Source organism: Lissotriton vulgaris, chromosome 1_1 (assembly GCF_964263255.1).
Source record: "Lissotriton vulgaris chromosome 1_1, aLisVul1.2, whole genome shotgun sequence".
Classification (NCBI taxonomy): domain Eukaryota; kingdom Metazoa; phylum Chordata; class Amphibia; order Caudata; family Salamandridae; genus Lissotriton; species Lissotriton vulgaris.
In genome coordinates, this window is record NC_141685.1 from 2,114,199,693 (window position 1) to 2,114,343,871 (window position 144,179).

Here is a 144,179-nt window from a genome sequence, read left to right on the forward strand (position 1 = left end):
CTGGTCTCACCCTGGAGATACCCATTAAGGGACCATCTCTCAGGGAAGCCAGGAAGGGTTTCGCAGCGGTCGAAGCGCCTTGGGACCCTACGGGTAAGTAGTGCGCTATATAAATGCCAATACATTTACATTTACATTTACATTTTGGGGGTTAGCTATGCATGAGCCTCCTAAAGAACAAAGTAAAATGACAAAAGTGAAAAGATAGAATAAATCATTATATACAAGAAATCTTAACTTAATGTAGAGGACCCAGAGGGCGGGGAAGAAAAGGGTAGGGAGGCTGAATCGAATGAGACAGTCTGCAGGCGGTGAGTCACTTCCTTTCCTCCTGTGTAAAGAGAAAACAGGAAAAGTGATGTTAAAATTGGATCTGAATTACTATTGTACACATAGTAACACGGACATATTAAAAGATTAATATTAGCATGTATCAGAATCAGCAACTAAGGTCGGAAAAGGAATAAACACATGTATACATATACAAGTTACGCAGGTGTCATTCATCTCGTAAGTGTGTATTTAATTCCTCGTCCAGATTATGACCCTTAGAATACTTAGTTTCGAGTTCTACTATCCATTTGGATTCTCGTTTGCGCAGTTGCAGAACTCTATTTCCGCCTCTAGGGCCTATATGTACTTGTTCAAAAATGAAGTAACTTAAAAGGGAACTATTAGAAAGGTGGAATTCATCAAAATGTCTGGCAATGGGGTAGTGGATGTCTTTTTTATTTATTGCTACAATAAAACAAGGGAACCCAAAGGTAATGCTCTAGGGACCTTGGGCAGTAACTTATTATAGAGAACAGTGGTCCCTAGTATTCAGAGAATCACAGGAATAATAGATATACACTAAGCATGGGCGAATTTTGCGGATCTCGCGTTCGCGAATTTTGCGGATTTGCGGATTCGCAATCCGCAAAATCCGCGAATTCCCGCGAATTTGCGGATTTTTTTTTTTTTTTGTGTTCGCCCGTGTTTCTGCCAGTTCGCGAGGGTTTTACAATTTCGCAATTTGCGAACTTACCTGTCGGGTCGCAAGTTTTGCGAACTTGTTGTTTCTACATGTCCAGCCTGTTTGGGACACTCTTCTTCATCACTGCCACTCTCTGTCACCACTGCCACTCTCTGACTACTCATGCCACCCTCTGGCCCACCCATGCCACCCTCTGTTTCATCACCACACCCTCTGGTTGTCCAGTGTACATTATTTTCGGCAAAGCAAAGCACACCTTCCCTGCCTCAAGTGACCTGAATTAATTTGGGGCTGATTAATGTGTCACAGAATATTTTTTTAGCTGGCACCTGCTTCCTTAGTGCGCCCTGATTAGTGATCTTTTGCACTTGCTAAGTGCTTTCATTGTTGCAAAATTAGTTACAACACCTGCCCTGCCCCAACTGACAATAATGAATTAGGGGCTAATTAATGTGTCACTGAAAGAATTTAAAGTTCCAGCCTGGCACCTGCTTGTCTGCTCCTTTAGCTGTAAATCAGGACCTTTGTGGCATACAGTTAAGGTCAGAGCAGGGTCACACAATAGTTGCAAGCAGGCAACCGAATTCTGGAGGGCCCCCTCAGGAAGCAATACAAAGAATCGTTACAAATCATGAGGTTGACCTTTTGCACCTGCTCATTGCTTTTGCTTTTGCTGAAATCGTTTTGCGGTTTTTTTCGCGCTATTCGCGGGGCGCGGCGTCGTGCGAAACCGACCGCGGAAGCCGCCAATTCGTGCGAATGAGCATTTTATTTTTTTGCGGCTTGTTGTTTCGCGAGTTTTTTTGCAGTATTCGCGAGCCGCTTGCAGCGCAACACGCGAATTTACCCCAAGGTCGAGTACGGGCGCGGCCATTTTGTTTGCGTGACGTATTTCCGTTTCCGCCCGCTATGTATAATCTCGCGCAGTAAGCGCATTGCGAGTAGAGGTTCGCACGAGATCGCGCGGGAAATCTAGAGGTTCGCACGAGATCGCGAGGAAAATCTCGCGCGAACTGACTTTCGCGCTCGGAAACGGGCGCCGGCCATCTTGTTTTTCATTCATTTCCTGTGTCTGGGCATGGTGTTTAATCCTCTTGATATCTTTCCCATCCTTTGCTTGTTTTCAGTTTTTTTTTTACGATTTTGCTTCTTATCTATCCCTCTCTTTTCCTAGCTGTATATTTTTGTCTTTTCTGCTATTTTTCTTTACTTTTAAACTACTTTTGTAAACTCTTTTCTTTTCTTCTTCCCTATCCTATTCTTTCTTAATTTTCTACTTCTTCCTACCTTACCTGCCCAGACCATGGTCAAGCCAGGCGCCGTGAAGCTGCCCAGGCACTTGAGGGCCGCAGCGGCGGCGGGGAGTAGTGCTGGACCCAGTGGCAGGACAGCAGGCGTGAGATCGAGGGGGGAGCAGGTGACGCGCCGGGAGATATTCAGCCCGGAGGAAGTGGGCGCGCTGGTCTACTTCGTCCAGCGCCGCCTGCCCAGGACCATCGCGGGAGGCGGCAGGATCGCGGCCGGCGGCTATAACATGCGGGAGCGCCGGAAGCGGTGGGAGAAGGTGTGCTGGGCCATATCCCACCTCTACGGGGTCCAGCGCACCTACAGCCAGGTCACCCATCGCTGGACGGACCTCCTGGACCGCGAGCGCGACCTGCTGGACCAGCTCGGCTTGGAGATCCCCGGGCTTGGTGAGTAGTAGTAGCCATTGGCATTTAATCACTCACTACTATGATGTTTTCTCCTGCTCTGTGTTGTTGTATTGCAAATATTTGTTTTTTACATGGAGCAAGCCAATAATGCCGCTGATGACGATTACATTGTAGTTAAATTATATTTCAAAATCTTCTGTGCATTTCAGGTGCACTGCTCTCCTTCTCAGTGGGGTTGCTACTATGCTTATTTGTTTTCTATTTCGTGGTCTCATTGGCCTGAGTAACTATTATGTATGAGTGTACTTAACAGAACTGCGTAATGCTAGACACTAGGGGGCAGATTACATTTACAAGCCCCTTGCGCCACGTTTACGTTGCCTTGCGTGACGCAACAGCGGCGTAAACGTGCCGCATCCCTGCAAGTCATTTACAGCATGACGCATCTAGGGAGATGCGTCACGTTATAAAGCCATGGGCCTGCACCACAATGGGTGCGTTCCTAGTACGCAGGGTGGGCGGTCCAGCGGCTGTGCGCCTCGCAAAATTGCCTGCGTGAAATCTACAAGATTTAACGCAGGCACTTCTGCGACGCTGCTACGTCAATTCAATTCCTTATGTCTGCTCGAAGCAGGCGAAAGGACTGACACAGCATGTAAAGTATTGGGTGGCCCTGAGCATTACTGGAGTTGCATTGCGTTGGCGACGTGACTCCAGCGATGCGCCGCTCTTACGTGACGAGATGCGTCACGCAAGTGCCTACCCTTGCGCCAGGGCGCGCCGCATTGTAAATGAGGCACATCTGCCGTGTCGCAAGGGTAGTTTTGCGTGACGCATTTGATCTGGCGCATCTCTGGAGATGCGCCAGAACGCGTAAGTAAGTATGCCCCTAAGGGGCAGAATTGCAATTACCGTCGCATCCCTGCAAAGTAGCAGGGATGCGCCATTAATTGTGCGGCCCGCTACCACCACCAAACATGGTGCGCCGTATTTGCAATGCGGCTCCCCATGGGCCCAAAACGTCACCGAAGCTTTACTGCTGGAGTTGCGTCGCAACGATGGCGCAGCTCCATCAATGCTCTGGGGTACCCTATCTCCCCAATGCTGGGTCAAGCCGTACGTCTGCTTCAAGCAGGTGCAGGGTTTGTGTGACGCATCATTGTCCTAAAGGTGACTGATTGATATTTTGTAGATTTCCCTCAGCCACTATTAGGATGTGTTCCAGCGCAGGAATGCCCTCCCTTGCGCCGGAACGCCCCCTGATGGCGCAGGGCTTTATAACGGGATGCATCTCCCAAATGCGTCACGTTGTTATAATATTATACGCCGCACCATGGCGCCCTTTTTTGTTTAGCTGCTGCGTCACAAAAGTCACGCAAGAACGGCGCAAAAGAGCCGCAAGGGCTTAAATCTGCCCCTTCCTTTGTAACCCTGACAATAAGAAAAATAGTGGCGGTGGATTGATAGTTTGACTATTTAAATGACTGGTAATGTAGCAGGCAACTGTTAGTGTTGTCACTGATCTGACTGAAATCACAATGGAGTTTGTCTGTCACTTTGCGTCTTGCCTGCGGACTGCTGCCTGCCAGTCCTAGGTGAACGTTTCAGTACTTTGTTTAGTGAGTTACGTGACTTTCGAAGTCACAGGTCCGCAAATAAATAAAAAGTAACCATAATCAATATAATTTCGCGGAAATATTTTGTTATTGTTCTTTTGAAATGTTTGATTTGGTTGACATTGACAAGCAACAATCATCCATGTTTTCTGTTCTTTCTTTCATGTTGTACGTCAGCTCCCCCCAGGGGCGAGAGGAGGACACAGGAGCAGCAGGCGGCGGATGCTGTTCATCAACAGGGCCAGGATCGGGCAGGCGAGGGCTCCTCTGCTGGCCCCAGTAAGTTTTCATTTTAGACTAGTACCTATTTTTCCTAGCGTTCCTCATTTGAATTTTTTCAAAATTGTCTTTGCTCTTCTTGTAGACTGTATCTAAATTCTTATCCTGCCTCTACTATGACTCCCTGTGGTATTACTAGATTATTCTTATTAGTCTGTCTGTGTAGCTAACTAAGATTGCACGGTTGGCGAAACTCCCATGATTCTAGTCAGCAATAGCTCTATCAACTTAGTGCAGTCCTCTGGGATTGTCCATAATGTCTTTTGAAGTGTTCTATCTGGACTCATGCTTGCAAAAATTGCAAAACCTTTCGTTCAGTCACTCTAGTCTGGAGGACCAAAAAACACAGATTGTATTTAAATTTAAAAGCTTTATTAAAAGTAAACACATTTATTAAAATGAAGTCATAATAAAACTAAACGTTTAACTGATAATGGAAAAGTGGTTAGTGCTGACGATTAATTGAAGACATTTCTTGTGGTCGAGCCGAGCTCTCACCTGGTTTCAACTTGATCTTGTTGTTAGAAGTCCATCTTCTGTCTGTGTGGAGAAAAATGGTGCGTGTTAAAAAATCAGCCTTCATCAGTTGTGCCAAAAAGTGCAGCAAGACAACCTTCCCTGGAAAAAGGGACATTTTTTTTAACTTTAACGTAGACAGTCACAAATTACATTGTTTTCACATGTCTTCATTCCTAGACCAAATACTAGTGACTAGTGAGTGCTTTATTCTAAGATTCTTAAATGTACTTTGTAGGTGGAACATCTGGTGGCGGGGCCAGTGTGGTGGTGGTGCTCGACACGGAGGCGGAGGGCAATTCATCATCAGGGGAGGAGGCGGCGGCGCCGGCTGTGAGAGTTGAGACGGTGGTGGCGGCCAGAGGTAAGCTCTTATATATTCCTTACTTATTGAGATTGAAGACTAGCTGGGAAGGCAAGAATATGAGATGCATGGCTGGGTGAATGATGAAGCAATGATGGGTGGAAGGACAACAGCCTGGGTGGGTGACACAGAAACTGTATGTGTCCATATACCTGGATCATGCTACTATCTGACTCTTAGATAGCATATGTGTATCTAGAGCAGGGGTACTCATAGTACGGCCCGCGGGCCGGTGGTGGCCCGGCAAGCCTTCCTTGGCGGTGCGCAGACCTCGCAGACAATCACTGCTCCCCCGGCCCCCACAGAGCAGAGGCTTTTTTGTATTTCACCTGTTAGCGCCCCTGCATCTCCACTCTGACAATCACTGCTCCCCCGGCCCCCACAGAGCAGAGTGGAGATGCAAGGCCACAAAGAGGTGAAATAGAACAAAGCCTCTGCTCTGTGGGGCCGGGCAAGCAGTGATTGTCAGGGTGGAGAAGCAGGGGCGCTAAAACAAACAAAGCCTCAATAATATGTTAATGGTCTTTTAAAGACCTGTTAAGTACTTTGGTGTTGTTGTCTGTGTGTGCGCGTTGAGGAAGCGGTCTCAACCCGGGCTGAAGGCTGACACAGATAGACACACACACAGTGAGATGACAGAGGGAGAGGGAGGGCAGGAGGGAGAGAGAGATGGAGGGAGGGCAGGAGGGACAGCAGGAGGGAGAGAGATGTATGTAAATGCTGGGTCTGGTGGCTCAGTGGATGAGGGCATCTGCTGCAGGGACCTGTGTGCAACCTCATGGTCACAAGTTATCGTTTTGCTTTAGCCCCGCCCCCTCTGACTCCGCCCCCACCAGTGCGGCCCTCGGCCACAAACTACACTGTAAATGTAGCCCCTGAGAGAAAGTTTGTGAGTACCCATGATCTAGAGAGAGTAGATGGTCAGTGGATGAACTAAGTGTAACTTTGAAGAGCATGTAACACTGCACCCGCACGTCCGTTCCAGTGTAGGAAAGGCAAGGAAAAGAACTTTTAATTTTGTCCAAATACTACCATAAGTAGTAGCAGTAGTTTGTATTGCAAGCACTGCATAGATCCGGTTATTATGGTGGCCACTCCCTACCTCTCTTAATAAGTTTAGTAGTACTCAGTCATTCATGTGTGGATGTATCACTGCCTGTCACTCAATAAAAAGCAAAGCACCTAAAGTCATCCCATATATAAGCAAAAACATCCCATGTGAAGTGATAGATAATCAGATTATTTATCTTCTTCAATTTTCCATTTCTAGTACTCATTTCCACTGTAGGGTGAAAGTTAAATTAATTAAGCAGTAGCCCTTGAGTTGTAACAGAGTATTCTCAGTGCCACCCGTAATAGAAAAGTAAGAGATTCACCACCTGCATGTACTGGACGGGTACAGTAACGCAACGGCAACGCAAGTCTAGGTCACTCCTCATGGCGTGCGTCTCTTTTTCTCGGGTGCAAGTTTACCGCGCTGGCATTATGCCGGCTTGCAGAAAATAACGTACCAATTTTCCAAAACAAGAGACAAGAAGAAGAATAAGACTGGTGTACTTTCATAGTCGACTCCAATGGAAGTCCACAGTGCTCATAGAATTTGTTCCTTAAACTCCCACTAATGTTAGAGCAAGGATGAAGAAGTGTGAGGTTAGATAGATACTGGCCTCAATAGTTATGTAATGCGCTTGCAAGTTGCTAGTTGTACTGCAGCACACATTTCTGCTGAATGATTGAGTTAATCTTAAAGAGCATTGGTTACAGACTATGTCTTTCTTTCTTCATATAGGTTCTCCTTCCAAACGAACAAGGAGGAAGGAGCTGGCTAGAGCGGCCCGGCAACGGAGAATCGAGGCCACTGTTGCGGAATATCGGCGGCTGGTGGCCCTGGAGGACGTGGAAAGTGTGCGGTCGACAACAACGACAACGTCGTCCTCCGTGGCCTCACCGGCTGCCACCGTGACCCAGCACAGTGGTCCACCGAGACTGAGCCGGGCTGCCAAAGGCAAACGCCACCGCCGAGCAGCAAGGCCAACAGCTGCTTCTCACAGGCCTTGCACCTGCAAGGCAGTGAAGGCACGCCTGCGCCGCACTACCCTGATGGTGTCCCGCCTTCAGCAGGAGCTCGCCTTGCTCCGCGAGGAGCATGATGCCCTGGCCCAAAAAGTTAACAGCATCCACCCATAGTGTCCCTTGCCCCTTTTTTAGAGACTTTTGGGGGGTGGGAATTGGGAGTTGGGTTTTTGGGGACTTTTGAAGGACAATCGTTGGGGTTAGGGAGGGTCTTGCGGGAGATTATTTTGTTAGGGATATAAATATACTTTTTCAAACTTTATCTGAGCATACCTGTTTTTTACTGCTTGCCTGGTGGGTGGGGGTTTAACGTTGACTGTTTTCCTGAAAGTTTAGTTCCATTTTCTTCCTTTAAGTGTAAATGCCCAAATGTTTTCAACACTAAGTGCCTCTCACAGACTAAGTGAAGTGAATCCAAGAGTCCTAGGACTTTAGTAGTACTACCTTCAGGCTCTCGTCTCTCGTACTAATACTCCATTATACCCCCAAACCACCAAACGCTTATCTTACCTGTAATTTGTGTTTGAAAGTAGGGCTAGGCCCAGGGCTGGCTCCACGGGAAACACCGAATAACGTTGGCAATCTTGGTCGGATAAAATTTCCTCATAGCGGTGGTAGTAGTGGTGTGACACAGTGGCAGTTGCATGCCTATGAAAAAAAAGAAAATGAAATCTGGTTTGTCCTCCTGAGCAATTCAACGGTACAACTGAGAATATAGCAGGTGACAGAAGTACAGTAGAGCAGTGCCACATTGTAGCCTAACAAATGGTAAAGTATAACTACTAATTCGGTTGAAGTTCTTTCACATTAGCAATGGTTCTTTGTCAAGCAGAGTAAGAATATATCATCGACAACTGTGGAAAGAAAGAATGCGACAGTACAGGGCCTGTGTGGAATTATTGATAACTATATTCAACATAAGGTCTCTGTAGCCAGATACCCGAGAGCCTTGCTGGTCACTATAAATCCATTCACAACAACACTCAATGGGGTTGGTCTGGAAGGTGTCACGTTTACTCCCCGTGATCCAGTCGATGCAAATATGGTTCCACCTCCAAATGTCACCAACACCCAGAAGTGTAAACACAGGGTGTTCGAGGCATTAGGCGAGGGAGAAAAATAACAAACTAAAATAAAAAATGTGGGATGGGTAAAGGTAGGGTCAGCAGGGAAAGGATACCTGTAAGAGAAGACAAGACAGGCATCAGTGAAGTGATGTCCTAACATACAAGGGTACTCTCATATAGTCTCACTAAATAGTCTGCAAGTCTCCCGCCTACTCATGGGAAATGTAGTTTCATAGTACGGTAGGCGCTTAGGGGCTGCGTAACCTGACAGAAGGTATAGTAGATAGAAAAGGAGAAATTGCTTTTTTTCTAGGTGTCCCCTCACTCACCAGGGTTGCCCCTTGGTGACATGCTTCATCATTGGGGCCATCCCAGTCCTCTACGGCCTGGGGCGTGCTGCGACTTGCGAATTACGTAGGAGCACTTACAAATGACTATGTGTGGTGCAGATAGTGGAGTGGACTAAGTGATGTGTTAAGGGATCAATGTAGAAGCCGAGAGAGAGCAAAGAAATGCAGTCACAGTCAGAGAAAAAGGCAAGGGATACTGTATCTATGTGGTTGTAGTGGTCCTGTTGGAAGTGGTAAGTAAGTTGCCCGCAGAAAAAAAATCCTCCTATTAGCGGCACTCCTCCATTGCAGCCGACGCTTCGTCCACCGATGTTGGTCACCAGAAGACACCCTGTCCACTGCCTGCCTGATGCTGAATTGTGGCTCGCTACTGTGAAGCCTGACTCCATCCTTTTTTCCCCATTGCAGAGACTGAAACCCGGCCTGTAATTATTCAACGAAAAACAGGAAGTGATATAATATTACAACACCACTGATAAATAAATATAAGGTATGTAGGCTGTGGAGTGCAAAAAGTCACAATTTGTTTTTCCTAGTAGACAGACAGTACAATGTTTTTGAAAGTGCGTACTCTGAGTCACCTTTTGAAGGATAAGTAAGTATGGGCAAATTAATGTAGCGGATCTTGCCCCTCAAGCTAGGTGTACTGTAAACTGTGTTTTAGAACAAAAATAGATCTTCCTAGCAGTGCTCCCACCCAAAAAACGAGGCCTAGCAGAAAACTGGAGACAAAACTTACTTTGAAAGTAAAAGTAGGCCGAAGTACCCTAATTACCCATTACCCCCCGTGGATTGTATTCAAACCACTTGCAAGCAACCAAGCAAAAGTAGCCATAGCCAGCATCGCTCCAAGACTCGAAATCCCCCCCACTCAAACACATGCAATAGAAATACTGCTAACCCTAACGAACCCTAAGTTAAGAATAGTGGCAAAGGCTTTCTTTAACTGTGCCAAATCCCCCCTTTCCCACCATGGATTTTCTTCAAATGACTTGCAACCAAAATTACACATTCTCACGAGTGCTCTAAGACCCCAGAACTCAGTTTGAAAAATCTAGAACACCCCGATACACATGCAATCCTGCTGCTAGGGCTAACCCTAACGAACCCTAAGTTACAAAAAGTGCCAAAACTAAAGGCTTTTCCGCGCGGATTTTGTCCCAACCACTTCTACCCGGTATTAGACCTTCCCAGGAATGCCCCAAGACCCGGCAACCCACCCGCCAAGAAGCATAACACCCCCAAACAGGCCAAAAGCAAAATCTCATACTTGCAATATTTCTGGGCCTTCTGTCCAAACGCGCTGCGTAGCTAGGCCATAAGTCGGGGTTGGCACGACGGATTTCCTGAAAAGCAAATGCAATCAAGATTAGAGTGTCCCAGCAGTGCTCCCAGACCACGAAACTCACCCACAAACACCAGGAAGCCCCCCAAACAGGCCCCCGAAAACGCTACATAGAGCAAAATGTCAGAAATAGCCCAAAAAAAAAAATCGGCCTGGATTTTGTCCCAACCACTTCTACCCGGTATTAGACCTTCCCAGGAATGCCCCAAGACCCGGCAACCCACCCGCCAAGAAGCATAACACCCCCAAACAGGCCAAAAGCAAAATCTCATACTTGCAATATTTCTGGGCCTTCGGTCCAAACGCGCTGCGTAGCTAGGCCATAAGTCGGGGTTGGCACGACGGATTTCCTGAAAAGCAAATGCAATCAAGATTAGAGTGTCCCAGCAGTGCTCCCAGACCACGAAACTCACCCGCAAACAGACGGAACCCCCCCTAAGAGCACCTCAAAGGCAAGCAAGTCATCAAAAACACAAAAAAAATTCCGCCTGGGATTTGGTCCAAAACACTTTTATCCGGTATTAGAGCTTCCCAGCAATGGCCCCAGAGCCGTCAACCCAGGAGAAAACGAGTAGAAGACCCCCAAACAGCCAAAGAGCAAAAGTACAAAAATGGGGACTTAGTCACTTTTTCACAAATTTCCCAAATCACTCCGCGCGCGCTCTGCAGCTAGGCCCTAAGTCCCCTCAGCCACCATGGATTTGCTTCAAACCTCTTGCAAAGTAAAGTATATATAGCCAGCAGTGCTCCCACACCACGAAACTCACCCGCAAACACCAGGAAGCCCCCCAAACAGGCCCCCGAAAACGCTACATAGAGCAAAATGTCAGAAATAGCCCAAAAAAAAATCGGCCTGGATTTTGTCCCAACCACTTCTACCCGGTATTAGACCTTCCCAGGAATGCCCCAAGACCCGGCAACCCACCCGCCAAGAAGCATAACACCCCCAAACAGGCCAAAAGCAAAATCTCATACTTGCAATATTTCTGGGCCTTCGGTCCAAACGCGCTGCGTAGCTAGGCCATAAGTCGGGGTTGGCACGACGGATTTCCTGAAAAGCAAATGCAATCAAGATTAGAGTGTCCCAGCAGTGCTCCCAGACCACGAAACTCACCCACAAACACCAGGAAGCCCCCCAAACAGGCCCCCGAAAACGCTACATAGAGCAAAATGTCAGAAATAGCCCAAAAAAAAAAATCTGCCTGGATTTTGTCCCAACCACTTCTACCCGGTATTAGACCTTCCCAGGAATGCCCCAAGACCCGGCAACCCACCCGCCAAGAAGCATAACACCCCCAAACAGGCCAAAAGCAAAATCTCATACTTGCAATATTTCTGGGCCTTCGGTCCAAACGCGCTGCGTAGCTAGGCCATAAGTCGGGGTTGGCACGACGGATTTCCTGAAAAGCAAATGCAATCAAGATTAGAGTGTCCCAGCAGTGCTCCCAGACCACGAAACTCACCCGCAAACAGACGGAACCCCCCCTAAGAGCACCTCAAAGGCAAGCAAGTCATCAAAAACACAAAAAAAATTCCGCCTGGGATTTGGTCCAAAACACTTTTATCCGGTATTAGAGCTTCCCAGCAATGGCCCCAGAGCCGTCAACCCAGGAGAAAACGAGTAGAAGACCCCCAAACAGCCAAAGAGCAAAAGTACAAAAATGGGGACTTAGTCACTTTTTCACAAATTTCCCAAATCACTCCGCGCGCGCTCTGCAGCTAGGCCCTAAGTCCCCTCAGCCACCATGGATTTGCTTCAAACCTCTTGCAAAGTAAAGTATATATAGCCAGCAGTGCTCCCACACCACGAAACTCACCCGCAAACACCAGGAAGCCCCCCAAACAGGCCCCCGAAAACGCTACATAGAGCAAAATGTCAGAAATAGCCCAAAAAAAAATCGGCCTGGATTTTGTCCCAACCACTTCTACCCGGTATTAGACCTTCCCAGGAATGCCCCAAGACCCGGCAACCCACCCGCCAAGAAGCATAACACCCCCAAACAGGCCAAAAGCAAAATCTCATACTTGCAATATTTCTGGGCCTTCGGTCCAAACGCGCTGCGTAGCTAGGCCATAAGTCGGGGTTGGCACGACGGATTTCCTGAAAAGCAAATGCAATCAAGATTAGAGTGTCCCAGCAGTGCTCCCAGACCACGAAACTCACCCGCAAACAGACGGAACCCCCCCTAAGAGCACCTCAAAGGCAAGCAAGTCATCAAAAACACAAAAAAAATTCCGCCTGGGATTTGGTCCAAAACACTTTTATCCGGTATTAGAGCTTCCCAGCAATGGCCCCAGAGCCGTCAACCCAGGAGAAAACGAGTAGAAGACCCCCAAACAGCCAAAGAGCAAAAGTACAAAAATGGGGACTTAGTCACTTTTTCACAAATTTCCCAAATCACTCCGCGCGCGCTCTGCAGCTAGGCCCTAAGTCCCCTCAGCCACCATGGATTTGCTTCAAACCTCTTGCAAAGTAAAGTATATATAGCCAGCAGTGCTCCCACACCACGAAACTCACCCGCAAACACCAGGAAGCCCCCCAAACAGGCCCCCGAAAACGCTACATAGAGCAAAATGTCAGAAATAGCCCCAAAAAAAATCGGCCTGGATTTTGTCCCAACCACTTCTACCCGGTATTAGACCTTCCCAGGAATGCCCCAAGACCCGGCAACCCACCCGCCAAGAAGCATAACACCCCCAAACAGGCCAAAAGCAAAATCTCATACTTGCAATATTTCTGGGCCTTCTGTCCAAACGCGCTGCGTAGCTAGGCCATAAGTCGGGGTTGGCACGACGGATTTCCTGAAAAGCAAATGCAATCAAGATTAGAGTGTCCCAGCAGTGCTCCCAGACCACGAAACTCACCCACAAACACCAGGAAGCCCCCCAAACAGGCCCCCGAAAACGCTACATAGAGCAAAATGTCAGAAATAGCCCAAAAAAAAAAATCGGCCTGGATTTTGTCCCAACCACTTCTACCCGGTATTAGACCTTCCCAGGAATGCCCCAAGACCCGGCAACCCACCCGCCAAGAAGCATAACACCCCCAAACAGGCCAAAAGCAAAATCTCATACTTGCAATATTTCTGGGCCTTCGGTCCAAACGCGCTGCGTAGCTAGGCCATAAGTCGGGGTTGGCACGACGGATTTCCTGAAAAGCAAATGCAATCAAGATTAGAGTGTCCCAGCAGTGCTCCCAGACCACGAAACTCACCCGCAAACAGACGGAACCCCCCCTAAGAGCACCTCAAAGGCAAGCAAGTCATCAAAAACACAAAAAAAATTCCGCCTGGGATTTGGTCCAAAACACTTTTATCCGGTATTAGAGCTTCCCAGCAATGGCCCCAGAGCCGTCAACCCAGGAGAAAACGAGTAGAAGACCCCCAAACAGCCAAAGAGCAAAAGTACAAAAATGGGGACTTAGTCACTTTTTCACAAATTTCCCAAATCACTCCGCGCGCGCTCTGCAGCTAGGCCCTAAGTCCCCTCAGCCACCATGGATTTGCTTCAAACCTCTTGCAAAGTAAAGTATATATAGCCAGCAGTGCTCCCACACCACGAAACTCACCCGCAAACACCAGGAAGCCCCCCAAACAGGCCCCCGAAAACGCTACATAGAGCAAAATGTCAGAAATAGCCCAAAAAAAAATCGGCCTGGATTTTGTCCCAACCACTTCTACCCGGTATTAGACCTTCCCAGGAATGCCCCAAGACCCGGCAACCCACCCGCCAAGAAGCATAACACCCCCAAACAGGCCAAAAGCAAAATCTCATACTTGCAATATTTCTGGGCCTTCGGTCCAAACGCGCTGCGTAGCTAGGCCATAAGTCGGGGTTGGCACGACGGATTTCCTGAAAAGCAAATGCAATCAAGATTAGAGTGTCCCAGCAGTGCTCCCAGACCACGAAACTCACCCACAAACACCAGGAAGCCCCCCAAACAGGCCCCCGAAAACGCTACATAGAGCAAAATGTCAGAAATAGCCCAAAAAAAAAAATCGGCCTGGATTTTGTCCCAACCACTTCTACCCGGTATTAGACCTTCCCAGGAATGCCCCAAGACCCGGCAACCCACCCGCCAAGAAGCATAACACCCCCAAACAGGCCAAAAGCAAAATCTCATACTTGCAATATTTCTGGGCCTTCGGTCCAAACGCGCTGCGTAGCTAGGCCATAAGTCGGGGTTGGCACGACGGATTTCCTGAAAAGCAAATGCAATCAAGATTAGAGTGTCCCAGCAGTGCTCCCAGACCACGAAACTCACCCGCAAACAGACGGAACCCCCCCTAAGAGCACCTCAAAGGCAAGCAAGTCATCAAAAACACAAAAAAAATTCCGCCTGGGATTTGGTCCAAAACACTTTTATCCGGTATTAGAGCTTCCCAGCAATGGCCCCAGAGCCGTCAACCCAGGAGAAAACGAGTAGAAGACCCCCAAACAGCCAAAGAGCAAAAGTACAAAAATGGGGACTTAGTCACTTTTTCACAAATTTCCCAAATCACTCCGCGCGCGCTCTGCAGCTAGGCCCTAAGTCCCCTCAGCCACCATGGATTTGCTTCAAACCTCTTGCAAAGTAAAGTATATATAGCCAGCAGTGCTCCCACACCACGAAACTCACCCGCAAACACCAGGAAGCCCCCCAAACAGGCCCCCGAAAACGCTACATAGAGCAAAATGTCAGAAATAGCCCAAAAAAAAATCGGCCTGGATTTTGTCCCAACCACTTCTACCCGGTATTAGACCTTCCCAGGAATGCCCCAAGACCCGGCAACCCACCCGCCAAGAAGCATAACACCCCCAAACAGGCCAAAAGCAAAATCTCATACTTGCAATATTTCTGGGCCTTCGGTCCAAACGCGCTGCGTAGCTAGGCCATAAGTCGGGGTTGGCACGACGGATTTCCTGAAAAGCAAATGCAATCAAGATTAGAGTGTCCCAGCAGTGCTCCCAGACCACGAAACTCACCCGCAAACAGACGGAACCCCCCCTAAGAGCACCTCAAAGGCAAGCAAGTCATCAAAAACACAAAAAAAATTCCGCCTGGGATTTGGTCCAAAACACTTTTATCCGGTATTAGAGCTTCCCAGCAATGGCCCCAGAGCCGTCAACCCAGGAGAAAACGAGTAGAAGACCCCCAAACAGCCAAAGAGCAAAAGTACAAAAATGGGGACTTAGTCACTTTTTCACAAATTTCCCAAATCACTCCGCGCGCGCTCTGCAGCTAGGCCCTAAGTCCCCTCAGCCACCATGGATTTGCTTCAAACCTCTTGCAAAGTAAAGTATATATAGCCAGCAGTGCTCCCACACCACGAAACTCACCCGCAAACACCAGGAAGCCCCCCAAACAGGCCCCCGAAAACGCTACATAGAGCAAAATGTCAGAAATAGCCCAAAAAAAAATCGGCCTGGATTTTGTCCCAACCACTTCTACCCGGTATTAGACCTTCCCAGGAATGCCCCAAGACCCGGCAACCCACCCGCCAAGAAGCATAACACCCCCAAACAGGCCAAAAGCAAAATCTCATACTTGCAATATTTCTGGGCCTTCGGTCCAAACGCGCTGCGTAGCTAGGCCATAAGTCGGGGTTGGCACGACGGATTTCCTGAAAAGCAAATGCAATCAAGATTAGAGTGTCCCAGCAGTGCTCCCAGACCACGAAACTCACCCACAAACACCAGGAAGCCCCCCAAACAGGCCCCCGAAAACGCTACATAGAGCAAAATGTCAGAAATAGCCCCAAAAAAAAAATCGGCCTGGATTTTGTCCCAACCACTTCTACCCGGTATTAGACCTTCCCAGGAATGCCCCAAGACCCGGCAACCCACCCGCCAAGAAGCATAACACCCCCAAACAGGCCAAAAGCAAAATCTCATACTTGCAATATTTCTGGGCCTTCGGTCCAAACGCGCTGCGTAGCTAGGCCATAAGTCGGGGTTGGCACGACGGATTTCCTGAAAAGCAAATGCAATCAAGATTAGAGTGTCCCAGCAGTGCTCCCAGACCACGAAACTCACCCGCAAACAGACGGAACCCCCCCTAAGAGCACCTCAAAGGCAAGCAAGTCATCAAAAACACAAAAAAAATTCCGCCTGGGATTTGGTCCAAAACACTTTTATCCGGTATTAGAGCTTCCCAGCAATGGCCCCAGAGCCGTCAACCCAGGAGAAAACGAGTAGAAGACCCCCAAACAGCCAAAGAGCAAAAGTACAAAAATGGGGACTTAGTCACTTTTTCACAAATTTCCCAAATCACTCCGCGCGCGCTCTGCAGCTAGGCCCTAAGTCCCCTCAGCCACCATGGATTTGCTTCAAACCTCTTGCAAAGTAAAGTATATATAGCCAGCAGTGCTCCCACACCACGAAACTCACCCGCAAACACCAGGAAGCCCCCCAAACAGGCCCCCGAAAACGCTACATAGAGCAAAATGTCAGAAATAGCCCAAAAAAAAATCGGCCTGGATTTTGTCCCAACCACTTCTACCCGGTATTAGACCTTCCCAGGAATGCCCCAAGACCCGGCAACCCACCCGCCAAGAAGCATAACACCCCCAAACAGGCCAAAAGCAAAATCTCATACTTGCAATATTTCTGGGCCTTCGGTCCAAACGCGCTGCGTAGCTAGGCCATAAGTCGGGGTTGGCACGACGGATTTCCTGAAAAGCAAATGCAATCAAGATTAGAGTGTCCCAGCAGTGCTCCCAGACCACGAAACTCACCCGCAAACACCAGGAAGCCCCCCAAACAGGCCCCCGAAAACGCTACATAGAGCAAAATGTCTGAAATAGCCCAAAAAAAATCGGCCTGGATTTTGTCCCAACCACTTCTACCCGGTATTAGACCTTCCCAGGAATGCCCCAAGACCCGGCAACCCACCCGCCAAGAAGCATAACACCCCCAAACAGGCCAAAAGCAAAATCTCATACTTGCAATATTTCTGGGCCTTCGGTCCAAACGCGCTGCGTAGCTAGGCCATAAGTCGGGGTTGGCACGACGGATTTCCTGAAAAGCAAATGCAATCAAGATTAGAGTGTCCCAGCAATGCTCTCAGACCATGAAACTCACCCACAAACAGACGGAACCCCCCCTAAGAGCACCTCAAAGGCAAGCAAGTCATCAAAAACACAAAAAAATTTCCGCCTCGGATTTGGCACAAACCACTTTTAGTGCTTCCCAGCAATGGCCCCAGACCCGTCAACTCACCTGCAAAGAGGTAGAACAACACCCCCACAAGTGCTGAGTCTTTCTTCATTGGGCGTAAACCAGCCCTCTGCTTTGATGGAAATAGGAGTCTGGAGGAGGAGGATAGAGGAGCATGTTCTTCTGAACTTGTGAACCTGAGGAATGCAGACTGCGGCACCTTCAAATAAATTAGCAAACAAGTGAAGACAGTTCTGCTGATGGGCTTGTCTTTGTGATAATCTGATTAAAGTTTGAATTATATTAACTGTGCACAACAAAGAAAGACAGACACACAGGAATAAAAGTGAATAAGGATGAAAAAGAAAGTTATTGATTCGTTGTCTCATTTTCAGGGCTCGAAGTCGGAATCACGGTCCAGGAATAAGAATAAGGCTTCGTCATCATACTCTGCGAATTCAGCCCGGGTGAGGTCAGTGCCACCTGACAGAGTAGAAATTCCCTCATCTATGGTGCTGGCCACCTCCTCTTCATCCGGCACGCTCTCTCGTACTCTTATATCTGGTGGTATGAGGTGCTGATTCATCTTGATCATTGTTAACCTCTCCACATTTTTGGGCGAGAGGCGGCTCCGTTTGGGAGTTACAATCCCACCAGCCGCACTGAAAACCCGTTCAGAAGACACACTTGCGAGTGGGCAAGACAAGTAGTTTAAAGCCAGGTTGGTGAGCTGTGGCCACAATTCTTTTTTCCCATGCCAATACGCCAATGGGTCAGAATTAACATAGACCTCTGTGGAGTCATTCAGATAGTCCTTCACCATCGACTCAAGGTCCTCCTCCAAGGTTCCTCCACTTTGCGTAGCTCTTGCTGTGCCTCTGGCCTTTTGAGAACCAAACCCACGCAGAGCTAGCCAATCCTCTTCAGCCTCCAATGTTTCTGCTGTCTTTCGTGCAGATGATGCGGTTGCCGGTGTCTTTAACGGCTGAGAGGTCACTTGTGCCACAGCCACAGGTGCAGAAGTGGATTGTTTTGACTGGGGATGGCCTGCTGATGTACTGCCATTTCCTTCAATTTCCAGCCGTTCTGTTTCAAACTTCTTGGCTGACAAGGCTAGCCAACGTTTGTACTTTGTAACATCTTCATCAGCAAAAGAAAAGAATGCTCTGCCTGCCAGCGCCTTTTTGTAGCGTGGATCCAGAATAGTAGCACAAATGTAATGCTGTTCTGAGTGGATCTTTTGAAGACGTTCATCACCTTGTAGGAGCTCTAATAATTGCTCAGCCAGAAGCAAAGAAGAGTCTTTCTTTTTGTCATCTTTTCGAAACACAGAACACACCTCCTTCAGTTGGTCCTCCAGCATGTACAACAATGGGATAGCTTTTCCCAAATTAGAGTCCTCCTTGCTGACTGCACGCGTGAAGACCTCAAAAGGACGAAGCATGCGTGTTAGGCTTTCAACTATGTTCCATTGCGGCCCACCCATCCTCAGCTCCTCTATACCCTCTTTCAAGAAATATTGATCGAGTTGCGTATACTGCTCATACAGACGCTCAAGCATGTAGAAGGTTGAGTTCCAACGTGTTACCACCTCCTGGATGAGTGCTTTCACTGGCATTTGACATTGATATAGCATGCTCCTCAGCTGCTTGCGGGCCTTAAAAGAATGCCTGAAATGCTTGCAAATTTTTCGGCAGTTCTCCAATACACTGGACGCTGCACTGAGTTTATTACCCAAGAATTTTTGGACAACCAGGTTTATACAGTGCGCCAAACACGGCACTCTGAAATAGTAACCGTCCCTCATGGCCTTAACTATATTGGAGCCATTGTCCGTGGAAACATAACCAACCTTGCGTTTTAGTGGGGACAGACAGTTAAGGACCTTTGTGTTAAAGACATCCAAAATGTTTTCTGCTGTGTGACGTTTCTCCAAACCAAACATGGCTAGTGTTGCATGTTTCCGAGCACCTTTAAAAACAATGTTAGTGTCAACACCTGAGTTTAGCTTTGCTTTAGCCCCTGAAAAAGAGACCCAGTGTGCAGTGATGCACATGTAATCAGCGCCTGCGCCACTGGTCCACATGTCTGTTGTCAGATGTATAGTGTGAACAGCACTCTTCTGCAAAGCTGCCCCAATCGCCTTCAGAACATCTTCATGTAGTGCTGGAACCGCAACTCGGGCAAAATAGAACCGGCTAGGAACCTTCCATTTAGGGCAGAGCGCTGTCACTAATTCTAGAAAACCAACCCCTTCGACAAAAGAAAAAGGGAGAAGGTCCAGAGCTAGCATTTTAGCCAGCTTAGTGTTATACAGACGGGTCATTGGGTGGTTGCGTTCATATTGCGCTTCTGTAAACAACATCTTTTTAATGTTGCCCTGGACCAATGATTTACGGGATGATGATCTCTTCGACCCAGTTACGCTCGCTGATGAACTTTTCCGCATTGATGTCTCACTCTCTCCCACACTCTTAGTGTGGCTCCCATGGGGTGTGCTGCTGACATGGGAACTGGGTGTAAGTGAAGTGTTTGGATCGTCTTCTTCTACCTCCTCGTCATCAGCAGATGACAAATCAACGTTTTCATTACGTGCAATTCCGGCTTTCTTGACCGCCTCTAGGTGCGGAAACCATTGGACAGGGTGCCTTCTCTCAAGATGACCTCTCTGGCCTCCGGTACCATAGTTAGAACCAAGCTTACCACGACTATATCGAAGCTTACAAAGGCTACAAATGGCTACGTTTTCCTTTTTTGGGCAAACACTAAAGAAGTCCCAAACTGGAGACTTGAAATGTCTTCGGGGGCCGCCGCCGGAGGAGGCGTCGATACTGGTGGTGGTGGTCCTGCTGCTAATGACAGATGAAGTGGAGGATGTGGATTGCCGAACTTCAGTACGTTTTGCACTTTCACCACCACGAATTGAGGTCGAGGACGAGGTGGGTACCTTCTTGCGAGGAAGAAATATGGAAGCGGTAGGTTTTGGTGTACTACTTAACTCCAAATCTAATGATTCCATTTCCATTGCCTCCTCGCCGACATCATCATCACGCTCAGCAGCTTCTCGGGATAGGGTCAAAATGTCTCTTTGCTGCATGCCCGGTGGGGCTGCAGTGACCTTTGTGATGACTGGCTCGTCGTCATCGTGAGAGGCTTCATCACCAGCAGTATCTGTCACTTCTTGTTGAGCCTCATCACACTCCATAGGTTTGAGTTTTTGGACGACCTTCCTTTTACGCTTAGGTACCGGTGGCAGATCATGGTGTGCCTCTGCCTCACTGTCAGACCGCAGTTGTCGTGGTTCCCAAGACAGATCACTTGCACCAGAACGAGGTGGGCTTGAAGAAGATGTAGACACCCCCCTTGATCTTTTCCTTGCTAGGGATGTGGAAGACAATGAATGATCATCAGGAGGAGTGGCTTCCAATGATACCTCAGCTTCATTGTCGATTTCCAAATGTGCCCCTACTTCGGGAGGAACAACTATTGTGGGCACTTGTGAACGTCCATGCACCTTTGCTTGCGCATCTCCTTTTGCTGCCTCTCCTTCCACATGTACTTGGGCGTGTACTTGCACATGGTGTTGTTGTTGCGGCTGTGGTTGTTCAACACTTGTCAGATGAGTTACAACAACCTGTGTTGATTCAGGGACATTGCTGCTACTTTCTTGCGATGAGCCAACATCACTGGTCGATGGTGATTGGAGAAGTACACTGACTGCCTCTGAAGCACTCAAGGGCTTTGACTTAAGTTGGCGTGGTGGTGGAGGCACTGAACCCAATGGAGCAGGGGTGCTGCTCTCAGGTTGGTCCCCAGCAGATCCTGCTGCTGCAGGCGTACTTTTTCTTTTGCTCCCAAAAAAAGTGGCGGGTGACACACCAGCCTCCTTGGTAACTTGCTTCTTCTGCTCCTTACTAGCAACTTTCTTGCTAGAGGAGCTACGGAGAACTTTCTTTGGGGCCATCTTCTTCAGAGCAGGTCAGACAGCAGGCCGCAGTTGCACGAATTGTAGAGTTGTCTGAGGCCAGACGTGACGTCGCGCGACGTTATGCTGCACACACACACCGCTGCAGGACTTCTTCCTGGCACTGGTGGTTCTCTTGAGTCTTGTGCACCTAAAAAAAATGGAAGACAGAGGAACATCAGTTCAGTTATAGAGCACAAAAAAATCGAAAAACACTGCAAAATCAGCACAATCCCAATCCATCCATGCCCTCCATAATGTTTAAATTCAAGACAACCCACAGAAAGACTAGGCCCATGCAAGACTCACTACCCCTGGGCATAAATAAAGGTTGAAAAGTAGGCAAAATGGTTGGAGGCCTAACAACAAAGCCTGCATTCAAAATGGCCACTTGCCTGCCAAGCACATGGCCAGTGCCTGTAGCTGCACTCAAAATGGCCACCAGCCACATGGCATGTCCCTCCCCATGAACACCCCCAAAAATCGAAAAACACTGCAAAATCAGCACAATCCCATTCCATCCATGATGTTTAAATTCAAGACAGCCCACAGAAAGACTAGGCCCCATGCACCACTCACTACCCCTGGTCAAGGCCCCAACAACAGGTCAAAAATCGAAAAACACAAAATTTTACAAAAAAAAAAATCGAAAAACACAGAAAAATCAGCACAATCCCAATTCATCTATGGCCTCCATGATGTTTAAATTCAAGACAACCCACAGAAATACTAGGCCCATGCAAGACTCACTACCCCTGGCATAAATAAAGGTTGAAAAGTAGGCAAAATGGTTGGAGGCCTAACAACAAAGCCTGCATTCAAAATGGCCACTTGCCTGCCAGCACATGGCCAGTGCCTGTAGCTAAACTCAAAATGGCCACCAGCCACATGGCATGTCCCTCCCCATGAACACCCCCAAAAATCGAAAAACACTGCAAAATCAGCACAATCCCATTCCATCCATGATGTTTAAATTCAAGACAGCCCACAGAAAGACTAGGCCCCATGCACCACTCACTACCCCTGGTCAAGGCCCCAACAACAGGTCAAAAATCGAAAAACACAAAATTGTACAAAAAAAAAAAATCGAAAAACACAGAAAAATCAGCACAATCCCAATTCATCTATGGCCTCCATGATGTTTAAATTCAAGACAACCCACAGAAATACTAGGCCCATGCAAGACTCACTACCCCTGGCATAAATAAAGGTTGAAAAGTAGGCAAAATGGTTGGAGGCCTAACAACAAAGCCTGCATTCAAAATGGCCACTTGCCTGCCAGCACATGGCCAGTGCCTGTAGCTGCACTCAAAATGGCCACCAGCCACATGGCATGTCCCTCCCCATGAACACCCCCAAAAATCGAAAAACACTGCAAAATCAGCACAATCCCATTCCATCCATGATGTTTAAATTCAAGACAGCCCACAGAAAGACTAGGCCCCATGCACCACTCACTACCCCTGGTCAAGGCCCCAACAACAGGTCAAAAATCGAAAAACACAAAATTTTACAAAAAAAAAAATCGAAAAACACAGAAAAATCAGCACAATCCCAATTCATCTATGGCCTCCATGATGTTTAAATTCAAGACAACCCACAGAAATACTAGGCCCATGCAAGACTCACTACCCCTGGCATAAATAAAGGTTGAAAAGTAGGCAAAATGGTTGGAGGCCTAACAACAAAGCCTGCATTCAAAATGGCCACTTGCCTGCCAGCACATGGCCAGTGCCTGTAGCTGCACTCAAAATGGCCACCAGCCACATGGCATGTCCCTCCCCATGAACACCCCCAAAAATCGAAAAACACTGCAAAATCAGCACAATCCCATTCCATCCATGATGTTTAAATTCAAGACAGCCCACAGAAAGACTAGGCCCCATGCACCACTCACTACCCCTGGTCAAGGCCCCAACAACAGGTCAAAAATCGAAAAACACAAAATTTTACAAAAAAAAAAAATCGAAAAACACAGAAAAATCAGCACAATCCCAATTCATCTATGGCCTCCATGATGTTTAAATTCAAGACAACCCACAGAAATACTAGGCCCATGCAAGACTCACTACCCCTGGCATAAATAAAGGTTGAAAAGTAGGCAAAATGGTTGGAGGCCTAACAACAAAGCCTGCATTCAAAATGGCCACTTGCCTGCCAGCACATGGCAAGTGCCTGTAGCTGCACTCAAAATGGCCACCAGCCACATGGCATGTCCCTCCCCATGAACACCCCCAAAAATCGAAAAACACTGCAAAATCAGCACAATCCCATTCCATCCATGGCCTCCATGATGTTTAAATTCAAGACAGCCCACAGAAAGACTAGGCCCATGCTAGACTCAAATACCCCTGGTCAAGGCCCCAACAACAGGTCAAAAATCGAAAAACACAAAATTTTACAAAAAAAAAAAATCGAAAAACACAGAAAAATCAGCACAATCCCAATTCATCTATGGCCTCCATGATGTTTAAGTTCAAGACAACCCACAGAAAGAATCAGTCCACCCACCACTGAGTACCCCTGGGAAAAGGCCCCAAAACAGCCCAAAAATCGAAAATCCCAAAATTTTAGTTGCAGCAACTGTAATGCCCCAAACAAACTTACTTGTAAAATTTCTAATCCAACAGTGATCCAAAGAAAGTCAAAAAGGCCTCAAATCCAAAGATCCAGCAGCATCCACAAAAGGTAATCCTTCCAGGTCCACATCCGAATGAAAAGTGACCAGGAGATGGACAAAGCACTGGGAGGAGCCTGCTGAACAGGAACAGGAAGTTGAAGACTATGGGGCACTTCCTTCCTCCCACCCCCCTGCCCCCCTCCCCAAAATGGACTCCTCGCTAAAAAAGTGCAGGCAAATGTCAAACTAAGGAGTTATTCACATAAAAATCATCATTTCTAGAAGGTTTATGCTGCTTGCTGGTGGATTTCTTGTGCAGAATTGCAAATTTATATTTTCGCGCGCCGCATCTCAAATCTCGCAATTGCGAAGTACCGCGAGACGTGATCTCGCCGTACTCGCGTTGACAAACTCTCGCTGGCAAGCCGCGATGACGTAATCGCGCTCGCCAATTCCCGCGGGATCACACAGCAAGATCCAAAATGGCGCAGCACTCGCAAACTATCGAAAAAAACAACTCGGCAAACGATGATAAACGCCGCGCGCCGCAAAAATTGTATCACCAACGCCGCGCGCCGCCAAAAAAATCCGCTGCGTGCGAATTTGCGGATTTTGCGGGAAATCCGCAAATCTCGCGGATTGCGGATTTCCCGAAAATCCGCAAAATCCGCGAGCGGAACGGATTTTCCGCCCATGCTTAATATACACTCAATAGTAAGTATGTCCTCTGTCAGCCGGACAGGAGTTTATTTTGTAAGTGCAGGTAATAACACAAGGATTTAAACAAAATACCAAGTGGGCACAGCCCGTGACCCACAGTGAGCAAGACAAAACAACGCAAAATTCAAACAAGGCGAACAGAGCGGTCTGTATACTTGTACCCAGTGAACAGGCTTGATTTAGTTACTTAATCACCATTGCACAAAACATTACTGGGCATTTCTACTGCATGTGGTGCTAATTTCTCGACGATGTTTCGATGCCGTTGACTCAGATGTGAGTCCCTTGCTCACTTTGCCACTGGATTCAAGCAAGTCGGGCTGAAGACGTTTGGAATGCCAGAAACCGGTCCTCGGAAGCTTGTTTCCGGTCCAGGGAAGACATGGGTTGGCAGTTCGTCTGGACTGTTCCCATGAGGCACAGGGTCAGACTGATTTGCATATAGCCATGTCTGAACTGGGGTGGCAGAGTGGGCTAAAGAACGGTGATGGATTAAACCCAGATCTTTTGACTGGGTGTGAGTGTTTGATTGATTCAGATTCTCCGTCCATCACCACCCCCTTTTGTACCGTTGACTAAGTACAGGGCATCATCTTCAGGACATGAGAATGTATCATGTTTGTCTTGAAAACATAACAACAATTTTCCTACTTTAAAAAAATGTGTACATTTTTAACACGGGGGAGAAGAGAATAAACAAGGGATAAAAGAAAAGAGAAACAGTATTTAGATTTCAGAGAAGGCTAGGCACGTATTTCTAATAGAGCGTGACTTAAACATGAAATGTGACTTTCACTATCTTTCAGAGAACACATAAATTTAGAGTAGAGGTGGTGACATTTCTAGGCCATTATAGTAGTGCTAAGTTACAAGCGACTTGAGTTTAAAACAGCCAATTGGCACGATTATGAATAAAGGTGAAAAGGTTACAAGATTAGATACCATTTAGGATAAAAAACTGCACTTTTGTTGTTCAGTGATTGGAAAATAAAACATTTTTACGGCGCAGTGGTTTGGAGCCATAGTGGAGGGTGGGGGGAGGAAAATGTACGTGGTCTTGGGAGAAATGAAGAATTACTTATCAGGCAAGGGTCGCATTCAGGACAGGATTTTCAAAGGTCAGGATTTAATGCGTCTATATTCAGGACTTGTATTCAGAATCAGATAAGCTTTATTCGATTTTAATTTAAAAATCATAAAAGCATCAACAATACATAAATAAACACCTTAACATTTAATTACAAAGTTAATAAAACAAGATTAAATAGGTATAACGAATCAGCTAATCAATATGGAGAGATTTCATTATCAATAAAACAGCTCTAAAACAAAAAGTAATACGTACATACTGAGGAGCCGGGGAAGAACACTAAGCAAACCTCTATAAGTAATATACTTATCAGTTACATACTACCATGTCAGTTTAACTCAAACTCATGAGTGGCTTCTTAGTGGTGGGGTCTTAAAAATACAATTTTTGGACAAAAGTTCAAAACTGTTGGAGGCTAGAAGGTTAGTTGCGCTATAGGGACGGGGTCCCCTTCCCCAGGAGTAGTATTTCTTTGCAGTTGGTCTATGTAACGGGATATGTGGGGAGCTCGGGTAAAAATCGTGCAAGTCCCAAATGCGAATAGTGCCATGTGTTTCTTTGGGGTGGCAAAATCGTAAATAGGGGACGATATTCCTGTTTTTAAATTTAATTAGCACCAGGTCCCCAGCGATGTCTTTGGGCAGCGTGCCCAACCACCCCACCCTCCTGACACTCAGGATACCACCATCTAGCTCAGGTGGCAAAGGTCTATTGTTTTGTAGCCAGAAAATGACCTTATTTAGCAGGTCCTGCTGTGATTCGTGTGTTCCCTGACTGAGTGCAGGGACCCCAGAGATGACAGACACATATGGGGTGGCTTCAGGAGGTAAGTTGATACGTGGCATTCTTACCGGAGCGGATCTAGCCACTGTGTGAGTTTTTGGTGCAGGTTTTAGAATTACTTTGGGGCCTGTTGGGGTAGGTATACTGGGAGGCTGTATTTGAGTTTCACCGTTCTTACATATACCAGACTTATGCTTTTCGGGGCGATGGGAGGGTTAGGACAGACGGATGTAGCCATTATATTAGTTGGAGGAGAATACTTTTTGATTAATTCCTCGATGCTAGTCAGCCTGTCCCCCAAGTCGTTATTTTTATGACCAAGGGTGAAATGACAGCTAACAACAGTTGCTCAATTTGGGCCAATAAAGTCAATTGGGGGGACAAGACAGGGTCGTCTAATTTGTCCGCGGCCGTGTCCTCCATTGAGGTTGTTAGATTAGAGGGAGATGATATTGGGCTGGTGCACAGATTTTGTGTACTTGCATAGTTCTCATTGTCAATTTCACTGTCGTGCTTCCCTCTAATGTTGAGATCCAGGGGCGAAGCGTTTACTTGATTTTGGTCTTTATTTAAAGGAGAAGCTAGGTCCCGTGGGAAGCCATTAGAAATAACACAGTTAGTGCCCACAGTAGGGGGGGTTAATGCATCAGGGACGTACTTTGTGCCACACAGGGCGTTGAGCTCCTCCCAAATGGACATAATGTCTATAATAGTAATGGAAACGCCAAAATAGTCAATAAAATTGAAGCATCACAATACCTCCTCCTGTGATAGAGTCAAATGGGGTGGCCCGTCCCGTCCTCCTCAGGTCCTCTGAGGGCCACAGAGGGCCCGCCCTTTGCCCGGGCTTCGTCTGGCGTCCCGCGGAGCGAAACAGAGCGCTGCTTTAAAGCGCCTCCTGGCGCTCTCGTGATGTCAGAATGCAGTGCCGCCGCTGAGGCTGCCGGGAGATGTAGTCCCGGGGCGGCGGTGCTGTGAGCAGCAAAGATTGACTCCTGGTAGTGGCGGCTGCAGTGGGGGCCTCCTCGCCTCCCCCCTCCAAATTTGTAAGACTCCCCGAGCTCCGCCGAGCAGAGCGCTGCTTTAAAGCGCCTCCTGGCGCTCTCGTGATGTCAGAATGCAGCGCCGCCGCTGAGGTTGCCGGGAGATGTAGTCCCAGGGCGGCGGTGCTGTGGGCAGCAAAGATTGACTCCTGGTAGTGGCGGCTGCAGTGGGGGCCTCCTCGCCTCCCCCCTCCAAATTTGTAAGTCTCCCCGTGTATTCAAATTATATGAGTCCGGGGGTGCGAGCTGAATTACGTTGTCTCTCGGGTTTCTAGGAGCAGAGTGCTCACATTGGTGTCTGGCAATAACAGGGGGAAAAAAGGGGAGGGGTTTAGGATGCGTGGAAACAGATATAGATATAGACGCAGTGAGTGGATCGAACTGCCATATTTCCCAATGATCAAGCGGTGTCGCAATTCTTAAAGAGACATGGTCCGATCGCGTCTCGCCTCACCACTAGTCTGCATCGCAAGCCCACGGAGCGCAACACCCTACTTAACTACAAGAGTCACCATCCCCGTGCTCTGAAAGACTCCCTCCCTTTCTCACAGTTTCTTCGCATTCGGAGGAATTGCTATTTCAAAGAAGACTATTTCACTTAGGCCAAGACCCTCAGCGAGAAGCTTAGGAACAGGGGGTACCCACGAAAACTTGTGCGGCGTTCCTTAAAACGAGCATGGTATTGCCCAAGAGAAACCGTATTGGAACCAAAACCCAAGAAGAGTCAGGATATACTTATATGCATTACTACATTCTCCCCAGCATCAAACGCAATAAAGAAAAGCATACTAAAGCATTGGCCAGTACTGAATGCTGGAACTTTGAATCTAGAACGCCCCATGTTCGCTTTTAAAAGAGCGAAAAATATAAAAGATCACTTGGTACGGGCCTCTCTCCCACAGCCCCCTTTAAAAACCACACTCAATAATGCATGGGGCCTGCCTACCTTTACAGGTCATGTAAAATGTGGAAGCTGCGTTTGTTGTGAATCGACCATTGAGGGAAAAACTTTTAATTTTGGCACATTTAAGGTTGACAGAAAGTATTTTTCAAATTGCAACTCGTCGAATGTAGTATATGCAATTTTCTGCCCCTGCATGTTGATCTATGTAGGTCAAACCAGCCAGAAGATCAAGCTTCGGATTGGACAGCACCGCATTAGGATCCGCTGTAAAACAGCCAACGCCCCCCTTGTGGAACATTTCACAGAGAAAGGACATACTGAAAAAGACTTGACATGGACAATAATAACACTAATCAAACCCCCACCTAGGAGTGCAGATATGTCACAGCTACTGAATAAAGAGGAATTGCACTGGATATTGCGCACCAACAGCTTCCGTAGTGGTCTGAACCGTCTTGAAGATTGGACCTCATTACTCTAATGGTGTTCTCATATGTAATAATTTCTACATAAATGTAATCTTGATTTCGAGATAAAATGCACCTCCTTCCATAATATATTCATGATGTCAAGATGATGAGCACTTCCTTTCACTATGTAATCTCACTTACGCACTATTTCACTTTCCACTCTAAGCATTCACCACTCTAAGATGGCCGCCGATATCATTCACCCCAGCCTCCTCCATCATGGCCGTCCCAACCAGCATTGTGGTCCTTCCTTCCTTTTTACAACACGCATTATCATGGCGGTTGTATTTAACTCGACACCTCACCACCAGCCCAGTAGCGATCCCCGCCCGCCTGATGCCATGGATGCCATTGTGCTACCGCCATACAAGTAAGTTAGCTCTGAGGAGTCTGCCACCCCATTGTGACTTTTTCAACCCATTTATTGAGGCCCCAGTCAGATCTTCCTTTTTCCTCCCCCAGAGCGAGACGCGATCGGACCATGTCTCTTTAGGAATTGCGACCCCGCTTGATCATTGGTAAATATGGCACCTCGATCCACTCACTGCGTCTATATCTATATCTGTTTCCACGTATCCTAACCCCCCCCTTTTTTCCCCCTGTTATTGCCAGACACCAATGTGAGCACTCTGCTCCTAGAAACCTGAGAGACAACGTAATTCAGCTTGCACCCCCGGACTCATATATTTGGAATACAAGTCCTGAATATAGGCGCATTAAATCCTGACCTTTGAAAATCCTGTCCTGAATGCGACCCTTGCCTGATAGGTAATTCTTCATTTCTCCCAAGACCACGTACCTTTTCCTCCCCCCAACCTCCACTATGGCTCCAAACCACTGCGCCGTAAAAATGTTTTATTTTTGAATCATTCAACCACAATTGCGCCGTTCTTTATCCTAAATGGCATCTGATCACATAAGCGTCGTGCATCCTCCACTATGGCTCCAAACCACTGCGCCGTAAAAATGTTTTATTTTCCAATCCCTCAACAACAATTGCGCCGTTTTTTGATCCTAAATGGTATCTGATCTTGTAACCTTTTTACGTTTATTCATAATCGTGCCAATTGGCTATTTTAAACTCAAGTCGCTTGTAACTTAGCACTACTAAAATGGCCTAGAAATGTCACCACCTCTACTCTAAATTCACGTGTTCAATGAAAGATAGTGGAAGACACATTTCATGTTTAAGTCACGCTCTATTAGAAATACATGCCTAGCCTTCTCTGAAATCTAAATACTGTTTCTATTTTCTTTTATCCCTTGTTTATTCTCTTCTCCCCAGTGTTAAAAAATGTACACATTTTTTTAAAGTAGGCAAATTGTTGTTATGTTTTCAAGAAAAACATGATACATTCTCATGTCCTGAAGATGATGCCCTGTATTTAGTCGACGGCATCGAAATGTCGTCGAAAAATTAGCACCATATGCAGTAGAAATGCCCAGTAATGTTTTGTGCAATGGTGATTAAGTAACTAAATCAAGTCTGTTCACTGAGTACAAGTATACAGACCGCTCTGTTCGCCTTGTTTGAATTTTTCATTGTTTTGTCTTGTTCACTGTGGGTCACGGGCTGTGCCTACTTGTTATTTTGTTTAAATCCTTGTGTTATTACCTGCACTTACAAAATAAACTCCTGTCCGGCTGGACAATGGACATACTTACTATTGAGTGTATGTCTATTATTCCTGTGATTCTCTGAATACTAGGGACCACTGTTCTCTATAATAAGTCTTTTTTATTTATGGCACGCATGTGCTCGAGCACCCTCTGTTTGGCCATGAATGTGGTGCTAACAACATATCATAATGTGCATGAACATTCCAATACATATACACTGTAGGTGGTACTGCATGTTAGAAATGTTGATGTTCTTAGGTTTAATTTGACCTGGGATGTATATGGACTTAGTCAGTTAGCTGTTAGGGCAGGCTTTACAATGCCCACAGGGATAAACACCTCTAAGACTGTGTTCTCTTAAGGATGTTACTTGGGTGATGTTGTGTACAAGAATGTCTCTGAGTCTATGACCCTTCCTATATATGATTCTAGGTCTGTGGTGTAGGGTATGACAAACAATGGATTCGCTAGTAAGTATATCCCAATTACCCTCTAGGATTTTCTGTATTTGCTTAGAGTTGCCATTGTAAGTCATAATGACTCTACTCTCTTCCTGTTTAATGCTTTGTTTTCTTAACTGTCATCTGTAGGGACCATTAGTGTTTAGGCACGGTTGATTTCATTGACCCTGTTTGATACCCGTTTGAGGACCCACATGTGGTAGCCTCTGTCAAGGAATCTTTTGACCATGGTGTCTTGTTCTTTCCTGAAGGCAGATGCCGTACTACAATTTCTGCTCGATCTCAGCAGTTCACCATAGGCGATACTCCACATGAGAGTATCCGGGTGACCACTGAGAGCGTGAAGAAGAGTATTACCAGCAGTGGTTTTTCAAAATAAGCTGGTATGTAAAGTGTTATGTTGTGCTGTTATCAATAGGTCAAGGAACTCAATTTTGTTTTGGCTCATGTTGCTGGTAAGATTTATGTTGTAGTTGTTAATGTTCAGTCTGTTTATAAATCCTGTTGCTTCTACTTCAGTGCCTGTCCAAATTAAGAAAAGGTCGTCAATGTAGCAAAGCCAAATCTTGAGTTTGCTAAAGTCAATGTTCAAAGTTTCGTCAGCCCGTATGTCTTCCTCCCATTTGCCCAGGAATAGGTTGGCAAAACTCGGGGCAAAACACGTGCCCATGACTGTGCCAAGTATCTGTTTAAAGATGGTGCCATTAAACATAAAGATGTTGTTGGTCAGGCATAGGTGCATCATCTCTAAGATCATTTCTGTGAGTTCTAAATAGCATATAGGTCTGTTTTTAAGATAAAAGTGGCACACTGCGATGCCCTGTATGTGTTCAATTATGGTATATAGGGACTTGACATCAAGTGTTATCATAAGGTCATTAGTACCACATATGATGCCTTAAAGTTTGGAAAGAAAATCCTTAGTATCTTTAACATACAACGAGAGAGAGATAAAATACTCCAGAAGAAAATGGTCAACATACTTAGACATGTTCTCTATTGCATTACCAATAGACAATACTATAGGTCGACCGGGCGGTAAGCTAGAGTCCTCGTGTATCTTGGGTAAAAGGTACAGGAGGGACAATTTGGGATTATGCCGTTTGAGGAAACAGTATTTTTCACAGATGATGACCTTTCTGTTCCCAATCCTTAAGTTTATTCCAGGTTTCAAAAATACTGGTTTTGTATGCGTCCATATTGACCCTCTTGTAGAACCTGTGGTTGTCCAGTTGTCTTGTTGCTTCGTTGATATACATACCCTTGTCCCAAAGTATAATGTTACCTCCCTTATCCGCAGGGCGGATAATGATATTGGTGTCATCTGCCAGTGATTTAAGTAATTCCCTTTGTTTGGCAGATGAATTGAACATGACATTCTTACATCTTTGGTGTTTCAATTTAAGAAGTGATTTTGTGTCAACATCGTGAAAAGTGTCAATGTTATAGTGGGGTAGGTTGGGGTAAAAAATGTATCGTGGTTTAAATTTGGTAGAGGCAGTGAGATCAGTGGGGACCTCTGGATCCCACGCTTCGCCTGCAATGGCCAAGGATAAATCGCATCCCATCACAAGATCATGCATGAAGAGTTTCAGCATCTTCGATTGTCACGTTAGAAAAAGGGCGGCTGGTGGGGGTGGTGCAAGATGTTTTGTCAATGCCTGGTTTGTACAGCAAATGCCATTTTTTATTTATTTATTTATTTATTCATTTTTTTTATTAACAAGCATCAACAAACATCATATCTTACAATGACACAATAAATCTCATCAATAGTTTTCATATGATAACCATTTTGCACATTTTACATTTTTGGAACAGTTCAGGGAGATAGCAAGTCGCCAGCAGCTATTGAATGCGGTCGGTGCAAATATTCCCTCTATAGGAATTCTATGGCCGCCATATACGGGACCATTGTTTAGGGCATCCACGAGCCAGGTAGACTGATTTCTCACGGAACATGAACCAGTCCATGCTCGTTTTCTAATCTTTCAGAGTGGGAGGGGCGACGGCTCCCCAAGCCTGAACAATGTTCCTTTTGGCCACCATGAATCCAAGTGTAGTCCACTGTGTTTTGGGTGTGTTTAAATCAGTTGTCTCCAATATGTTGAGCAAACACCTACGTGACTACGGGGAAATATGGATTCCCAGGACCTCCCCCACCACCCCGTGAATTTCCCTCTAGTAGGACTGAATGAAAGAGCACTCCCAGTTGATGTATAAGAATGTACCCAGCTGGCCACACCGTCTACGACACTCCCCAGTGGACACACTACTTATCAACACCAACCTGGGCCCCGTCATATATATTCTATGCAGTATTTTTAGTTGGACCAATCGCAGTCTTGCCGGGATGGCCACCACTCTTTTACCGTCGGAGCCGCGTGACCGGTTACCAGAGAACCCCAGACTTCCACAAGCCCATAAAGAATACAGATAGAGAAGCAAACTATCACCGAGCATATGGACTAAGAAAGTAGAAATAGTCCCTCTCTACTCATGGCCGAATCATCACTTCGAACTGGTTTGAACAAAATCTCCAAGTTATAGCGTGCAACACGCTGAGATCAACGCCCTACTCAAAAAACCTTTGGCAGACCCAAGAGACCTCAAGACCTTCCGGCCCATCTCTCTGCTCCCCTTCCTGGCCAAGGTCAACGAGAAAACCGTCAACAGACAGCTAATCCGATACCTCGAAGAAAACAGAATCCTGGACCCTTCCCAGTCAGGGTTCCGCAGCAACCACAGCACTGAGACTGCCCTCATCACTGCCACTGACGACATCAGGACCCTGCTGGACAACGGCAAGACCGCAGCACTCATCCTCCTAGACCTCTCTTCCGCCTTCGACACAGTCTGCCACCGCACACTACGCGCACGCCTCCACACCTCAGAGATCCGAGACAAGGCTCTGGATTGGACCACCTACTTCCTCTCTGGCAGAACCCAGAACGTCCGCCTTCCCCCATTCAGTTCCAAAGCCTCCGAGATCATCTGCGGCATCCTCCATCAGCCCGACGCTGTTCAACATTTACATGGCCCCGCTCGCACACGTAGCCCGACAGCACAACCTCAAAATAATCTCCTACGCCGCCGACACTCAGCTGATCCTCTCCCTCACCAAGGACCCCATCACCGCCAAAGCCAACCTCCACGAAGGAATGAAAGCCGTCGCCGACTGCATGAAGACCAGCTGTCTGAAGCTGAACTCGGACAAGGCGAAGTCCTCATCCTCGGCTCCAACCCTTCAGCCTGGGATGACTCCTGGTACCGGACGGCACTGGGGGAAGCCCCAACACCCACCGACCACTCACGCAACCTGGGAATCATCCTCCACTCAACTCTCTCAATGACCAAGCAAGTCAATGCCGTCTCCTCCTCCTGCTTCAACACCCTCCGCATACTCCGCAAGATCTACAGATGGATCCCGACAGATACAAGAAAGACAGTCACCCAGGCGCTCGTCAGCAGCTGACTCGACCACGGAAACGCCCTCTAAGCTGGAGCCCCGACCAAGCTCATCAAACGACTACAACGCATCCAAAATGCACCGGCATGACTGATCCTCGACGTACCATGCCACGGCCACATCACCCCCCACCTGAGAAACCTGCACTGGCTCCCCATCAACAAGAGGATATCCTTCAAGCTCCTCACCCACGCACACAAGGCACTCCACAAGACGGGCCCAGCCTACCTCAACAGACGGCTCTCCTTCTACATCCCCAACTGCCAGCTCCGCTCCGCTGACCTCTCACTCGCCACCGCCCGGCGCATCTGATGAACAACCACCGGTGGGGGAACCTTCTCCCACCTCGCCGCCAAGACATGGAACACCCTCCCACTGAGCGTATGACAGACCCAAGACCTGTTGACCTTCAGGAGGATACTCAAGACCTGGCTGTTCGATCCAGCGCTTTTAGACCCTCGCTGGTATATAGTGCACTTTACAAATGATTGATTGATTGATCTGTGGGCAAAGGACTGTCCATTAGCTGCTTATGTACTAAAGTGAGAGTGGGCATGGCAACATCCGTGAGGAACTCAGTGGAGTCCTCTTCAGCGTAAGACGTTTCTGTCCAATATGCTGCACCAAAATGCTCTGCAAATTGATTAGCTATCACCTGAGGGTCCACGATTTTGGCTTTTGTGGCGTCATGGAGGACCTGGACCAGTCTACTTGCCAATACCCGGATATCTAGCCAGGCAATCAGTTTTCCCGCTTTGTCGCCCACGTCATAAATTCTCCCAAGTTTTTCACGCTCCAGAGATCGATCCGGGTCTGTGACCATAGCTTTATATTCATCCCGTTTAACTTTTAGCAAGTGGAAGATATCAGGAGAGTCACGCCCCTCCAGCTCCCCCTCAAGTTTTTGAATGTCATCTTCTATGTCATATATTGCCCTCTGCGCTCCCGGTTGTGACCGGCTATTAAAGACAGGGCTTCTCCCCTGATCAGGGTTTTAAAAGCCTCCCAGAGCGTTTGGCCGTAGGCCACGGTGCCTGCATTCTCCGTGAAGTCGTTTTTCGTGGTGAGTAAAAGGCCCTTGCAGATTTTGGGGTTACGTAGATGCCATGGGTTAATAGGTGTGATCCTATCCACCGAATGCGATCCAGAAGTATATGTACCCACAGCGGTGAGTGATCAGATGTGCCTGTCGCTAAATGGTGGGTCTCATGAATGTGCAAGATTTGAGCGCTGGGGACCAAGATATAGTCTAGGCGGGAGAAGCTGCGATGGGCACCAGGTATCCATCTTTATTTATTTATTTATTTATTTATTTATTTATTTATTTATTTAATTTCTTGTATATCGCAAGAATCGACCCCGTACGGGGTATCTCCGCGCTTTGCTCGCAAGATGTAGAAGGAGGAGATATTGCAGATGAGCTGTAGAGTAGTAGGCTGATAGTTCAGTTATTCTTCTAGGAACAGGTTGGTTTTTAATTTTTTCCTGAAGGCGGAGTGGTTGGAAATTTGCCTGATGCTGAAGGGTAAGTTGTTCCATAGGGTCGGCCCCACCAAAGAGAAGGCTCGGCCACCCTGTCTGGTTTTTTTTACAAGAGGGGTTTTTATCAGCAGTTGGTTGCTTGATCGTAGGGATCTGTCTGGTTTGTAGAGGTGTAGGTTTTGAGTCAGATAGTTGGGGGCATTCCCGAATAGGCATTTGTGGACAGTGCAACAGATTTTAAATTTGACGCGTTGTCGTATCGGTAGCCAGTGAAGTTCTCTCAGCAGAGGCTTGGAGGGGGTTCTTGGAGGGGCATTCAGAATCAGTCTTGCCGCTGTGTTCTGGACTACCTGTAGGCGGTTTATGGCTTCCTCATTGGCTTGTATCAGGAGCCAGTTGCAGTAGTCTAGTCTACTTATCACCATGGTCTGCACAAGGGTTTTCCTATAATTGTCTGGTAGATAAGGGAAGACTCGTCTTAACAGACCAATGGTGTGGAAGCATGCCCCAGCGATTGCATTCACATGTTCCTTTAGGGTCAAATTTTGATCTAACTTCACCCCAGATTCTTTACTGTCAATTTTGGGGAGGGTACTGGTCCTAGGTCCAGGGGCCACCAGTCAGGGGACCATAGTATAGATGCTTTTCCAAAGAGCATTACTTCCGTCTTCCCAACGTTGCATTGGAGACGGTTGGAAGCCATCCAATTAGAGATAGCCCTCATGCCTTCAGCAAAATTTTCCCTAACATTAGAGTTGAGGGAGTGGAAAGGGTAGAGGAGTTGGGTGTCGTCAGCGTAGGACACCTGAGTGAATCCGTATTTTCTCACAATCTCAGCAGGAGGGCCACGTACACATTGAACAATGTGGGGCTTAGGCATGAGCCCTGTGGCACCCCCTTCGTGAGCACCCTTGAGGAGCAACGATAGGGTCCCAAGCTGACAGATTGTGAGCGCCCGGACAGAAACTTAACTGGGAGGGTTGTTTATGGGTGGGAAGACTGCACTACAACTCCCAAAACCCAGCAGGATGGAGCACTCTCCACACCCACAACCATGTGTCAGCCATTGCATAGCTCACATCCACCTAACACGGATATTGTCATCATATGCGCTCTTGTCCCACCCCTGAGCAGGATGAAACACTCCCCAATCCAAGAGCCATGAGGAGCCTATTTTCCTGCCTCTGCTCCACTTCACAGGGAGGCAGCCATCTTACCAGGGAGGGGGGTTTGTGGGTGGGAAGCCTGCACTACAGCTCCCACCAAGACCCCTTGTCCCAAAGCTCAGCAGGCTGGAACACTCCACCCCACATCCACAGCCATGTGTCAGCCATTGCATTGCTCACTTCAAACTCACAGGTAGGTAGCCATCTTAACAGGGAGGGGTGTTTGTGGGTAGGAAGCCTGGACTACAACTATCAACAGGCCCACTTGTCCGAAAGCTCAGCAGGATGGAGCACTCCCCCACCCAGAAGCATGTGTCAGCCATTGCATTGTAGGTATCCATCTTATGCTCGCTTGTCCTACCCCTGAGCAGGATGGAACACTCCCCCATCCAAGAGCCATGTGGAGCCTATTCCCTTCCTCTACTCCACTTTACAGGGAGGTAGCCATCTTAGCAGGGAGGGGTGTTTGTGGATGGGAAGCCTGCACAACAACTCCCACCAGGCCCCCTTGGCGCAAAGCCAGCAGGATGGAACACTCCACCCCACGCCCACAACCATGTGTCAGCCATTGGATTGCTCACTTCAAACTCACAGGTAGGTATCCATCTTAACAGGGAGGGGTGTTTGTGGGTGGGAAGCCTGCACTACAACTCCCAACAGGCCTACTTGTCTTAAAGCTCGGCAGGATGGATCACCCCCCCAGCCACAAACATGTGTCAGCCATTGCATTGCTCACCTTCACCTAACAGGTAGGTAGCCATCTTATGCTCTCTTGTCCCACCCCTAAGCAGGATGGAATACTCCCCCATCCAAGACCCATGTGGAGCCCATTCCCTTTCCCTGCTCCACTTCACAGGGAGGCAGCCATCTTAACAGGTAAGTTTGTTTGTGGGTGGGTAGCCGGCACTACAACTCCCACCCGGCCCCTGTCCCAAAGCCCAGCAGGATGGGGCACTCCCCACACTCACAACCATGTGGCAGCAATTCACCATAACTGTATCCCCGAACAGGTATGCACCCTGCCATTCCTCTAAACATGCATGGATCCATATGACCCCACCAGCCCTCACATGACATCCAACTTGATATAGATCCAGTAGTCACTTCCAGTGTGCAGACAGCTAAGCATATGTAATTGTCACAGAAATTAAAGTTTGAACCACAAAGTCACATGTTGAAGAAATTCAGGGCACAATCATGCACAGCACTGAATGCCATGTGTAAGTGCCTTGGGGGCAGAGCATCAAGGCCCATATGAACAGAAAACATGCATGATTAGTAGGTAAAAGAAAGTAAAGTACTTGATATGACAAAGGTATGCATAAGATTACAATGGCATGCACTCACTATATTAAGATTATATTGCCTGTGCACTGTCTGTGTTGTATGCTCTGATCGCAGAGGACTCACTTGATACTGTACTGTTGTATTTTTTGTTTATTTTGTCTACACTGTCGTTGAAGGCAGTGGATGTTTGTTGCACCATAATTCGATAAAAAGAATTAAAAAAAATAGATTACAATGGCAAGTTCTTGATGAGATGTATCGTCTTCCATGCTGAGTAAAAAAAAAGGCTCCTCACACAAAGTTGTCGTGCTGCTATTCGTTAGATGTCAACATGTCCTTGTAATCACACAAATCGGTACATGGGGCATGGTATCTATTGACATGTCACACTAGGGACAAGTAATGTATGTATCTCCACATAATGTCATGATGCTCAGCACTGTGCAGCCAAACAAAGTGACATCAATGTAAGCGGTGTGGTGTATCACATGTAACATCCAAACATCTAACACCAAGCCTGTGGGGTGCACTTCAACGACCATTTCACCTCTGTCCAACAGGAGATCAAAAATTGAATGCAGAAGAAGAGAAAACCGACATGCAGAGCAAGTCTCCCCCCCTGGAACATGGACCCTTGGATGCAGACTCCCTCAGTTTCTTGGATACGGAGAATGAACCTGGCCCCACCACGTCCCAGTCCCCCACTGTTCCCACCACCACTACCTCAGCAACAACAACTGCGCTAGCCCCTGCTGCAACGACCTGTTCGGCCTCAACAAGTAACACCAGTGCTGCCTGCAACACTCTCCCTGCCTCAGAGGATACCAACATCACCCAACAATAGGAGGAGGGGAGGGAGAGTCTGCGTGTGCGTCAAATGGCAACAACACAGGTCCAGGACAGCAGGGCAGGTGGGAGGGCAACTCAGGGACAAAATCGACAGGACACTGGTGCCGAAGCTCTGGCCAACACCGCCCGAGTTCTTGGGGCATATGAACAAACCCAGGTTCTAGAAGAAGTGTGTGAGCTCCGCCTGCTGCTGAGGTCCATGGACACACGTATTGGCCAAATCATGGACCTCATGGGCCAGCTTGTGGGTGTTCTGAGGGACAGTCATGCAGCCTAAATGACAGCTCAACCTCCCTCCAATGGCCCGCAGGACTTTACTCCCACCACCTAAGCTGCGGCCACAGAGAGGGGTGAGCTGGAACAGGTTGGCTCCTCAGACACCGCTGAGCCCGCAGTAGAGGCCACCCTGGAAAACGCAAAAGGGGCCGTCCGAGAAACCCTATGGGAGGATCACATGGCAAAGCACCAGCCACACACAAGTCAAAGAGCCAGCCATGATGGCACCTCTCTGCACCTTGACATTGACTTTTTTGACTATCCCTACCCACACTGCCATGTTGATGGCAGGTGTCTGTTGGACTGTGTCACCACAACAATGTGGTGGCTGCTCTATTGTCTCGTCTACCATCAATGACAACTCAATGATTCTCTTTGCACCATTTTCTTAAACCCCACTTGTATGTCACAACCAATCCTTGTAAATAAACTCTTTACACACCTAGGTCTTTGTGTCAGCTCCATGTTTATCACAGGATGTACAATGTTGACTCTGATTTCAATATATCTGAAGCTAAGATTGTGACGAGGCATTGAGACTCTGAACGTACCTAGAAAGACACGAGAAAACAACATTTACTTGTCAGGTGATGGCATCACAGCCAGTACAAAACACTAGCTATCAAGGCACACAACCTAGCACACATTACAATGATAAACTATGTTAACATATAGAATAGAATAGAATAGAATGAGACTTATATTGTGCGAACTTAGCCCGGGGGGGGGGCATCAAGGCACATAGCTACACAGAGATAGAGGCAAGAAAGCAGATGAGACAAGTGGTAGGTTAGTAAGCCTGTGAAAAGAGCCAAGTCTTCAACTGCTTCCGGAAAATCGACAGGGTGGCTTGGCTAGACAATTCATGAGGGAGACTATTCCATAGCTTCGGGGCAATGGTGTAGAAGGCTCGGCCACCCCATCTAGACTTTTTAAATCTGGGGACAACCAGATATTTATTTATTTATTTATTTTGGACACTTGTACAGCGCGCTGTTACCCCTGGGTGTCCTGGTGCTAAGTATTACTCCTGATATAGAAACAGGTTAGGAAATCAGATGGTAAACAACCACATCTTTAGAGCTCTTCTGAATGCCATAAGGTCAGTCAATTTTCTAAGAGTGAGCGGCAGGGCATTCCAAGCTTTGGCTGCACCCAGCACAAAGCTTCTGCCCCCCCCCCCAGCGAGCTCTCTTGATTCGAGGCATCGCGATCAACCCCAGGTCAGCTGATCTAAGATTTCTCGTCGTCCGGTACCAGTAAAAGTACCGCCGCAGGAATAATGGTCCCTTGCCTTGTAAGGACTTGAATACAATGCATAAGGCTTTAAAGAGAATTCTCTTTCGCATTGGAAGCCAATGCAGCTTGACCAGCTCCTGAGACACAGGGGCAAATTTAGGGATCCCTAGAATCAGCCTAGCTGCCGCATTTTGAAGTACCTGTAACTTATTGAGTACCCCATGTTGGGCACCCAGCAATAGGCTATTACAGTAATCCAACTTTGCCAAAACCAACGTTGTAACAACCGTTTTCCTATCACTGCCCGGGATGAATGGCAGGACCTTGCGGATGGACTTAAGCAGGTAGGCCACCGAAGAGGATAGTGCATTAACCTGGGGACGGAAAGTAAGTTGATCATCGATCAGCACCCCCAGGTTTTTCACTTTAACTACTGGGTTGGGAGACTTGCCCATCTGGTCCGGCCACCAACTTGGACTCCAGAAATTAGTACTAGAGCCAAAGACTATGACTTCGGTTTTTGCTGAGTTTAATTTAAGGCAATTTACTGCCATCCAGTTTCCGACCGCCAGCATACACTCCTGGAAATTCCTAGCAACCTCATCTTCCCTCCCTGGTAATACCGACACCACAATCTGGGTGTCGTCGGCATATGATGTAAGATCAAAACCATGTGCCCGAATTACTGGCGCCAATGAGCGAACGTAAACGTTAAATAACGTCGGGCTCAAAGACGAACCTTGAGGAACTCCGCAGGGCAAGATGAAAGGTTTTGACTCATAGTCTCCTAAGGCCTCCGTCTGGACTCTGCCGGACAGGAAGGCTTTAAGTATGTCAATGGCCTTACATATATATCATCACGTGGCTGGTCATGACCACACTGTGCCACAAACATCAGCCATCAGCACAGAGCCAATGACAGGCAGCAGTCAGTAAGCTCCCATAGGCCTTTGCACTACCATCAAAGATAGCAGACAATGTCACTGTTGTACAATGTCACTCACACTCAAGGGAAGTAGCTGTTGATGAGCTGTTGAAGCAGGTCGACACCTTCCTCCTCTCCACTATCCTCGTTACTGGACATGTGTGGGTTTGCAGGTGGGAGCATCTGCTGCTCATCATCGTCCAGGAGCGGTACAAAAGGGGGTGGTAATGGACGGAGCATCTGAACCAATCAAACACTCACACCCAGTCAAAAGATCTGGGTTTAATCCATTACCGTTCTTTAGCCCACTCTGCCACCCCAGTTCAGACATGGCTATTTGCAAATCAGTCTGACCCTGTGCCTCATGGGAACAGTCCAGCCGAACTGCCAAGCCATGCCTTTCCTGGACCGGAAACAAGCTTCCGAGGACCGGTTTCTGGCATTCCAGACGTCTTCAGCCCGGCTTGCTTGAATCCAGTGGCAAAGTGAGCAAGGGACTCACGTCTGAGCATACCCTGCCACACTTATGGTGGCCAAAAGCGGTACAAAAGGGGGTGGTAATGGACGGAGCATCTGAACCAATCAGACACTCACACTCAGTCAAAAGATCTGGGTTTAATCCATCACCGTTCTTTAGCCCACTCTGACACCCCAGTTCAGACATGGCTATATGCAAATCAGTCTGACCCTGTGCCTCATGGGAACAGTCCAGCCCGAACTGCCAAGGAGCATGGGGATCTCTTTGCACAAGGCCAGGTTGTGGAGCATGCAGCATGCAACTACCATCTGACACACCGCTTTTGTCCGGACACCGGAATCTAGACTTCAGAAGACCAAAGGCATGCTCCACCACACGACGTGTCCTCCCATGGGCCTCATTGTAGCAGACTTCAAACGGGTCCTGAGAATCCTCAGTGGGCTCAGTAACCAAGTATGAGATCCACAGACCAATTTTGTAAAATAATTATGGCTCAGGACAGTATGTCACACATACAGCACGCTCGCTCCAGATGCAGATTTGCTATGAGCTGTGGCACGATGCTGTTATGCAGTGTGTAGGAGTCATGTGCGGATCCTGGAAATTTGGCACAAACCTGGGAGATTATCACATCCGCTTGGCATACCACTTGCACATTGATGGAATGGAAATGCTTCCTGTTCCTGTAGATGTGCTCTCGTGCCTGTGGTGGGACCAGGCCAATATGGGTACAGTCAATGGCACCAACAACATTGGGGATGTGGGCAAGGTCATAAAATTCACCCTTCATAGCTGCCAATTCATGTCTCCTGGGAAAATGGATGTAGCTGTCTTTGTAGGTCATCATAGCAGACAGGACATCACGTAGCACCATGCTGAACATTGGTTGAGACATCCCACCTGCGCTGTACACCGTGTACTGGAACGAAGCAGTTGTAAAGAAATGCAGGGCTGCCATCACCTTACACGTTGGTGTCTAAGCAGTTGGATATGTTCTGCGAGGCCTCAGATGGGGCTCCAACTGAGCACACTGAATTTACGTATGATGTACTCATCCTCCATGTCAGCAAGCAATGTGAATGGACGATGCACATTTAGTCGCCTACTAGGTAAGATGAAAGGGGACACATGTCAATTCAATCCTGCTCTTAGGTGTGTCAACTATCTTACGTTTTGACTGACACAGCACCAACAATGACTGGCCAGAAACAACTGCTTACAGCACAATTCACATATAGAGACACCTTGATCCAAAAGAGTTGTACACGTGTCCAGTATGTACATAGTGAGTACCCCCAAAACAGATTCAGACTATGTGAATGACAAATGGTACATATCAACATCCTGTGTCACCAGCCCTGAGAATAGTCGAAACAGCATATGTGTGAAACAGCAACACCGCTGGCTTCTACGTAGCTGCTGTACCTGCCACACCTTCTTGCGTGATTCAGACAGGGCACCCATCACCAACACAACGAGCACAGTGTGTGCATAAATATCAAGTATGGACATGAGTCCAGCAATCTACACAGTGAAATAGGCACATTATGGAGTAAGTTCATCATGACTGTGGGTTGCTTAGCCATCTCATACATTGACATGTGTACATATTTGAGAGTCACTCACACAACAGATCTGTGTACATGCACAGCAACATCATAAGTCACATGTGAGGGAGTACATGCCAATGCATGTAATCCTGTGCACTGACATGGTATGTGTAGGCATCATTGAGTTAAATATCACACTAGCAATAGATTACACTATCTGGTGGCATGATTCATAGTAAGGGTCTACTGTTCAATGCTGAGAACTGGCTATTGCCATTGCCACAGTATTATGTGTCCATAGATGCTGCAAACGTGCACCGCCACCGCAATCATGGCCATTGGCACCAATTGCAAGCTGCCAAATTGCGGTAGCGACCGCCTGGCCCCTGCGGTGTGTCACCGCCAATGCCCATGCCCCTACAGCCAATGGGAACCGCAATTGTGGTAGTGAAATACACAATTGGAAACCGCGGTAGGCGTGCACTGCCACCACAATCACGGCCATTGGCACCAATGTAAAGCTGCCAAATCGCGGTAGCGACCGCCTGGCCCCTGCGGTGTGTCACCGCCAATGCCTATGCCCCTACAGCCAATGGGAACCGCAATTGCGGTAGTGACATACACATTTGAAAATCGCACTAGGCGTGCTCCGCAACCACGGGCCGGTCATTGGATGCAATTGAAAGATGCACGATTTTGGTAGCAACCGCCTGGCGCCTGTGGTGTGTCACCGCCAATGCCCATGCCCTTACAGCCAATGAGAACTGCAGTCCCGGTAGTGAAATACACATTTGAAAATCCCGGTTGGCGTGCTCCTCTACCGCGGGGCCGGTCATTGGTCACATTTGAAAAAAGCTGACCGGGAACACCAATTGCAGCAGCTGAGTACCACTGATGCAACCCCAGGCGGGGCTATATATGTCTGGTAGAGAGCCACGCATTTCCACTGCATCCAGACACTGCTGACTGACACTCTTCACCACCAACTGCTGCTGTTCCTGTCTCCTGGACCCAGTGATGTCAAGAACTGAGAACATCAGGGCCCGTCCCTTCATCACAGAGGACCTGGAGGTCCTGGTGGACGAGGTGCTCTCACAGTATGGGAGGCTATATGATGCTCCTGATGTCATGGTAAGTGTTTCAGAGTGAAAGTAGGAGAGTGCAAAGAGGGCACACATGAAGTTGATCTGCGGCAGTATGTGCCTGAGAGTGTTGGTTTGTGTGATACACTGCCTAGCATGCTTACTTCAGGTAAATGGGGTTTGTAACCTAATTTACACAGATCCCTGGATGCATTTCAGGAAGGGAGGGTCATGCAGTGTTTTTGCAGCCACACAGTGACACTGCTGGTTTGGAAAGTGGAAGTCAAAACAGACATTGCCTGTGCTAATAGATGTCTGAGTCCATGAGGTTTTCACATGTTCATTTGTGACATTACAAAAGTTTTTTGTCTAGTGGATACTGAAGGAAGTGTGTTTGTCTTTTATATTGCCACGATGAATATGAAAGCATTATGCACAAGAGTGAAATGACTGAGGGTGACACTCTTGGTGGAAAGTCCCATATGACACAGCAGATTGTTGTACTTCTGAAACATTTTCCTTCCATTCTTTTCATTATGTGTACTGACTCGTATGTGTAGGCACTGTTTGCCCTCTCATATTGTACATGCATGTGACTGTTCAGATGGCCCACGTTTAACCTCAATGTGAGCCCCCCTGGCCTGCGCAGTTACTGCCCAATTTGACAGGGACCATCAATTAATGGCCAGAGTGAAACATATGTGTTGTCTGCGACCCTATTCATCAGTGAGCTATCTTAGGCCTTTGGATAGCACAAGACAGATCTTGTGAGAAGGGTGTGAGATTGTAAAATCATGTCCCTAAGTGTGACCTCCATGACACAGTGAGCCATTAACAGGCCAAGGACATTGAGGGGTGTGTAGTGTTGGTTACTTTGAATCTGCCCCAACACATAATTTCCAATGTAATGTATGTCTTGCTCCCTTACATACTGCATCGCAGATGAGGGCCTTCTTAACATTGCTTTTCTGTGCTGGTATTCTGCATGTGTATGAAATGGCCAGGGTCTGTGTCCATCCTCATACCTGCTTGCATTTATATATGATTCTCTGATGCTAATGTACTATGTGTAATGCTGAATGGCCTCTGCTAAACATCTCTGAATAGCTGTGCTAAGTTTGTGCATGCTCCTGTATTGAGACACAGTGGTACATAACCCAGTGTCAATGAAATTTCTTCTTCTTGTCTCCCATTCCTGCAGCTTAAAGTCCACCAGCGTAATACCTTATGAGGGCCATTGCACGCAAGGTGTGGGCTCTGGCTATCTCCAACCGACGGCACACACACTGTCACAAGAGGTGGGATGACATCTGCCGGCTGAGAAAAAAACGTGGCAGAGATGACGCTGGGGCGCTCTCGGACTGGAAGGTTGGCGAGCAGGAGCATGATACCACTAATGGCCCGCATCTTGGCAGTGACACATCCAGAGCTGGATGGACGTTTGAGGGCCCATCAGCAGCAAGTTAGGGTTCAGTATTCTGAGAAGGGTGACTTTGGTTGTGAGTGACTGCATATATCCTAACCCTGAGCCAGTGCTGAGCTCTGTGATGTTTCTAGTGTGATGCAATGGCTTGTAAATGTAAATTGTAAATGTAAATTGATACTTGTATAGCGCACTACTCACCCGCAAGGGTCTCAAGGCGCTTGTACGAATACCACTGTGGAACCCATCCTGGCTTTTCCTGTGAGGCGTCCACTCCTGGGCACCCCCAAGGTGGAGGCCAGGCATCCTTAGCGTTGAGGGGGCCATTGTGGAGATTAAGCAAGTTATTGCCCAGAGTTGCAGAGTGGGACTGCATGATTGGAATAGGCACTGAGGCGAGAAATATCAGGTCCGTGGGATTTTGAGCCCAAGACCCGCCGAGGCGGGGAATTGAACCCTGGTCCCGGGCAAGACCTCTGCATTAGGGTCTGCCGCTCCAACCATTGAACAAATAGGAACCAGGTTAGATCCCTGTACAAGATACACAGCCATGGATGCATTAAATGAATCAAAGTTTCCATTTTAATTCTATTGCAGGACAGGAGGCTCCGATTATGCTAGTCTCATTTCTTTATTGAAATGCCCAGCAGCCAAGTAAAAAACCACATTACCCAGAAACACTTGGGTGATAACCATAGAGTCTTGTAGTATAAATAAGCATACAGACAATCCCACTTCCTCTTTCTTTGCTGCTCCGCAGCCAGTTAAGTGCTCTTACCTTATTATCATTGTTATTGCGCTTTGTTGTGCTTACATTGCTGAATTGTGTGTGCCTTGTGGTGCGCTCGGTTTGCGCTTTTCGCCGCGTTGTGTTTATTGCGCCCGTTTTTATTTTCCTGCAACACGCGGCTGGGAGCGAGGTTACTCCTTCCAGGAGCAGGGCGCTTTGTGCCTGCGCTCTTTCTGTGCTTGTGGAGTGGTCTTTGGGGTTTTGGGAGCCTTGCGCTGCTTGCGCGAGCTCTCCTCTGTTTGGCAGCCGGTCTTCGCGCATGCGCGTAGTGCCATTTCCGGCGCTCCGTGTTTACATTGTACCGGAGCTTCTTGACAGACGTCTTTCACGACGTTAGCGCCCACGGCCATCGGAATTAACCCCTGTTGACGCCGGTGCCTGGAAAAAGACTCCGGCTGTAATAATTTTGCATAGGCTTTGCCTAGAGTGACGTTTTTTGATACAGTGAGCCGACCCTCCACTCTTTAATTGTATTTTGCCTGTAGTTTTTCTACAGTTGGGCTTGCTGTGAGGGTTTTTTCACTCCCCTTTGCATTAGCCTTTGGCTTGTATTTATTTTTCCTTCCTCCTTTGTGGGCATAATTTTCACAACACCTGTGAACCATGAGTGAGTACTATTATGAGGAGGAGGAGGAGTAGTTTGATGATGAGGCTCCAGACACCATGGAGCAGAATCTTGTGGAGGCTTTAGACCGGGGAGTTCAACACTCCATGAATAAAGCTATGGTACGTGCTATAACGCCTCTAAAGCGGCACTTGACTCAATATGCCAGACAACAGGGTTGGGTCCCTGCAGCTAAAAAAGCATCCTCTTCTTCGCCTGCTAATCCGCATGCTTCGGACTTTAAGAAGTTGGCACAGTCCTTATCATCTACCAAGCCTACCACTATTGTGGAGGAGGGCGAGAGTGATGACCTGCAGTCCTCTTCGTCCTCGGACCCCGCCCCTCCCCCTCCCAAGAAGAGGAAGTGTAAAGAACATTTTGTCGATGCGTCGACGCATCCACCTGTCCTTACTTTTGAGCCGGCGGACATTGTCCACCCCCAGTCCACGGCTTGGCTTCCTTCCCCTGCTGTGACGGAGTACGTCCAGCAGCACATACATCAGCCCTTTGAAAAGGAGGTGCGTGCCCGTCTCCGGTCTGAATGCCCACGTCCAGACTTGGCTGATCATCTGGGGGAGACCCCTGAGGTGGATCCCACCATGACGACATACCTGCGCAAATTTGCGAAAGATCCCAAAAAGGTTCTTGATAGGTCCTGGCGGGCTTGCCAGGACAAAGTTTTGGATCTCCTGGGGCCCCTCACCAAAATGTTGGACCTTGGTTTTCTTGCAAAGAGTACCAATCGGATGGTTGATCCGGAGGAGCTAATTAATTGGGCTCAACGCGCCATTTGCCAGTTGGGTAATGCCAACTGCGCGCTCTCTGCCGAGCGGCGCCGTTCAATTTTACTGAAATTGGACCCTAAGCTGCAAGAATTGGCTACTTCAGAGTCGGGCCCTGCGGCTCAGGGTCTGCTTTTTGGACATCCATTTTTAAAGGAGCTGACCAACTTTGTGAATACCTTCAGCGGCCTGGATAAGGCACAGGCGTCTCTGCGCCGGACCTTTCGTCCGGTTTTCAACAGGGCCGGAAGAAGTAGGGGGCGTTCCTCCGGCCGTGGTCAGCAACAGCCCTCCCAGAAAGGGTACCAGTCCCAGCGGGGAGGTCAGCAGGATTCGGGATATACCCCACGGTCGAACTTCTATCCCTCCAGAAAAGGCTGTGGCCAGTTCAAAAAAGGACGTGCTGGTGGATCCTCCGGCGGCTACCACGATTCCGCCACTTCAGGTGAGAATTCTTCCTGCATGCAGTGTTGTTCTGGGGGGCAGGATTCGCCTTTTCCTAGAGAACTGGCGATCAATCTCCAGCGATGCATGGGTGCTGGAGACGGTTCAGGGCTTCAAACTAGAGTTTTATCAACCTGTTCGTCAGTCCCGTCCTCCCTTTCCTCTCCATTTTTCAAGCCGAAGTCAAGAGTTCATCACAGAGGAACTCAGGTCTCTGGAGGCGAAGGGGGCGATTGTGCCAACGGTGCGCCATCCTCAGGGCTTTGCCAGCTCAATCTTCCTTGTGGAGAAGAAGGGAGGGGGATCGAGGTTGGTCCTCAATTTGAAGGACTTCAATGCAGGGGTGGTTTACCGCCACTTCAAGATGGAGGGAATCCATCTCTTGAGGGATCTCCTGAGGGAACGGGATTGGATGGTCCGTCTAGACCTCAAGGATGCATACCTCTCGGTTCCGATTTTTCCGCCCCATTGCCGCTTTCTTCAGTTCCAGTGGCTGGGGATATGGTATCAATATCAGGTTCTTCCTTTCGGCCTTTCGTCAGCACCGTGGTGCTTTACGAAACTGTTGCGTCCGGTCGTGGAGTCTCTCCGCAGTCGCGGAGTTCGCTTGATCATCTATTTGGACGACATCCTCCTGTTAGCGAATTGTCCAGTAAAGCTTATGACTCATCTGACGTGGACCGTAGACCTTCTCCAGTCTCTAGGCTTTTTAGTGAACGTTCCCAAATCTGTACTTCAACCTTCTCAGGTGATAGATTTCTTGGGATTCCAAATCAATTCCCTCTCTTGTCAACTTCTGCTACCTCGTCAGAAAGTTCGATACATCAAGCGGGAATTGAGGTCTGTTGTCTCGAGTCCGACGGTGTCGTTGAGATCATTAGCTCGAGTTGTCGGTCTTTTAGCGTCTTCTCTGCAGGCGATATTTCCGGCTCCGCTGCATTACCGAGCGTTGCAGCGCTTGAAGATTCTGCCTCTTCAGAGGGGCCTTCGCTATTCCGACCACATTCCTCTGTCGGAGGAGGCGAAGTCGGAGATGACATGGTGGTTGAACCACATGGAGGCCTGGAACGGCAGGGCCCTCTTCGGGTCTTCTCCGGAGATTGTGATCGAGTCGGATGCCAGTCAGTGGGGCTGGGGAGCCCGCTGCGGGTCGATCACGACCGGGGGACGATGGTCACCCCAGGAACGCTCTCTCCACATCAATTGTTTGGAGTTGCTGGCGGGATCGTTCGCGATCAAATGTCTGTCTCCTCTTCAGTCCCGCTGCTGTATACTTCTCCGGGTGGACAATGTATCAGCAGTCTGTTATATCAACAAGCTCGGAGGGACTCGTTCGAGGTTGTTGGCGGAGATCGCCAAGGAGTTTTGGCATTACTGTCTACACAACAGGATCACAGTTATTGCGGAATACCTTCCGGGTTGTCGCAATGTGGTGGCGGATTGGAAATCCAGGTACCTGAGGGATTTCAGCGACTGGAGACTCCATCCGCGTGTGTTTCGACAACTTCTACGGATTTGGGGCCCTTGTTAGATCGATCTCTTTGCGTCCCGGCTCAATGCCCAACTTCCCCGGTTCTTCAGCTGGAGACCGGACCCGGAGGCTCTGGCAACGGATGCTTTCCTTCAACCGTGGCCGACATCCCTGTGTTATGCGTTTCCTCTATTTATGATGATCCCCAGGGTTCTGGCCTATGTGACACGTTTTCAGGCGGAGCTGATTCTGATCACTCCTCTGTGGCGGGCTCAACCATGGTTCCCTGTTCTCCTGGAAATGACTTGCGCATTGCCATTTCTTCTGCCTCAGAAGCGGAATCTCCTGTTAGATCCGCTTCAGAATCCGCATCCCCTGGTTCAGTCAGGCTTTCTCCTTCTCCTGGCATGGCGGATTTCGGGGAACGGTGGGCTGTGTCAGGCCTTTCGACGGACGCTACCAGACTCCTCAGCAACGCCTGGGCTCCAGCTACCCACAAACGTTACAGAGGTTCCTGGAAACGTTGGAGTGATTGGTGCGCTCAACGGCAAGCTGATCCGACATCAGCGGATGTCTCTTTAATTGTCAATTTTTTGGCTTCCCTATATTCAGCTTCTGGTTTGGCGTACCGTACTATCAACAACTTCCGTTCTGCTATTTCAGCGGGCCATATTCCTATTGATGGTAAACCTGTGGGGGAGCATCCTTTGGTGTCCAAAGTCCTTAAAGTCGTTCGTATGGCGGTTCCTCCGCGTCTCAAATATGTGGCCTTATGGGACGTTTCGGTAGTTTTACGCTTTTTGGAAGCCTGGCCGGTCAATTCCTTGCTATCCCGCAAGCAACTTTCGGCCAAGCTTACCATGTTGCTGTGTTTGCTTTCCTGCAAACGGATTTCAGACGTTCACGCGTTGGATCTAGCTGGTCGGAGTTTTACTCCTGAAGGGGTTACGTTTCGCCTTTCCCGGCGCACCAAAACCGATACTGAGATTATCTCTTACCCTTCTTTTCCGGCTCGTCCCAACCTTTGTGTGGTCCAATGCCTTAAGGCTTATGAGGTGAGTACTTCGCTTATTCGTCAGTTATTGATTGCATTGCTGAAGCCTTTCCGCCCCGTTACTCCTGCTACATTGGCTCGCTGGGTACGGTGGCTTATGGGAGAGGCAGGTATTGATGTTTCTGTTTTTGGTGCCCATTCGGCTCGTGGAGCCATGGCCTCTAAGGCTTTTTCGTTGGGAGTCACCTTGGGGGACCTTATGAAAGCTGCTGATTGGTCGACAGATTCTGTGTTTAAGACTTTTTACTTTAAACCTGTACCTACGGTTGCTTCTGTGGTGTTGGATGAGCTTTAAACAAGCATAATCGGAGCCTCCTGTCCTGCAATAGAATTCAAAATTTGCAAACATTCGTGACAAGAATTTTCAATTCTATTAAGGACTAGGAGGCGAGGATTATCCCACCCATAGATTATACATTGTTATACTGACAATTGTTTATGCATTGTTCTGTTACAACAGTCTCTATTGCTTTGTCTTCTTTTCCCACCCTTATTTCGACATGTTCCTGTTTTGTATTGGACGTGTACTACGGCTTTGTGTCTTTTTTCAGGCTCTGATCCCAAGTGATGCATCTCCGGTTCCACGTAGGAGTGCCTGTTCTCTTCTCTGAAGATGTTCCTTCGGCTGTTTGGGTGGTATGGATGGATGCTGGAGTGGGAGGGTTCAGGATAAAGAGCGGCGCCCTTTAACACAATCACACGTGTGGCTAATTATGAAGGGCGTATCCAAAGTAACCGCGCGCTTTTAGAGCAAGCTGCCAGTTTAAAGCTGAGAAGTAACGAATGCGTTTAAAAAGAGCACTTTTTTATCATGGCTAGCAGCGCGGGTGAGAAGTTGGAACTAAGTAAGCATATTGTTATTTGAGGAATTGCGAAGTACAGTAGGTAAATTAGAGGCATACAGGGTAGATGAGGGGTAGGGTGCCGTCTGGCGTAGTGACAATGGAGCAGGAAACATATAAGGGTGTAACAGGACATTGCAGGTAGCTGTGGTTTGTATATGTTCGGTACAGAGGTATTATTTTGGTAAACGCTAGGCATATGAGCATGATGCTTGTCGTGATTGAATGGGGAACAAACTAGATAGAGCCTGTAAAACAACATGCAGTATTTATGTTCGGTAACCGGGTGAGGAATACGATGTTATCACTGATTGTCTTTTTGGAAAATTTGTATTTTTAGATATCCCTGACGAAGGGAATACTCCCGAAATGCATTGGATTTTAAATAAACTATTGTGACTGATGGAAGCGTCTCACTGCTTTGAATCTTTTTAAAGGGAAGATAAATGTGTAAAATGAATTGAAAACAAGGATTAAATGGTCGAGGAAAGTATGGAGTAAATAACGTAAAAGATAAAACTGAGGATTAAAATGGAAACTTTGATTCATTTAATGCATCCATGGCTGTGCATCTTGTACAGGGATCTAACCTGGTTCCTATTTGTTTGATGTATTTCAAGCGCACTGGGCGAAGCGCTATCAAGGTTGCATGTGTTACTGTGATGAAGAAAGTGAGCGTTTAAGGAAAGAGGCAAATATTGAGCACAAAGGTGTGCATTCCACCACCCAAATAAATGTATATTATACGAAATTGCTCCAACCATTGAGCCACACTTCTCCACACTTGTAAGTGGCCTCTGTGTACTTTCTCATGTCTTTAATGTAATGGCCCTTGATATTGCATGCTGAGATGTGGCCTTATGGCATCGGCTCCATTAGGGGAGTCATGGACATCACAGGGCAGTGAACAGCAGTGTGCCTCATCTTGGTGTGCTTTTGTCAATGTGTGCAGTGCCTGACCTCGAAATTGTGAGAACTACACATCTGACACCAATGTGCAATGGTTGTTGTGCTTCAAAACACAACATGGCGGACATCAGTAGCTCATGGCCATAGTACAAGGACATTCTGGAGTCAGTTTCTGTGTTGTCCCCTTAAAGTGACTCCGTATGTGACTGTGACAACATGTGGAGATGTAAATCTATCTCACCTACAGGCACGTAGGTATGCTTACAGGAATCTGTATGTCAGGTTATATGGAGGCACGGGCAAGCTATTTGGCTGTGTGAACATCACGTGGGTCATTAATGGCAAATATGGATGTTACCATGCATCTTCTGAGTTTTGCATTAAGGTTGCACATGCAGATTGCACAGGGTGGTGTGCTACATGGGGGTATCATAATCTAGTTTTGTGCTTTGCTGCATATGATGTTTTTGAGTATGGCACTATACTGAACCTTAGTCTCTATCTATTGCAGCACCTACGAGGGCACAGAAGGACAGGGGACGGACACCAGTGGTGAGGCATCTTGCACGACTGCTACACAGGAGCGCACTGACACTGATGTGACCAGTGCCTCGGAGTGAGACAGGAGTGCCCTTGAAGAATCACGCCCAGAAACACCAAACTCAACATCATCTGACACCAGCAGTGACTCCTCAATGTTGACGGGCATAGGGAGTGCGAAATCTGCCTCTTCTTCCACCACACATCGTCCAGTGTCCACCCTCCCGGCTACTAGCACTAGTACTGCCTGTGCCCGCAGCAGTAAGAAGGGTAGAGTGTACTTCCCCCAGGTACCGCTGCCCCTGCCTTTGTCTCCCCTGCTGCCCTCGGTGTTGAGGTGGTGCACCTTCTGCGCCAGCTGTGTGTGGGTCCGACTACTCTCCTGAATGTCTTCCAGGATCATGACAAGAAGTTGGCACAGGTAGTTGCCTTCATGGATGGGATCCATTCTGATGTGGGTGGGCTACACAGAACTTTCCAGTCTTTGTCCTCCACAGTGACAGCCATTCAGTTGTCACAAGCTCAGAGTCCAGCTCCAGTCCATTCAGCAACCACCCTGCCAGTGGCAACATCTGACGAGAGTGACCACACACCACAGCCCTCAAACTCAAAGTACTCAACACGCAGCACACAACAGCAGCACTCCAAGCGGGCCAGAGCGCATACACCATCCCCAAAACAAAAAACAGGCACACAGGAGCGAAAAAGACCCTTCAGGTGACACCAGTCCAAGAAGCAGGCCTCAGGCTCACATGCATACAAATGAGCCCCATCCAAGGACACTCCAATCCCCAAACCTGCTCCCAAAGACAAACAAACAGTTGGCATGCCTGCTGTGAAGCTGGTGCCTGCAAAGAGTCCACAGAAACAGCGCTCTAAGGCAGATTCACCCACAACCTCAATACCCACCCACACCCCTGTGAAGCTGGGACAGGAGGGCAATGGGGGGGGGTTACCTGGTCGACAGAGGATAGAGGGGAAATGGCAAGGCCAGACCAAGCGTACCACCAGATCCAGCAAATCCCCTCAGGGAGGGCCATCACCTGCACCTGATGCACCTTTGGTGGAGAGTGAGGCTGTTGTCCCCGTCCCACTTCCCACTCCTACCAAGACATTCTTAGCTATCAAATCCCCAAGAAGTGTAGAGGAAGCCCTCCACATTCACCCTCACACACTGTGTCTCACGGCTGCATGTTTCCGCCTCCCCATGCCACCATGCCACCCTGTCCAAGCATCCCTCCGGCTCCCAAAGCCACTGAAGCCTCTACCTCAGTTGGTCTTCTCTCTCCCAGGTCCAGTCCTCCAACTGGCCCGACAATCAGCCACCTCCTAGTTCAACTGACAGCCAAGTCTGAGGCAAAATCCCCCTCCCAAGCCCATCTCTCCCACAGAGGTGCCTGGACTGCCCACTTGTATCCCCCGAGCTGTGGTGATTCCCATGGCAGTGTACGGTGTTACCCATTCGCTGTGCAGGTTCTAATGCAAACATGTACATACTTTGAACTATGGACTGGCCAATGGCCGTGCTGTTAGTCACTTTGGATGCCCATTACTTGTGAAGGTTCTCATGCACACATGTACATACTTTGAACAATGGACTGGCCAATGGCCATGCTGTTTCTGACTTTGGATGCCCATTCCCTGTGCAGGTTCTCATCACACATGTGCACACCGGAACTATAGACTGGCCAACGGCCTTGCTGTTTGTCACTTTGGATGCCCATTCCCTGCGCATGTACTCATGCACACATGTGCACACCGGAACTATGGACTGGCCAATGGCCTTGCTGTTTGTGACTTTGGATGCCCATTCCCTGTGCAGGTTCTCATGCACACATGTACATACTTTGAACTATGGATTGGCCAATGGCCTTTCTGTTTGTCACTTTGGATGCCCATTCCCTGTGCAGGTTCTCATGCACACATGTGCACACCGGAACTATGGACTGGCCATCGGCCTTGCTGTTTGTCACTTTGGATGCCCATTCGCTGCTCATGTTCTCATGCACACATGTGCACACCGGAAATATGGACTGGCCAATGGCCTTGCTGTTTGTGACATTGGATGCCCATTCCCTGTGCAGTTTCTCATGCACACATGTACATACTTTGAACTATGGATTGGCCAATGGCCTTGCTGTTTGTCACTTTGGATGCCCATTCCCTGTGCAGGTTCTCATGCACACATGTGCACACCGGAACTATGGACTGGCCAATGGCCTTGCTGTTTGCCACTTTGGATGCCCATTCCCTGTGCAGGTTCTCATGCACACATGTGCACACCGGAACTATGGACTGGCCAATGGCCTTGCTGTTTGTCACTTTGGATGCCCATTCCCTGTGCAGGTTCTCATACACACTTCAATATCTATCTTATCCCTCTTCTTACCCTTATAGAATCGTTCGGCATAACCGTCACCTCCTATGCCGACGATACTCAGCTTATCATCCCCCTAGACGACAATTCCAATACGGCAGAGCTCAATCTGAAACACTGCCTTACAGCAGTCTTCCAATGGATGGACGCCAACCATCTGCTCTGCAACTCGAATAAAACCGAGATTCTTCCCATCGGAAAAAATGCCTCTTTTTGCCCTGCCCTGTGGTGGCCGGACAATTCTGCAGCTCCACCTCAAACAGTTTCATCAGCCAGGAACCTCGGGGTTCTCTTCGACTCCGAGCTCTCTTTCGATCTCCATGCTTCGACCACAGCTGGAAAATGCTTCGGCATAATAAAGTCCTTAAGAAAGTTTTTCGATTTCCTCCCGCTTGACTCCAGAAAAACTGTGGCGGTAGCCCTCATACTCTCTCGAGTGGACTACTGCAATGGACTTATGGCAGGGGCCAAAAAGTCCACTCTCTCGAAACTACAAAGTGTCCTGCACACTGCCGCCCGGCTTGTCTTAAAACTTCCACGCAAATCTTCAATCTCCTCAGCTCTTAAAACCTTACATTGGCTTCCCTTGCACAAGAGAATACTCTTCAAAATTCTCATTGTAGCCTTCCGAGCCTTCAACAAATCCGGTCCGTCCTACTTGACTAGACGCTTCCCTCACTATACTCCTTGCCGCTCCCTCAGATCTTCTCAAGATAACCTCATGACCCCCACTAAATTCAATCTGAAATCTAAAGGCGGTAAAACTCTCAGCACCTTGGCTATTAAAGCCTGGAATAGCATGCCAAGGCATCTCAGGCTTCAAACAGTCGAGAAGCCATTTAGGAAGCTCCTCAAAACATGGATTTTCAATCTTCCCGACGACTGGTCTAAAGCTGCCATCTAGCCTTCCTCCCTTCACTCTGTGAACTGGCAACAGGATTTATAGCGCCATGATGCTCCTTCCGGAGCGACCGTCTGCGCTTTAGAAATACCCTTCCAAATATCCAAATACATACTTTGACCTATGGCCTGGCTAATGGCCTTTCTGTTTTCTACTTTGGATGCCTATCTGGGCAGGAGTAACTGTGTTTATTACATATCGCCCAGAATGGCATCCAAAGTAGAAAACAGAAAGGCCATTAGCCAGGCCATAGTTCAAAGTATGTACATGTGTGTATGAGAACCTGCACAGGGAATGGGCATCCAAAGTGACAAACAGCAAGGCCATTGGCCAGTCCATAGTTCCGGTGTGCACCTGTCCACTACTGACATACACACCACTTCAATATCATGTCTTCCACCCCATGGCTTGCCAGTGTGTGAGCCTCCCCACCACTTCATTTGCTATACTATGCTTTGTGATGCTGAACCGTGTACAGGACCAATGTGCCACTTGGGACAGTTTCCCAATTAGTTATGTGTTATTTTCCTCTAATGATTTGCTGTCATGGTTAGTCATGTGCAGCTCAAATGTTTGGGCAGCCCAATCCTCTAGTCTGGTTGTTTGCCCCTGGGGTTCTCTTAGTTGTGCATCTGTGGGTGTTGGGTAAGCAGTATGTGTGTTTGCTGAGGCACTGCTACCCTTCCTGAGTGTGATGTTTTCTGTGTGCTGTGATGATTTGTGTTCTGGGAGTTCATGGTGTGGCACTCAGATGAGTGTGCTACTGTTTTGGTTGGTGTGCACACACTGCTTGGTGTGCATGCAGTGTTGTCAGTGTATGTTACCTTGTACTTGCTTGGTGTGCATACCCCTGATGTTCAGCTGAGTTTGCAATGTGATGAATTGGTATGCAAATCTTTTGTGTTTTTGTTGTGGATGTATGCAGTGTGTTGGCTCTTTCTACTGATAGCTGCTATGTGTGTGTGATGTTCTATTTGCATGGCGTTTTGTGTAAGTAGTTGTTGCTGTGTGATACATTCAGATGTGTGTTGCAGGTGTAATGTGTGTTACTTGTTTTTTTTTGTCCTCATTCGCCAGTAAAGATATTTTTGGTACTGATTATACAGAGAATCTTTATGGAAGCTCCTTTTGCAGACACCCAGTATACGTCTTACGGTGCCACCATGTCAACAGTCAGCTCAGTCTTACACTTTACCAGACCCTTGGAATGATCTTAGGGTGGTTCCTTCCGCAAAAAGGCATAATCATTGGACTTAGTTGGTTCATAGCCCTTCGAGCCAATTGATACAAGGTGTCCAAAAATGCTTCCTTCTCTTCCATACCACTTTATCTAAACTAAGAGCGTGCCTGATTGCCCTAACCCAATCTAAATATGTTGGTACGATGGTACTTACCCACAATTTACATATTTCCCTACGAGCTAAAATAATTAAATACAAAAATAACTTATTACTGGCTTGAGATACTTCCTCATAATTGGAGGGAATTCCAAAAAATACTAGTTGTGTACTAACCTGTATTTCATACCCAAAAAGGGCTTTCATACCTTTTTGTACTTCAAACCAAAATAGTGATAGTGCGGGACAGGTCATAAACATATGGAGATCATCTGCTTTTTCCAGATGGCACTTTGGACAGCAGGGAGTAGGCCCCTTTGAAATTTTAGCAATCCTGGCCGGGGACCAGTAGACCCCATGGAGAGAAAACAAGTGGTTCCGCTTTAAATTGGCAGGTGAGACCGCAAGGTGTAAAAGATCAATGTGTGTTACTTGTGTGTCTGTCACATGAAGCAAGGTGCATTCTTGTTACTGGGCTTGTTTTGAGGGCACATTGGTGGTTTGTCCTCCTATTTTTGACCTGTCACTTGCGAGGATTGTGCATGTGAATGCTTGTGGTACATTATGGCACCTTGTTCACTTTATGAGTGGTGTGTTGTATCTGTCTGTGTTAGCTTATTGTCCCATTGATGCCAGTTAGTGTTCATGATTTATTATGAGGATGCACTTCTTGTTTGTGTTGAGGTATTGTGTTTGTGCATTGGCCCTGAGTGACAATGTTGTGCACTTAAGTCCTGTCTAGGGTCACATTGCCTTTCCACTGTTGTGCTGCCGATGTGTGTGCTCGTTGTACTTCTGTGTATGTTGTTTGTGTGCTTTGTGTTTGGCTATTGTTTCTGTGTCTGCATTGGTTTAGGCATCCCTGAGTGTTAGTGTGATGTTTGTGGAGGCCCCACAGGGAGTGTGAGTGGTTGTCATTGCACTCACAGGATACCATTTTGACCATTATATGTGTTTCTCACAGGTGTTGAATGTTGCAGGTGTGAGGTAGGTAGAGGATGGGTATGTGTGAAGGTCCTACTTGTGTTTGACAGTCAAGGAGTGTGACAATGGCCATGTGTGTTGTTCTGATGACAGACACATGTCAAGTAAGTTGAGACAGATGTATGGCTGGTCGGTGACGTGAACGGGAGATTGCGGGGATTTCGCGATTGATGGGTGACCCGGATGCGGATGGGTGATTTTCTGACAGGTAGGACATGTGTGGGAACACTGCAGGATATGTTCCTGTCCCCAACAGAGTGTCTGATGTGTACAGGAACCGTATGTCAGCACAGGAGTTGTGTGTTGTGGTTTTGTGCAGAGTTGTGTTTTTGCGTACTTGCGGCGTTGTCCGTGACGGAGCAATATTTGCTGAGAGTGGATGAGGTACAGCAGCGGAATGACTTGATGAGCTGGATCCATAGCAGTCAGGACCGGGTTTAAGGGGCCTGGTTTTGCGCACCACTGTTGTGCTTCTGCCTTCTCTGGGTGGGTGGATTCTCCACTTCGGTGTAATGGGCTGTTTGCAGCATCGTGATTTGTACGGCGGACAGGGCGTCATTCCGCAATGGCAGTAGGTCTCTATTGGATCCCTAAGCCGCAGCGGTGGGCGCACATTTCTGGTAGTTCATGTCACTCCACAGCGGACGGAAAATGGGTTATGTTTGCCCATTGTAATATGGCAGGCGTGAGGACCGCTGCTGGAGTGCGGAAAATGATATTTTCCGCCATCCATATGAGCCCCTTAGCATATTTGTATCACATGACATTTTCTAATATGGCTATTATTTTTTTACATCTGTATAGGCATTCCATTCTCTATATAGATAAAGGTATTTAAGAAAGTAACACTCCTGTTGTCTGAGGTTGGAGCATGTAGCATTGGAGATTCAAAGCCGTAAAGGGATGACTGTGCATCCACTTGGAATGTTTGGGGTGGAAACTAAAAGGGAGTGTAATCCAGACGTGAAGAAAAATGATATATGAATTCTAAACACCAGCACGGTGGTAAATCTGCAGAAATTCACAAACATTTGCAATGCTATTCCCTCATTTTCTTAATTTCTAAAATATTCAAGTTTAACTGGTGTAGAAGAACCGAACACAATTTGTTCTAAACAGAATTTTCAGTAAAATGAAATAAAGACATGCTGATAGTAATTCATTATTTTCTATGTATGCACCTTTAGAAGTTATGCAGTGTGAGCGTTCTACACACATACAGTTAAGAAATATATGCATACATCAGGCATGTCTGTTAACACCATACATTGTAACACTTGTGCTTGCGTAGGAGTACTGTGACTCCCAGCCAAGGGAATTTTTTTTTGTCCTCATTCACCTCAGAAACACTGTCCATTCCTTCCGCCTTTATATCGAGAAAGAAACCAACAACTTGCAGGCATACCACAATGAACATTATCCTTCCTGCGGCTATCTCTCTCTCACGGTGTTAACTTACAAGGGCAACTGCTTTAATAATCGAAGTACAGAGGGGCCCTGCAGCAGTCCAGAGAACTTTGCCGGTGTAATCATTGGACAGGATTAAAATTCATATATCATCATTACCACCCCACACAACGCGGCAGCCTTTCCATACTCTCCTTCCATACCAGTAAGGGCTTCCAAAAGGCTTTCCTCTTAGACTTTTTCCCTAGCAGGTCCATCCTAGACATATATATGAGGGACTCCAGCCAGTCCGAATGCTGTGGTGGTACGCCACTCACTCATTAACGACAAATTTGTCTTCTGGCAAGTAGGATTGCATAAAACAGCAGATCTTTAAGAGCGCCCGTAAGTCCATCCACAACACCAAAGATAACCAATGATAGACTAACCTCCGTTTGCCGACCCAAAATACCTGACATGTTTGTTTCCACTTTATCCCAAAACACTCTGATCACAGGGCATTGATAGAACATATGGATGTTTGTTGCCTTTTGCAGGCCACATTTTGCACAGCTGATTCGACTTCCTTTTCCCCATCTTTGATCATTTTTCAGTTGACATCACTGTGAAAAGAAGGGGTTTCTCCTTTAAAAAGCAGGTTTGACAATGGGGTAAAGTGTGCGCATTGATACTTGCCAAATATTCTGTAGCTGCTCCCTCTGCAAGTATCTTCCCCACAATTCCTCTGCCAGCTTAAAATCTCCGTCCATGATGTTGTGTATTTGCCAGTACTAGAATGCAACTTCCAATTTCCTGATGGTTTTGTGGACAGTTGTTCCTCTAAGATATTACCTACACCCAACGCGGATTTCCGACTTTGATCAGAGCTTTTTAATTGTAAGAATTTAAGCTTAGAAAGGCTACCCCTCATCAACCCATTTAGACCTTGCCAGGGTAACAGACGCCCCCTCCTGTGGCAGGTCCCTCCAGATCCTTATATCAGCGTTTTTAATGGGTACCGCCAATTTATCATTAAGGCACTCCTGAGTCCCTTGCGAATCCCAAATCGGTGCCCAGCCAAGGGATAAATTGTTGAGCTGGTGTAGCAAGAGAGCCGGCCAACCCGACATGCGCACTGCAGGGGCAGCTGTAATCCTACAATGCAGGATTCAGCCCCGCCCCCTGCCCTCACATTCGCGTGAGCTGTGCCATTTTATTTATTTGTGTGTGCCTTCTGTGCTGAAGCAAGCAGGGCGCCGCACCCCCGCTCCCGAGGAGGACCCGCCCCTATGTGTCACACATTTAGCGATTTGAGGTCCAGCCCGCAATGGCTCTAGTCAACACTACTGACACTCTTCGGACAACATGTCATCAATCAAGCATGCACTATTAAATCAATACTTGCAGTATGCTTTTACATGATTAGACAGCAATAGAAACACATACACGGAGAATACAAAATAGAAAATGTTAACATTATAATGTATTATTTAGAGACATGACTTTCTGTTGGAAGGCCCTGCACAATAACGACGATTTAGCCACATCAAAGGCAATCTCTTTATTCTGCCTTGAAGAATGAATCGCCGAAAAGATTAACATAGTATTTTATTAACATGGATTGCTGTGAACAATTTCCCTCCTCGGAATGTACTCACTGCTTGAAAAGGATGATAATCTAATCCCGAGGGAAATAAAAAAAAGCACACGAAGCGAGTTAAACTTTGAAACGTTTCCAGCTGGACCGCCAAGAGAGTATGAATTGCTAAAACAAGAACAAACAAGCATTGCCTTAGTTTGAACATCATGGAAAATTGATAACACAACATAGCAACTCAAATGAAATATGTATGCGAAGGAAGATCTTTTCTGCAAGAAAATGTGAGAGTAATTCTTGAGCTACAATGGCGGAATCTACCTCCCAGTACACAGCTCTGGGAGGCGGATGCAGTCCTGCCCAAAATGTCAAATATACTTTTATTGTCGGGCTCCCAGGAGGTAAAGAACACCATTTGCATGCAACAGTTTTTCCCACCAATAATTTTTTCACTGAGATTTCGTGCAGCTAATATTAAATATAAATATAAAACGTTTGCAGCATAGATTCACATAAAGTTTAATTTTATTTAAGAAAAAAATTGAGATAAATTATGTTTGCGGCAACAATAAACACAAAGGTTACGCAGAAAAGTGTTGCACCTCAAACATAAAAACACATGCACCTATAGAAGCCAGTTCATAAATAATTTTACCCAAAAGCAAGGCGATAAATGGACCAGGCACTGCATCTCCTAAACATGTGTCTACAAAAGTACCAGGGTGCAATGCACCCTAAAAATTCACAAATTCTACACACTTAGCTGGAAATAGTAAAGCAAATATACTTATTTTTTCAGTCATGGAACTACAGATGGAAGAATCCGGTATGGAACAGAATAATGTCATGCCATTCCCTTTATGAGGAAATATCGATTTACTAGGCTATCCAGAAGACCACAGAAAGCAGTCAACAAATATAACACAGAAAAAGACCACGTCATACAGGTAGCTGGTACACTGAAGACTATACCTTAGTATAATCATATGGAAGGGTAATTCCAGTAAATGTTGAGATTGGGAGCAGAAGGGCTCAGTGCCAGGCTGCACACAACTCAGCAATATGTAGCCCCATTAGCCAAGTATATGAAATTTAAAGCACTCCACATGACCCACAATCAACCGGAGGCAAGCTCTGCTATCACATGCATGCTATGCCCATAATTGTGTGGTCTCTGGACTTCCCAAATCTCCACAAATGTCCTGTCATCATCCCCACATGTACATGTAGCCAAACAATGAGTACATTATGGGGGATATTCTCAAGAACGTGTGATAATTACCGCAAAATTAGCTTAACGCAACGCTTCATATCGCAGTCTATCGCGGGAAAATAACGCAGTGTTAACTTAGTATTCACAACACGGAGGTACTATGTGATAGGTCCACAACAAAGCATCAAATGCCTGCGATAAAGTCATTGCGATGCAGCAAAAATGCAAAACACAAACTCAAAAAAAGTTGCGATGAGGCCAATCGTGATAGAAAAAGCAGCGAAAACCAGCGACATTTTTTCAAATCCCACTCATCAGGTGAAAAAATGCACCATAAAAGCAACAAAAAGAACACACCAAAAACAATTCAAAGTGTGTAGCACCATGGATACACCCGGACCTAGTGCAGAGGCCAACGCAAACCCCACAAGCCCCACAAACCACCAGCAAGGAACCTCGGGGTCAGTGAAGGGCAAGGAGAAGAGGAAGGGGAAGACAAGGTGCAGTCCACAGTAAAACCAGATCAGCGTCATGGAGGTTACAGAAGACTACCATCAACTGAACGCCAATTTTATTTTTTTTCATTTCATTTTTCTATCTTTATTTCGATCACTAGGATCATAAAAGATGTGCATCATAGATTAAAAACATTCATCATTAATACATATGCATAAAACAGATGTTAAAAAAGATAATTACAATTGTCATCTTATTATACAGGTTCAAAAGTGCTAGTGCAAGTTGCAAATCCGACTGCTACTTACTATGGAAAGTCACATTTCTAGCGAATGGTAAGAGCAATTACGGATCATTCCAATTCAAGCTGGTCTATACAGAAAATGATTATGAAGCCTGTACCAAATCTTTATCAAGGTTCTGAATGTAGCGAGTGCGCATCTGCCACATAGCAGTTAAAAATGTTGCTATCGCAAACACAGTAGGGGGTGATAAGTCCGTCTTTAGTATTCTGTAGGCTGGGTTGCATTGCGTAAAACCTAGGTTTTTAAGAAGAGGAAGAAGCCAATACTTTCTCGGTTTTTGATAAGCTTTACAAAAGAATGCAACATGTATTTCACTTTCAATCTGAAATGGACATGCGGGACATTGCTCGACGGAGGAAGAGAAAGACCAGGTACTTGTAAATGCTCTGAGGGGAATAGTGCCATACCTCCACTGTAAAAACAACTTCCTAGTCAAGGCTGGGCAAATGCCATCTAGGACATGTTCAAGAAGGTAGGAGTCTTTAAATTGAATAAATGACCTAGACAAAGACCCCAACCGCACGTTCCCTAATAAAATATTTAATTTTAAATCTTAGTATTCCCTAGATAAATGTTTGCGTGTAACCTTGCTACAAGGATTTTCAGGGTCTATCCAAAGCTCTGGCCTTCCCAGGTTCTCGCATGTAGTTTTTATGTTTTTTTTTTTTTTTTTTGAAAAATCTTTATTGTCAGGATGGCAAACATCATATTCATATCAACATCTTTAATCCACATTTACATGTTAACGCAAATTGCAATCATGAGAAACGGATCAAGCAAGTCATGTTCCAACCAATATCGTTCGTCGTCACGATTCGTGCATGGAGTAATCCTGACCAACTAGTACACATCATCCGTGTCTTACCTTTATATTATTTCCACATGTTAGTCCATGTGTAGCCCATTCGTAGAATGTGTATTTGCTCCCAACATTTCAACTTTTAGATAAAATGAAAACAGTAAAACTCAACTAAGGTCATCATTTGGCAATGGGTTATGTCCTTACACAGTCTTCAGTCGGCCATTCCACATGTGCTTTAATATTTCCAGGGTAACATTGCAACTCCGCCCCCTCCCGTCACCCAGCAGCACTCAACAGATAGACCTACTCCATCTAGTCCTCATCTTCCTCAGACTCCGAGTCCCCACCTTCTGGCAATGGTTCACATGGTTCCCCCCTATACTTGTTCCAGCCCATCCACACCCTATTCCATTTACGGGGGCAAGCTCGTAATACATACACTGCCCTCTCTTTCACCATTAGGAGGTCCATGTTCCTGACCCACCCAGCCACCGTAGGCAGTTCCGGGGCACCCCATTTCTGCGCAATGTCTCGTTTGGCCACTGTCACAGCCAGTGTAACCCACAGCTGCCCGTACCTGTCCAAGTCGTTAGGGTCCCAAATGTTTAGCAGGCACTTACGGGGTTCAGGCAGGACTGACACCTCCATGGCTTGGGAGACCGTGCGCATGATTTGCCTCCAGACCTCTTGGATCCGTGGGCAATCCCACAAAGTGTGGAGCAGAGTACCTTCATCCCCGCAGCCCCTGAGGCAGTAAGGGTGCGACGCCCTCTGTATTTTATGTAAAAGTGGTCTAGTATAGTAAGTGCGGTGTAGAATCTTGAGCTGTACTAAGCGGAACCTGGCCGATATGCCTACTTCACGCGGTGACGCAAGCGCCTCGTTCCACTCCGTCTCATCCATCTCACCCAGTTCCCCCTCCCATTTCTCTTTAAGCTTCTGTGTGGGGTCTGGTAAGTTGTTAACTAGTTTTTTATATGTGAGAGATGTTGCTTTCTGCACCATGAAATCTGTCAGCAGCCTGTCCTCCATTGGTGACGATTCCGGGAGTGTGGTGTCAGGTGGAATTGCCTGTAGTAGTGCGTGTCGGATTTGCACATATCGGAATGTCTCAGTGGGGCTTAAGCCATATTGTTGTTGGAGTTGGGAAAATGCAACCACCGTGCCCCCCTCCCAAAGGTCCCCTACCACTGAGATTCCTATGTTGTCCCATTGTGCAAATCCCTTACAGGACCTCAAGTTCCCCAGCGCTTTGGTGTCCCACAGCGGTGTTAACCTGGTGATTTTCCCCTTCCAACCCAGACGTGATTGTGCTGTGTGCCATAGTGTCGCCGTGTGCAATGTCGGACCAATTAGGTTCTTGACTTGTGAGTAATTGTACAGCACCGCTAGCATGCCGTCTGTGCCCAGCTGTGACCAGTCCGCCTTGTATGCGGGGTCTCCCCGTGGAATGTGGATCCAGTGGTTAATTATTTTAAGTTGGGATGCCCAATAATATAGCTGGAGATTGGGTAGTGCAATCCCTCCCTCATACCAGCTCTTCACCAATTTATCATGCGCTATCCGCGCTGGGCCATTGCTCCACAGCAAGCTGGATATCAGTGCAGCGACTTGTTTAAAGTATCGCGGGCTCACGATATAAGGGGAATTCTCAAGTACATATAGGAACCGTGGGAGGGCCATCATTTTATATAGCGCTGCCCGTCCAAGGAGGGTCAGCGGTAGTGTAGCCCAGAATTTGACGTCCGCCCGTAGGCGTGTCAGGGGTAGCAGCAAATTCATGGTATAGTAATCTGCAGCATCAGTGGTAACGAAAATTCCCAGATACTTGAAGGAGGTGGATGATATTTTTAGGGGACAGTCGTCACGTAGCGTTGGGGCCGGGCCCCTGATCACGTTTATTATGGATTTGGACCAATTGAGGGTATAACCCGACGCCCTGCCATGCTCATCGCACAGCGCCAGTAGGGCAGGGATCCCCTCGGTGGGATTGACCATGTAGATCAGCATGTCATCCGCATATAGGGAGACTTTGTCCTCCCATCCTCCCTCCCAGGTGATGCCGCGGAACAGTGGCGTCGCTCTAAGTAGGATTGCCAAGGGTTCCAGCACCAACGCAAAGAGAAGGGGCGAAAGCGGGCACCCTTGTCTAGTTCCCCGCCCCAGTGGGAATGGCGGTGAAATGTGACCATTTGCAACCAGTTTTTATGTATTTTAACCAGGGAGTCTTTGGTGCATTTGGCAGGCTTAAAATCTCCTTCAACTCCATCCTATATGTCAAGAGCTTTGGAGTAATCCAAAGTCGTCGCCAGAATGATAGTAGTTTTAAACCCAATTCTTCCTTTATTGATCTAAGGCCCAAATCGAGTCAAAGGGGGAAGACCGGGGTGCTGGAAGGTAGAGCTGCCAGCTGCCTGATGAACTTATTTTCTGTAATCTGCAGATTTAGTACCGGTATGTGCCGCCACGATTCTCCGCCATGTGTGACTGCCCCCCTCGCCTGCATTTTATATATTTCGAGCACTGGGCCGAGGGGTTTATAAGTCGATCTATTTGATATCCTGGTGATACCACCTGTAAGCTGCGCCAATTTGAGATTAGCCTTTGTTCGGTGAGTGTCCCAGGTCAAGTTTTGGTTGAGAGTCACCCTTAAATACTCAAATGTGTGGACCCTCTCTAATCTCGATGTGCCTATAGTTGGATTGGGGCGAGTTGAGGATGGGGGGTTAAAGATCATGTACTTGGTTTTCAGAGCATTGATCTCCAGCCCCCGTTCTCCACAAAATGCCACAAAACCATCCAGAACTCGCTGTATCCCCATCGGAGATTTAGACAGCAGCAGGGTGTCGTCCGCAAACATAACTGCGGGCACCCTGCTGCCATTGAGCCTTGGGGCGTCGGTGTCATTAATCCTAGTTAGATGGGCGATTACCCCATTGACAAAGAGGCAGAACAGAGTAGGTGCGAGCACAGAGCCCTGTCTCACCCCTCTGTCAGCGGGTAATCTTGCTGAGAGCATCCCGTTCCTGCCACACCTAACCCTTGCAAAGTTTTCTTGATGGAGTCTTATCAAGATAGTCAGGATGTCGGGTGGGATACCCAACTCCGCTAGCACGGACCACAGTTTGTGTCTTGGCACCAAATCGAAAGCGGTACGCAGGTCTACAAAGACCGTATATAAGCTGCCGCCTTCAATTGTAGCAGTTTTCCAGAATAGGAGATTAAGACGGAAGATCTGATCCGTCGTTGAGGTTTTCTTTCTGAATCCTGCCTGGTAAGGGCTCAGAATAGAAAACTCTCGATCCAATCTTGGAGGCGATCTAATATCAGTCTCCCGAATAGCTTCTGTGACACATCGAGGAGACTGATTGGCCTGTAGTTGGCTGGGAGCAGAGGTGAGCCCTTCTTATGTATAGGGACAATCTCTGTGCCCAGCCAAGTACAGGGCACCCCATGCTCCTCAGTACGGCATTAAAGATCGTCAGGAGATAGGGAGCCCATATGTCTGGGTCTTGCTTGAAACTGTCACCCGGGAGCCCATCCAAGCCTGGAGCTTTGCCAGATGCCATCTCTGAAATAGCAACCCGGACCTCTTCCTCTACAAAGAGGTCCCCCTCTAGTTGCGGGCCACTATCTAACAGTAGGTTTGTTGGGGCCCCAACTCTATCCGCCTTGGCTCCCGTGTATAGGGCTTGAAAGTGTTCTTGCCAGACCTTAGCTGAGATGTTAGGTTCGATGGCTGAGGGTGGCTCACCGGACCCCGTGTTTACAATTCGCCAGAATTTACGGGAATCCCTGACTACTAGTGTGGCGGTGAGATTCTCCCATTTCTCCTGGTCCCATTCTGCTTTGGCATGGGTGGTCAAGCCCCTATAGTCCCTTCTCCTTGCCTGTATTACAGATCTATTGTTACCCTGCTTTAGGGAAATCAACAGATCTGCTTTAGCCTTTCGGCAGGCGGCATTATACCACTTGGAACGGTGGCGCATGCTGCCCCCTGTTTTTACTGGGGAAAAAAGGACTTCAGCAGTATTCTTAATAAGGTCCTCGTGAGCGGTCCATAGTTTTTAAGCGTCTCATGGACATTAGTTTGGACCACTAGTGCACTCACCTTTTCTAGTATGGGGATAACATAGCCATACAACTTTGAGACCTTTTCAGGGTTAGTGGCTAGTTTTTCCCACCTCACTCTACGTCTGTTGTTTGTCAAGGACAACCCTATAGTGCCAACGTCTTCACCAGCCCTTTGTTCATTGGCTAGACCAGGGAGAGAATATTCTAGTTCAAGCGCATTGTGATCGCTATCGTCCCTGGCTATCACCCTGAAGTCCTTAATTTTGGACCAGGAGGACATTTGGACTAAGTTGTAATCCAATTTCGACTCCATCCCAACTTTGTCATATGAACATTTAGGGGGGATGTCTGAATTCAAACGCCCATTACAAGCCCTGATAGCGTGTTTGAGGGTTAGGGCGGTGATCTGAACTGCCAAAAGTGTCCAAGCTCTGGGGGGAGGAGCCGCCGTGGGAGGCACTAGCCACAGAGTATCCTTCTCCATTATCGGTCCATCTAGTAATCCTGTGAGTGGCTCAAAATGGCAGTTCAAATCGCCCCCCAACACAAAGGGCATATCCTTGGCGATATCGTTGAGGAAGGTGGAAAGTTCCTCAATGGTACTTGACTCTCTGGTGATGTTTACCGGCCTGGAGTAGACATTTACTACTGACAATTTAATGGAATTGGGCCATTCCAAGAGGATGCATTGAACGTCCTCAGAAGCTGTGGGATGAGATGTTGCCTTGCCACCCAGGTGGGTTGCCACCCAGGTGGCAAGGCCACCAGAGGGACGCCCCTTGCCCCCCCATCGAGCGGGGATGGAAAATACTGCAAAACCAGGGCGAGTGTGTTCCTCTCTTGCCCAGGTTTCTTGAAACATGCATACATCTTTCGAGTCTATGAATGTACTCCAGTCTATTGAATCGAGCTTGTTACCCAGACCGGCCAGATTCCAAGACAGTATCTTTACTGAAGCTAGATTGGGATTAGAAATGAAACTTGAAATAACCCCCTGGCCGAATAAACTATCCGGCGATGATGCGGTTTGATTTGGTTCCCCCATTCTCGCTAAAGATTGTATGTTTCCAGATAGTGGCCCAAGTTGTTCGAGATTAGAAGGGGAACATGGGGAACCCCCTGGCCGATTAAGCTAGCTGGCGATATTACATTATAATTTGAGTCCCCCTGTCTAGCTGGAAATTGCATATCTCTAGGTGGTGGCCCGAATATAGGATATTGGCTTTCCTTGTCGTGTTGTAATACTGCACGAGGCTTAATCCCTGGGGTATGAGAGATGCTTTGCCTACGAGAGGCGACCTTGCCTGCCTTTTCTACCCTATGTGGGTGATGGATCGCCCCCCTCCTTACTGGGTGGAGTCAGTCAATCATCTCCAGACAACTAAACCTATTATACAGTGTGGGATAGGTAGTCTCCTGCGCTATCGGACGGTGGAATGCTCTTCTGTCCCGGCTTCCCTGGCCTCTCCCTCTCATGGGGACTGAATCCCAGCCCTCCTCCTCCCGAGTGTTACACCAAGGTGGGTAGAAAAAGGATAGGGGTAAGGACTGGATGGATGTCCCCAGGTCACGGTATGGCCACCCACATATGTGAGATACGGTCCTAGGGTCCCTGAAATTTATTAGGACACAATCCCCTTTAATAGATTTCTTTGTGTTGCCTAGCCAGGGGACTCTTCTTACCATAGGTACCTCACTCGCTACTCCTAAGGGAAGGGGTCTGGTTAGGGTAAGCCAGTTGACCGTCTTGTTTATTAGTGAGGCGATAGATTCCTTGATCTCTGGTTTTAATTCTGGTATGCCTGCAAGGATAACTACAAATGGGCTAGCCTCGGGGGGGGAGGTCAATAGACATGATCTTGTTTGTTTTGTCAACCACCCCCTGCTTAGATTTAGAGTTAGACTCAGGGGGATTAGTTGTAGTTGCACCTTCCTTCGGGAGGGAGGTTACAGAGTGAGTGGTAAGCGGCTGTGGTTGTGAGTTGTTTGGAGCTATTGTAACATCCTTTGTAGAACTTGCAGTTGTTAACCCCCTCTTGTTATTGGACAAGGCCCTCCCTGTCAACCTTGTTATCTATTTTAAGACCGTCAACAATTAATGCTGAAGTTTTTTCTAAAGTTGACAGTCTAGCTTCAATCCTGGTTAAACTGGCTTCTAGGGGGCTAAGAAGTGAACTCAGGAGGGCGCCGATATTGGCGATGGTAATAGCACCTCCTTCCGTAGTTATGGGACTAGAGATTACTTGCTCGATGACTCGCATAGGTGGAGTGGTTAGGGATATTGTCGTAGTGTCATTGGGGGGTAAAGGTACAGTTTTACGGTGTTCCGAGATGTTAACCTCCCCTAAGGTGTTATGCTTAGGAACTTTTGCCTACAACCCCCAAGGTTTTGGGCCCCTCTCTTCCTTTTGGGTACTGCTCCTTCCCTGACTCCACGTTTTAGACGACTCTCTCTAACGCTGGGGGTTTCATTAACTGGAGTAGATGGTACAGGGGAAGGAGAGGTGAGATGTAATTCGACGGGGGTGGGGTTAATGGTCGTGTGTGTTCAGTGCCTAAGGGTTCATTGTCCCTATGTAGCGAAGTCGCAATGGATACAGCGGACGAGCCCATCACCCCATTGTCCCGTCTTTCACTGTCCGTATGATCATGTCCATTTACGGGAGATCTGGCATGCGCTATGGCACCCATGGAGGATCTTCTTACCCATTCGATCTCCTGGGATATACGCCTTGGCAATATAGTAATTTCATCGATTAAAAGTGAACCAGCTTTGACAAAGTAATTGTCGAGAGTACCTGTAGGATGACCACCAGCCTGCAAGGTTTTGCTCCTCGTCTCTCTGGTAGCCATAATCCTTTGAACGGGATCAGAATAGGGAAAAAAGCGGTGAAGGGGAAGAGCCAAGGGGAGTGGCCTGGTCCGGTCTCAACTGTTCTCGAACGGGCTCAAAGGGGCCCGCCCTTGGCCCGGGCTTCACCCGGCCACGTCCCGCGCGGGTTCCGCAAGGTGCGTAGATGGGCGTGCCTTTGTACACCTGGAAGGGTCCCAGGGGCGCTCGATCACCTCCGCGCACTGCCGCCTGGGACTCGCAGTTCCGCTCCCTCACGGAAGAAAGTTTATTCAGTCCAGTTGAAATAGTCCACAACACCAGTGACTCCAGGCAGGGTCGAGCAAATCACCAGAACACCACACTTGGCAAGGTACTCCCAGCTGACGGCCGTGAGCCGTAAAGAGCTGCGGGGAGGAGGGGGGCGGGAAGAGTCCCAGGTGCGCTCGATCACCTCCGGGCACTGCCGCCTGGGACTCGCAGTCCCGCTCCCTCACAGAAGAAAGTTTATTCAGCCCAGTTGAAATGGTCCACAACACCAGTGACTCCAGGCAGGGTCGAGCAAATCACCAGAACACCACACTTAGCAAGGTACTCCCAGCTGACGGCTGCGAGCGGCACCAATTTGACAAACGTGAATGCAGTCAGAACCCTGGTCTGCTCGATCCGAAGTCAAAATGAGCATACTTTAATAGGACAATAAGTAAGGCCTAAGGGCAATTCTCATCATGCCTGTTCCCTCACTCCAATCACCAGTAATAGAGAAAGTACCCTCCAAATTGGCATGCTGGATATGTATGAAGTAAAAAAATTGTGAGAGTGAAGAGGCATAGCCAAAAGGTCTCGCTTTTGGGAACTTATAAGAGTATAGCCAGAGCTATTGGCTATGCCAATGTCTTTAAGCTATGTTGTAGAGCAGCGTGGGTGCTGTGCCACATTTTGAAACATTGCAATAAGAAAGTGTAATACGCCTTTTCATTAACTTACATATAACCAACAAGACAATATTGTCTAGGCAAGGCCTAAATAATGAGGTACTGCATTTTTTTCTAGCACAACTTATGGGTGTCCTGGAAAGTCTACTCAGGCACAAAGGAGTTGATGATGATCATTGGGCCAGGCACCCCAGGCTCGCAGATGGGTTTGTCACACATGTAAGTGGAGGGGGTCACATTACATGCGTGCCGCAAGGACTAGGTGAACGAGGTCTTTGGATTAGACTGACAAGCTAAAGCAATGCCCATGCTTTACGGATCAGTAATCTCCCTACTTGAGAGCCGATGCTGTCCTCTCTAAGGCTGAGACGGAACATCTCTTCTCCGAGAGGGGGAAGTACGTCTTCCCTGTTTCTGATGGGGGCGGGGTCCTGATGCTCACACCCCATGGTGGGGGAGAAGGGAGGGGGAGTGAGGTGTTCTCTGGGGGGTGTTGCAGGTTAGCAATCCTGTCGTTCCTGCGGCAGGTGCACTGGATGTAGACACGATTCACCCTCGGGCCGGGATTGACGCGAGGTCATAAAATAAAGGGGTAGAGACCACTCAAGGTCTTTCCACCCAACTGTGACTTCCATGTCTTTGTCTAAGTATCATGTGCGCAAGAAGGGAGATGCGCGCTGCATCCTGCGGCCTACCTGGCTTCTGGTGACGCAACACTGGCAACGAGGGCAGGGGTCAGCCCATATATTCTACCCTGCGCTGCTGACCTCCATCCCTGAACTGTGAGCTGCACGGGACCTAGAAAACCTATGTGAGTCAGCTCAGCAGAGGCCGGCAAGAAGCAGTCGACCGGCACATGTGCTCCCCTGATGACAATGCCCCACATGTCAGGAACGCAGACAGAGGTTTCACTACTGACCGCGGAGCGGTTCCTTCAGGTCTGATCACACCGTTGCTGCTTCCAACAGTCAAAACCATGCTTCAAGGTACCGAGCCCCACCCATTTATACTTTCAAAGCCCCAGCAGGATATATTCATCAAGCACTGGTCAATGCCTTGCCACAGGAGCACTGCATCTTTTCCTGCTACAGTGCCATCACTACCTCATGGTAAATTCCCTCACCTCTGGAGGAGTAGTGGCAACTGTACACATAAGGCACTGCCAATAAGCGTCAGGGCATAGCAACAGGCCAGTGCCAGCCCAATTGACAGTCCTAAAAGAAAAGCTAAACAAAAGAAGGGGGAGAAGAGAATTAAGAAAGAAGAAGTGAAGAAAAGAGTAGCAACACACACTTTCAGAAGGCACGCTGTCGGTGCAACTAGCAGTCGAAATGGGGGATGAACCCAACCCAGCCAATACAGCCCCACAGTCAAACCACGGTTTCAAGCAGCATGCCCTCATGGGTGTGTTATCCCCGTTCAGCGAGTTAGCCAATCCAGCAGCTATCTCCCCAGGTGAAAAATATGGATAGGGCAGCTAGACAACTGCTTCATAACCACAAGAGATACCAATGGCACAGGAAAGAAATCTACCTCCTATTCAAGCAGTTCCCTAACACAGGGCTAATCACCGACTACTACGCATCCATGAGAGCGTTCAATGCTCATTTTGACTCGCAGTTAAACACCGAATTTTGAGAGATTTACACTGCACCAAACCCGCCTAAGAGAAGGCGAGTTAATCGACGCTTTCTACGTCAGAATACCAGAGTTAGCGAGCACCTGCATGGCAAATGACCAGCCCAAAGAGATCAGTACACAGCTAATTCATGGGTGCCATCGCAAAACACTACGAGGTCTGATCTTGAGGAAACTAAGCATAAGCCTGGACAATATCCTGACCGAGAGCCTACGGGAGCCGCCACCAGCATCGCTTGAACAGCATTCTGCTATCTTCAGACAACCATCCTTGTCTTCAAGAAGTATCACTGCGCTGTTTGAACATTTTTAACAAGTTCACGTGATATCCCTTGCCACTGGCAGCACTACAATACTATATTGAAGATCATCATCTTCTACATCCTGGCTATTCATTTACCTGTATAAATCCATCAATTGCTGCTACCGTATTGAAGCATTTCCATCTATATTGGCCAAGCAGCATATTAACCCACTCAGACTTTGACCACTACGATCGATTTCTCCCGCATTTCACTCCCTGCTGATTAAGCATATAGGTCCTTGCAGACCCAGGAACATTGTGGCCTACATAAAAATTCCCTGACGAAGGCGTCCTCACACGCCGAAACGCGGTTCGAATGAGACACTAGCTCAGCCACAACTTTTTATTGAATTGATTTATCTACGTGTTTTTTAACTTATGACTATTTTTATGTATTGTATGATTTGCACACAACTGTGATTAATAATCGGTTTTTATATGTATTTTTTTATAAAGCATTTATCTCAACAACTATAATAAAAATATTTTCCTGTACATGTTTTTGTTAGTTTGAAATGTTCTATTATCTACATATTCTTTTGTTGTTTATAGCATTGTAAACTTCTAGGAAGATGCCCACATATTGTTTTTCCCTATCCTAGAAGACTCTAATTGTCAGGAGGTCCTTGGGCCATATTATCAAGCCCGGGCGATAAAATTATCGCCGCTTTATTGGCAGGAAACTGCCGATAAAGTGGCAATAACGGGCTTGATAATATGCTCTATGGAATTCCAATCGAAGCTCATATTAGATGTGAAGGACATCTAACATGAGCTTCTGTTAGAATTCCATAGAGCATATTATCAAGCCCATTATCGTCACTTTATCTGCAGTTTCCTGTCGATAAAAGCGGCGATAATGTATCGAGCTTTCTTGATAATATGCCCCCTTGTTTTCACATACAATATCCTGATCTTGGCAAGGTCACATGACCTGCCCTCTGCACATGCCGATGAGATTTTTTTTTATTTTGAATTTTTTTATGTTTATTTTATTTGGACCTGGCACTAACATAAACAACTGACAAAACCATAGCCGTTAAAATGGAGTGAGCAGACGCCACAAGGACGAAGAACAGAGGGATTATTCCAGAGGGCGTCCAATCCAGCAAAGGAAAAACAAGTGTGGATTATGTGGGCGAGAAGATCATCCAATCAATGCAAAAGGCTGAACCTGTTCAAACTGCGGAATCCAGAATCACTTCGCATCAGTCTGCTGGAAGAAACAACAAGCCAAGGACACCCGAGGCAGCAAACCACTGCGGAAAGCATAGCACCAACTATCTATCTCAAGTGCGACCAATCCTGTGACCCAAAGAGCACCCCTCCACTCGCCTACCGCATAGAGGACTCCTAACACGAAGATGAAGACGAGGAAGAAACATTCCTCATCTCTTTCGCAAGAGAACTGAAGAGGCCACATTGACCTCAACCCACATGCACAGTCCGCATAGAGGGTTCAGGGGTGAAGGTTGTCATTGACACTGGGGCCTCCGTGAACGTCATGGGCATACAACAATACAACCACTTCTGGCCCAGGCCACAACTCATGCCGTTCAAGACAAAAATATTTGCATACAGGTGTGACACACCGCTACCCCTATGCGGACGGATGATGGTACCCATCCAATCAGAAGAGCACCAGATCACAGCAACCATCCACGTCATCGATCAAGGAGCCGACGCGCTCATCAGCAGCCACTCTGCAGAGGATCTAGGCTTGGTGTCCTTTGCAAGAAACGTGATATCAAATCAAACAGATGACTTGCTTGACCAATTCCTAAACATCTTTCAAGGTCTGAGGTGTCTTAAACACCCCCAAGTGAAACTGCACATCAACCCCACAGTGATGCTAACAGCACTCCGATATTGCAGCATACCGTTCCACCTTCTACCATTAGTGGAGCACAAATTTAAGAAGCTAGAGTAACAAGGAGTGATTAAAAGTCTCCAGGCCGACACCTTTGGTTTCCCAAATGGCCAATGCCGAGAAGCCGAAACAACCTGAAAAGACAAGGTTATGCATTGACATCCAGCTCCCAAACAGGGCCATCCGGAGAGAACGACACATAACCCCAACCATGGACGAGATCCTAGCTGGCATTAATGGATCCAGATGGATCTTGAAACCAGACCTAAATGTACCACCAACTGGTCTTAGCAGAAGAAAGCAGTTACATAACAACCTTCAGCACACGTTTGGGGCTACACCATTATAAGCACCTCAACTTCGTCATATCCTTAGTGGCGGAGATATTTCAAAACTCCATACGAGTGACCCTGTCCGGGCTGCTATGTGTTCTAAATGTCAGGGATGACATTCTCATCCACTCCGATACGGCAGCTGAACAATACAAGCACCTATGAGCGACCCAGAAACACTTACAAGATCATGGCGTCACACTGCCTATTCTTTCAAATCTCAACCCAATTCTTCGGGCACAAATTTAACCAGAGTGGAATCCAGGTTGGCGATTTCATAACACCAGCAATGAAGAGGAAGAGGTATCTGAGCGACCATCTACATCTAACCAGAGTAGGGTTATATTTGCGCCTGAAACTAGATCTGACGAGGATTTAGGGGTGCTTCTGAGGGCTTTTTTTTAGGGCAAACTCAGAGAGGCTCACAAGGAGGAGGGGGTCAGGCCCAGAGGCCCAGAGGGGACGGGCAGGGCCCAACCAACATGGCAGACACACTCCCCGCGCATCACACACAGCAGAGGCAGAACATATCATACTTAGATAATGGGAGTAGACACCTGCCAACATATAGTAATGATATTGTTGTCAATCTATCCTCCTATGAGTTAACAGCTACTGAATTAGGAGTTTTAAATAAAGGACTTGGTTTTGTTCCTACTCCTAGGCATGATACTTTTTTGTGCAGGATTGAACTATTTGAGATGATGAGGAAGATCAAGGTACAACATTTTTTTACAGGAAAAGAAAAAACTTCTCCTTCCATTTTTGATACAAACCTGCACCGTCCCCCAAGTGTTTGTCCTCCCACTTCTTCATTGGGTCCTGAGGTGGTTGTTTGTGAACAGTGAGTATTACATGACATTAAAATTCTTGATCAGACCCAAGTGCAAAAATCCTCGAACAATATGAGTAAGGCTGATTGGCTGGCTGTAAAATCGGTACAAGATAGCAAGTTTATTACGATAAAACAAGCCGACAAAGGTAGAGCCATAGTCGTGCTCAATACTTGTGATTAAGAAGTGGAAGTGTCGAGGTTGTTGGGTGTCCGCACAAATTATCATCCATTGATACGGGATCCCACGTATGAATTCCTCGACATGAATAAAAGCATGGTGGCGGATGCAGTAGCGAAGAGGTGGATAACATCTAAAGAGGCGGATTTCATTATCAACATGAAACGCGTGTTACGGCATTTTACATCTTGCCAAAAATTCATAAGCCGCCGATTTCGCCACAAGGACGCCCGATTGTTTCGGGTATCCAGTCTGTCTTGGAGCCACTATCCCAATTTGCAGATTTCTTCTAGAAGGAGGCAGTAATTACACAACATTCATATGTACAGGACACGACTGACATACTAAATATTTTGAAGGATGTTGAATTTGACCCCAAGAACCAACTACTGATGACTATTGACATCGAATCTTTGTACACCGGCACCCCCCAGGACGCCACGCTGTTGGCAGCAGTCCGGGTTCTGGGGTACCTGAATGGTTCTATGATATGCCCCAGTCATTCGTCATGCAGTGTATCGAACTGGCACTTACAAAAAATTTCTTTTACTACAATAATCAATTGTATTTGCAAGTGTTGGGGACTTCAATGGGGGCCACATTTGCCCCGAGTCTGGCCTGCATTTATGTGGGCCAGTTCGGGGAGAACGTGATCTACCACCCCACGGACCCTTTCATGGAGAATATCTCCCTGTTGCGGAGGTATATTGATGATGTTCTCTGTATCTGGACAGGAACAGAGGACCTTTTGAAGACATTCTTGATTTGGCTGAATCAAGCTGACGAGTGTCTACGCCAGGGGTCTCCAAACCGGTCCTGGAGGGCCGGATCCATGCCATATTTTTTGGATATCCCCATTGAGATACATGTAGGAATTTAAAAAATCTGGCATGGATCCCGCCCTCCAGGACCGGTTTGGAGACCCCTGGTCTACGCTTTACATGGACTATTAGTAATACATCTGCTGTGTATCTAGACGTGGATATCACTGTTGTGGATCACAAGTTGGCTACCAATGTCCATCATAAAACAACAGACAGAAATTCCCTCCTCCATTATCGTTCATTCCATCCTTGGGCCCTGAGAGATAATCTCCCTGTGGGCCAGTTTTTGCGCTATCGGCGCAACTGCTCCTCGACTGGCACATTTATGGAACAGTCTGAAGAGTTAGTAACGAAACTGAGGGAGAGGGAATACCCTTTGAAGATCATCAAGCTGGCCCTGAAGTGAGCACTGAGCACTCCACGTGAAGCTTTACTGGAAAGAAAAATCAAGGAGAGGAAAGCCTGTTTACCAGTGGTAACCACTTTTGATCCCTTGTCCACTAAAATGAGACAAATTATAAGAAAAGCACTGGTCCATTTTAGATACTGCTACTAGTAAGATGCCGTTGCCAGGTTCAGCAATTGTAATACGTCAATGTGATTTATACGTTGACCTGTAATTGCGGATTGTATTACATTGGCCTAACCTCTCGCAAATTCAAAGTGCGTATACAAGAACATCTTAGCACAATCAAGGCTTAGGACAACACTTTACTGCAAAGGGACATGACCTGAGGGATCTGAGATGGACTGTCATTGAGAAGGTGGTGGGGAAACATATAACCTCGAAATGGTATTAGCAAGAAAAGAGGCTAAATGGATATTTTCCGAACGAGCAGATCGGGAGGGATTGAATGAGTCCATTGAATGGAATAAGGTCAGCAAGCGTTGAGATGGGCAGGTCTATGCATGAGAATAGTATGGCGCGTGGGTGAAGTAGAGTATTTACCATCTATTCTCACTGAACCCCATTGCCATCAATAGGCAGTGATTTCTACATCTAGACTATTTGTTAGTCATAAGGAGAACTGGTTATTTGGGGAACGTCCAAATTATATTAGAGAACACAGATTATTGGGCATACCTGTGGGTCTAACTTCGAGTCTAGTTCCGAGGTTAGCATATATCCATGAGAGTCGATATAACGTATTTGTCCCTCCCCCACTTTGTACCTATGTCAACGGGCATCATGATCGTGGCAGAAGAGATGGTGACGCATTCATTGATGCATGTGGAATATCACTAGGATTAGTGAGTCCGGTCCATTAATTATGATATTTGGACAATGGAAAAATAAAAGTGAAGGTGTTACATAATGTCCAGACATACTCTTTATGATGACGTGAGAATGACGTTCTAGTTGGCTGGATTAGTGGTTGTGCTAAGCAGTCTGCTTTCATAATAGACAGAAAATTAGCTCTGTTCTGACTTTCCATAAATTAAGTTTTCTGTAATAGAGCAGCAGTTCTATCCAAGAAATTTTAATATCGCCGTGAGGAATTGTAGTATGAAATAAATAATGACATTGCACATCCTGCGAGCAATGTAGGATTGCGTTAGTTTGGAGTATGAAGGGACCACAGTTCAGTTGGAAAACTTTATTCAGCAGTGTGGGCGCAATTTGTCCTGTTCTAAGATGGCGGCCACTGAAATATTAAGAGCGTGTTGATGCTGTTAGCCGACGCGTTGCCAGGACGTGGCTAGGAGTTGTGTAAAATCTCATGGCAGTATGAGCTCAGCGTCGGAGCTTCATACACGCCGGTGGGACTCGGTAAGGGTAAGGAGACGGGTGTCCGATGGTCACACAGGTATGTGAGGAGAGAGTGAGGGGCAGGCATGGATAGCAGGAATTGCGGAGAATGCCACGTGGTTGCTCTAAGTGGAAGAAGAGCTCATGGAGCACGGTTTTTGAGAACCAGCAGTAATATTGAGTGACAATACCAGCGCTACAAGTGTTATGCAAAACTGAATGGCTCACACAAGTGTATACTTCATGTTGAGGGTGACATGTTTGAGAAGAGTGATGACAGCAATTGAAGCAAATATTTTACGATGTCGTTTATGGTTTGTTGTATACCTGCAGGGAGCTAGATACGGAATAGCCTTTCCGCGGACACGTGATCAAAAGACACTGTGCCCATTTTACTGACGGTTGCAGGTATGCGCTGACTCCGTAACCGTCAGGTAATAAATATGTGTTGGAATCTGAGCAAAATGTGTGCTTTAACAAACTTTGGTGTTGAGTATGCCTTTGAGGAAGGCAGATGGCGCCTCACTGTTGGCCCTTGTTTTTAATACCATCACATGTCTCGAGAGAATTTTAGAGTGAAGATTGAGAGAATTGACCCCCTACTAGCCCTGATGAAGTTGCGAGAAATTGTAGCAACAAAACATGTTGGCAATGTTGAAGTGACTATGGTGTATGGTAACCATTTTTGATCGGGAGCGTTTGCAGCTTGAAATAAAATTGGTAGGCCAGCAATCTCTACCGGGTTTTAAAGGTGAGAATTATGTTCACTGGTTCTCACAGGGGTTCAATGAGCACATAGATTGAATAGCAAGCATGGTTGCTGCACTCACTATTACCTTTTCACTATATTTTTGTTTAAAGGGAGAACACATATTTTTCTTTCTTCTTTCCACACACAAAGAGACATAGTGGCCGATGATGATAAGTGGGTAAACTGGCAATCATCAGCCAGCAACCCCCTTGGGTGTCGCTACCGTGAGGTACTTTCTCTCTTCCCTCACAATTTTTGTTGATGAAGGTGGAACTTAGCAGGGTTGATGTTTTTAGAGTAGAGAGTAACACACCGTGACAAATCAGAGTAGTGTAAGCTATCACACTCAGGGGAATTGAGAAAATTATTGAAAACCCCTGGATTGTCGTTCCTGTTAGGTGTAGGTGGGATAGAGGTGCGGCCCTTTTTTTTTTAGGTCGAGGGACCGAAGGCTGGCTTGCCAGCCGGAAGTCGGAGATTTTATGTGTTTGAGTAAGGGGGCTTAAACCTGCCTCTCTCCTCCATTCTCTTCCATTGACTGGCTTCCTAAACAGAGTCCAGCCACTGGAGGAGAAGGGAGTCACTCCACACAAGCCCCGTCTCTTTCGGATTCAGTGGCGTAAGTTTTGCTGTTCTTTCTATGGTCACTCAGATCAGCAAAACACGCCCCGAATCCGAAAAATTCGGAAGCTTGCGGCCGCCATATTTTAGGTCGAGCAGCGTCTACCGAGGACATGAGGTAAGCCTCTGCCCCCCTGTTTGTGCCGTTCTTCGTGCCCCTGCCCCCCTGTTTGTCCCGTTTTTCCTGCCACAATTGTTTCACGTTGCCAACTTTTACAGTACTGCCATGTTAATGTAGATGCCTGTGTTAATGTTTTAAAGAGCCTGCCGTGTTAATGTAGTTCTGCCGTCCCCCACTGGAGTGGCCAGTCTCATTCTTTCAGATTGCTTCTCTTCCTATCCTGGCTTCCACAAAACCTACGAAGTGTGTGTACTCCGAAAAAAATGCCTTATCGGCGAATCCAAAATGGTCAGGAAATATGTGCTGGTTGTGTTTCTTAAGTGCGTAACGCTTGCGGTGAGGAATGAAAGGGAAGTGTGGGGAGCGTTACATAATCTCCCATTCAACACCCGCAGGCCACATTTCCTGTGACTAAGATCTCTGAGGGAAGCTGGTTTGCATGGGAGGTGGTTTGCAGGCGCCAGAAGCATGCAGGCAAGGACCACTCACCACGGACAAGTCGCAAGTGTGTCCTGGCGAATCCAAGTCATTCCGAGTTCAGCAGAAGCAGTCCTTACATTGCTCGACATTTGTTGGGCCATAAAAAGCGGTATTTAGTTGGTTGTAATCCTACATCCTTGAGCACCCAGCCGTCTTGTAGGGTGAGAGCCAATTAGCTTCTGCCTCAGTAGGGTCATCTGGCAGAAGAACAAGGGAAATTACTATAATTATCACTGCTGCTGATCCGCAACTACATCCTGCTGCTGGGCGGCTCCCTGCAGGAGATGCGGCGGGTCCTGGGCGAGCTCAGCGGGCCCAGGCTGCTGCTGGCCGGGCTGCCCCTCTTCGCAGGTGCCAGGTCCGTGTTCCTGGCCCCAGGAGGCGTGAGCTGCGCAGAGTCCCTGCGCCCCAACAAGTACTTCTCGGTATCCCTGGAGGAGCAGCTGTGCTCGCCCTTCCACCTGCCTGGAGGAGCGGGCTTATGCTCCTGTGCCCTGTGCAAGTACCCACTGCAGCACTTTATTCCCTCCGGCCTTGGCATTGCTACCTTCCAGACACGGTTTTCCAAGTGATGCCCTCTCTGCTCACTCTGGCGACGAACTTGAACCATCCTCCTAAAACAGTTCCCATCTGTTGCGATCTCCCGCTTGGAAAATCGGAACCGACCTTTTGCATAATGCATTGACAAAAGCGCTTCAACTACTCGTCAGGGTAGTAAGCGCTATATAAATGCAACTCCCCAAAAAGCTCTTTTGACTCCACACCCTGATCCAAAAATAGTCGGAACGACCCATGTTAAAGGTGTATCTTATTTTGTGTTAAAAGGATTGACGTACCAGCAAATTTGCATCCTAATGCGCAAAACTTTATTTCCTCTTAATTTAAAAGTGCCCGACCTCCAAAAAACCTATATCCCAAGACCCCCTGTTAACTGTCTTCCGTGCCATAGGGGTGCCAGCCTATACATCCCACATCTCCATATACTGCTGCAGTACATTCTCTGAGGGCACCAGCCTTGCCCGCACTCCTGTTAATGACTTTACAAAGCAGAAAGTGACGGGGAGATGTTTGGAGGAAGGCGAACTTATCAACCAACCGAGTGCTGGCTGGCTCACGGACTGGAATGCGTTACCCACAACACCATGTCTAACTTCATTCAGCGAGAAGAAATCAATAAAAGCTACATTTTTGCTAACAAACCCCGCAGAAACGCCCGTTTATTATGTAAATCCACCCACCCGCGGCATACCCTACATAAGGTGGTGGTTATAAACGCCACAGCGCCTACATGCTCTCCAGTGCAGGCTATTTTATTGTTTAGTGAAAACACTTTTAGTGCGCAGTCTGTTCACTAACATCCACATTTTTTCCTTCCTTTCGGAATGAACGAATATTTACTTTCTTTTAGCAAATCACAGTATCGCCAGTAAAATCATGTAATTCAAGTTGTGCCTTTGCATAAAATGTTCGCACTTAACAGCGCCAATGTGTTATGTCCTAGCATCTTTGCGCCATCACGAACTTGATAGAACGACAGCTGGAAATGTACCACTTTATTTTCAGTGTACACAAAGTTTGAATAGTCATCCATAACCTCTAATAAACTATGCAGTTATATTATTGATGGTGCCGCAGTTCAAGGATAAACTTGTATTTAACACTATCCTGTCAAAGTTTAGAACGCCTTTATTGTGTATAACAACCGTTGCTGTTAGAGCTCAAGCGGTGTTGCTTAAGCCCCTTAACTTCATCCTTTTCCTCCTGTGCTGGGCCCCCATGCAAATTGGTGTGGTCATGAAGGAATGGTTCCGTCATGAGCACAGCTCGACCGATGCTCATGACGGAACCGTTCCGTTATTAGCAGGGAAAGGGTTAAAGACGCGAAAAGATGCAGTCATTTGTGATGTGACAGCTGTCCGTGATTCTTGATGTACTTATTCTGAACTTTAGTGGCCACTAGCTTTCGAGCACTTTACCTTTTCTTGTAAAATAATCCTTAACATTTTACTAATTGTATCTGCTTTTGTGTTCCATTTTTGGAACCGTCAAAACTAATATTTGGTTCAAATGACATCTTGAAGTAAATGTCTTTGAACCGAGCATAAGTACACAAACCTAAAGCGAGCATTGCACTATCAAATAACTGCTAGAGTGAGTACTGATTATACTGATTTTCTTACTTCAATGCGCTGTATTTTCTATTACATTTTTGTTTAAATCGGTAAGGTTCCAGCAACAATTTTTTCTTTTGTTTTTTATGTCCTTCTTTACTTTTTTAGCAAATAAAAATGTAAACATGTGACATGTTTGTGTTTTCTTTTTTCCGCTTTCGATTTATTTTCTTCTGTAAACTAATCACTCCCACCGAGTCCGAACAAATGTATAAAGTACTGCTACTATGTGATAAATAATATAACAGTTGGCTTTTCTAGGTTTCTGGGACATAAGTATTTGGGTAGTCCAATAAAAGGTATCAAACTTTGGAGTTTGTAAACAGTTAGTTCTTTGAACAAGTATGCCCGCAAGTATTCAGTATCCTGTCTGTGCCCTCATGCCTCCTGTCTGTGCCCTCATGCCTCTTGTTGACTTCATTCCTCCTGTCTGTGCCCTCATGCCTCCTGTCTCTTCCCTCATCCTTGAAGCCTCATGTGTGGACACTCACGCCTGATGTCACTGCTGTCACTTGTTAACCAGTCCCCCATGTGTCACCTGCCCCCCCGACCCTTCATGTGTTCATCTAGTGTCTCCTGTCTGCATGTCTCGGTGCCCGTGTGCATCGGGACACATGGCACTGCTGCAGCAAGGAGCGGCGCTGCTGCACATCTTGGGCGGACCTTGCCCCCCGAGCGGAGGGTGTGTGTTGGTAGAGCCTGTTACCAGCCGGAACAGCCAGTCTCCCTTTAATGGTGCTGCTCCCAGTTGCCAATAATACCCTCTCCGTATCTTCCTGGGGTCTGAGGTGGCGGCATCAGCTGCCCGTGCATCTCCAAGATGACAATGACATCAGCGCTGTGCCAGCCCCTCCCGGGCTCCTCGAAGCGCCCCTCCCATGTCTCTCCCACCACACTCGCTGCCTTTACCAATGTTTCAGCAGTCACCTTTGTTTGGGAACATTTTTGGATTTTGATTCTTTCGGTTTGGGCCTCCCACGTTCTATTTTATCTGTGGTATGCGTTTATGTTCATTTGTCCTGACCTTTGACCTATGGTTTTCCCCATTAGGCTCCGACCTTTGAATTTGACTTTGAACTTGTGCTTCTAACCAACCAATGCCATTTGCTTTCTGTTATCTGGTTCTGATTTGTGACAGGCGCCTGCGTTGTCCTAGTCGCGACCGCTCTGTGTGTGTGTGGGGGGCTCTTTGTGTGTGTGTGCGTGGGGCTCTGTGTGTGTGGGGGGGGGCTCTGTGTGTGTGTGTGGGGGGGGGCTCTGTGTGTGTGTGTGGGGGGCTCTGTGTGTGTGTGTGTATGACAATACCATTTATTTATGTTTTTAAAAAAAAAATGAAAAAAAATGTCACGAGCAATGCCAATAGCTCTACCTTTAATAATGCCGAGACCATTGCATTGTAAATGCTTGTTTATAATGTTTTGAGTGGGGAGCGGCCTTACCTTGTTTACCCCTGTGACTCCTATTGTGTGGATCACAGCAGGAAGTCCCAGGCAATAAAACAAGCACCACCGCCTACGATAGTGTCCGAAGTAAGCAGTTGCCTCGGGAAGGCCATGTACTATGGGCGGTTTATCCTAGACCTGGCCACTATTGCAGAGCCATTAAGGACCCTCAAAAAGATGGATTCAAAGTGAAACTGGGACCACCCTGAAGAAGCAGCATTCCAGAGCATTAAAGACACACTCCTTAACAACACCGCACTGGCATATTTTGACCCCAGCAAGTGTATAGAACTTCTAGTAGACACCAGCCCGATGGGCCTAAGAGCAGAACTGGTCCAAGAACAAGAGCCGGTGCGCTGGGCAGTGCTAGCATTCGTCAGCAAGGCGCTCTCACCCACCAAGGCGTGATATGCCCAGATGAAGTGGGAAGCCCTAGCGATCAAGTGGGTGTGCCGGCATTTTCATCTCTACATGAGTAGTCTGTCATTCAAGGTTGCCACTGCCCATCAGCCGTTGGTCTCATTATTTCAAGGATCTGCCCCACATCCAACCCCGAGATTTGAGCGAAGGGCCATCCAGTTACAACAGTACATGATGGAGGTTGTCTACCGACCTGGAGCAAAGAATCAAGCAGACGTATTGTCCCGCAATCCACTGCTTCCAGAATCACTAGTGGGGGGCTACATCTGGAAAGCTGAAGAGTCTACATCAAAATGATCCCTTCAGCCAACAGCACCGAGCCCAGACTTTAGCAAACATCAAGGGTGCCACCGAAATGGACCGACCCTCACTAAAGTACAAAACGGGATTCAAGAAGGCACCTGGCAGAATTTCCTGCAAGATGCAAACGGTGGGCAGGACACGTCCACAAATGCCTCACAAAGATATAGAGGGTCAGACATGAGCTAAGCGTGATGCCGCATGGGGTCATCCTGACGTGATCCCGAATAGTCATCCCAGCTAACCTGCAGCACCACGTGACACAGCCAGCACATGGAAGACACCAGGGGTTGATGAAGATGAAATCCCAAATGTGGTAAAGGGTACGGTTCCCTGGACCGGAAGACCAAGTAGAAGAAATCATATGAAGATTCCCCTGCATGCCAACTGACGAACACACCAGATCGACCCGCACCCATAAACCTGGAAGAGGCGTGCAACAACCCCCTGGGAGGCTTCCTAGTTGGGAGAGTCACTATGGTCATGATGGACACGTATTCAAAGTACACCATTGTGGAAGTGATCAACTCAATGGCATTCATACACGTGGCTCCCATGCTGGACAAGATGTTTGTGATGTTTGGTTTCCCAACCGAAATCAAGAGTGACAATAGGTCGCCATTCCGAGGTGGGGAGTTCATTGACCTCCTAAAACAACACAGAATTTGCCATCGCCACATCACTCCACAATGGCCCCAAGCAAATGGAGAAATCGAAAGATTCATGAGGACCCTCAACAAAATGCTCGGATTGCGGTGGCAGAACAAAAGATCCCGAACGTCTTCTCCAATCCTTTATGAGGAATTATAGGAGTACGCCTCACAGCACCACCCAACAACCCCCATGGACAGTAATGTTCAACGGACCAGACCGAGACTCAATCCTTGCATGTCAGGGGTGGACACCACCACCATACAATGCACTCAGAACTCAGGCATGTAGACAATGGCAGAATGCCGTGACAAGTCACAAGAGAGGAGGAAAGTACTGCGATTTCAGACCAGGGGATCAAGTGGTCATTAAAAACCGGCGAACCACACTATAGAAACTCCCTCTTGACCTATATTTCTTTTCAATGATTCAGATGAATTCAAGAATGAGCTGTATTAGATTACAACATCATGCAAATACATCCATATTCTTTGTAACTTTATTTATTCATTCAAAAAAAAAATTCCAATTGTCCATTAAATATCAAGTTTATTGTCAATAAACAATATCCAATTGATCAACATACAAAAATATAATCATCATATAAAACTATAACTTTTCACATTTTTTTTTCATGTAAACCCCATGTAATAGATTTTGTCATACAAAAAAAACACTCTCTCCTACATTCATACCAGTTCCATCAGCATTCATACTACATTCAAAACTCTGTCAAGTCGGAGACTTAGATGTTAGAGATAATCTCCTTTGACCAAAGAGAGAACTGCAATGAGCAGGATCTAAATGTCAGTGGTCGACGTGTTTCGGTGGCACTAAAGGAAGATGCACGCCACCTTCATCAGGACCCGCTAAAGAACCAACAAAAGTTTAAAAAAACCCAGGGAGTACCTGAAAGAATACATACAAATTGGAATCAATAACCGGCCCTAACATAACCTATTTAAAAGAAGGATATAAACATATTAAGTGATAACAATTGGACCTGTCAGAATGTTTCTCTAAACTCAAACATCCACAATACCTTCATCACTCAAAGATACCCAAAAATGTGCATCTTTATCGTGACTCCCCTACTTACCGATGGTATCACTTTTCCTAAGGTAGTGCCCAAAGAAAGTGCCCAGAAAAATAACTATTACGTGCCATGCCGTCACCACAAGATGCACAGTACACCCGAGCACTAAATCATGTGGCGCAAATTAAAAAGTTGCTACACAACCTCAACCAATAAACAAATCAGAATAGAGCCAAACTGACTTTTAAGCCTTCCTTATAATGATGGCAACAAGTGCCACTTTCTAAAGAGGAAGGACAAAAGATAAGTTATACCTTTCTGATGGGTGTTTAAATTATGTCTCTACTGCTAAATAAGTTATTTCACAACTATATTATCTTACCCTTGTATCAAAAAATGCAAACACTCCACCTCAATTGTCAGTAGGGTTTTTTGTCCTGCATTCTTTTCTGCATGAAGGGATGAAATTTATGATATTAGAACCCTACTATATCGCCAAATAGCTTTAATTTATTCTTCCAATTAGTTGGTTATGTACCCGTTTTCAATTTTTTAGGCTTCTCACACAGTCAAGTCTGTCATAAACAGCGCATAGAGCCAGAGTGTCACCACATATTCTTAAGTGAATGATGTCTCGGTATCTGTCATGTAACTAGAAAGGAGATTAAAAATTAAAATTTCTAACCTCTCCTAGCCTATAGGTCTATCACCACCACCACAATCGGTCGCCCCAATTGAGCTTTAAATGTGCTCCATAGCACATTACATGTAGATTGTTAACAATTCTGCAACCTGTACTAAATAGGTTTCATAAAAGAAACTTATCAGAAAGAGAGATGTTTAAGACCCTTAGATAAGAAGACGAGTCTTACTCTGCTACCCCTAGTTTTACAAAAAAACAAAAGTGACATCCTTAAAACAAACACGCTCCTTTGCCATTAAAATAGATCAAGTCACATGCAGTTTATCGTATTTTTCTAATAGATGATCCTTGCCCACCCAAATTAACTAAACAATGCCTACATAGAACAGTTATAAAACGGTGGAGGGAGGGTCCTAGGGTATATTTAAAGACCAAACACAGACACAGCCCCCAAAAACAGTCAATCAAATAAACAATAGGTGTCTGTGGGTCTGGAGTATCAACTTGACCTCCTGTAACAGGCAAAAAAAAAAACCTTAGAAAGGTAATAAACGGAGACTAATCATAAATGTGACTCAAGCACAACAAGATACTTCCAGTGTATGAAAGTACCCTTCAGTCATCGTCTGGTACCGCCCTTGTCATCATCTGGGACTCCTCACACCGAGGAGAATATACTTGCAGCCACTTGATGTTTTAAAGTGGATGCACCAGTGTTTAAGGGTATATGTAGAGTGACGGTGTTCAGATAACTGAGTAGCAGTGGTTAAAAAAGGGTGAAAATGTACATTTTCACTGCGAAATTGAGGTGCAACCACGTTGCGTTTTGCGCTGTTTTCTGTCGCAGGCACTAGGCAGACCCAGGGAAGTGAGGTACCATTTTTTTTGGGAGACCTGGGGGAACGCTGGGTGGATGGAAATTTGTGTGTGTCCAGTGATGCCACAGTTTTACACACAAAAATGTTTAAAAAAAGTTTTTATCAGCAACATTTAAAGTTTGCTAGGGATTCTGAGATAAGGAACGTTGGAGGATCCACACAAGCCATAACCCCTTGAAAGCCCCCAGGTGTCTACTTTCCAAAAATGTGTGGGTTTGCTAGGTTTCCCTAGATGGCAACCGAGGAAGGAGAGAAAACCCCAGGTAAAACAAATATTTTAGACACAATTAGTTCTTTACTTGTGCAGCATGTAAAATTTGGGCACAACATTGCAAGGAAAAAATGACGGACATTGTGAGTTTTGCAGGAGATTTCACAAAAATGAAATGCACTGTCAATTACATAGACAAAAAAAATGAACCAATGACTCGCAGCTCGTGAGCTGTAAAGCCTATTAAAGGCACCAACCGCTATACAGGCCATTCACACACCTTTCATACCAGACACACAGAAGACCATTCACACCACCAGGCACTAAATCTACACATCACAACATTTACAAAAAAAAAGACAAGGTGCATCCTGCATAAAAAAAAAAAAACCACAGACATCAAGTTTTCAAACACACACACATACATACTGGTTGGATTTGGCACGAGGGTGAGTGATAGTTCAGTATATACAATTGTATTAGCAAGTGATTTCACAAAAAATGAAACACACTGTTAATAATGGAAAAGACAAGAAACAGAACCAATGACTCACAGCTCGTGAGCTGTAAAGCCACGACAAGGCACCAACCTCTTTACAGGCCATTCATACACCTTTCATACAAAACATTCACACGACCAGCCGCGGACCCATCACATTACTACACTTCCACCAGCAGACAACGCCAATCAAGGACCCATCCCTTTCACACGCACACATTCCTGACACAGCAACTACACAAAGTCATTGATTACATGGAGTGGTGCTCAGCTAACACTGTGTGTAGTAACCAGCATTAAGTCACTTCCCACACACCGCCAGCCAAGCACCAGTCCACACACACCACCAGCCAAGCACCAGACCACACACACCGCCAGCCAAGCACCAGACCACGCACACCGCCAGCCAAGCACCAGACCACGCACACCGCCAGCCAAGCACCAGTCCACACACACACCGCCAGGAAAGCACCAGTCCACAGACACCGCCAGCCAAGCACCAGTCCAGGCACACCACCGGCCAAGCACCAATCCAAACACACCACCAGACAAGCACCAAACCAAACACAACACCAGGCAAGCACAAGACCACACACACTGCCAACCAAACACCAGACCACGCACACGGCCAGGCAAGCACCAGTCCACACACACCGCCAGGACAGCACCACTGCACACACACCGCCAGCTAAGCACCAGTCCAGGCACACCACCAGCCAAGCACCAATCCAAACACACCACCAGACAAGCACAAGACCATGCACACCGCCAACCAAACACAAGACCACACACATCACCAGCCAAACACCAGTCAACACACACCACCAGGCAAGCTCCACTCCACACACACCGCCACCCAAGCTCCAGCCCAGCCACACCACCAGCCAAGCACCAATCACAACACACCACAAGGCAAGTGCAAGACCACGCACACCGCCAACCAAGCACCAGACCACGCACACCACCAGCCAAGCACCAGTTCACAGACAACGCCAGCCAAGCACCAGTCCACAGACACAGCCAGCCAAGCGCCAAACCATGCACACCGTCAGACAATGGACACTACACGCAAACCAACATCATACTTTAGTTTTTTTTCAATACAAATAAAAACCAAAAACAAATTGGAAATTGATACAAATCTACTAACACAACAACTAAATCTAAATACACTGCACAAATGCCAACTTTGAAACTGAACAATAACTTTTAAAGAAAAGAGACCAGCCTGTTCACTTTACCACTCATGGATGCTCCCAAAAATTCTTTTGTGTATGGTACATTCTAAAACAAGCAGGTACACACAGCCCAGGGTTAGAAGGACAGTCAGGGCAGTACATACGAACCTCCTTCCACAAACCTCTTCGCCAACAGACTCTACATCTCCGACTGGGAAAGTCTTTTGAGGTTGTAGGAGGAATTTGATCAGGAAAGTGGCGATCTTTCAATCTGGCAACATCCTCCACCACTCCAACTCTAGGAACACTTGCCTGTTCCACTAAAACAAGGCTGCCTATTACAGACTCCTGAAACTTCACAAAAGTCTTCTTTGACTGAAGACAAGATTGCTGGAACACAACAAAAGCATTAAAGGTTGCCAAGAGGAAAAGATGGATAGCCAACTTCTTGTACCGAATGTAAGACTTACAAAGAGCAGTATACGGTTTCAACCTCTGATCTACTCTGTCAGGTTTGCGCGCTTCTGCAACCTGACCCCAAACAGTCACCGCTTCAGTGCTTTCATCATGTATGGAAGTCAACATGTAGACATCTGTCCTGTCTGAAAACTTCACAGCTAAAAGCTCATCGCAACGCAATGCACTGCACTGTCCCGGAGCAAGCTTTTGACAAACAAGTTCTTTTGGGAAACCTTTACGGTTAGAGCGGATTGTGCCACAAGCAACAGTGTCCACTTTGGCCAATTCCCTAAACAACCGCACACCAGTGTAGAAGTTATCTACATATAAATGATGGCCTTTGTTAAAAAATCCTCTACCAAATTCCCACACAATTTTCTCACTCACTCCAAAAGTCGACGGACAACCAGGGGGGTTAATGTGGGATTCCTTACCGATGTACACCCTGAAATTAGAGACATATACAGTCCGACTGTCACACAGCATATAAAGCTTAATTCCATAGCGTGCCCTCTTACTAGGAATGTATTGCCTAAATACCAAGCAGCCCTTGAACAACACCAAAGACTCATCCACTGCAATTTCCTTCCCAGGAGCAAAGATCTCAGGAAATCAATCAACAAAATGATCAATGACAGGCCGAATCTTGAAAAGACGGTCACAGTCAGGGTGATCTCGTGGCAAAGCAAAACCACCGTCAACAAAATGCATCATCCGAAGCAGAAGCAAATACCTATCACGACTCATGACTGCCGGAAATATAGCTGTTGCCATCAAGGGACTAGTAGACCAATATGAAGCCATTGATGGTTTCCTAAGCAAGCCCATCAAAAAAGTTAAACCCAAAAACTTTTCATCTCCTCCAAATTTGTGGGAGTCCACCGGGTAGCTCTAGCATGGGGCTTAAGGCTGGCACTGTTCTCCCTCAAAAACTGTTCAGCATACAAATTAGTCTGCTCTACAATCTCTCCCCAAAACACATCATCCATAAACAACTTGAAAAATCAATTGGCAAAAAGATTTCAGTGTTCACCCTACACCCTGGAGCACCAGTAAATTCAGGCAATGCCGGCTGCACCATGCCTGGGGCAACCCAGAGGTCAGAACTTTCATCGACAAGTCTTGCAGCCTCAGGCTGCCGCCCAGATGCCTCTTGTCTCACTGTACCAACGTGAAGTCTAGCAGCCCCACGCTGCACCCCAGATGCCTCTTGCTGCACTATTGGCACATCAATGTCCTCCTCTACCACAGGCACTTCATCCACACCAAAAATAGCTTCATCAGCACTCAGGGAATCTTCATCATCAGACGATGCCATGCGCAGAGAAAACTCACTACCAGAATCTTCACCTCCCACCCCTGCCTCAGAATCAGAGTCACTCTCAGCACCATGGTCAGAGGAAGAATCAAAAAGCATTTCAACAACTTGCTGAGTGGTAATCCGGCAGCTAGCCATTATGCTCACTAAGAAAGGAGACTGCACAAACAACTCAACATCCAAGACTGTGCAAAGTAGGTAAAAAAATGTAAGCCTTTACCACAAAGATCTATAAACTGAACAACTATACAATTCACTTACAAAATATAGCCACACTCACCAGCACCTACTCTGCAAAGGCACAGCAAAAAGTCAACGATATCCCACTAGAAAGAAGAAAAAAAACAAATGTACAGAAAAAAAATACACAACAAGCACTAATGCAAACTATATTTTACAATCACAAAACAAAGAAACAGAACGTACTGGTATTATTACACATTTTGCAAGAAACACATTTAGATTTAAATAGTACAAAAAAGGTTTCTTACCAAACAAATGCAACAACACAAACAGCAGAACCACCAGTAACAAAACCGCACACTCCAACAGTCTAAAGAGCAAAAGCCTAGAACAAGAACAAAAAAGGGGAAATTAAAACATTACAATTTACAAGAAACACAATACACATTACAAAAAGTTATGTCACAGGCTATGTCAATACACAAATGGGGCAGAAAGGCAGATAACACAAAAACAAATATATATCCCCTGGAAGCAAGCACAATATTTATTTTCAAATTGGGCCCCCAGAAAGCGACCCTTGCCCAAGGGGTGGCTTCCATTTAAAAATAATAGAATTCCCTAATGTCTAGTGGAGTTTTCTGCCCCTCCTGGGGGCAGAAAGGCAAAATTAAAAAACCAATCTGCCCCCAGAGGGGGTAGAATATACTACAAAAAAAAGTGGGCCCAAGTAAGCGAAATTTGCCCACGGGGTCGCTTCCTTTCCAACAGAAAAAACAATCCCTGGTGGCTAGTGGCCTTTTCTACCCCCCCCTGGGTCCAGAAAAGTCTAAAAAAATATTTTGGCCCCCTGGAAACGACTCATGCCCAAGGGGTCTCTTCCTTCGCACAAAAAAATAAGCCCTGGTGTCTAGTGGGCTTTTCTGCCCCCCCTGGGGCCAGATTCGGCAAATAAACGCGCGATCTGGCCCCGGGGGTGGGGCAGAAAAGTCTGTATATAAAACTCATGCCCCTGGAAGCGATCCTTGCCCAAGGGGTCGCTTCCTTTTTCACAAAAAAACAATCCCTGGTGTCTAGTGGGCTTTTCTACCCCTCCCCCCGGGTCTAGATTCGGCCAGAAAAACAGGCAATCTGCCCCCAGGGGGAGGGGGGGGCAGAAAAGTCTAAAATAATAATTGTGGCCCCAGGAAGCGACCCTTGCCCAAGGGGTCGCTTACTTTTCATAAAATAAATACTCCCTGTTGTCTAGTGGGCTTTTCTGCCCCCCCCCTCCCTGGGTCCAGATTCGGCGAAAAAACGCGCGATCTGCCCCCGGGGGGGGCAGAAAAGTCGAATTGCTAAAATTATGCCCCTGGAAGCGACCCTTGTTCAAGGGGTCACTTCCTTTTTCAAAAACAAACATCCCTGGTGTCTAGTGGGGGCATTCCTGGAGCAGGATCACGACGCTGTGTGCGATCCTGAACCAGGAATGCCCTGCATTGAGACATCAAGGGAGAGGAAACAGTGTTTCCTCCCCCCTCAAGGCAATGAGAAACGCCTCCCCGCCCCACCGGAGAGCAGAAACCTCCCCTGCTCGCTGGACACGCTGGAAAGAAATGGCTTCCAGCGCGTCCAGCACTTCCTGATGACGTCGGCGCACGCTGAGCGTGCTGACGTCACCAGGAAGCGTGGGGGGGCGCGGGGGTGGCAGCGAAAAGTCTTCCGCTGCCACCCCTGCAACAAGCCCCAAGATCGATGCCCCAGGGGGGGAGCGCCAGCGCTCCCCCCGAGGGCTGTGCCGATGACGGAGCGGTTCCGTCATCAGCACAGCCCAACCGATGCTGATGACGGAACCGCTCCGTCATCAGCATCAAAGGGGTTAAGAGTTGAAGCAGCACTATTTTACCACCTTAGAGAGTGGTAAATCACTGTTTATCACAACTGTAAAGGCATGCACTGCTTTAGGTTGGAAATGTAGCTATAACTGCTGAGATATCTAAAGTAAATAACAGACCATAACAAAATAACTGCCAGGACACAGATACAGAAGCAAAGCTTACCACTAGCTATCCGGTGGGTGCAGGGTAGCCATACATACCTGCTAGCACTCAGTACATTTTGATGAGGGAAAGGCTATCAATATCCTCCGCGCCCCACTCCACAGACAGGCGGGGGACACAGCCGCTGCCCTGTAGAGAGGAGGCGCCGCTTCCTACCCACCCTGCTTTTGAGGAAGGGCTTCCTGGCACGTGAGATCACGAAGCGTGCCTTTACTTAGTTAGCGAAAGGAGGCGCCTACTTCCCAGGACAGATTAATGTTCCCCGAGAGAGGCTGAAGCGTGAAAGCACTTTCAGCTTCTTGAGGCATGGATGCCTCTACCCAAGCAGCCAGAGCCCTAGGTTCCTTGGAGAGGGTGCTTCGTCCGCAGGCCGTAAAAACACTCCTACAAGCAATCCCCTCTCTGCTCCAGTTAGCCCCTATGTGCTTGTCTGCCGCCTGACCCGCGCTGAGGGAAACTGAAAGAAATCGGGGAAAAAAACAAAGCCGGGAGTGGTGCACGCGCCTTTTCTGACATATGCTTTGAATTATCACGCACGAGTCTGGCCCGATAATTGAAAGCAATATGTCAGAAAATGCGCGTAACAGACACCAATAGGCCAGGGGCGGAGCTATGCGCCCGCCTCTGACCTACGGTATGCTCGCTTTAAAACAAAAACACACGTGAAGGCCAATAGCAGACCGGAAAGGAAACAAGCGTGTGGAATTTGTGGAATTTACAGGTCCATTTTTAAAACGCCAGTAAAAGGGCTTTTCGCTTCGCGAGCCCTAAAAAGGCTCAGTGATTATAAAGGTTGAAATACACGACATCTCTTCAAAATGAACTCCATTTCAAAGAATTCCCCGAACCGTAAGGTTTAGAGATGGAGGCTATGTTAGTAATCTAGCCATAATTTTGCTGTAGTCAGGATCTGTGTTTTCTGGATTTGTGATTTTTTCTGGATAAAGTATTTCTTCCCTGATAGCTTGCTGTATAGGTATTGTTGTTACAGAGAAGTATTATGGAAATCACGCTGAGGGGCATCTTTACAAGCCCCTATCGCCACCACAATGTCACTTTTAGTGACGTTGTGATGGAGATAGGAGCTGCGCCTTATTTACAAGGCAGGGTTAAGCCACTTAATGTGGCTTAACCCTGCCTTGTAAATAAGGCCCCCGTTCACTCTATACTTAGCGTGAAAGGGGCGGCCAATGGGTGTTGTGGTGGGCGTTCTACCCCAACACCCATTGATTTTAATGCTGCCCCCTCGTTTCCCCTGGTCTTAAATGCTTTATTTCTCCTTGTTTTTGCTATTTCCATGTGTGCTGTCTTGGGCAGCCCACATAGAAACAACAAAACACCAATGACTGTTTATGTGCAGGAAGGTCCCCCTGCCTTCACATAAACAATCATTTAAAAAAAAATTCGTTTTGCATCTTCTATGTGTGCTGCATTAAGCATTGCATTGTGAGTTTGAAACAAACTTTGAACTGGTTCTTAATACAGACTTTAATAGTTAGACGTTGAGAATAATTGCGTTCCATTGACCTCTGAATTCTTTTGAGAAGGAACAGATACGTTTTAGCATCAAACATCATTCCTTGTGACATGTACATAAAATGTTCATTTAAGGTACTAGTGGTATTTAGCAAAGATTAGGAAACACAGTGTTAATTAATTCTAATTATTTTTCAGTTGTACCAAACACCATTCAGAATCATTGAGCAGGCATACACATATGCAACTGGAATTAGTTATCTTGCCAAATGAGAGCAATTCAGTAGTTAGTTATTTCTTGTCACATTTCAGTTTCAGAAAAGAAAGCTTCATACCAAGAATACAGGGAGTTGGATATATAGATATATCTTTAAGGTATATTCTTTCACTGGTAAAGGTTAGCTGATTAATGGAAGGGGGGTTACAAGTATTTCAGTAGTCACTTATATATTGCAACATTTTACTTCCAGGAACTCAAGCTTCACACCAAGAATACAGGGAATTGGTCATACAGTGATATCTCTAAGGTACATCACTTCACTGTGAAGAGTTAAAGATCTTTTTTTTGCTTTTAGATAACCACTCTGACCTGCGGATGTCAGTGAATAAACAAAATGAGGTACCCACTGAAGGTAATTTGTCGATCTGGGGGCAAGGGGGAAACGTCAAAACTATGCTAAGCAGAACTCCCACCTGACCTAAATCCTTTTACTATAGCCTGATATCAGCTCAATGCGCCACCATTTGCTATACAAGCACAGCACTTTAGTTTATGTATTTTACTCCATGTGGTTCTGTTATTAAATTCTTATTTTGATTTATTATCTATAAAGAGACATTTAATTATACAAAAGTTAAAAATATGTGCAAAACGTCACTAGACAAATTTAAAGTGCAATGGATGCATATTGTGCAGTTCCAATAAACACGTCATATTATTCTAACAATAGGTTATTGATTACAATTTACATATACACAAAAACAAGAAACATGTCCCCATGTTAATATCACACTCACATCCAAACGTATCATACCATTTCATACTAACATGCACTTCTCATATTCATACAACACCCAGCCTATAACAGCATACACTGATGTCATCACGGAAATTACATTTCAACCATCCGTGGTTGTGTTGCCAACTGGGTCATCACTCAGCCCGGTCGGTGTATTGCACTTTAAATATGTCGAGTGAAGTTTTGCACATATTTTTTACTTTTGTATAATTAAATGTCTCTTTATAGAAAAGAAATCAAAAAAAGATTTAATAAAAGAAGCAAATGGAGTAAAATACATAAACTAAGGTGTTGTGCTTGTATAGCAAATGGTGGCCCATAGAGCTGATATCAACCTATAGTATACGGATTTAGGTCAGGTGGGAGTTCTGCTTAGCATAGTTCTGCAGTCGACAGTGCTCAGCAAGAGGCAGAGCGGTAATATCCAGCCTCTGTTCTCTCATGTATTCCTTTGCCCGCCTCTTATATTTTTCCTATTACTCAGTGTGGTCAGCAGTGGGTGTGGCGAGGAGTTGAAGAGCTAAGAGTCAAATCCAGAGTACAAGGTGAGTGCTTTCTGACAGCATACACCAAGCAACATAACAGGACAATTACAATTTAAACAAAACAGCCAAAACAGTATGCAGCACAACAATCACTGTGCAAAGCAACATCACACTACAAGAATGAAGCACGAAAACGAACCAAAAAGGCTTTTCACCCCTAAAGAAACCTACACTAGAACATGAAGACCACGCCTCGCGAAAATATGCCACACATCAAATAAAAAGAAATATTAGTGCCACACAATACCATCCCCTTGACAACTGCTTTCATAATATGGTGTTTATGTTTTCACCAAGCACTGCCTTAATTTACCATCAAGGGAATTAATATTTCCTGTCAAAAACTCTTTTGTGACCCAGGGCAGAGAGTCGGCGTTAAAAATTATCGCCGGTTTAGCGGCAGAAAACTGCAGCTAAAGAGGCAATAATGGATTTTCAAGGGCATATTATCAAGCCCATTATCGCAGCTTTAGCTGCAGTTTTCTGCGGCTAAACCGGCGATCATTTTTAACGCCGTTCTTGATAATATGCCCCTGGGATAAAAAATTGTGTGTAACGGTGCTGCCAAAGATTTTTAGGAAGCTTTGTAGACAGATGATGAGTGACGGAGTTAACAATGATGTGATCTTTCTAGAAACAAATTGATGACCCCATATGTGTCTGTTTTTACTGAGAAATATAAGAAGCCGTGGGGCATATTATCAAGGGGGTTTATCTCCGCTTTTTTGGCTTTAAAAGCCAAGAAAGCGGAGATAAAATTAGCTAGTAGGAGATAGCGACCATCTTGGGCCCCGCTTTGCATGTCAGTGATATTTATCACTAATGACATACATTAGTGGGCGTGCCAAGATGTTAGCGACTGGAAACAGTCGCTAACATCGCTATCTCCAAAAGCTAACACCTGCCCCTGAACAGTTCTTAGCCATGTTATCCAATGGTAGGTGGATAACATGGCTAAGAGCATTAGCTCGGTAATGCATGAATATCGCTGACTTTTCAGCGATATACATGCATTTCGGCCGATTTTTATCGCTTAGGAGAATGCGACAACAATTTAACACGCGCCTGGATAGGCTTTACATATAGGCATTTCAGGCTCATTGAGTATTTGATCCAGCAAAATGATGTTACAAATATTGGAGCCAGTGGTGGCTTTGTCACAGGGAAGTTTTCTTGCCTCACAATAAATGAAGTGGGCAAAGAAAGGGGAGAGCAGATGGGACATAAGCTTTTGTGGCAGATCTCCTGCATGCATTAATCAGTATCAGCACTTTTGCTGTTGGTTAAGTGAAAGAGGGAAAATTGAACAGTACTCATTTCTGGTATTTGCACTCTGAGCATGCAATGCATGGCTAGTTACCAACTGGTTTCTCAGCTAGACTAACACAGTCTCTTAATGCTTACCATTGAAAGGGGTATCATAATCATACGTTGATTTTCTACATACAATAACTGAAGTCTGGGTTAGGGCAGCCATTTCTTTCAAACATGCGTCTGATGTAATGATTGGAAATACAAATATCACTAAACTGCCTCCCACTACTTCACTATCGTAGCAAGTGTTTTAATAGACCAAGAAAGTTATTAATGCCACTACCAATAGCCATTTCACACTCACTTTCCCCACAAGTTCATCAGTAATAAAAGGAGAAATCAATCATTTCAATCATTCAATCTTTATTTTGGCCATGTAGCCATAAAAGATATACAACAACAGTAAAACATGTACAACCATGATAAAATCCACACAATAACAAAACGGCACATGCTATACACTATAAAATCATTCCTATAAGTTAAAACTACCAGAGTTACATTTTAAAAGATTTGGGATTAACTCGGTCCTGTGATTTCAGAATGCGAGTGCGGGTATGCCAGACGTTAGTGAGGAATTTTGCCAGCACAAACACGGTTGGACTCGAAACATCGGTTTTCAGGATTCTATACATTGGCAAGTACTCCCTACAACCAAAGTTCTTAATAAGTGGTAAGAGCCAGTACTTCCTAGCTTTCATATAGGTTGGACAAAACAGCGCCACATGTAGATCACTCTCCTCCACATAGGAGAAATGCTTTTTTCTAACCTTTTCCACTTTGCATGTGTGAAACTCACCATGCTAGGAAGGTACATGGAACCACAGGTGGTATACTGAGGGGTAATGTTATATAAATGTGGGTGTAATATGGATAATTCGGCGGGAGAGCAGCCTCAGTCTTGATATGAGTACTTATGAAGTAAAACAATCTGCTGCCTAAAAACTAACAGTAGTTTTCTGAGGAAATGGAATGCCTGTTTGGGCTAGTCAATGGCAGACACAGACAAGGGCATTGCCTGTTTAGGCAATTTAGGGGCAGATAGGACCTCAGGCCAGAACCTCTGTTCCAGTGAAACTTACAAGGTAAGATAAAATGATGCGCATCACCCAGCACCCCATTGTCAAAATAATAAAGGTGGCGTGGTAAGAGTTCGCGCTTTAGATGAAAGTCAAACCGTTTCTTATATATTGGTATTAGGTTCTGTTAGTTGGTATAATGATTTATTTTTGTGTGCTGTCAATTCTTTTACAGTAATGGACTCTAGTATAACGCAGACCTTGATGGTTTTGGAATAGGTGAACTTTACAGGCTAGTATGTAGTTCATTTGCCTTATTTGTTTGACTACTTTGGGTCTTAGCTATTGTGCTAGGGATTGTGTGTTTCTTAATTATTTTAAGATTGTCTCAAAATAAGTTGTAATTAACAAATTAGGGGGTTGTTCCAAAAATACATTCTTAAGTAGTTAATTAGTAACGTTTTTCATTGAATTACCTATGTGTCAATATTTAGCTAGGTAAACCTTAAGCATTATTTTAAGACAGGATTCTTTTTCTTTTTCTGATCTGGTTACCATTACAAATGAATATCTCTATTCACAGGAGGTCAGTGGATTGCAATAGAGACTAACATCTGTATGTTACCTTATGTGGCAGTGCTGCGCTCAGCTGATCACCAGGACTTCCTGAGTCACAGGATCATTCTCCACTGCTGGCCCAGTCGGAATGTTCAATGAACACGAAAGCTTAAAGCAAGTCGGCACCAATGAGTTTGTGGACATCTTCATTGACTGTTGGTACAGGCGGAGGCCTGACTGGACTGGCCTTGCACAGTTCTCCTTAGCTGTGCAACTCTTAGTGCTGCTTAACTCAGTGCTGCCTTGCTCGGAGAGGCTACCTTTCTCCGTGCTTGCTGGGCCCTGGCTCTGATCAAATCTTGAGGTTGGTACAGCGCTTAAAGGGTGCTGCTGCCCAGACCGGATGGAGACAGACCTGTTCGAGGGTTGGAATATGTGGACAGGAGGTGCAGAATGGTGAAGACTGAGGTCAGAGGATGTTTTGTTTTCAATTGTATGTGGCACCGGATTCACATGGTGAATAGGGCAGGGAATGGAGGCCGCAGCTTCACTGTGAAAGTCAAAGCAATCATTTGCAAAGCTAATAGGTATCTAGGGGGCATGGCTTGCGCGCTTGAACAAGATGGTAGCAGTCTGCTGAGCTCCATTCCCTCACGGAGCTAATGAGGTGAATTTCGACCATATCAAGCCCTTATTTCGTGCTCCTCAAGCAGGCCTTGTCTTTTGATGTGTCTGGCACTCATGTGTGCCATTGTATCTCACCTTTCAATGTTTTTTGAAAAAGACAACGCTGTTCTATGAGATGTGAATGGCTGCCATTTTGTCTATGCGGCGCTTGCAAACACACCTCTTCTTGGTTTCTTAACACAGCATTCTTCGCTTGGCTGAGCTTTCCTTCATTTATACTCCATCTGGAATATGTGTGAGAGAAATCTACATGCAGCCAAAGTGGATTACTATAAATAGACTTTGATGTCCTTTCATGCACATACTGGCAGATTACTTCAGTCTGTGCCAATGTGTCATTGACATGCAGTGAAGAGCATTCTGTACACTCGTCAACAGAAGTTCTATGTGCAACTATGATGGATGGAAGAAACAAATCATGAGAGTGAACAGGGAGTGTCAGTGTTCTAATTATTTGTTCTCCTTATCTACTAAAATGTTGTCCAAGATACTTTGAATCCTCTCAGATAGCGATGCCATTTTGTTAACGCGCCTTGCACTTCTCAAGTTATGTTTTCATCTGTCATCCAGCATTATATTCAACACCTGGATATCTTACAATTGAAACAAAACTCCCAGCTCTTCTCAACATTTATGCCTAACAACACTCTCTTTCATACTGCAAATGTATAAGACTTATACATGGGAGATAACAGAATGTTTTAATCAATGCTTTAAGGGATGTGGATGAATTAATACAGATGTTTGTGTGATACTCGCAGCTTTATTAATATAGTAGGTACCTTTATTACTATCTGCTCCATAACCCGTTATGTTGAATTAATCCTGCCACCTGAGATTTGTTTGTGATATCTATCAACTACAGTGACTGAATCACAATATAATCTCTATCACCGATCAACAATTTTATTGGCAGACTTTCTACTAGTAAAAATCCCCCTCATTGACAAGTACACACAGTCAAGATGGCTGGTGATTCTCTTAGTTGTCTGGCACTAAACCGAAAAGAGTAAAAAATGACCCTCCATCTCCAGTCCAGTCATCTTCTAATCCGGGCTTGAACTTAATTGTGGATGAGTTATGTGCACTAAAACCGTTCATGAATATCACCAATGAAAAATTACAATTGATTAAAGACCGTGGAATCAACATGGAAGGTAAAATGTTTGAGATGGAACAACGCATAAGCAATCTATAGGATGTAGCTACTAAAGTACCTTTACCGGAACAAGAAATTCACAAACTCACACTGCATACTAAGACTCTCGAAAACCGCAGTAGAAGGAACAATCTCTGACTGTACGGATTACCTGAAAATGTTGAAGGACCTGATCTTCTTTCTTTCTTGAAGCAATTTTTGCCTGACCTCGCAATCTTCAGTCTTCCACTCCTCTCAATATCTAGCGGGCACATCGTCTTGGTCGTTATTAAACTCAATCTAACAAGCCTTGTGGCATAATAATTCTTTTCTTAGAATTCACTGACCTGATCCATGTCTTAAAAGTTGCCAGAGAGAAACGCCGTCTCTTATGGTCTGGACACAATATCTTTAGCTCGCAAGACCTTTCCAACGCAACTAATGCCAGACGTAAAGAATTTCTGGCTCTATATCCACAGTTGAAATCCATGAACATCTGCTATGGTATTCTACATCCCTTTCTTTGCAAAATTACTCATGAGGGTGTCTCTTGTTCATTTGAAGATCCAGCTAAACTAAGAATATTTTTGCAATCTATTACTAGACACCTATGGATACAAATGTTCAACATCCCTAAACTGTTAATTAGTTATTGCCTCTAGGCCTCTTGGGCAAGATGTACAACCCTAAATTTCATGCACAAACGGGTTTGCAACCCGTTTGCGAATGCAAAATGGCCATGTACAATCCTAAATAACGAGGCGCAATTTATTTATTTAAACACTGTCCCAGACATGGTGGTATGCTGAGCCGAGCAGGCCACAATACCATGGGAGTCATAACAAAGCTGATAGAATGTTGGCCAATTATCTAGAAGTTAAGTCAGAAAGGTAAACCATTGGACGATTCGTAATGCCCTCAATAATACTCTACTGCACTCCGACCTAGAAATTCTCAATGTATTCCAGACATACTATCACTCATTATATATGGAAGACATCCATCCCTCCGATGGATGTCGATACTCAGATGTTCCTTGATGATCTACCTCCCCCGCTCTATACCAGATGCTATGGCCTATTGGAAAAAGATATATCACTTCAGGAGATTTTAGATGCAGTTCAATCTCTTGGCCCTGACATTTTTTCTATTAAGTTTATCTCTTCTTGTTCATCTTTTTTTGCTCCACATTTACCTGACCTCTTCATCTCTTTTCGTTTGCACTCCAAAGCTGAAGGTTCCTTCCTTGATGCTCTCATTGTAATTATCCCCAAACCTGATAAAGATCACTCTCTCTGTCAAAATTATCGACCAATTTCATTAACTAATTATGACTGCAACATTTTTGTTAAAATCCTCGCCTCTAGACTAGAAGATGTTATACCCCTACTGATGAAATCTGATCAATCTGGATTTTGTTAAAGGTAGACTTACCTCAGACAATGCTAGAATGTTCGCTTATATTCTTGCTCTGGTGAAACGATTTCTGATCTTTTAGCTGCATTATCCCTATAAAAAAAAAGTAAACATATTTTTATTGACATTTTATATGTTTATTACATTTACACGAGCATTATTTGCAAAACATGTTGGTATAGTTCTCATTTATCACTTAGACAGGTTTACCTACATTTCCATCTGGGGGGGGTAGTGCATAGTGACACAGTCACATATCTTGCCCGTAAGCTTACTGACTACTAATCTTTACGTGCCCACCAGTCCCCCGCCTCATTTTGTTTGCGATTTACCTAAACCCCTTCTACTGCTTTTTCCCTGCCCTGTCTCGTGGGCGGTTTTGACCGCTGACCAGGATTCAGGTAATGTCCTCATCAATGTTACTCGTACTCCAGTAACCATAAACATTTAAACCAATAAGGGAAAAAAACGGAAAAATGAAAACTCAGAAAATTCTGCATGCATAGGGGGACAGGGTGCCATTTGATTCTAAGGATGCACTTATTACTCAATTACATGATATGTTCAGTACAGTGTTCCTATCCTCCCGGGGGTGGGGGAGTGGCTGTCCTCTCATCCACTGACCTCATTCTCTCACCTACCGCTTATCTCTCCCACTACTAGTGCTACTTGTTCACCTTCCTGTAGTGGATAGACCGTGCATGCCCCCACCCTGCGTGGCCAAGGCTGTCTGTGTGAGAACATGTAAATCACTCACTGTCACTCCCAATCTTCACCTCAACTTCTTATTCCTGCTCTGGGGTTTCCCAGGTCGCCAGCACTTCTTTCCATAAGTCTGCTATCGGTCGTCTCTGGTTGCCCCTCTCTTCCTCCCAACTCAGGGCTCTGCCCTCCGCTCCTGCCCAGCGAATAACCTCTATGTTCCAACTGGCCACTTGTGGCCCAGAAGGGGATTTACACACCAGTGCACTTAGCTAGGCCTAAGGCCAGGTCTATACATTGATTCCCTACCTTTCGTGTGGGAGGATGCTGGAAGAGCCCTAACAAACAGACTTCTATAGTCAGTGCCAGCTCCCCTCCAGTGCCTTCTTTATCTTAACCAGGATTTACCCCAATGCACTTGCACGACGCCACAGCTCCGAGTCATGTGTATAAACCCAGCATCCACATAGGCACACCTTGGGCACTTTCTCATTTTGCCGCCATAAGTAACATTGAGTCTGTGAGGTGTCATATAAATTATATGGATGTAGTTGAACTGCGTATTCTTAAGCCTGGTGTTCCACGATGTTTTATTGCGGGACGTTATTACCTTCCCCAGTCTCCATCAGTAAGTTCCCTGTCTATCGCCCATTCCCATTTACCCCGGAGAGCCCCCATAGGACTAATAAACGTGGCACCCAAAGCTTCATGGTGCCACTTCACTTGGTGTCCTGCAGTGCCGAAAGTGATTAGCGCATGCAGCACAGGTTGGGTCGCTGGTTTATCCCTACTTTCACCTCCGTGAACACTATCACCGGATCCCCAGGGGGAGCCCGGCCAACGGCAGCGTAGGGGAGTACCATGGGGTCCCACCCAACTTACGTACACAGCGTTGCCAAGTGTGTAGGGCTGTATGCTGCAACACCAACTTGTTTGGGACAGTGACTGCCTGTCTCAATATTTTGTAATGTATGTAGGTGGAAATTTTACTCGATTTATCAAAAGAAATCTTAGTCAGACGTTTATGTGTGCTATGTTGTATTAATGCCTGCTAAGCATTGGGTAAATCTGTGAAAGTGGCCTAACCCAAAGGACTGGCAGCTAGGACTACAACATGCATCAACTTCAGAGAGATTTACAAAATCATTTGAACAATATTTTATCGATTTTCATCAACATATTTAATATGTTAATTTTTTCACATATTACATTTTTTTTGTAATTAATCACATTGAATCCAAAATACATTTCCATAAACATAAATTCTACCAGCAATTACAATTCTTGAGAACAATCTTCATCGTTTTGCTTTCTAGAACGCAAGGTCGATGAACCCTGCTCTCGCTATTCGAAGGATATAAACGTTATTTCAGCAGGTGAGATGCGTTATCTTTTCCGCCTCTGTGTCATTTTTAAATTGGTTTTCTTTACATTCTGGTTGCTATAATCAGGATATACTCTTGTTTTCTTCAGATGTATTATTATTTATCGCGAACATCACGGAAATACCAGGTGAGAGCTCACATCTGATAGTAGTTGATACTCTAGTAGTATTGTCAGTACGAACTTTTTGAAAAACCCATTATTTTACATCCACAGGCAATCCCTCTATCTTTTTTCACAATTCAGGTAAGCGAATTGTGAACATGTATCAATATAGTTGTCTTCTTTGAGATAGATAGTCGTTTTTTCTTGATAAACATCACAGACTCTCTTTGAATATATAGGCACTTTGCTATAGTTATTCAGGTAACACATAAATGCACATCCGGTTGGCAACATAATTCACATGTTGTGTCAAGATTGAAGTTTGAACATATGAAAGATAGAAAGTTTAACTTATGCAATGATTTCTATTGATGTTTTTGAATTTAACTGTGTATAGGTTCTTAATGGCATCACATAAAATTGTTTCCTTGTTCTTCTACACAGGTACCCCTGATGAAGGGACCTTTGTGAGTCCCGAAATGCATTGGGTTCTCAAGAATTGTAATTGCTGGTAGAATTTATGTTTATGGAAATGTATTTTGGATTCAATGTGATTAATTACAAAAAAAATGTAATATGTGAAGAAGTTAACATTAAATATGTTGATGAAAATCGATAAAATATTGTTCAAATGATTTTGTAAATCTCTCTGAAGTTGATGCATGTCTCAATATTTTGGCCAACAATGCATCCAGCTTACTAAATGGTTACATCAACGAGTTTCCCGCCCCATTCACTCCCTCCACCTACTGCGCCAACCACTGTAGCTGGGCAACCAACATATACAATTCAAAATCTGACACACCCAGGTCTCCTTCCGCCATTGGTCACTGCAACGTACGCAGGGAGACCCTACGTCTGTCATTCTCCCATTTCAAATCCCTCATCAAGGCATTCAAGGGCCTGAACCACCCCTGGGGCATCAGCGTCGGTAAATTAACCAAAAAGTACAACAGTCTCGGCAGCATGACCATCTTAAGTAAGAAGATTCGTGCCATGATCGGCAATTGCAGTGAGCGCCAGAAATGTACACAGAGACCGTAGCTCCCTATCCAGATTCCCTTCCCGTAGGTCCTCCTGAGAATGAAAAATGTGTATTCCAAAAAATGTAATTGAGTGGGGACCCTAGTTAATGTCGGCCGGCAGTATCCCCGGCCGGGCTTCTGGTCCCAACAGAGGGAACAAGTAGGTCTCTTTCTTATTAACCCGTAAGCCCGACAGTGCCTCAAACCGCTCCAGTAGAGCAAGCGCAGTTGAGGTGCCAGGTATACCAACAGATCATCAGCATACAATGAAATCAAATGCATCCTGCCGTCTAATCTAAGCCTTATCCCTGCTCCAACCTGCCGGATCAGCCCTGCAAGTGGTTCTATTGCCAGGGCAAATAATAGGGGCAAGAGTGGGCACCCATGCCTAGTACCCCGCTGTATCAGGTATTGGGAGGACAGGGTTTTCACGGTTCTGACCTGCGCAGGCAGCGACTGCATACAACAGTCGAACCCACTTCACCGAGCCCTCCCCAAGGCCAAACCGTAGCATAGTTTGAAAAAGGTACTCCCATCCTACTGTGTCAAAGGCCTTCACTAAGTTGACTGACAGGGCAGCCGCCGAGGGCTCTCCTCTCCTCGTGGAACAGAACATAGTACAACCTGCGCAGATTATAGGAAGTGTTACGGGAGGGGATAAAACTATTTTGGTCTGCATGGATGATGGCGTGCATATGCAGGAGCAATCGAAGCGCCAATATTTTATTGAGGATTTTAAAATCAAGGTTTAGCATAGAGAGTGGTCTGTACTCTGTTACTCGGGCGTTTACCTCTGAAGTCTTAGGAAGGGGTATCACCAACGCGCTCTGGGCCAACTCAGAGGCACCCAAGGTGAAGGAACTCTGCACACAGAGCCAATAAGTCCTTATAAGTAACATAAAACTCTGCCAGGAGGCCATCAGGCCCTGGTGCCTTCCCCTTTGCCAAGTCTGCAATAGCAGCCCTGACCTCATGCAGGGTCACTGGTCCTCCCAAGTCATCCTGCACCTGTTCGTCCAGCACCTTTAATGGCAGTCCTTCCAGGATATCCCCGATATCAGAATGAGGGACTGGCCAGGGGCCAGTGTATAACTTCTCGTAAAAGGTACGGAACAGGGCATTGATGGCGTCAGGGTCATGAACCAACTCCCCGAAGTCCGTCTGGACCTGCATAATCTGTGCCCCTCTACCAGTTGCAATTATCCTGTGACACTGAAAAAGCTTTTGATCATATAAATTGGCAGTTTATGTTCAAACCTTCTCATTGGGTTAGTTTCGGCCCTAAATTCACTTTGTTCATCAAGCTATTATATTCAGAATTTTGTGCATGTGTCTTTGCTAATTGTTTTTTATCCCCTTATTTTACCTTGCATAGGGCTACAAGGCAAGGCTGTCCCCTCTCTTTTCTTTTATTTCTTTTGTCTCAAACTTCTTCTTGAACGTATTCATTGTAATTCTTTAATAACTGGCTTCCAACACAACTCTCATGAAATTAGATGATCTGCTTATGCAGAAGATATTTTAATCCATCTGTTGAAACCCTTAACCTTCCTACCACCCTTTCTACAAGAAAATGACTTATATTCCAAAATATCTCGCTATAAATTGAATATCTCTAAAACTGATATTTTACACTTAAATTCCTTATGCTATCAATACATGTTTTCTGATACTAATTTTAAATGGGGTCTATCTAAAATTCCCTTTTCTCAAACTCTCACCCACAATAGTACTACTTAAAAAAAACAAGATTCAAAACTTCTTTCTTTCCTGGTCCCCTCTCTATTTGCCCTGGTGGGGTAGACTAGATACCATAAAAATGATGATTGCTATGCTCATTTTAGTCTTACTTTCTATGCTACCCTTTAAAATTCCTAATTACTACTTTCATCAAATCATCTCCCTCTGCACAACATTTTTCTGGAACAACAAACCTACTCCCATTGATTTATCTAAATGAATCTAACCAAAAAACGAAGAGGGTGTAGGATTCCCTAATTTTTAATTATATCACACTTCTTTTTTAATTAGACAAGAGTACGTATTGAATGGACAATATCATGATAAATCGATACCTAGCTGGATCAATTTTGAACACTCCTTATTAGACAAATTCTCTTTTTATGACATTTGCTTTATGTCCAACTGCATTTTTATTTCCAGGCATCCTATTTTAAAATACTCCCAACACTTTTTACACTCACTATATACATAAGGCTCTAATTTTTATCAAGCTTTTCTTGCCTCCCCTATTTGGTACAATAAATGTATTACGTTTTGCCATAAATCTTTCTATTTCAAACACTGGAAGAGAAGAATATTAGATATGTCCACCAATTTGTATCTCATAATTCTATTATACCCTCCAAAACACTACAAGAATGTTATGATCTACCCTCTCATTGCTTATCCCAATATTCTCAACTATCACAGGAACTTCAATAATTTTTATCAGCCAAACATTTTCTTTCCAACATTACTCTATTTACTCCCTTGACTCCTTTGTATAATATCAATCCTGGCACAAAGTTTGTACTACCTCTAGAGCTGCCAACATCCCTCAATCGTCACTCTTCCTATATAATAGAGCAGTTCGAACACCCATATTTATACACAAAATCAACCCCTCTTCTTCTCCTCTTTGCTGGTTATATCTTTCCTCTGATGGCATATTAGTTCATTTGTTATACCATTGCCCTTATGTTTTTAAGTTCAGGAAATCCATGTGATCTAAATGCTCTAAGATATTTATTTTTAGTATTCCTATCAATTCAAAATGTTTTTCTTGGATGCATGTCCACCGATTTCCAATGCACCTCGTTGAAGTTAAAATTATTTGACCTTTTTATTGCTCTTGCATTTAAAGTTAATCTTACTTGTTGGAAAGACAACTCTAAAATATGTACGTTAACATGGTGGAATTTTATTTATAATGAGCATAGAATTTCTACTGTTTCATCTTCATCAATTTCTCAAAAAATGAAATCTGATTTACTTTGGTTATCTTTCTATCTACACACTCAACCATATACTAAAATCATCGAGTATCTCTTTTCACTTACCTCTTCTACCCCCTTCCTTCTTTTCTTTTTCTGCTTTCTTTCTTCTCTCTCACTTTTTTGTGCGTTAAAATTATATAAATAACTAATAATGAATAAGTACCCTAATCTTTGAGTTTCTCACTTTAATCTTGTACATAAGGTTGTATTTTACCTGTTATATTTCTCAATATGTTATCTCTCTTCCTTATGTAACTTGTACCCTTGGTACTTTCTTTATTCAATAAAAATTATAAAAAAATAAAAAGCTAATAGGTCTCACCTTTGGGACCTACTGGCTTAGCTACTGGTTTTTAGTGATGCTGTGCACCATGCATTGATGCTAGCAGGGTGGGGGGTCAGGGGACAGGTGGAGGTAAGGTGTGTGTAGGTGGGTGTAGGTGGGGTGAAGGATGTACATCATGTGGACTGTAAATCATGAAGTTATTTTGTGGGTTTCATTCCTTCCGGCCTTTAAAGTATGCCCCTAGTCTCTAGAAGAAATATTGTGCTATACTGCAGCTGAATCACTGTTTCCTATACCACACCCTGGGGGAAGCCTGCTCTGCTTGCTATCGCTACCTTTAGTGAGTCAAATGTGCAAAGGAAGTAACTAGGTTAATTGAATTTGAATGAAATAGGCTCTTAGGCCTCACAATCACCTCATTCCTTTGGTCTCTCATCTGTCAATCAATCAATGATGTCTGCCGGTAGCTCGTTGCAGGTCTTGGCTGCAATGTGAGATAAGGATCTTCCGCCTGCTCTGGCTCTGTGGATGCGCAGGGTTTCAGCCAGTGCGAGGTTGGAAGATCGGATGTTTCTTTTGGGTATGTGGAAGTTGATTCTGTCGTTGAAGTATTTGGGTCCATTGTTGGTAGGGTACGTTATTCCGGCACCCAGGGCAGCGTACAGGACACAAATAGGCCTACGTTTGGATTTGCTTAGTATTGTGAGGAATCAGAGGATACTATACTATAGCTATATTACTGCGACCAGGAGACGAGGGTGGGACGAAAGGGGAGTGTTGGGGAGGGGAGGGAGGGAGATAGAAGCTGTTTCTTCCTTGATTTGTTTTCAGATGACTAATTATTCAGTTTTTGGGGAGGGAGTAAATAAAATAAAATGGGACTGATGAAAGTAACCTGCGTTAATATGTGCAAATGTCACCTTGATGCAATCAGTCTTGAATAAAGAGGTTAAAAAAAAAGTATTTGGGTCCGTTGTTGTGTAGACATTTGTAGGCATGAGTGAGGATTTTGAAAGTGACTTTTTTCTCCACAGGGAGCTAGTTTAGACTTCGTAGGTGTTGGCTGATGTGTACATGTCGGGGGATGCAGAGGACGAGTCTGGCTGCAGTGTCCTGTATTGTCTGGAGTTTGCGGAGAAGGGAGTCCATTCTGCTGGTGATGAGTGCATGGGTGACTGTCTTACTTGACTCAGGGGGTCTTGCGGAGGATGCAGAGGGTGTTGAAGCAGTTGGAGGTGACGACGTTGACCTGTCGGTTCATGGTGAGTGATGAGTCGAGTACGATGCCGAGGTTCTTGGCGTGGTCTGAGGGGGTAGGTGGGCTTCCGAGGGTGGTCGGCCAAGAGGTGCTGTCCCATGCAGAAGGTGTGGTACCGAGGACGAGGACTTCTGTTTTCTCAGCGTTGAGCTTCAGGCAGCTGTTGGTCATCCAGACTGCAATGTCTTGCATTCCTTTTTGGAAGTTGAGTTTGGCAGTGGTGGTGTCTTTGGGGAGGGAGAGGATGAGCTGGGTGTCGTCAGCATAGGATATGATGTTGAGGCTGTGTTGTCGGACGATGGCTGCGAGGGGGCCATGTCGATGTTGAAGAGGGTCGGGCTCAGGGATGAATCCTGTGGGACTCCGCAGGTGATTTTCATGGGGACGGAGAGGAAGGGTGGGAGTCTGATCCTTTGGCTTCTTCTGGTGAGGAATTACCGGATCTAGTCTAGGGCTGTTCCTTGTATGTCTGCGTTGCGTAGACTGGTGACTAGTGTGCGGTGGGAGACGGTGTCGAAGGTCGCTGATAGGTCAAGTAGGAAGAGGGCTGCGGAGTGGCCTTGGTCCAGGAGGGTGTGGATGTCGTCTGTGGTGGCAAGTAGAGCGGTCTCTGTGCTAGGATTGCTTCGGAATCCTGATTCGGCGGGTCGAGGACGGCGTTCTCTTCAATGAATCGTGTCAGTTTCCTGTTGACTGTTTTCTCTGCAACTTTGGCTGGGAAGGCGGAGGAGCGAGATGGGCTGATACTTCTTGAGGTCGCTGGGGTCAGCTGTGGGCTTCTTGAGCAGGGGTCTGACTTCTGCATGCTTCCAGTCTTCTGGGAAGGTGCCTGTTTTGAAGGTGGTGTTGATGGTGCATTGTAGTTCGGTTGCGATGGCGGCTGCGGCTCTGTTGTAGATGTGAGGGGAGCAGGGGTCGGTGGGGGCCCCTGAGTGGATGCTTTCCATGGTTGAGGCGTTGTCTTCGGCTGTGATCGGTGTCCAGTTGGAGATGGTGGGCTGGCTGGTGTTTATGGGGGGCGGGGCGCCATCTGTGACACCTGGTGGATGGTCGATGAAGTTGTCATACAGGTTTTTGATCCTGATGTGGAAATAGGTTCCAAGCTTATTGCAGAGGTCTTGGGATGGGGTGATGTCTGTGGCTTCGCTGCATGGGTTGGTGAATTCTTGAATGACACTGAAAAGTTCCTTGAGTTGGCCAGGATTTTGTTGTGGATGAAGTTCCTCTTGGTGGCTCTGATCTGGTTGTGGTAGTCCATCATGGCGTCCTTGTAGGTGGTGTGGTTTTTGGTTGTCTTGGTGTTTCTCCAGTTCTTCTCCAAGCATCTGCAGGTGCGTCTGGCTTCTTGGAGAGCGGTGGTGAACCAGGTGGCTTTCCTGGGGCGTTGTCTGTCGGGGATGCGTAGCGTGGCGAGCTTGTCTGTGCATTTGGGGATCCAGGTGTGGAGTACTCTGGCTGTGTTGTTTGCGTCGGGTGCCCAAGTGTGGTTGTCTCAGATGAGGGTGGAGTTAAGTTGCTCATTGGAAATCTGGCTCCAGTTCCTTCATGGTGGGTGAGGAGCTGGTTTGGGTGCCTTGGGTTTGTGATGGGCGAAGTGTACGCAGCAGTGGCTGAATTGGATGCTGTTTCCTGCTGCGATGTTGGGGTCGAGGGTGTGTCCTGCTCTGTGGGTCTGTGTGTTGATGAGTTGTTTAAGTCCGATGCTGGTGAGGCTGTCACGAAAGATAGTGAAGTTGGGGTCGCTGAGGTTGTCAAGGTGGAAGTTCAGGTTTCTAATAAGTATGTAGTTTGTTGAGGTGATGGCGTGGGGCGCGATGAAGTTGGTGATGGTGGTGGAGAAGGGTGTTTCGGGCCGGGGGTCTGTAGACGAGGGTTACTCAGAGTGTGGCTTTGGGGGTGGTTTGGATCTGGAAGTATAGGTGTTTGGCAGAGGGAAAGGCTTCGCTTGAGGGGTTGAGGCAGAAGATGCTCTTGTGAGCAATGGCAAGGCACCCTCCTGGGTGATTGGGGTGGTCTTTCCTCTGGATCTTGTATCCGTCTGGTATGGAGGTGCTGATGTCGGGCGGAGAATGCGTTGGTCCAGGTCTCAGTGAAGAAAGCAATGTCGGGCAAGAGAGAGGCAAGTAGGTTCCAGATTTTCATGGCATGTTTTTGTACGGAGCGTACGTTGAGGAGGATGTATTTTAGGGTGTCGCCGGTGCTGGCATCAGCAGTATTGGAGGCCGGGGTGGCGGTGAGGGTCTGGCGGCAGTGGAGCAAGGAGAACTGGCCATGGGTCGTGTTCGGTGAGGCCTTTTGGCATTTTCTAAGTCTTCCAGGGTTGAGTGAGAGGAGAGTGGTGGTGTCGTAGCGATGGGTAGTGGGAGGTCCAGGTGCTGGCTGCGGACGCGTGCAGACGGGTGCTGACAAGGTTACATTTGGCGTACCTTCGGTGTGCCGGCAGTGCACCCACTGCGCGTGTCCGCTGCGTGACCGCACAGCAGCCGCCATTAAGTAGGGGAGGTGGGACGGAGGAGAGGCTGGGAGGCAGGAGCGGGGGCATTTCAGGGGGGAATTCCAGGGGGGAGGGGCCGCAGGGGCAGCAGCGGCAAAAGGAACAGGCAGGCACAAGAAAATAAAAACAGTGGTGGAATTAGAGCAAGACACAGATGGGCACAATAGCAATTGCACAACAGGGAATAATTAAGAAAAAAAAAAGACTGAGAAAGGTTAGGGTGGTTGCAGGCAGTCTGGTCCAAGCTGACGGGGGCAGCAGGTGCAGGTGCGGGCAGCAGCCTCGAACCTCCCAAGGAGGAGGTCTGGGTCTGGAGGCAAGATACGGCACAGCGGAGCTGCGGGGAGAAAGTGGACCTAGACTGAGGGTCGTAGGTCTTACTCGGATCTGTGAACATTAGGAAATTAGGAACGCTTAGAAGCAGGCTCTGCTAAGGTAGCAAGTGCTATAAAAACTCTTTGAAAAAGACCTCTTCGTTTTGACAAAACTTGCATTATAAATGTTCAGCAGCGGCTCCTCCGCTAAGGCAGAGGAGTTTCGTCCCACTTCTTTCAAGCAGTGCAATGGAAAAAATAAAATTATAATAACGGAAGTTATTAACATTCTATTTTTTGCATTCCCGTTGTCACCAGATTTGGGCGGACAGAATGGGTTCCTTGACCCAGAGGGAGGAGGAGTGGCTATAGTTGCACCTAAAGTGCACATGTCTGCTTGGCCGGCCGTCTCCGTCAGAAAGCAGCACACATAGAAAAGAAAAAAGGAGAAACAAAAAAGATATTTCTCCTTGTTTTGCCATTCTAACGCCTGCTGTTGCATGACATTAGTTTATTATGCTGCCGCCTTGTAAATCTGGGGCAGCGTCAAAAGCAATAGGTGTTGCAGTGCAACTCTCACAGCGACACCCATTGCACGCACCTTTCATGCTAAGTGATGCGTGTAAAGGGGACATATTTACAAGGCAGCATTAAGTCACAAAAAGTGGTAATTGAATGATATTATATATGTGTGTGTTTGTGTATGCATATATATATATGTATACTTGACAATAAGTAGAAAAACAAAGGGTCTAAATATATAAAAAATAGCATAATACAAAAAATAATGGAAAATAAATTTCGAGAGATAAAGAAACTGAAATGTATAATTTCATGTGTTGTGTTACATCTGACTGGAGTGTTTTCTCTATGTTCATAGGAAATAAGTCAGGTGATCTGGCTTGTCTTTCTTTAAAAAAATGGCTTTACGAATTAACTACTTGTGTGATCAAGGCAGGGGATCCTGCCGAAACGCGTCATGGCTCATTGCATTTGAAAAATAAACAAATCCTTACCAGAGTGTTGGTGACTGCGTGGTCGTCATTTTAGTACAGGAGAAAGGCACCGGATTTGTGTGGTTGATGTGACGCCACTTGCTAAGTGCATGCATGACGATGCGCCCTTGTTCAGGAGCCCCGTGGATTACTGGCGAAACAAAGTGGAGCAGTGCTATGCACAATGTCGTGCCCCCCTCAGAGAGACACTGGAGCTGTGAAAGCCGTGGAAGTGCAAGCGGAAGGCTGCCGCGAACAGAGCGCCAGAGGGCGCCGGGGAGCAGGTAAGCGACCGCTTGCGATACGCGTCTATCAGCAGTTAGTGATCGGGGAGAGGGGAAAGGCGTTCATGGATGCAGTGTTCATCCTAAGGAGCGAGTCCCAACTGGTGGTGGAGCAAATTTATAAATACTGCTAAGAGCCTGAAGTTCAACATCTTATTTGTTGTTGTTCTTGTGGAGAACTAACATGGAAGGCACGGAGGAGCAGACCCCTTTTCAGTCAAGCACAGAAAATGGATGAATGGGAAAGAAAACGGCAAGAGGCGGCGGGAGTCGTCTTTGATGAGACGAGACCGGGAACTAGCAGTTCCAATAAAGAATCAACAACGGGAGATGGCACACAGAGCCACGATGCGCAAACAACTATGCGGAAATTAGAATCTCAAGCGCACTGAAATCGCCAAGTGGTGGTAGATTCCCCCCTGGAAAAATACATGGAGGTAGAGAGAGTGCCCCATGGTTTGAGGATCCTGATTGCCCCAACTTTTGATAATCTAGACCCTGACATGTTACAAGAACGGGCAAACAATAATGCAGAATCCTCTAAAAACATGATAAAGATACTAGTAAAATATGCCAAAAAAAAGACAGATTAAAGATCCTAGAGGAAATTAAAAGTTTAGAGCAAGTTTTGGCTGGAGTGAGCAATTCAGAGAATGAAACTTGCCAAACATGAGAAATCAATTAAAGAATGCAAAGCAATAAAATTCACAAGAGACCGCTTAGACTATCAGAGAGGACGGATATATACTTTCGCTAAGCGCTTTGATACCATGCGTCGTCAAGACATGCCAAAGAACCCTGTGCTATCTACAATCGATAAAGAAAACAGAGCTCGGAATGGAGCTCTGAAGTGGACACAGAACCAGAGGATGGTGCAAGCTTCATGACTACTGTAGAGAAGCCAAGAACATTAGTGGAGGAATTTAGTTTTTTAGAATGGGAGCGGACCTTCAAAACAAGACAAAAACCCCAAGGAAGGGGAAGAGGTCGGGGTACAGAAGAAATGCCAAAGAAGGGGGCGAAGGAATGGAGCTACTCTCAGGAACCACCACACAGAATCGTAGGCGGAACAAATGAGAACACCAGCATCCACATCGATAATAAATCTCTCTACTCTATCCCTGACTGAGGATGAGACCAAATGTTTGGCCCGTGGCCTATCATTCTGCAAACAAACAAATTTCAATTATGCGCAGACGTGCATTGATTTTTACAAACTCATGCGGAGGTTTTAATTAAAGAAACATTTAGTAAATCAACCTTTCAGGTCTAACCAAGAGAGTATGGATAAAGAAGATCAATCTCCAGGCTGGCTAGCAATAGAGGACTTGAACTTACTTGAAAACTGTAATGATCAGGGGATAGAAGCAGAGATTTTGTGTACAGCAATAGAGGAACAACAAGGTATTGATATACATGGAGCAAATAAAACTAGCTTCCGGAAAAAATCAGGTTTCATACCAATTCTTCCCAAAGATTCCATAGACGCATATGCAGAACGAGTGATCAAAGATCTGAAAGAAATAGCCAAAGATTCTAGTAAGGAATTTTGTGGGAATATTAAAAAAGATGAAAGGAACTTTCAAAAGGTCATGGAAAAAATAAAGGTAAGAACGGATATTGTAGTGAGACAATCCGATAAAAGCGGGAACGTGGTCCTGTGGCCATTAGAAAAATATAATGAAGAAACCAAGCATCAATTGAAGGATACGACCAGCTACCAAAGAGTACCACAGATCAATATTCTGGAGATCAAAAATAAATATCACAAGGAACTATCAAGGTGGAGGGGCATGGGTCTGTTATCTGATGCAGAGTATCAGTAACTGAAAGTGGAAAAAACAATAATACCCATACTGTACTTAATACCAAAAATCCATAAGAACAAATCATCCCCTCCTGGCAGGCCAATCATCTCTGCTATTGATAGTCTTTTTGAGACATCTTCACGCTGCTTGGACCATTTCCTACAAGATTTTGTAAAACAACTGCCATCACATATCCAGGACACGGGAGACTTTTTGAAAAAATTGCAGAATGTCCAATGGGAGAGCCAAAATCTATTGATAACCCTTGACGTTGCCTCATTATATAAGAGCATTGCCCATAAAGATGGACTCAGAGCTCTTAGACACTATTTAGGTGGAAGAACAATCCAAATGTATCAACATTCTGAGATGGCAGAGCTGTGTTTGAACAATAATCTGTTTCTGTATGGAAGTGAGACTTATAAACAACTAATGGGAATGGCGATGGGCACCTGCTTCGCCCCGAGCTATGCAAATCTTTGCATGGGCTGATGGGAGGAGCAGGTGCTCAAAGTTCAATTTGATGAGGAATGGGAATAAAACATCAAGGTATGGGTTAGATTCATAGACAATCTTTTTATTATTTGGAATGGATCGTCGGAGACTGCCTCCCTGTTTATTGAATCTTTAAACACCAATGATCTCAACCTAAAGTTCACTAGTTCCATCAGTGAGAAAAAAAAAATGTTCTTGACTTAGAGGTCTTCATTAAAAAAGATAAAATACACACACGTACCTTCGGGAAACCTACAGCTGGCAATTCTATTCTGCATTGCACGAGCTTTCATCTGCAAAGATTAATATATACCATTCCATACGCTGAACAATTGCGCATGAAAAGAGATTGCAGTGACACAAATTCTCTAGAAATAGCGCAGCCAAATCTAGAGGAGAGATTCTGTGAGATGGGTTACAGCCAAACAGTATTAGTTCAATCAACGAAAAAGGTTGAGAAACTAGACAAGAGTGCTATCTTAGTGAGAACAAAAAAAGAGAAAGGAAAAACAACACAGGATGTCAGGATGATTACTGGGTACAATGCCTATCATGCTAGTGTGAGAGACTGCATGAATAGGCATTGGCACCTGGTTAACGGGGATCCTACGATCGGAGTTTTGGTGTCCAGAAGGCCAATGATATCCTTCAGGAGAGACACATCTATGAGAGAGGAGTTGGTGAAGAGTAGGCCTGAGGTAATCGAAACAAAAAACTGTCTCACTGAGAATCCAGGTTTCACAAAATGCCCCAAATGTAAAGTGTGCAGACATGGTGTAAACACCAAAGAAGTATGCCTACCTTTCATGCATAAACCAAGGTTTCTAAATTGCAGAAGTGACCATGTTGTATATGTGCTGCAGTGCACATGTCCACTTCGATATATTGGCAGCACTATACACATGGCTCATGTTAGGATCCTCCAGCACTTGAGAGCAATCAGCAAAAAAGATCAGGCATATCCAGTTTCTCGCCATATAAATGAAAAGCATGGTTGCAGGAGTGAGGATCTAACCTATTATGCAATAGATTCGGTTCCCAAAAAAGAAGAGGAGGAATCCGAGAAAGACAATTGAGACAATTGGAATCTAGGTACATATTAATGTTCGACTAAATATCCTAATGGCCTCAATTTAGATGAAGAATTACGTGTACATTTGGGATAAGGGATTGAGACAAGAAAAAAGGACAAAAGAAAGAAAAGGAAAATTAAACCAACTGACAAAGAATAAGAATATTATAAGAGGTACTATGAAAATGGGTGTGGTCTAGTATAGTCTTAGTGTTAAACAAAAATATTTTACACATATTTGAAACTTTTTATGTGTACCATCGACTAAATCAAATTTTGTGCAGATGTGGGTTATCAATTTACAATTGATCAATTCATGAATGTTCCTTCTGAGGTTGACTGGTACAACATTTTTTAAGTGCCATTTAATTGAGGAAGAAAATGTGGAGTGTTTCTATGTATATTCATGTGCTTTTAGGCAATGTCTGTATGGCGCAATCATAAGATGCTATTTTTCAAATTTGCACAAATCAATGTACTGTATTTTTAACCATGCATTTGGTTAGACAGCAGGAGAGTGAAGGGTGTCTGGCACTTCAGCTGGTGGTGCACTATTTTACAATTTATCCAGGGGTATCAGATTGTTATTTGAACAAATACGGGAAAGCATTTGCTTCTATCAATCTCGATTAGTTTCAACATGCACTGACAGACTAGGAAACCCCTCTTGTTTGCTAACAGAGCAAATAAATCGAAATTACCAGCTAATAGTAACCGGCACCCGGCTGTAGTTGAACCAATTGCTGCTGATGCGAGATTTGAACAATAAACAAACACTGCTATATAAATAATCTCAGTCACTGTGGCTATAGATTTGAGAATTTGCAAATTTATAGCTGCTGTTAAATAGCGTTATTTGCACACTCTTAAGAAAGCACTTACACTTAGTTGGTAATTTGTGAATTTGCAAACTTGTATTTGCTGCTACATGGTAATGCATGGAAGCACTTGCACCTTAATGTAAGCTAGAAACTCCAACGCTCGAAATGACATGGATTATATATGCATATCCATTTAAAGGCAATTTAAATTCACTCAGCCAACCTAAATTCACACATGTATTATCATAGTGTCAAGATCACAGTATATGGATGAGATTACATGGGTAATTAACATGCACCGCTCTGCACAGATTGACATGAGGCACTCATGGGCTCGTGGCTGTGTCTGAGGATGGGACAATTAAGTTTTTTTGACAAAAAGACAAGGAAAATTAACTAAAAAGAAAAAAAGAAAAAAGTTTATACTTGACAATAAGTAGAAAATCAAAGCGTCTAAATATATAAAACAAATAGCATAATACAAAATACAAAAAATAATGGAAAATAATGTTGAGTGATAAAGAAACTCAAATGTATAATTTCATGTGTTGCTTTATATCTGACCGGTGTGTTATCTCTATGTTCATGGGAAATAAGTCAGGTCATCTGGCATGTCTTTCTTTAAAAAAACATGGTTTTACGAATTAACTACTTGTGCGATCAATGCAGAGGATCCTGCCGAAAAGAATCATGGCTCATTGCATTTGAACAATAAACAAATCCTTACCAGACTGCGGCGTCATCATTTAGGTGCAGGAGAAAGACACCGGATTCATGTAGCAGGAGGAGGCAGGGGAAGAGCAAAACCCTGGGCCACCCGCAACAAGAAGAAGTAATTAAGAACGGTGCCAGTAACTTGACCAATTTGACTGTGGTCAATCTTACTGTAAGAATCTTGACGGACTCTGAAATCGAACTATTAAGCCTAGGCCTGACATTTTGCCCTGATAGAAACCTCGAATATACCCAGACACGTATTGATCTGCTCCCTTTTACAAGGAAATTAAAACTTCACAAATATTTGAAGCTACTTCCACATATGAAAGATCAAACCAAGAAAGGTGTGAGAATAACTGCTACGGATGCATTGAGTAGCAAGGACATACCGGCAGTAGAGGCTCTCGAGGAGTTACGAACAGAACAAGTAACCAACACTGACAATTTGGACATTATGAGGTACAGCAAGGCCAACCATCCAATTATGAATAACATAACAGACCTCCATAAAATGGCATTGCAGAATCTTATGAGCGATAAGACTATCGTAGTGAAACCCTCGGACAAAGGAGGAAATGTAGTCCTCATGAGCAAGGAATACTACAGAAAAGAAGCACTAAGGCAGTTATCAGACGACAAATTTTATATGAAGTGCACGAATGAAGTATATCAACAAAGTATCATGGATTATGACACTCTGATCCGCAAATGGTATGACCGCCTGATGCTAGGCAGAGATGAACACCTCTTTCTGCGCAATAGTCATCCGATGCTCCCCACCTTTTATAATCTTCCCAAGCTTCACAAGAACAATACATGCCCCCCAGGATGCCCTATTGTTTCCTCCATCAACAGCCTTACAGAGAATATGTCCCACTTTGTAGATAACATTCTGTTTCCGTTGGTGATAACTTTAGGGTCTTATGTACAAGACACCAAGGACTTCTTGAACAAGATCCAGGATATGAGATGGGACTTTAATTATCTGTTGATGGTGCTGGACATTACCAGCCTATATACGTGTGTAGAACATAGTCACGGCCTGGAGGCGGTTCGGCATTTCTTGGAGCAACGACCTATGCGGTTTGCACAACACAGCATTATGATCCTGGAATTTGTGAAGTTTTGTCTCAACAATAATATATTCTTGTTTGAGGATCAACTGTACAAGCAAAGGTCTGGGACGGCGATGGGCACCTGCTTCGCTCCCAGCTATGCGAACTTGTTCGTTGGCTGGTGGGAGGAGCAGGTGCCTAGGAGCTGTGTGGTGGGACATGATAGGGGTGAAGCAGTATGCTAGCATTGTTACATCGACGATTTATTCATTGTATGGCACGGGCAGCAAACACAGCGGAAGAGTATATCAGGGTACTGAATAACAACAAGTACAATCTGCACTTCTCGGGGACCATTAGCCCGGTGACAGTAGAGTATCTAGACCTGAGGGTGTTCATAGAGGATGGCCAGGTGCAAACTGCACTATACAGGAAAGAGACTGCTGGCAATTCAATACTCTTTGCCAGCAGCAGTCACCCACCCCAGCTAGTGAAGAGCATTCCATATGGAGAGTTATTGAGACTCCGGAGGAATAGCTCAAGAGATAAGGACTTCGAGGCGGTTGCCGCGGAGTGCTTAGCACGTTTCGCAGTCAGAGGGTATGGCGAGACATTGCTGAAAAATGCCTTAAGTAAGGTGAGAAAGATTCCGACGAGGGAACTACTTAATGCCAAATCCCCTAAGAGACATCCTGAAAGTAAAGACGACATGAGTAAAGGCAAATTCAGAATGATAACCCCCTTCTCAACGGGGGCAAATGATTTAAGAACCATGCTGAAGAAAAACTGGCAAATCCTTCAAACGGATAGTGTACTACAGAATGATTTGCCAACATACACTTTGGTGACTTTTAGCACAGCTAGGTCGCTAAGGGATATGCTTGTAACCAGCTATCTAGAAGGATCCGCACCTAAGAGCAATACATTACGGGAAATGAAAGGTTTCTTTCCCTGTGGTCGCTGTAAGGCCTGTGGAGGCAGCAGGAGAGTCCTAGTGTACGAGATACCTGGCACAGGGAGAACGATGCATATCAAGAAATTCATCAACTGCAGTACCCCATATTCAGTTTATTGCCTGGTCTGTCCATGTGGCCTACGCTACATTGGCAGTACAATCAATCAACTGAAAAGGAGGATTTTAGAACACCTTAGGGCCATTGATAAAGCAGATCCAGCTTACCCGGTGGCCCGGCATTTATCTGAGGTGCACAATAGGGACAGAAGCAAGCTGCAGTATTTTGGCCTGGACACAGTTCCATTGAACATCAGGGGTGGAGATAGACTGAGACGGCTCCGAAGACTTGAGGCAAGGTATATTATAGATCTATCCACAAAGTACCCTGGGGGCCTGAATAGCGGGGAGGAGATGGCGGTCCACCTTGGGAAATAATGTTGTGGGGAGTCCAAAATAGTCCTACTTTCATTGAAGCCTAATGATTATGTGTGTAATCTAGTAAAAGAAATATGACATACCTGATCTAACTGTATTGAACTGATAGATTATGTTGTGACAGGTTGTAGATATAAAGCACATAGATAGTATCTGGGACAAGAATTGCTTGAGGGATGAATGCTGGAGGCATCCGCTTGAGGAATGATACATAAAGAATTGGAAATCTGTACCTGGGCTAGTATGGCTATGCAGTATAGATATAGAAATTGAGATACATTCTTTTATGTTTTGTTTTCTGTTTTGTGTTCTGTTTCTGATCCATTTCATTGATTTGTGAGCCGATTCAATTTTTCTTGAACCAGGTGAACTAAAATGTTTTGCTTTTGGCTCGGTCGATGGTTTATAAATGACACGTATAAAGGGGACTGCATGACATAGGACATTTGCAGATCCACGGCTGTATGACTTGATATCTTAATATGGCAAAAATTGTGCACCCTCTGATTGTAGGCAGTAAAAGACCTATCTGTAGGTTGAATTTAACAACAACGTATTGGCAATGTTATGTCATTCAAATAAACTATAAGATGGCGCCTATAGTGTTTACAGAGAGGTTTTGTCCTTTGTCTATGTCCATCAATGTCAAAAAAATGTATAAACATGTCAATTACTAAGTGTCATTGACACTGACGAAGGCAGTACGCCGAAACGCGTTTGTGCGGTTCCTGAAAATAAACTTGTGGATTGATGATTTACCCTCCTGAGTGCTGTGATTTCTGGCAAAGCAACCCGAAATAGTGAGCAGAGTATTTTGCTGCGGTTTCCATGAGCCGCTGACAGCACCCACCTACGAGTGCGCAGGACAGCATGGGAGACGAGCGGTATATATATATATATATATATATATATATATATATATATATATATATATATATATATATATATATATATATATATATATATATATATATATATATATATATAAGTATGCCACAGATCCTCTCCTGTTTGAAGAAAGGGAAGGGACACAGCGGGGTTCGTTCAGGACATTTATTAAAACAAGAGTCAGCATGACCGGTTTCGGCGTCAAGCCTCTTCAGATGCCGCAGTTCGTGTGAGGTGATTCCTTAAAGTAGTAACAAGCTCCTCCCATTATGTAACGAGAGGCCCAGCTGCTGCACATACTTGCGCTGACGTCACAGTAGTCTCTTGTTGCGGACCACTGATCCCGTCGTGCATCTTGTTGTTCTCAGATGTGCCACAGGGAAAAGGCAACCCACGATAGTGTTGCAAACAAATGTCCTTGGGTCCCCTACTTCCACACCCTCATGCCGATTGTTATCGAGGCAGATGGCGAAAGTCAAAGCGAACGCCGCTCACCCGGGAAATCCCAGACCGCCTGTAACAGCAGTTCCTCGATGTTGCCGGTGAATGGGTGGACTGTGTTAATCCAATATCTTGGTTGTTTGTTGTTAGTTGCCCAACGTCCTGTAAGTAACACAGCCCTGTTAGGAAGGGTCCCCTCGAAAAGCGCCACAGGATGCACTTTGTAGAATGCCACAGATCCTCTCCTGTTTGAAGAAAGGGAAGGGACACAGCGGGGTTCGTTCAGGACATTTATTAAAACAAGAGTCAGCATGACCGGTTTCGGCGTCAAGCCTCTTCAGATGCCGCAGTTCGTGTGAGGTGATTCCTTAAAGTAGTAACAAGCTCCTCCCATTATGTAACGAGAGGCCCAGCTGCTGCACATACTTGCGCTGACGTCACAGTAGTCTCTTGTTGCGGACCACTGATCCCGTCGTGCATCTTGTTGTTCTCAGATGTGCCACAGGGAAAAGGCAACCCACGATAGTGTTGCAAACAAATGTCCTTGGGTCCCCTACTTCCACACCCTCATGCCGATTGTTATCGAGGCAGAAGGCGAAAGTCAAAGCGAACGCCGCTCACCCGGGAAATCCCAGACCGCCTGTAACAGCAGTTCCTCGATGTTGCCGGTGAATGGGTGGACTGTGTTAATCCAATATCTTGGTTGTTTGTTGTTAGTTGCCCAACGTCCTGTAAGTAACACAGCCCTGTTAGGAAGGGTCCCCTCGAAAAGCTCCACAGGATGCACTTTGTAGAATGCCACAGATCCTCTCCTGTTTGAAGAAAGGGAAGGGACACAGCGGGGTTCGTTCAGGACATTTATTAAAACAAGAGTCAGCATGACCGGTTTCGGCGTCAAGCCTCTTCAGATGCCGCAGTTCGTGTGAGGTGATTCCTTAAAGTAGTAACAAGCTCCTCCCATTATGTAACGAGAGGCCCAGCTGCTGCACATACTTGCGCTGACGTCACAGTAGTCTCTTGTTGCGGACCACTGATCCCGTCGTGCATCTTGTTGTTCTCAGATGTGCCACAGGGAAAAGGCAACCCACGATAGTGTTGCAAACAAATGTCCTTGGGTCCCCTACTTCCACACCCTCATGCCGATTGTTATCGAGGCAGATGGCGAAAGTCAAAGCGAACGCCGCTCACCCGGGAAATCCCAGACCGCCTGTAACAGCAGTTCCTCGATGTTGCCGGTGAATGGGTGGACTGTGTTAATCCAATATCTTGGTTGTTTGTTGTTAGTTGCCCAACGTCCTGTAAGTAACACAGCCCTGTTAGGAAGGGTCCCCTCGAAAAGCGCCACAGGATGCACTTTGTAGAATGCCACAGATCCTCTCCTGTTTGAAGAAAGGGAAGGGACACAGCGGGGTTCGTTCAGGACATTTATTAAAACAAGAGTCAGCATGACCGGTTTCGGCGTCAAGCCTCTTCAGATGCCGCAGTTCGTGTGAGGTGATTCCTTAAAGTAGTAACAAGCTCCTCCCATTATGTAACGAGAGGCTCAGCTGCTGCACATACTTGCGCTGACGTCACAGTAGTCTCTTGTTGCGGACCACTGATCCCGTCGTGCATCTTGTTGTTCTCAGATGTGCCACAGGGAAAAGGCAACCCACGATAGTGTTGCAAACAAATGTCCTTGGGTCCCCTACTTCCACACCCTCATGCCGATTGTTATCGAGGCAGATGGCGAAAGTCAAAGCGAACGCCGCTCACCCGGGAAATCCCAGACCGCCTGTAACAGCAGTTCCTCGATGTTGCCGGTGAATGGGTGGACTGTGTTAATCCAATATCTTGGTTGTTTGTTGTTAGTTGCCCAACGTCCTGTAAGTAACACAGCCCTGTTAGGAAGGGTCCCCTCGAAAAGCGCCACAGGATGCACTTTGTAGAATGCCACAGATCCTCTCCTGTTTGAAGAAAGGGAAGGGACACAGCGGGGTTCGTTCAGGACATTTATTAAAACAAGAGTCAGCATGACCGGTTTCGGCGTCAAGCCTCTTCAGATGCCGCAGTTTGTGTGAGGTATATAAGTATGTATATATATATATATAAATATGTATGTGTATATATATATTACCTACTGGTGGTCACCGGTAGGTTGTTATAGTTAGGACTATATTTCTATGAAAAAGCTATTTTCAAAACTAATTTGACGCTCACTTCAGCCCCTGTCTTGAAAATTTCGGGGTGATCCGTCAAGCGAGGGCAGAGAAAAATGAGGGGAGCCTAAAACAATTTTTGTCCATGTAAATTTTCATAGGAAGCTTTAGACACGGCTACAGCCCGAACTGCTGAACGGAATTAGACTAAATCTGGCAAAAAGGTAGCTCTTGGTACAGAAAGCACTCTTTTTGTCTAATGGTGTATATCTGTTCAGTAGTTCCTGAGAAATGTAAAGATTTCTCAGATATACAACTGTGGCCACGGTGGATCAGCGAACCCTCCCGATCTCGTGGCTGAGATCTGATTGGCTGCCAACACTTCAAGTGTTGGCAGCCATCTTGTGACTCGGTTGAACCAAGTCACAAGCAACATTTTTTTTTTAAAAGATAAGAGGCAGGGAAGAAACACCATGAACCCCTAGGTCTGTTCCAGGGAGTCCCACAGGGACTCACAGGGCCCAAAAACGCTTTTTTCCCCGGCATGATTCTGAGTGTAATTGCAAATCTGGTCAACTTTTTTAGGGCCGGGCCAGGTCCTGGGGGCAATTAAAAATACAGACTGCCACCTCCCTGGGGCTATTTGTTTGAACTGCAAGGGGTCACATCTTCTTCCAGCCCTGGGGACTGCCACCTTCCTCGGGCTATATTGAAATGAGATGCATGGGGGGCTCTGGCCCCCCCACGCAGCCCGGGGACCATTACCTCCGCGGTGCTATTTTCCAAATGGGGGGGCCTCGTGGCCCTCTCCTGGAGCCGTAAATGGCCCTGATGACTGCCACACCCCAGGCCGGCTCCACCAATGTCCCAGGGTACCAACCCCCGGTACATTGCAGTTTGCTATGGGATGGGGGAGTACTGCTACCTTTTTAAAAACAATGTTTTTAAATGGCCTGGCCCCAGGGGATGGGGCCCCTGGGGCCAAAATTTGCCTGAGGAGGCGGGCCGCATGGCCCCCATCCCTTTTCAAAAAAGAAGAAGAAATGGCCGTGCCCCAGGAGATGGGATCCCTGGGGCCAAAATAAGCCTGGAAAGAGGTGCTGCGCAATCCTCACCTTCCATTTTATGATAATAAATTAACAAAGGCCTAGCCTCTGGGGAAGGTGCAGCCACCCTCCAGTTTTAGGCCCCGGGGGCTAGGGTCTGCTGGGCCCTAAAGTGTCAAGGGAAGTGGGGCTACGTAGCCCCCCTTCTTAAAAGAAAACTAAATCAAAAGCTGGCAACTCGCCGGAGGACCAGCCCCCTTTGTCTAGTACTCTGCAAACACGCCTCCATGCATGCTCTTGGTTGGGGGATGAAGTCCCCTTCACTGCTGAGGGTCCTTACCTCTAGTAAGCTTCATACAGTGGGATTGCTGAGAGGTGGTCACAGGCCACGCTACTTTCCACAACAATCTGCAAACAAGCCTCTCGGCACACTGCTGGTCGAGGGGTTGAGGTCCCCTTGCCTCTTGAGGGCCTCAGGACTAAAGTGGACTTCATCCCCCAAGCAGCAGTGCGCCAGGAGGTGCATTTGCAGAGTGGTGGAGAAAGGGGGCGTGGACTCTCATCACCTCTCAGCAATTCTGCTATGTGGGACTTACTGGAGGTAACAGGAGGGTTAGTTGGCCCCCACGGACCCTTAAGAGCCATGGGGACTTAATTTCCCTCAATAGTAGTGCGCCAGGATGCGCAGTTGCAGAGTGGAGGAGAAAGAGGGCGTGGCCACTGAATCTCTCAGCAAGCCTACTGTGTGGGACTTGCTGGAGGTAACAGGACGGCTAGTTAGCCGCCAAGGACCCTCAATTAACCGAGGGGACTTCATCTCCCTACTAGTAGTGAATCAGGGGATGGTTTGCAGAGTGGTGGAGAAAGGGTGTGTGGCCTGCTATCAGATCTCAGTAATGCTGCTGTATGGGAATTACTGGAGGTAACAGATGGGGTAGTTGTACTTCAAGGACATCCTTGGAGATCAACTACCCTTCCTGTTACCTCCAGTAAGTCCCACACAGCAGGATTGCTGAGAAGTTGTCAGAGGTGATGCCCCCTTTCTTCACAACTCTGCAAACGTGCCTCCCGGCGCATACAAAACCAGAGAAATTCAGCGTTATAGTTACCTGAGTTAACTATAACTCGCATCATCGCAATGAACTGCTTATAACCTCACATATTACATCACTCATGACATGATCAGTGACATCACTGATGACTTGTCAAATGACAACATTGAGGACATCTTCCACAGCATCTCTGATTCACCCACTCACACCACTATAGAATCTTTTATACACCCAACACCACTCCCACAGAATCATTCACAAACCCATTTACAGACTCATACCAGTTCACACACCCACTCACTGATTATACACACACATCCACTTGCTCACCCATACTGCCACTCGTAGACCTACTCACTCACTAATACAGCCATTGGCGTATCCACTCATGCACCCATACAGGCACTCAAACAGAGTGAATCACCCATTGAATTACTCACACACCTAGACACTCACCTATGCAGTCAATCACTCAACCACATACTCTCCCAAACAGTTACTCACACACCCACTTACTTACTCATACAAATAGTAAAACATACTCACTCACCTATACAGTCATTGAAAGAAGCATTCACTCAACCATGTAGACACTCTCACATTCACTCACTGACGCATCTAGTCCCTCATATAGCCCGTCACTTACCTATACTGCCTTTCACATACCCTAGTTACTCACCCATACTGACACAGCCATACAGACAAGATGGCTCAGGAAAATGTGTTTTTATCTACAACTGAAAGACCGGCCCACCTGCTGGTCTTTGCCTCAGGTCCAAAGGGACCTGAGGCAATGGGCAATGGCCGATAGCCCGCCCTGGAAATCCTAGGATGTTGGGCAGTGACAATCCATTTTATCTCCCTTGTCGGTATTGCCTCCTTTTTTTGCCTTCCGTATTACCTCCGCCTTCCACCCTGCAACAAAAACAAAAAAATGCAATGGCACAGCTAGCACGCTGAGCTTTTCCCCACATCCTCTGTTGTCTGTGACTGCCACCACATGTCTGTCCCACCAGCAATAAAAAAAAGCGCAAGACTCGGCTAATGCTGGTAACTTCATAGCACCTTTCTTGGTTTCGCCTGCACGGCACATGTACTGTGCTTGTGAAATCTATTGTAGTTGATATAATTCTTAAATAGGGCTTATATATCCCACCTCCTTGCTTTCCTTGGTTTTCATTGGTTCCTGTGCTTGCCTTTTAATTTCCCTCTATTTCTATTGGCTGTGGCATACTGTTTCCTGCATTTACCAATACTTGTTCCTGTGCTTCTCTTATCAGTTTCCTGGCGACCAAGTACTGTTCCATCCGCTTTCATGGAACAATTTTTTAAGGTTTTGCCTATACACCGCTTGAGCTGTGCTTCTTATTACTTTTAAAGTGCTAGCAATTCTGTTGAATTTTTTTTTCCATCCGATCCGCTATCTTTAATTAGTTTAAGGGATTTCTGTTTAACTCGCACTGTAAATATTATTCTTTACACAAGGCTTGGAACGCATCGGTTTCCAATCCTCGCTTTCAACCCTCTGCTACTTCCAGCCTAGAAACACGGACTAGTAGAAGATCACCAAAATGATGTACCCCATCTTTCGGATCCATTGTTCCCCCTGAGCCCAAGCAGGCATCTACTTCATTACTTGTATTGCCATAAGGATTCTCCTGGGGAACAGTTGAGTACTACTTCTCTGCCACAAATTTGGGTCAGTATCTGTCTTCTTCCTTCAACCAACCCTTCCCTGCTCAACTCGAGTGTGCTGGTCTGTACTTCTTCTCCAACTGTTTCAGTGGTGGAGCGAGGCAGTCCAACAGAAAGCTATCTGCTATTAGCCACATGGGAATAAGGATTTTCAGACATCTGACTCCAAGAATGCTAAGCAGAAGCCTGTAACCTTTTCATTCTTTGTGTTGCATTGAAATAGCTGTGCAGTTATTTATTTTATCAGGGCTTGGCCTAAATAAAAGCACATATTGTCAGCTCATTCCTGAGCTTTTGTGGCGGTGCAGGCTTTGATCCGTATGGTTGCATCGTCCTTTTTCTGTTTCCATGTTTTTTGATTCAAAAATTACCTCGATTGCAAGGGAGCGTTCATTTTAGAGCTGGAAGTTTCCTGGTAATTCAGCTTGACTAATTGGTCTGATAATCTATCGGTATATTAAATCACAGTCTAGTTGTGGCCTTTAACCCAAAGAACTACCCCCTCTAGTCGCGGAGTTTCTGTGTTTTAAAGAACGGCCATCCCGCTCACCGGTCTTTCAGATAGTTCTTTCATTCATAATATGCTTTCCGAATAACAGTGTTATATTTGAGAAATTGAAGCAAAGCCTGTTTGTTATTGGTATATATTTTTTTAATTTACTTTGTGTTGCAATAGGTTGCGCTACTAATGCATCATGTTCTCCTACAGTAAGGCTATCTGTATTAAATACAGGGCCAGAATCTGACGATATATGTTTGTTGTGACCATCCGCTGAATACCATGCAATGACGAGAAAGTTTAAATTAAACGTAGGTTCATTAGAACAAAATGCTTTGGGTACTCGCCGCATTAGCAGCTGCCCTCTCCGTTACCAATATTAATGCCTTCACTGATGCTTTATACATCTTCAGAGACTTAATGCATAGTGCTGTGGCAGTGTATTCGGTCGTGTTCAGATGGGGCCACAGTCAAGTCATTGACAAAATACATTAATCATGCATGATGAGGCAGCTGGTCCTTACAGGGCCTGAGGCGGGTTGTCCTCTATTGGAGAAGCAGATTGACACCTAATCTTTGTGTTCTTGGCTTTCTTCTTTGTTGGTGTCTTCCTCCTTGAGCAGGAATATTCCGCACCTCGGTCTGTATCCATGCAACTGATTTCACTTATGTGGTGATCTGAGGTCATTTCTGGTGCTAAGTTGATGTTTTAGCAGTTGTTAGGTCTTTCCACTGTACCCAGTGACACTTTTGTTAGTTTTACAAGAAAATATATTGTTTTTATAATCGTAAATTTGTTCTAGCACTTTTTTGGAGTGTGCTGCATAGTCCCATGCTTCATGTTTATCTAAGCATTTACACCCAAATATTTAGCTTGGAAGTTTTGAAAATACTAGTTCTGAAACACCCTACCATAACTACCTTCGAACTATATCGTCCACATATACCACTGTCTATAGTATAGTTATTTTGTATATTGTTATTGTGTATTTTTTTTACTCCATATGTAACTCCTGTCAATGCTATTGTGCAAACTCTGTAAAGCACTCTGATACCAACGGAGTTTCTTTAACTTATATTGTAAAACTGCTCACCAATTTAAGACTTACCAAAAACAAAACATAATTTCTTATGTTATCAGAATCATTCCGTGATGATTGCCTGCATATCCATTCTTTCATCTGGTGTTTAACTAGTGTTGGTGGCCCTTCTTAAAATGAAGGAAGAGCTCTAGGTGTGTCTGATTTTAGGGCTTGGTGTGCCTCTTAGCTGCACTTGCTAGGCAGTGTTCTCCTCACATTTCCTCATAAGAAGACGGAACTTTTTGGCTCGACCAGGGAGCGAGTGGAACGGTCCCAAGATGCTTGTTTCCGGTTCTGGCTGTTCAGGCTGGACTGTTCCGATGGGGAGCAGGGTCATGACTGATTTGCATATGCAGGGCCGGCTTTAGGGCAGTGCGACTGGTGCGGCTGCACCGGGTGCTGACCTGTGGGGGGGGGCGCTGATCTCAGGAGGGGTGCTGTATTTAGTAATAAGGTATGATTGGAGAGATGAGGGGCACTTTTGCCTGGTGGTAGCAAGATAATCCGAGGAGGGGGTCATAGGGTGTGGGGGCACTAAAAAGGATTGTCGCACTGGGTGCCACCAGTGCTAAAGCCGGCCCTGTGCATATGGCTGGGTCCAAACTGGAGGAGGCATGATGAGCAAAAGAACAATGGATTTAACCAAAATCTCTTGACTGGGGGTTTGTGTTTGAAAAGTTTCAGCACTCCGTCTATCATCTTGTGTTTGCAGTGAATGGAACTTCACCCCTATGCATGGAAGACATGGTTGATTCTTAAGTGTGTGGAGTATCTAAATTAAAAAAAAATCCTTGTTCTCAGCTGTGTCAAAACGTGTTTTTTAACTCTATTCTAATAGTTACGTAAGGCATTATTCTTTAGTAGAGAGATACAAGTTTTGCAGAATTTAAAAGGCATTGTATGTTTGCTTTGAAGAGCAGTTGGATGAGCATTTGGGAGATCACACCGTAAATGAATCTACATAATTTACCCTGAGCCGCTGATTCAATAGACATCTATTTAAAACAAAATCTTCTTTTCCCTAAAGAAGCACCAGAAAATTACATTTTGTTATAACTTGGACATGACTACAATTGCCTAGAACCTGAGCACGAGCTTGCAATCGTGGGGTAGGGCCAAGCGCACTGGCAGGGGGGTGCCTTGGTTGGGCATAGCCCTGAGAAACCACCTGAGCACCTCTAACACAAAAAAGTACATCTCAGGCTTGCTCCAATTGGTTTATGTAACTCCTGATGGGATCTTTTCAAATGCTGCTCAGCGATTGGTGTTGTTTATTTAAACCCCCTACTATTCACTACCTCATAGAATCGTTTTTTGTTGTGCTCAATGGCTTCTACTTTTGATCCTAGCGCAAAAGTTCCCTCTTGTTTGAGGGGTGGCACTTTTTTTTGCTATCAAACAATGCAAGGCTTCATTCAAGCAGCCTATTAGGAATGGTTAAGCAATCCCATTTTGGTACTATCATACATTTTCTACAGTAGCCTGATTTCCATTGCTTCAACCTAAGTCTACTGACCAAACTGCAACCTTTGCTACCTAAAACGTACCCCCTCCTACACCTTAGCACAAGCTACACATGCATCCTCAACCAAGTGAAGATGATAAAGGTCACCTTTACTGTAAGTGTCTAGCAAACTCCTCCATAGCCTTAAATCATTTTTTTCTTCAGAGAAGGATATCATATTGGTCAACATACATGCATAATGTGTGGCTATAGTTGAGAGGAAAAGGAATGAGCTGACTATCTAAGCCCCTTCCTGCCTTGGCATATATTATTTCTGCATGAATGCATCAATACTTAAGATGTGGGCTGTGTTTCACTGCTTCAAGAGGCAAATTCCTTCCTATGATGCTTGCTTTGAATCGTATGGAGGACACACAGCAGCTAATAAGCCCTGTGGTGGCACTAGAAAGTAGCAAAGGAGCAGTGACTAAATCTTTGTAGAGTTGGCATATAGTAGGCCTGACTTAGGGCCTGATTACGGGTTACCACCATGTAAATGTAAATGTAAATGTAAATGTATTGGCATTTATATAGCGCACTACTTACCCGTAGGGTCCCAAGGCGCTTCGACCGCTGCGAAACCCTTCCTGGCTTCCCTGAGAGATGGTCCCTTAATGGGTATCTCCAGGGTGAGACCAGGCATCCCCGGCGGTCTGGTGGGGCCGTTAGTGAAGATGAGGCAAGCTAATGCCCAGAGTTGCCGAGTGTGATCGCTGATCAGAGTCGGCACCGAGGCGAGAGAATTATCGAGTCCGCTGACCCTGGTCCAGAAACCTGCCGCGCCGGGAATCGAACCCTGGTCCCGGGCCGTCCTCTGCTCTCGGGTCTGCCGCCTCTAACCAGTGAGCCACACTACTTCACCATACATCCACGCCTGCTGTCCCAAGTGCACTGACGAGCCGGTGGTCTCTCACCTGCTTATTACAATGCTGTACCAGTGGCAGTGTTTGTGATGGTAGGGAATGTTTTACCATATGTGTTGATGTAGGTGTGTACATTTTAACTGCACGAGTGCTAATTGTACACATATGCATGACACGTGTAAAAATACCTAGTATGTGTATGTTGCCATTGCTGGGGTCTGGGCCATATGTGCCCAGTCCCGTCAATGACTACAAGGTGCAAAACTGACTTAGCTGAATTTAGGTGCTGACATGGTCATTTTCTTCGGGGTTAAGTTACTGCTGTGTAGGGGGGCTCCTGAGTAACGGACCCACGTGAAAGACTGAGAGGAAAAAAAGGAAATGGGTGAGTATGCACCACATTTCCTTCAATTCCGCCGACTCAAAGCAAGCAGTCTCACCACCACAGAAAGGCAACTCGCAATCTGGACAGCGGTAACCTTGTCTGTGCCGCCCTCTGACAGCTGCTTTCCCCCTGCCACCATAGCAGCCAAATTACATCCTGCTGTTCAGGCAATTTCGGCATGCGTTTGACAGTCAAGCCCTAAGCTGGCTCAAACTGAGTACTTGTGGAACAAGCACGATGGCATGGAAGACCCAAACATTACTTTCAATGTACAGTGGTGATACAGGGGGTACCTTAAATTCCAGGTTGTACATTTTGCATGCAACTCTTCTAGATGATCTGTGCAATTGCCGGAAATGTAAGATTGGCCTCGGACTGCTTGGTGGAATCCACAAAGTAAATGCTGCTTTGAAAGATTGGATCGGTTAAGTCGAACCAGGCCTCTATAGATCTGTTGGTAACTGAGCAATAAGAGAAGCAGTTTAGTTTTGCCTCAAGTACCCCACTTTATGAATGCCTGATGTCAGGCTGGCATTACTAAAAGTATTACAATGGCATTTGACAGCACTGAGATGCTAAATCAGTGACCGCTGCTTGGACGAAATACATTGATTGACTGTGTTTATAAACCTATATTGAACCTCACATTGAGATCCTTTTAATGCTAATGTTTATTTAAAGCATAAATGCACATGACCTTTACAAAGTGATAATGGTGAATAAACCTTTAAATCGGAAATTTATATTTTGAAGATATTCATTTCAGTTACAGAATTTAAAATGGACAGAAGGATTTTTTTGTGGTCTGGCTTCACTCTTTGCTGTTAAATTTAGTACTAGCTTCTTCCAAATGTATGAAGTACGTGTGCTTTGTATAGAGTGCTCTCTTTCACTGGCTTTCATGTGCTTTTCATGGTTTGGTGTTTCGTTGATTAGTTGTCTAAGGCTTTCCCTATTTATGCACATGTGTGATGGGGCATTAAGTCATCTATTTTTAGACAAGAGATGGAACATGACGTTTAACTTGTAATTGGCTAGTTAGTGTTTGTTTACTATTATATCGCCATATCATTGCTGTTTTTTGTTTATGACGAGCATGCTGTTTGGATATCTTGGCATGTCGCAGGCTAATCACCCTTGCTCCTCCATTTGCTTTACTTTGCAATCATAACATGTTGATTTAATAGCTGTTTTCACCATCTAGACATGCACGGTCAAAGTACCTGCAAATGCAATGATTAGCGGTATAAATTCACCACTTATGGTAAACAATCTTCTTGATTCTTTTCCACAACACTCATCTTTATGGATGCAAGTTAACCCTGAAAATGCAATCTGCTCAAAGGGGTCCTTTTAGTTTACGTGTAATGCACATACACAAAGTTTTTAATGAATTAGCCTTCTTTGTGACTATTTTTATTTCACGCGGGAAATTGTAAAGAGAAATAACAAAATTACAGCTTTAAATATCATAAAACCCTGCATCTATAATGAAAGGATACTTTGTTTCTCCTTTATGCTATGATTTGTAAGCAAGAGGTCTACAAAACGCTATACTAGAAATGTCAATATACATCCTAGGTCCACTGGAACGTATTGTAAATATAACCTTTCTTTCTATACCGTAAATGGGATGGATGGAAAAGGTTTTTAAGAAATTCTCTTTGTTTTTTATGAAATGCTGGAAATCAGAGGACTTGTTGCTGTGGTTTTAGGTCTAGCCCACCAGACAGCACAAACTGACCGTTTGCAACAGGGCCTATTGTAAGATTGCAAAGATGTGAGTGGCCACCCATTGCTTACCATTGGTTGGTCTTTGTGTGGGCTTTACTTCGTCTTTTTCCCCCCCTCCTCTGGAGCACAAGCGCGTTACTTGTGTCTTTCCACTGCTCACTTTGAAGCATACTTTTTAGGTCGAAGCCTACCAGACGTTGCAGCTGTCTGGTTTGCTAATGACACCTTAGGGACATTCGGAAAGTTTCCTTAGAAATGCATTTCCTCTGGTTGCTTACCACTGGCATTTTGGTTTGTAACTCACATTTCCTGCTTTTTATTTGCTTGCTTTTTTTGTTTTAGTTCAGTTCATCCCTTGCCTTGTTCAAGCCTTATTACAGTATCCTTCCGAGTATTTTATTTCTGCGAACAGGCCTTTAAATCTTGTTCTCATCTTACCACATTTGCTGCGTATTTAAAGACAGAGGTGAAATGTCAGTCTCTGTTTTCTGAGTGAGCTTAGTGTTTACTTTTCTTTCTCTTCAAATTGAGAGGATTTATGTGACAATCATGTTGGCTACTGGGGTTAATTCTGAAGTGTGGTAGAAACAAATATTTTAATACCATCAAACCAAATCCATACACTTGGTGATGGCAATTCCACACATTGTTTGGGTGCTGTATGCTTTTATGAGTAAAACTGTATGTAAGAAGCTGGCTCTGCATATACTATACCAAAATGTGGTATAGTGTGCACAGAGTCCAGTGGAACCCCAAAGGTAGGCAGAGGTAAACGTAGATAGCACCTAATTCTCTATTTGAGGTAGTGTGCACACTCAGGCTGTAGATGATGTCGCACACTCAAAGGCTGAACTCAGACCAATTTGTTTGGTTGTGGGAGTTGGTATTCGAGGGGTTAGAACCAAGGTTCCCCCAGGGCCAAGGATGCACTTTTGACTCCTTTACTTTCTGAGATATGTGGGGCCAGTAAAAGTGGCTAGCTAGCCTTTCCCCGGTTTTGGTTGGGTCCAGAGGTCAAAATAGAGGGATGTCATGAGCCAAAGTTAGCAAGAACTCCCTGTACATCTGAGGCACTACCACTCTCCTAGTGGCTCCAGGGTTGGGGTCTCTGGCCTCAGTGTAAGGTAGTCCCTCCTCCCAATACACTCTGTGGGTACCACTGACATCTCCCTTTTCCTGTGTTGCCGCTTGCTGCCTCAGGTCTCAAGAGTTGGACAGGTCTGCTGTCCACGACACAGCTCTTTTCTAGTGGGTTCCCCTGGGCCTAAGAGCTCAACCTGATAAGGGTCAAGTTCTATAGGCTCAGTTCCTTCTGTGGCTTCCAAGTCCTCTCCGGGGAGAGGGGTCCTGATTCTTTTGCTGTTCAGAAGCTGGTTTCCCAGTCTTACCTTTCCTTTTGGAAGGTTGGGCAATTCTTTCAGTCTCCAACACTTCTTTTTCACCATGCTTTCGACTCTGTGCTCTAGCCTTAATACACACAATCTCAGGGATGTCCACCATTGCTGCATGGTGTTTCAATTCTACCTCAGCCCATGTTGAGGTTTCCAGGTCACTACCATGCAGACAGGGAGCTGGAAGCTTTGAAGAGACCACTACATGCTTTGGGCCAGTTACTCACCCCCAAGTCTAATGTCACCATAGTCATTGCATAGTCAGTAGTAACATTGTCAGCCTTGGTGACTGCATACATTTTCCCAAACAAGTATTGCTCTGGGGAAACCAGTGTCTCTAACCATAGTGACACTGGCACCTGTATCCCGCAGGGCCTCTATTCTTCTCCCACTGATCCAAGGGCATTGCAAATACTTCTTTAAGTTGGGTGGCAACACAGCTAACTTTATGATCAGTAACTAGAACTGCTTCAATGTGACTCCTCATTTGCTCTGGGTACACTCTTGATCCCATCTGGAGACTGACTACAAGTAGTAGCTGTAGGAGGACTAGGGGGATTCTTGTTAGGGCAAGTAGCACCTCCAGTTAAGTGTCCCAACTTCTTAAAGTTGAAGCACCAGGCCTTTAGGGGATCAACGTTCTTCCCTTTGTATCTATTACTAGACTTTGAAACGTTTTGGGACTCACCTCCCTTTTTCAGGTTTTTGGGGCCCTTTTTTATACTCAGGTTTTTTATCTTTGGGATTCTCACCTTCTTTCCCCTCAGGAGGTTTTGTAACCCCTTTCTTTGGGTCACCTCCAATGGCTGTTTCTGTGACCCTTGTCTTGACTCAGTGGTCTGCCTTCTTTCCTAATTCTTGGGGAGAAATTAGACCTAGGTCTGCCAAATGCTGATGTAACTTTTCATTAGTGCAATTACTTAAAATGTGTTCTTTCATAAACAAATTGTAAAGTCAATTGAAATCATGCACATTATTTCCAGTTAACCAACCATCTAGTGTCTTAACTGAGCAGTCAACGAAGTCAATCCAGGACTGATTTTGTTTTTTGTGAGCCCATCTGAATCTAATTCTATATTCCTCAGTTGTGAGTCCAAAGCCCTCAATCAGAGTGTTCTTCATGAGGACATTAGACCCAGCACCTGCCCCTGTAAGGACCAGGAATCTGATCCCTGCAGTTACCAGTAAACAGTTCCCAAAGGAGTCCTTTCTACTGAGTTCCAGTGCCATTACCTGTGAGGAACACCGCATTGTTGCCAGCCACCGCCAGAAGAGTCAGCTGGGCAGCCCCGCAGTCCCGGTTCCGGCCGTGAGTGGAGGTCGCCGGGCGGGACCACAAGACCCAGCATCCTTAGCGGCAGCAAACGCCGTGCACACTGCACTAAAGCGCCAGGAGGCGCTTAAAACCAATGCAGGGATCCCGCAGTGCGGGAGTCCTTTCTACTGAGTGCAAGTGCCATTACCTGTGAGGAACACCGCATTGTTGCCAGCCACCGCCAGAAGAGTCTGCAGGGCAGCCCCGCAGTCCTGGTTCCGGCTGTTAGTGGAGGCCGCCACTGGGACCACAAGCCCCAGCATCCTTAGCGGCAGCAAATGCCACGCACACCGCTGCAAAGCATCAGGAGGCACTTAAAAACAACGCAGGGCTCCCGCAGCGCGGGACGCACGCGGGAAAAGCCCGGGCCTAGGGCGGGCCCATCTGTCCCCGTTCGCGGCAGGCCAAGGCTGGGCTGGGCCATCCCCTTTTGGCCTCTGTAGAAACCAGCAAGCCTATACAAATCTATAAAGTGAATTAACAGAGCATGAGCAAGAGAAAATTGGTGCCAAGTGGGGGGAAGGCTTGCACAAAAAATGTACCTATAACTAACTTTCCATGGGGATAATTAATAATGAAATAAATCAGGTGGAAGAAAAACTTGCTGCCAAGAAGGATGCCCTAGATGCAGTAATAAAAAAGTCGCATACAGAGGCAGGGAGTAAGGAAATTGTTTTGCCGTCTACTGTGTTAAAGGATAACGACAAGGAAAGTGAAAAAGTCACTGTGGTTGAATCCATATCTATTAGCCAATGTGAAAGCTCTATAGTGAATACTAGAGGTATGAAAAATCCCTGCATTATGACAGCCCCACTAGAAATTTCTGTACTGTCCGAATCCCTGAAAGTGGTCTCCCCCCCAGGCAAAAAATGAAACAACAACCTCCTAAAGTAAAGGAAATATCGTCATCGAACCGGCGTAAAAAGGTTACATCTAAACCGAAAATCAATAAAGGAGCAAAAAATGAAGGGAGCATGCCTAACGAAAACACATCCAATTATGCTAAAAAATCATTGAATTTGGAAAATCTGTTTAAAAAACGTCATGGGAAAATGGACAACATTGAACGTCAATTGATGACAGAAATAGATCTAGTGAAGGACGTCACTCACCTACTAGAACTGGTCTCAGAATTATCATTGCCAAATATTGTAGAAAAAATATCGATGACAAAGTCATCAGCTGAGACACAGAAAGATTGCTCTGGGGCACAACATGGGTTACAGATTGCACATAGTAAAACACAGCCAAGATCCATACCTCAAGTACTACCACACAAAAATGACTTCCCATTAGGCCAACAAACAAGAATGGACAAAGACAGTTTAAAAAACACAGTTAAAGTGAAAAACCCTGAAATGACAAATGGGCAAGAAGCGCTATTTAATAACCTAGCTGATGTTTTACAGTTACCCCCACAGGCAACCCCCTATGTGATAATCTTGAAAAACGCCCCCAAAGTGAGGGGGGCCAAGAAAGATTCATATGATACACTAAAAAATCAGGTGGTGCATTGCATCTCAAATAAATTAAATCTCAACACTTACCTACTACAGCAAAACATTATAATGTTGAGAAGAATAAGCTGGATAGGGAATTCACTGAAAAATTGTAATGGGGATTGTGTGATAGTGAATTTTCGCTGTAGGGAATTTGTAGGTAATTTGTAGGTAATTAGTTAAATTTGTTTTCTAATCTTATAGTAGAGCCCACTGTATATCAAGGTGACCACATAACAGTCGTTCCACTTGGATATTTTTATAATCCCAAAAATGAGCACTGCTATAATGAAATTAACGATTTAGGAATGCCAGAAGTAATGGGGATAGCTCCCTCTCTAAAGAGATTTTTCTCACTATCAGCCTAATTCATGAAGCTGAATTCGGCTCGCAAAGGGCCAGATTCTGAGAATCTGGCCCTTTGCGAGTGAAATTTTTGCATTTGGGATTCATCATCCCAAATGCAAAAATCGGTAATTGCGTTTTCGCAAATTTGCGATGTATTACATTTAAGGAATCTCTATTTGAGATTCCTTAAATGCAATTCATCATCCATTTAAAAATTGCGAAAACGCAATTTCGGGCCGCTATTTACCGCGAGGTCAAACCTCGTGGTAAATAGCGATAACTCAGAAAAATGCTTTTAAAAGCATTTTTCTGAGTTGCATGTTGCACACACACATGTCCTTTGGACATGTGTGTGCGCAACCCCTGTTCATATTAGCATTTAAGGGGTGCTACAGGGTGTCCTTTCGACACCCCTGGCACCCTTTCAATCGCTATCTTATTTGCGATTAGCTAATTGCTAATCGCAAATAAGGAATACTCCCCATTCATTCCTATGGGCCTTTTGGCCCATAGGAATGAATGGGGAGTTATTCCTTATTTGCGATTAGCAATTTGCTAATCGCAAATAAGGAATTAGTAGGAATCGCATTTTTTTTGCATATTCCTTCATGAATCCCGTTTTGCGAGTCCTTAATAGCGATTCGCTATGAATCGCTATTAGGGGCTCGCAAAACGGGAGTATGATGAATCAGGCTGTAAGTCTCTGTAGTGATATAGATTGACAAGTAATGAAATCCACTGATGATCAGAAAGCCCACCTCAATTATAACAAGACACAACACAAAAAAGAGAGTACAATGCCAGCTAAAGAGGTTTGTGCTAGAAAGCTACCCCTGTAACAGAGGTCCTTAGTTTGTGAAAGGGATGCGATGATTATCTAACAAGTCGTTGATTATCTAAGAAGTGGTTGGTGCATGCCAACTTTCGCAAGACAGTTTAAGTATAATGTCATGGAATGTGGCAGGGGTAAAAGCCAAATCAAATGATGTAGAATGGCTGAAAGCTTTTGAGAACTGTATTTTAATTATGTTTCAAGAAACGTGGCACACGGAACCCTTTTTTATAAATGGTTACCAAACTTCATGCACTCAGGCCACACCATCGAGGATGGGACGTGCAAAAGGCAGCCTGGCAGTCGGATTTTCATTATCCTCTCTCTCGTTTAAAAAAAATCATATATTGCTTTGCAAGTTTATCAATTATTTTATTTTAAAGTTGAGGGGAAGCAGCCCATTGTTGTAATAAATTTCTATAACAACATTTTTGATAAAACAAGATTATGAGGGTACTGGTTTGACCCTATCCAGTAACAGGCGCAGGGTAAAGTGGGGTAGAATAGAAGTTCGGAAGAGAACTTAGCTAAAGTTTATAATATAGTTCTACCACGACTCCTGGAGGTTGAAACCCTAATCTCCCAAGACTCTCACAGGGACATCAATGAAGAACTTAGCTTAATCCACTCAGAATTGGCCAACAACCTGGCTGAAGTTTTCCACCCTCAGGCACCCACAAGAAGGCCCAGACAACCTGCTTCTTCCTGGTATAACTCAGCATGCAGGAAGGCAAAGTGCAATCTTGTTACAGCAATCAAGGCAGGACACAGTAAAATGGTGATCCGAGATTGTAGATTGAAGTACAAAGAGGTAATGGGGCATGCAAAAAAAGAACGGGATACGGAAAGGTGGTTGGACCCAAAGTTAGCCCTGTACACAAAAGATGCGCGCAGATTTGGGTCACTTGTTAATCATGGCTCGGGTGAACCAAAATCTGCTATAGAACCGAATATTGCAGCATCAGCATGGGAGGCCCATTTTAAATGTCTATATGGGGGGGAAGCTGTGTTGTCTAGTTTGCCCAACCTACAAGTCTCAGAAGATCAG